The sequence below is a fragment of the Apteryx rowi genome, unplaced genomic scaffold, assembly GCF_003343035.1.
Source record: "Apteryx rowi isolate R43461 unplaced genomic scaffold, aptRow1 scaffold_10, whole genome shotgun sequence".
Taxonomy (NCBI): Eukaryota; Metazoa; Chordata; class Aves; order Apterygiformes; family Apterygidae; genus Apteryx; species Apteryx rowi.
Window position 1 is genome coordinate 5850483 of NW_020447197.1, and position 144179 is coordinate 5994661.

The following is a 144179-nucleotide window of genomic DNA, read 5'->3' on the forward strand; positions in this document are numbered from 1 at the left end:
TGTTCTGGTACAGATGTATTGAGTGATAACTAGAAAACAATGGAAAACAATTTGCTGTTCTAGATTAGATAGCGATTCCAACTAATAAATTCCATTATTACATCTTCAGCACCATTCACTCACACATTCTTTCAGAGTAGGTACACCAAGTGTTACAGTGGACAGTTATTGATTCAGTTTCCTCAAAATATTTTCCTTTACTCAATTTCATCCTGTGTTTTTCTCTATTCTAGGGATAGATATCGTTCCATAACACTCATTTCTTGCACAGAATTAGAAACCCAGGCATTCTTCTTTGACCATATTGATATCTTAGTTTCGTTTGAAATCCTGCCAATCTCAGGCCATAATAACAATCTTGTGGCAATTAATTCATTGGATATATGTGCACTGTAGGAATAGAAGTTTTATTTTTCTGGCTTCATGAATTCATTTTACTTTTTGCTTTTATTATTTTAAAATTATCAATAAATGTAATAGTTTAAAAAACTTCAGTTTTTTCAAATACTTGAAGTAATTCTAATATTTCAAACTAAATTGCACTTTTTAGGTTAGTTTTTAACAAAAGGATTGTTACCCCTCCCTCCAGGGTAAATATAGATATTCATGTTCTTATGTTAATCTTCTCCAGATTGTAGTAGTCATGTTCTTTCACTGTATAATTCAAATAGACATCGCAGGAGAGAGATTTGCCTGGAGGAGCTGGAGAGGAAGAATATTAATATAATTTTAACTATTGGTGACTCATGCTATTTGACCCACTGGTAAATTCTGGTCTCCCTTTATGTGGAACCTGGAGGTCATGTTTCTGACTGATCTGCAGAAAATTAAACATAAATACCAGCCCACTGAACAGAATGTGTGTTGAAAAGTCAGAGTTGTTTATTTGCTTCAGATCTCATAGAGTTATCTTAGAATAATGGTACCTTGTTTTAAGGATCGGTTTGTCAATTTGTTTATATACCTTGTTGGAATCAGATGAAACATTACATAGTAAGCAAAGTGCCACAGGCCAAAGATTGAAGTTCTATCTCAAAGGAGAATTTGTAAATGAAAATAAAATGATGTATCTGGGAATGTAATGTTGATCAAATCCACAAGGATAAGTTCTTGTGTTTAGTATTTTTTTGAACTTGACACTGAATTTTTCAGTATGAAAACACAAGATTTTACTATTCAAAGAAAAACCTCTTCAGCTGAAAAAAGTAGTAAGGTGTTTTACTTGCTGGGATTTAGACCCGATCAAAGTATTCCAGCTTCAGTCGGTGCCTAACTGACTGATAGGCAAGTGTCACTGAAATAAAATGAAATTCAGGTTTATGCAATCCTTGCTTTCTGGTTCTGCCTATGGAAAGCTGTATTTTCTGGGGTTATGGATGTCAAAACTGTTTTGAATTGAACTAAGATCACCAGGAATTTCACAGGCTGCTAGGCCATAAGCAGATAGTAATGACCTTCAGTTGCAAGTGCTCTGGGCTCTATCCAAATCGGTACAGAGATGAAAAATTCTGGATCCTATTTCAGTCACCTGAACTATCTGAAGGTTGAAAATCTTAACCCAATGTTCACAAGTTAAAAAAATCAGATACTGAGCCCAACTGATAACTAATCATCCCCTTCTCCTTTCTGGTGTCCAAATGGGTGCATGGGAAAGCTGTAGCCCTCTTTGCTACGTGACCAGACAAGGAAGAAAGTCCCTCTCTATTTCTTCTTATTCATCACTCTCAAGCAGCCAGAGTTTGCTACCTGAGAGAAGTAAATTGGCTATTGTAAAAAAAAAAAAGTGGCCCAAAGTAGTGGAGGAAGACAGATAAAACTATGACTCTATTACTTACACTGTGCTAAAGTTAAAAGTGTTACCGTCTTCCTGTGCACCTGGGTGTGGAAAGGTGCTGTGGCCTTTTAACCTACAGCAGGTTACTGCAACTTAATCAGCTGTTATATACCAGCTAGTCTGCAATAACTGCTCATGTGCAGATTCTTAACTTGAGACAAATATGAGGTAACGTGACCTAAAGTCACTTGCATTAACTTCATTACTTCACATTTGTTGGGGAACTACAGACGCACAAATGGACAAAAGGAACTAATCTAGCCCAGTGTAATCCAGTGAGACAGGTAATTAGTCTGTGGGACTGGCCCTTATGTCGTCTTGTGATGAAGAGCAGAAGAAAGGATGAAGAAAAGCATAAGTGATGACTGTTAGTCACTTCTAATGAGTTGGAAAGTGTTACACAGGAAAATAGTATAACCAGCTGATAGATTCCTTGAGAAAACATAGGCTTGCACCTTGCTTTTAGATAAAGTGTGTGTRTATGGGGCTGTTTAGATCTCTTAAGTTTGCAGACCAGATTTCTTGTGGGTCTGTGGGTACATTTCCAAGAAAGAAAAGTTCTAATGACGCAATCCTAGAAAGTATTCTATAGAAGCAAATACCAAAACACAAAGTGAGTATGGATTCATTTCAAATATATTAAGCAGTAGTTTTAATATTCACATTCTGTAGCACTTGGAAGTACTCGTTAGAATTAAGAGCACAGTATTGAACATGCTGAGCATGGGATAAACCGTTGCATCATAAAGCGTGCGCAAGAATTTCTTAAAGGAAAATGATAAATCATCTAACCTATCCACGTTTAAAGAACTGCCATTTATCTCATGAGTAACTGTCATTAAGTGTCAGTCTCCACTTTGGAAAGAAATGACATAGACCTCCGTAATATGCATAATAGGCATCTGTAGCATGCAATGGAGCAGGTTTTTGACATAGAAATTACTTATGCCCACTTAATCATTTACAGTCTGCCAATTCTGGGTATCCTAACAGGCATGACTTTGGATTTTGCTAATAACTGGAATGAAGTTTGCAAAATAAAATATATTAAAGCCAAAAAAACCTTTTCAAAATTGTCCACAGACATTGCTTGGTGGGATCTATACGTACACGTTCATGAGAAAGCTGTACAGAAAGCTGTATCCTGCTGATAAAGAGGGATTTTTGTGCCAGCTAATAAGTCAAGAGTGAATTATGAGCACTGTAGCATTTCACAGTTGAGTAAGTGGCAAAACTAAAAGTTCTGGAAAAGGTCTGAGAAATGTGTAGTTTCAAATTACGAATTTGTTATAGCTAAATTCTGATGTTATGTCTCCTGTTTTGAAATGGTTTGCATTGGAAAACCCAGTAAAAATATAGTTTTTAGGAGAGTTACCATGTAATTCAAGGCAGAATCTAATACTTCAAAGAAGAAAACCTACATTTTAAGACTTGGTCATATCCTCTTGCCTTGACTAGTCTGTGAAACTACCAAATTCAGTTAAGTGTCTACTTCCTAAATTAAATGAAACTGTAAATGGAAGATTAGTGTAGATATTTGAAAATACAAATTATTATTACAGACTACATTTTCTGGAAAGCATTCCTAAGATTATTTTAAGTGTAATGTCTAACCAGTATTTTGACAGATCAAGTGGAATTAAGAGGAAACAAAAATCAGGACTTTCTGTAACCAGTGAAAAACCTGATATTCATGGGATAAAAGGTAGAGCAGAAGGGGTTGGTATTCTCATTATTCTAGAAGCGCTCCTAACTCTAAAAGCATTTTACTCAAATAGCAAAGAATTCATTTTCTAAAAAATGCGGAAATACCATAATAGTTCCTGTTCTATAGCATCATCCCCATGAGTGAAACATTTAGTTTAGAGGTCTAGCAGTATGTTTCCTTGCATTAACAATATTTGTATGTTATATTATTCATCTATTGGTAGATGAAATAATCCCTTAGCATTTTTTATCCACTTAAATTAGGATTAATCATTTTTGGCTCTCAAATCTGTATTGAAGCCACCTTTGCTTCCTTGACCATGCAGAGCTTTCCCAAGTCATGCAGCAGCAGCTGGGCCTTAATCTTTTTTTTTTTTTTTTTTTTGATTTACTGACTCAGCCATTCCAGGAGGAAGACAAAGTACATTAAACCCTTTACCTTTGTCTATACAACTATTTGGGAAGAAAATAAGACTACCCCACTTTCCCAAGGGAGAGATAACAGATGTCTGGAGAATCAGTTTTGGAAAAGGGCATGTCTTGGTAAAAGAGCCTGTGAACTGGTAAAGAAATGAAGACTCCTTTTGTAACAGAAATAAAGACTGAGTGGAAATTTCTAATACAGATGTATGAAATAGGCACATAGTCTAAGAAATAGAGATTTTGACCAGTCACATTTATTCCACGTGCAAAAGCAAAAGATTTCCATATAAAAATAACAAAGTTGAAAATATGGATTATATAATAACCATAAGTGCTTATTTACTATCGATTCTTTTTGCTGTTTCTCATTTTCACATTACACAATTGTAATTTGGATATTTCCACTTTGCCAGACTTCTACCACAGCTCTGTCCGTGTCTGGTGCCTGCAGTTGGTTACTCACATAGGTTACACTTGCTTCTGGAGTTAGCATACCTCTGTGGGCAAATCATACCAAGGCTTTCACAGATTTTTCCTAAAGTGAGTTGTGGACTGCACAATCCTAGAGAAGCGTGCTCCTCCTTAGGATGACATAGACATCAACCAGAGATGTTGGCTTAGGACAGCCGGCAGTGCTAAACTGCCTGTCCAGTTTGCAAGCTAATCTATGTCATCACCTCTTTGTCATCTCAGAAAATAAAGAATGTGAGGCCTTGATACAAGGACAGGAACCTATTTCAGCTGTGTTTTTTTGTTCAGAGTTAGCATTCCTCTCCCTCTCTCATTTGTCTCTGACAAGTACAATGTTTAGGAGTCAAAGACTTACGCACCTTTGCAAGAAGGTCTGATTTCTTGATCAATAACGTCCTTCTAATATACCAATATAATCCATCCTCCACCATTAGGTTATCATGATTCAGAAATGTGAGAATACAGTCTAAGACCTTTGTTACCTTTGGTAATTCTTACATTTTCGGTTCATTTCTTCCTACAGTTTCTCAGTCTTTTTCATATAACTTCACAGTAAAGCCTTACATTTTTGGCAATATACCCAGCTTCTAATATAACATAGGAAGGAGAAAAAAAATCTTATGGTTCGTGACCCTTCAATGTGAATAAACTCTTAAAACTTCAGAACTATCAGCGTCATTTTAAAACCTGAAGAATTGTCACCCTTCCGAGAACGCTGGTGCAAGCAATACAGCTTTTTACTTCCACAGTATTTGACATTTTATGTGCAACAAATATTGACTCCAAGCCTCCCTTGACAGAGCACAAAAATTCGTTTTGTGAATTGTATTGACAGCCTAAGTAGGTTCTTTCTTTTTCACTTGAATAGGCTGCTCTAACTTATTAACTCAAACTTGAGGGTTTTAAATATTTTCTTCTAAGTTCTAGTTATATTACAGTACAACATATATTTTGATATGCAAGGGACATAGCATGAAGGTTACCATGCAATCAAATTATTATAAAACTTTGTAAAACATCCAAGTGATGATAAGTAGCTATCCTCATACAATAGCCCTTAGTTCATATGGATAGATCAGCTTCAGACGGACTCTGTGTGGTGGCTTTACTTTGCCGTGACTTTCAGTCCACAGTGTGCAAGTCTGCTTCTTGACGTGGCAGTAAATAATGGTATTTTTAGAAATGCATTTCAGTTCATTTTACTTGATTCCAGTTTGAAAACCCATGAGCTTCGTATTTACATGCTTTCTTCTGTAGTTCTGAGAAATAGGAACTTTGGTTTCAGAAAAAACATTATATCAGTTATATCAGAAAGCTCACCAGACAAACAACCCCCCAAACACACACACAACTCTAGTTTTAATGACAAAGAGAAGAACAAGACACATCTCCAGGAATATTAGTGAACCACAACTTAATTAAGAACACATCTGTACACTGCCACTAGCAGCTCACCTGGAAAGTATCMGCTTTCCCAGTATAAGTTTTCCAAGGACTATAACAATGAGTGAGGTTCCCCAACTGATGAGCCACACTTCAGTGGACTGTATCTGGGCTTGACTCACATACCCTAAACAGAGTGAGATAATCTTCCTTTCTTTGTGGAGTCACCCATATGTGCTCAGATAAGCAAAGCTAAAGAACGCTCTCCTTTTTCAAAGGCTAGTTCAAGAAGCTTCCTTCAGAAGTCTTCCTTTCTTTTTACTGATCCATCAACGTTTTCACAAGCCAACTGTGTTCATCTTCCAGCGGTGGCTGGTTCAGCCAAATAGAATAAATCTGTTCAAGTTACTTCTAACTGGAAGAAGGTGTGATAATGGCCTCCTTTGCTTAAAATCACTTTGGGGAAAGCAGCAGCTGTGGTAGTCAGGGGAGCTAATTAAACCCCATCCATCGCTTACCCATACACTGACTTGGGTCAGATATGTTTGATTTCTARCGTTCTACTTACTGTGAAGATTCATGCTTTATTACTTCTACTCTCTCCTGCTCTGTAAGAGAGATGAAGCTTTTGGTGCCTCCCTTGGCATCCTAGCCCTGTGACCCAAGAATTCCTCTGATCGAGCCATCTCAGTTTAGGCTGCAGCATCCTAGTGATGCTGTACCTGGAGCGGTTCCCTGAAAAGAGATCTTTTCTCCTATCGCCTCTGCTGCACTTTGCCAGTTTGTTCTCACTGTCTCATGCTTTTTGCAGCATGAACCTTTAAGTGACTGAAGTAGAAGTATTGTACCCCAATAATTTGAAAGATACAGCGAAYGGTAAGGTCCTTTAGGAATTAATGGTTGGCTTTCGCACTGACATTTTCAACCTTTTCCTGAGGGTGTAGTTCACTTCTACCCCATTTGGGCTCATCCATCAGAAGGAGCTCATTCCTCCAGAGCTGGGGAATAAGAAGTTGCTTGGCTGAAAGTGTATGTGCTCTCTTCTCTGCCCTAAAGGCAGGAAACTGCAGGTAGGGATAGCGTGCAGTTAGTCTCCTGGTTAGCGCGAGCAATTGTTGCCAGCAATTGCAAACTGTTCTTTCTCCTGCCACACTCAAGGGCTGGGATTGCTGCTGTCATGCTCCTGAGCACGACTCACAGCTTTAAATGAAAGTCCTGATGTAACAAAATAATAGTAATAAAAATGTTAAGCCTGTGCAATATTTCAATAGAAGTCTGCTGTGAAATAGATTGCTGTACTGTTGTTCGATTGAGTAAAACAAAGTCAGAGAAATCATTAGCTGTAGTTAGGAAATACCTTCTATTCTAGAGACTGTATGCCTTTACGTACTTCTATGGATCATGAAGATAAAAAAAATACTGGCTTTTTACCTATGCTGACTTCTGATGTAACAGCCATCATACAGGCAGTCTCACGCAGAGCCCAGTACATTTCCAATTGCGTGGGAGTTTGATGTTTACTATACACGTTTCTAGGAATCAAAACAAGTAATTGTCTGAGCGTCAGTGCAGAAATACAACCTTCTGCGCCAAAGGCAGCTTGAAGCGCAGACAAGAAGTACCTGATCTGAGAGAGAAAATCAGAATCATTATCTACATCTACCTAAGAGAGTACTACTGAACTCCTGCCGTGGTAAATATGCAAAACCCCGGAATAAAACCAGTTTAACTGATTCTCCAAGACTGGAGATCAGCAAGTACTGATAGTTTACAAATAAATGCTGTGTAGCTATGGGTTTGGTTCTGAACAGTCGTCAGTACAGGTCAAATGATCTATACCAAAGTCRCTGAAACAACACTGATGCAGGAGAAGATCTGGGTTTGCTACATTGCATTTGAAAACCTGATAGGAAAACACTAGGAGAGAATTTAGGTGATTCCAGGCAAATTTAATCTTTTCCTTGTATCTTTTCCCAATACCAGGTTGCCAGGAGACATTCGCAGTGTTACTAAAGAGGAATGAAGTATATCACAGAGTTGCAAAATATTTAATTGTTAACTTAGGTGCACAATAGTTAAAACAAAAAACCAACCAAACAAAAAAACCCACTATCATTAGAACCAAGCAATGAAAACACTGCAACATTCTGAATTAATTTTTGCCTTTTAGTGAATTTCATATAGAATTCAATTTTTGTTTTTTTGGCAAACCAGAGAGCCCTTGCCTGAAAAAGCTCAGTGATAGCTACATAATATTATTTTAAGATCAAAGATTTCGTTTTCAGAGTTAAAAAGGCAATCTATTTTGAGGACAATCATAAATTTTAATCTATATCAACATATCATGTTATTTATTGGTAGCGTTAACTGTAAATATCATAAATACTGATTTTCATGTTGTTTCTCAAATACTGAGAGATAATGAACTGTGGAGAAATAAATACATATTTCATGCTCAGTACACTAATTCAAAAAAAGTCCCTAGCTGATTAATCCTTAGATTTCTATGAGTGAAGATATATTAAAGGGTATGGAGAGCAGAGACTGTTCAGTAATTTTAAAAGCATCTTTTTCACAATAAGGTAGTATTTAGAAAAATTGGACTTTTTAGCAGAAATGCAATAGTAAATTGAAGAACTGTACCCTTCCCTAGATTATGAGCTGTCTGAACTGCTGTGGGTGACTTAAATGGGACAACAGTTAAAGAAAAGTAAGTAGATACTTTACCAGAAATCTCAGATAGCCCTAGACCTATGATCATTCTAGTTTATATAGCTAAAAGATAAGAAGTAACATTCACCTAAACAAATAAATCCATTGACTAGTAAATTAATGTCAGCCTGAAAGTGATCTTTTTTTAATGAAAGTCACTGCTTTTTGATGCACTATTCTCAGGTATTATATATCTGGATAAGCTTCTACTATTAGCCTATACCCACTGGGCCTTATAAAGAACAGATCTAGTTACTCTCTGAGCTTTAATATTTAATTATTTATATTATTTTCTGCTTTTAGGTGACTGTTTAGATGTACAATTTTCAATAGTTGATCCTCTAAAGAACTTTTTAAATTTTACAGTTTTGTCTATAGCATTYGTTACTTTTTCTCGGGTATTTTGTTTTTTAGTATATTTTATTTCTTCCTAGTAATATAAATTCTCTAGATCCAAAGGGGCTTTCTCTTTCAAAATCTTTAACTTGCAGTATTTACCTATGCTGTGGGCTTCTGGGTATAGCAATTTCTTAGCTTTACGAGTTCTATTTGCACTAAAATGTGTGTGTTTAAGGCATTGCTTAAAAATATTTATATGCCTTGCAGATTTGTTAAAATAATGAAATATTGCAAATTCTCCTGTAGATTCTTTTATGTCCTAAACTATGTAGGCTTAGGGAAAACAAATGAATAATCAAATGCTAATCTACTAAGCTTCAGACATACACAAAAGAGAAGTTTGCCCCCGTGAGGACAAGAAACATAAGCAGTTTTAAAAATTGTACTTCAAGATAGACAACTTAAGGAGACTAAACATATGCATATATAAACACATTTTTAAAATTTTGGGGCAGGAAAGTATAATACATGCACTCATTTTCCCCTAATTGTCTTACTAATGCTTTGTCTTGATGCCTTCAGACTTCTCCTGGAGTCCTTTTTTTGGAGAAAGGGAACTTCATGGCGAATCTCAGCTTTCATGGTTTCGTGCTAATAAAGTTAACATACAGGTAAATAATTAAATCTGTAGTAACAAACTAAGATGAAGACAGTCTTGACTGAATTCCTAGGAAACAAATGCGTATGTGGTCTGAAGTCATAAACTAAAAGGCAGCCTGTATCTTTTAGAAAATGACAAAAGCTATTTTCCTGAGAATAATATAACGGAGGCTGTTTTCCTTTGGCTTTAATATGGCTGCAGATTTGATGTCACCTGTATACAGGTGTTCATTTTCTTTCAGGATTGGTAAGTGCAATAGAATATATTCTTTGATGAGACAGATAATTAAAAGTGTTTTAGTGACAGGAAGAAGTTCATGTTCCCAAAGCTTGTTTTCCTCTTTTGCTTAATAACATATATCTATCTTCACCGGAGATTAAATGCTCTGTTTGAGATGATTAATGATAATTAGCAATCACTAATATATAAAGGGTAGAATTTAGCTTCAGTTCTTAAACACCTGAATTTGAGTGCTTAAGTATAGGTCATCTATGTATGAACGAGGTGCCTAAAATCCCTCGATAGTCCCTGAACTATGAGCCGTAAATACGGCCAGTGAAGTCTGCAGAACTACACAGCTCACCCTGAGGTCGATGGATACGTCTGGTTAGTTAAATTTTCCCTGGCCTCCTGTGCTTGTACTGACTTCAAGTTTAATTTAGCTTCCCACAGCTGTATCACCTACCTCAGGGTTATCTGGGTTTCCTGTCTAGACACCGGCTGCAGCTCAAATAGGGCATCGGGGTTTGTACCAATTCCTGTTTTGGATACCCTGGGGTGTCTCAGATGGCACCAAATCATGTAGGGGCAGCTGAAGTGAAATGGGGCTTAAAACCCCACTGCTTGTCACGAAAGCTTAGATACATCTTATAAAAAGATACCTACATTTAGCTCTCCTAACCTGCTAATTGAATCCTTCCCCATTTTAAAAGACGATAAATGGCATTATTTAAATCACTTCACAGCAATGGAAATGGTAACACAAAGGTTAGCAAACCTTCTGTAGTTAAAAATAACAAACTAAAAGAGCAAAGTTTCCCATTAGTCCTCCTTAGTTTTCTGTTCTATCTAGATAAAAGCCTAAGTGCAACTCATTCTCATATCCATTTTTTCTCCTTGATTTTATTAGTTTATTGTGTAAATAAAGCAGTTCCAATTTGTAAGATATAAATCACATCACTCATTTCCCTCCTTTATCCCTACTCATTGAAAAGCAAAAATGCAAATATTTTTGGAAAGTTAGGCTTAGTATCTTTTATTCTTTTTTCTTTCTTTGATTAGCTACTATGTTCAAGTTTCTCCTCTCGTGAAATCATATAAACATGCAATCATTTTCTTCTCTTAGCTCCTCTTAGCTCTTAGTTCTAGTACTTGGAACAATTTGAGTTTGACAGCACATATTTGGGGAATGTTAATAAGCTAAAATCAGTAAAACATCTTTCCAAATCATTTCTTACAGATGTTGCACTAGTATATAGGTTTAGATGCTGTTGGAAGCCAGTAGAGAAGTTGCAGTCAACTGTATATTACTGCAATACAGATAATACTACAAAAAATTGTGTTGATTGTGGCAAAAGTTTAAAGATTTTCTAATACTGGGTTTGGCAGAATTTCACATCCTGCAATTTGTATAAGATATTCAGGCATTGTGGATTTATTTTACCCAGTCTGCTGTGGGTACTCTTTCTAATTTCCTTTATGAATATCACTTAACTTTTCTTACTTCTCTCCACGCTGAGCAAACCCCTCTCTGAAAGTCTGTAAAAGAGAAGACTATCTATCCATTTCTGTCTATATCTTCATCCTGATATGTACATTATACTTTTTTGTGTGCTGTGTGACATGGTAAGAATAGCTGTATTGGCTCACACTGATGGTATGAGTAGTCCAGTATATTACCTCCAATAGTGGCCAATGATTGGTGCCGAGGAAATAAAAGAACAGAGCAAGCACTTAATGATCTTCCACAATTATATTCGTTGAGTTTAGAGCCATCTCTTGCTCAGAGATTTGCAGAAAGTGAGTCTTGTAGCTCTTTCACTAGAAGTCATTTATATCTTCTGTCTTTTGTAAAATTTAATTGATAATGTTTGGCCAGGGATGAAAAATGTTTTCTCTCCGTAAAAGCCTGAATTCGATCCTTTGTGCACTTCCACCTGGATGTCAAATAGGGGAACATCTAACTGATCTTTCCAATTTCTGGTTCCTTTTTCAATTCCTCACTCTGGCAGACTGTAGTTTTATTAATACAATGTTAGCACTGTCTTTTTATCATCTCTGGGAAATGAGAAATATCTCTAGCTTGTAAGGAAAATGTGAATTCATAAGAAGGTGGGATGTAGTTGTCATAAGTGAAAAATAAATATCAGGTAATATATAAAATGCTTGTTTGATGAGTCAAAGCCCTCTGCGTTTAGAAATCCCAAAGATGCAGTTTGATTAACCTATCTATTCTAATGTATAAGAAAGCTTATTCTAGTGTGCAGGTTCAGACACTTGAGAAAAGTTAAGTAGCAAATTTTATAGATCCCAAATGGTCTATTATGCCTGTTTTTTGTTGTAGGATTACCACACAGATCTCTGAATGACTGCTAAAGACCAATGTTTCCTGTAGGATCCAGGAGAAACCTAAGCATCTCCTTAACCAACCTACTATTTAAATAGAATATTTAAAGAGTGTTAAACTCCTTTTGTGCATGATATTCGGAATCACTCTTAATACTAGTATTGTGATGAAAAGGATATCCTTAAGAACAGCCGAATTAGTTGTAGAATTAGAGTTCACAAAGACATACATTCAGATCATTTATATTTGATCATTCATGACATCATTTGGAAAGCAGATATGCTATATTGATATTGATTAATATTACAACCAGCCAACAGTGTGTCCTCCAAAATCTCAGAAATATTTTTTTCAGTGTTTTCAAAAGTACTCCTTTTCTGCTAACACTTCAGATTCAATTAAGAATTTGAAATAGAATCTCCTGAAGTTTCCAGCACTCCCCTGAAGTTTCTGGCAACATACTTTTCAAGAAAGTTTATAGAAATTTATCCTCTGCATTGATAAGGACTTTGAATCTCATTGATAAAGCAACTGCTGATACAATTTCAGTGAAGTTTTCTTGAACAACCCACAAGGGAGTTTAACTGCACGTGATTCAAATGCAAATTGCAATCAATACATATACTGCATTCTCAGCACTGAAGCTTGATTTATTGCAGTTCTCCATAAGAATGACACTTTCTCTCATTAGCCTGGGAGTTAGTGGCAGAGATCCTAGACTCCTTATCAGCTTGTCATTTGCTAATGATACTTCTACTCCTAAGTCAAGCAAACAAGATACCATTGGAATTCCTTCATYTCAAGTAGGAAGGTGCCACCTGCCAACCCGTTAAAAATCAAGAACAGATTCCTCCAGAAGCCATTTGGCCCTTTGCAGTGCCTAAGAACATTTTGGAGGGCAGAACAAGTCAAAGTAGAGATCCATGGTCCTCTTTCACTTGGCTGCCATCTGTAATGTGAAGTGTTAAATTCCCCATAGGAGGAGAAGAGGGAGTTGCAAACTGTAAAAATGTGGATTAGACAGTACAGTTCCAGAAAATCACTCTGTTGTAATAGTCTGTGTGATTAGTTTGTTGTGGTTTTTGAATTCCATTAATTTACTTCTGAAAAGTTTGTCTTATGTCAAAGTTTAATCTTTTCTAGAAGAAATGAAGGTTACTTTAACCAGCTGAAACATGTAGTGTGAAGATCTYTGTTATTTACCTAAGCTTCAGCAGATGACTTATCATCTGAACAGCTTTCTTGGGGCTCATTTTTTTCTCAGAAAAGTACTTCTCAAGGACTTTTGGAGATTCTAAAAATACTCCAAAATCTCTAAACTCAGTTCATCGCACATCTCTAAGGCCTTTACAGGGGGAAAAAAAAAAAAGTATATCTAAAAAACTTGCACAAAAAAAATAATGAAAAACTTGTTTAATTTGTAAAGTCTTGCAAGAACCCCATTTGCCAAGTTTCAGTAACTTTTTCAAGGCATTTTTTATTGAAGTTTCCCATTGTCCTGAACTTTGTGATGTTCTTCTCTTGAAAGCAATATATGACAAATGTAACAGCATGATAATACCTATCATTATCATTGATTTTCAGTTTATAATGTGTGAGATAGGTATTATCTCAAACATTACAAACTGAAAACTGAAAATCAATTTTTAGAAAATCAGATGTTTTATCTTTATTTTTTTCTTTCTGCCTCAAGCCATACTTAATAGCCAAATTTCCAAGCCCTAATTGTTGGTATTTCAAAAAGTGGTATAGAAATATGTCAGTCTTTTGTGAAAATCCAAAATGTCATTTTCTAATAATTTCAGTAAATCCACTGAATAGGTGCAGCGAACAAGAAATTTCAGGGGAAATTTGTTAAGTTTTTTGTTTAGAAACATCTTTATGACTACATTTTTACTCTGTCCTCTGATGGCCAGTGGTCATGAACTGTGAGTGAAGTTTCATCTAAAATTGCCTGAAATCAGAAGGGACTTTCTTTCCATGCTGTAAGATGATAGCTGTACTAGAAGAAAATAGTCCAGAACAGGAGAGTTAAGGCAAACACTATGAAACATAAGAAAAAATTTGGAGCTCTTGGATAATAGCTAGAAAGAAGCACAACTCTAAAATCAAGCGAAATATAAATAAATAATTGGGCGAACAGAAAAAGAAGACGCTATATAGGTCTAGTAAAGAATATTGTGGGAAGCAACAGATCAAGATAGTATCCTACAAAGCGGTGGGAAAATAAGGATGACCTGACTGATTATTAAAGAGAGGTAAAGGACAAATTCTCTAGAAGTTCTCCAAATGAGAAATTCTACAGATTTCCAGTTGGCAGTAGATTTGGCACTGAACAAATATTGTTCTTAGTACGATTCTGGAAAGTTGTTTAAGGAACCTACTGTAGTTGCACAACGCTGTTGTGCAGAGATAAGAGACTGGTTCCAGCTGCATTCTTACCAACCATCATGACTAAAGCCAGAAAAAGGAGGCTACTTCACTTGGACTCTCAAGTTCTATGTCATACCACAGTGCTGAGCAAATCTGTCCAAATCCGAACAAGTTAAATCTTACACATGTCAAGTTAGTGAAAAGTTTTTCTTTGTGACTGAGTGCCTAGAAAATTTAAAACTTAAGTTATGCACAGGAAGTTCTGAAGGAATGTGTGTCTTAGCCAAATGATGCCTCTAACTTCTTCAAGATGTTATAGTAACACTCAAATTACTATACTTAAAACACTCCATATTATTATTCCTAAAGGTCAAATATGTGGGTGGCAGAAGACATAGTACTTATTAACTCAATTACTGTAACGTTAGTAGTGCAGTTACTAAGTAACATCAGAAATTCAGCTRGTAGCATCTTATGGATATGTCCACTTAAAAAAAGTATTTGAGAAACAGCAAAGAGGAATTAAAGGGAGTTATAGGTGTTTTCCTGCTAGATTTCCTGCTAGAAACTCTGCTAGATTACATATTTGAGAGATTTTTAAAGCTATGGAACAAAATACATAAAAACATTCGTTGCAGGTGAGCAGTATGTTGGAAGTACAAAGAGAAACAGTCTGTCAGTCACTATGAAATTCATGCTTTGTTATTGTCTGCTAACAGTTTCACAAAAGATCAGATCAATGATCAGAGACCACATGTTTGGATGCTGACACCAAAGGCTAATAACAGGAAAAAGCTGTGCTGTTGGGAAGTCCCATCCTTCGGACAGAAGACTGGTGTGCTGAAACATCAAAATAGGAGGTGGCAGACTGGAGCTTAGAGTCTTGAATGGGTTAAGCATAAGGACTGCAGGAGTTTTGAGACATTTATGCAAAAGTGTTTGTCAAGATGAAATGTCCTGAAGAAGATAAGTTGAAAAACTATATATATATATGTATATATTTTTTTTTTGGGGGGGGGAGATTAGGAATGCTAGCTTTTTGCTGGACGTTTAGCAATGGTTCTCCATTGTTGCATTTTTGTAATATTCCCTGTAATTCAGTTGCCCAAAGTCAGTTGTCTGGTTTTTTTTTGTTTGTTTTTTTGTAATGTCATGAAGGAATAAGAATTTCCATGCATAAACGTGCTCTGATGGAAAAATCAAGGTTTTTTTTCTAAATGCTCTGATCCAGAAACAGTTTAAATAACTAAACAGTTGCTCAGGATCCATGTCATCTTGCTCACTGGAAAAGTAAGCAGCTCAACTTATGGCTAGCAATATAAACAATAACCTTTTTTCAGCCATTTTATTGCTATATCACACTGTATGTTGAGTCCCTTCTTCTATTTGTCTAACACTCCAGACCCATGTAATCTTTAGGAGCTAGGCTCAAGGTTGTCTCAAGTTAGGACCTAATGTCTTAAATCAGTAGCCATCCAAACAGCTGGACTTGACAGAGCTTGCGTAGGAACCAGTCCCATTTTTTGCCTGTGTTTCCTTGTAGGTCCAGCTGACTTGTATTTGAAGAAAGCCATTTTTGAATGGTTTTTGCAGGTTCGGGAAATATTTAGTCATGAACGGTTTTCAAGTTATTATTATTATTTTTTTCCTAGAGCCTTGGAAACTTTAATATATTTTAGTCACTAGAATTTCCTTTGCTGAAGTCCCTTAACATATCCATTATTTTACTAACCTTTTAATCTTGACCATTCATTTGTTCTTTGAAAATGAGACCAGCTACTCCTGTCATTCTGAAGGAGCACACATTTTAAGGTTGATAAAAGCAGGTGCCTCTTCTTTGACAGTCTTCAGATGATTAATAATGTCATGGAAATGAAAGAAAATCTATCCTTTCCCCAGACATAAAAACTTATATGGCCTGATCTCAATTGTGTCACCTAAATTCCCGGCAACTCTCTTGATCTTGATGTGATGTTTCCTATGGAGATATATCATTGTGTTCAGTATTAAAAACTGGCTCTCTATTATTCTCATTTTATTTAAAGAAGAGAGAACTTCATTGCATTTTTCAGAGAAGTTACCAGATAATTAATCACCTTAGAATTGTTCCTCTTTATCTCTTGTTTTAGCATAGCAGGGAAGAAAAAAATTGCTGCAATATGTAGCTATCCCTTTCTATTTTTTATCTATCTAGCATACACCGCCTTCCTTTTATTCCTGGTTAGTCTACTGTACAGAAAAAGTTTCAAATCTAAACCTTAAACATGTTAGAGTTTTTCTTTTCTTCCAAAGAATGAAGCTGCTTCAGTTATCTCCCTCATAATAAACAGACTAGCTTTCGATGCCCTTCTGATAAGGCAGGGGTGCTGTTATGTTGTTTTTCCAATGTTTTCTAGGACAGTGACATACATGTATAAGAACAAAAAAACCCTTCTGAAAATTAGTGTACAGCATTATTATTACTTCAAGCAAAATTTTAAAAGAACAGGTAGTTTAAAGTTCACATAGATTTAAATAAGACACAATATCCAATAACTGCTAAAACTCTAAAATCATTCTACTTGGATTTGTCGTTGGACCAGTAGAGTTAAATTCTCTGGAGTTAGGAACTAAGTCATCATTATGGGAATAGGCCTGCATGAGTATTGGCCATAAAGAATTGCAGATTAGAATTAGGAATAGTTTTAAACTTTCACTTCTTACGTTACTTTCATCACATTTAATAAAATATGATATTCCTCCATGACGTTTCATCAGTATGTGTAACTTCATTGTCTTCAGCTTCCAGGCACATCTAGTGATGTATAATGTTATATAGCATGCAGGTGATAAATTAAGGTTTCTTCATATCTTCCGTATTCTTTTCTCTTGATTTCACAATTTCCAAGTGTGGGAGCAAAATCTTCGAAAACAGTTTAACCATGTTTTARGAATAAAAAGTATATGAGAGGATACTGGAACTTCATCTGGTAAAAACTATGGTATGTCCATTTAAGTATATAGAGCTAAACCACATGAGAGAAAATATACTGCAAAAATTTTGTGTATAGCTGCACTCAAACTAATGCCAGTGTTCACAGATTGGATGATAACCACAAGGAATTTCTAGGCAAGTGGTTCTGTTACCAAAACTTAAAAGGGACTAAACATTTGAAAAGCAACTGTAAAATCAAATGTGCCTTCATTCTTTCTTACTATGACAAATTCTTTATTAGTATGCCTCTATTTCACGTAAAACTTTCCAAATTCTTAAAAAAAATCCTTTTATCTTGAGCTTTTGTGAAATTTATTTTCATTCCTATGTGGAAAAAAATCCCTTAAAGTTCAAATGTATATTATGAAAGTTAAAAAAAAACAAACAAACAAAAAAACCAAATTGCTGAAGCATTAAAGACTACCAGCTTTGATTGTTATCAAGCATGCTGATTCGATGAGAGAGACAGAATTTTATGGGGTGAAACTAAATTCACAGAAGGCGCTCATGAGTTTACATTACAGAATTATCTTTAAGGACTGTATGTAACTGATAAGTACATGGTAAGTGGTTGTATTGGGGATAATAGAGGAATGATTTGGCATGACTGGCAATACAAGTTAACTAAATTGAGATATTACCTGACAGGTGACTGCACTTTGGTCTCCAAAGTAGCTCCTGAACAGTATAATGATGTCCTCATGTTGGCATTCCTTGAATAAATTATTTTGTTCATTTTTTTTTTCAGTTTGCAAGATGAGATGAAGCTTTATATGAAAACTTAGAATTCTTATTTATTTGAATTTAGGTGACTTCTTTTCTGYTCTAGCTGCATACATTTCCAAGCCAATATGAGCATGCTTATTTACCTGAAAAATCTGCCTTTCTGCTAGCTCTTCAGCTGGTCTTTCCATGGAGTAAAACAACTGGCAATTGTTTTAGGGCATTGTGATGTGTCCTGTGTGCCATATATCATGTCTTTGGCTGATATATTTGTAGTTCGTTCCCCCCGTGGAATGTAGTTATGGGTGGTAATGGATACTGTTTTAACCTGCAGGGTTATTTAGAATGCACTGTTTTATTAAGTCGTATTTGAACTGGACAGGTATCTTTATTTCTTCCAGATATCCCTAAGCAAGGTGGAAATAAAGCAAAGTGAATTTATCACAAAGGTTGAGGATTATTGTTTACCTCCTGAAGAGGTGAAGAGGAACTGGAGCAACACTCAGCATCACTAGCTGTGAAGCGTTCTCACAAAAGTCAGTAGGAGTTTTGAATGAACATTGKCAGCAGGGTTATGTCCTTAGAGGTTACTTCTACTTTCAGATGAATCTTCCTATTCTGCATTGCCACCTGTGCTGTCCCTTGCTGGATAAATTAAAAAGAAGCATCACAGATAGTTTAATAAAAATCACAGAGAGCTGCCAACATTTTAAAGGACAAGGTGGTGCCACAGAGTTTTGCAATTCAGGGCAATGAAAAACAACTTTAAAATACTTCAGTCTCCGGGCTTACTAACCGGCATGATCCATCCCCCTAAACCCAAATCGATAAGAAAAAACAAAGTAGAATTACTTTTCTTAAAACCCCCCCACCTTTTCCGGAGAAAAGATCAAAGAGCAAATAATACATTTTGGATCTTCATTGCTCAGTTTTTACGCTACTGGAATGTGCTCAACTGGAACAAGAATGGACAGGAGATACAATGAACAAAAATTTATTCAGTACATGCTTTGCTAACTAATTTACTAAAATACACCAGTATTCTTGACCTCTTTTTACAATTAATGTTGACAGCTTTTGTCATATTCCTATGAAGCAGTAAGAGATGTTCAATTAAAGGATTCAGGCATATTTTCACTATTCTTATGCTAGACATAAATGGGTAGTCTAAGATACATGATAGCTTGCAAAGGACACTTAAAAATATATATATATAAGCTTTTTACCTTGTCCTATTCAGGGTTTTTGCGTGACAGGCCTCATTTCCTCACAACAATATTAGAATCTGTTATATATGTACAACTGGATCTTTTATTTTGGCAGATAAAAACACTTGGTTTTTAATAAGATTCATCCTTTCTAAATACATTATTGACATGAACTCTGTCATCTGCTCCATAATTAATAATGCAGATTTACATATTGTATTATCTAGAGGCAATCACTATGTTGTTTGATGTTATTAGACAAAACTTACAGCTTCTTGACATCCTTTTCTCATCTTCAGTAAGCAACATATTAACTTCCAGTGATTAATGTGAATAACATTGCTGATGTTTGATGCATGTGTACTGACTTCCTAACTACCAAAATTTCATCCTTTTCTGTCACATTTCTTTTTCTTCTCCTGCTATATACCCCTGCCTTCTTAGTCAGACATCCTATCAGCTCAGAGGGCCTGGATGCCAAAGTTAGGTTTGTAGGGAACCTCTTTCAGCTAGTCTGCTAATCTACAGCTAGTTCCCAAACTCCCTTTTTTATAGTTTATCTCCCACACCCTTTGCTTCCCATCTCTCTGTCCATCTCCCACAAGTCACACTTGCTCTATCTCCTTACCCCAGAATTTCAGCTTGTGCTTGGCTAGCCAGACAGGTCTTGCACGTGCTCTGATTTGGGTCTGGAAATCTCTTCTAACACATGGGATCTTTAAGTGAGGTGTCAGATTCCCCTTTAGATCCAACTCCCATGTTCCCTGGTCTTCACTCATAGTCTGGATAATATTGGAAGGACGCAGTATTTATACTTTCAGCATGAATGACGTCAAATGAATTTGTACTTACTCCTGACTGAACCTAGCGGRTTCCCACATGACTTGGCATTTTGCGTACTTAGTTGTCACAATTAATCCTCCCTAATGCTGTCTGTATTCCAGCCCAAGTTATTTTTTTTTTATTCCATTTTTAAACTTTTTTGATAATTGTATTGCTCAGGGCCTCAAATCAGAAATTCACATAACTCTTATTAGAAATAGGAGCACTGTCCTTTCTCTGACTACGTCTTACTGAATGTTTTTAGATTAAGGCCTTCTTCATCTTCTTGCCATATTTTATAGTTAATTTTTATTGATATAAAGTTTGGCATTTAGGGAAAAATTCATCCCTGTGTGAAAAGAGTATTCAGGCAATTTAGGCTTTTAATGTRTGTGTCATTAGGAGCCTCAGTATTTAGAGCAAACAAGTAAGTTGTCTCAAGTTGATGATGTGAATAATTGCTTTTTGTCAAAATGAATCTATTTATATTTTATCCTTATTTAAACCATTATTAATTTGGTTTTTTTTTTAACAGAGAAATAAGCAGGAAAATTGATTTCCTTACACAGGTTGCTGAGAAATTTCCTTTTCAAAGAACAATTCTGCCTGCAGCTTAAACTTAAGTCCCCATCTAGTATAGTTCAAAATCCATGTTTATTTTAAAAAGGAAAAAAAAAAGTCAAAACTTGGAATAAATTTTAATACAAGAATCTTTAAGGTTCTTCCTTTCTTCTGTTTATAGAAGAAGATAACAAACAGAAGGAATAAGTCATTATCCAACTCTGCATTACTTTGGGACATTGGGGTTTACGGTTGTTTAACAACTATAACAAAAAGATTATGAAATGATTTTAGACGTAATTGTGATCCCAGTTGCAATAATGTGGCTCCACCAGTTTTAATGTCAAAGACTTAGTTTTTGGTGTACTAGGAGCCCTAAATACCTACATGTTTTTTTAAATGCTTCAGAGACTTCTGTAATGAATCTAGTACTGGGAAGAAGTAAATTATGGACAGAACATTTTAAAATTGTGTTTACCTTAATTACTTGATTGGACATAGGAGAAGAGCATTTCTTGGAATCTTGCTTCATGTAATTCCATGTTATTCACTGTCATATCTGAAAAGCTGCTTTGTTTTTTTTTTTTCTAGTGCGTATGCACCAGTGAAATGAGTTTAATTTTTAGGATGTGTGACTCATGGTGGATAATGCTTTCTGTGTTGTTGAATTGTAGTTGAAAGACAATTTGTATTAAGCAGTAGGAAATAGGATTAGAAAATTGCTCTTCGGATATGTCGCATCTGTTGGCTTACCTTTAACAGTGTCATTCCATGCAAGTTCCTGACCAACTTTCTCTTAAAAATCTGTACTCACACTCTCTACACAGTTTGTTTCAGGGCATATGTACACCTGTCTTTTCTGTCGARTTTGATCTAGTAATTTTCTGAATGTGTTGAAGTTTGTTTTTTTGGAACCTATTATCTTTATTTTGCTATACTGTTTCCTCTCTTTCTGAAACCTTGTCTAGGCTGTGTGAAATTTGCTGTTCTATGGTCGCTTTCCCTCAGGTCGCAAACCCCTTCTCCAGAGCAAGGCAGGAAGGTGCCTCAGTTTCACCCGCGTCCCCAGCTGGATCCTAAAGCCGCTGTCAATGACTGTGAACAAATGACTGAACTTCAGAAGAATTCAAATAGGAGAGACTAAAGACTATCTGATCTTGAATCATACAAACCAGAGACTGGGCTCATATTTCTCCTAATTTAGTGCTCTGACCATTTGTTACTGTACTTCGAGTATCTTTTTAATTTACACCCTCCTACTTCAAGACTGTTCAATTCTTGTAACTTTTTTATTTATATATTTTGTCCCGATACAGAAYGTGCCTAAATAACAAAACATTCATTCCTTTTAAAGTAATGTTGTTTATTTCCTGGCTATAATTAGTCATGTTTTTCATAGGAAAGATGATAGAGATAAAATCAGCCGTACAGCTAAGTCAACAGACTATCTACAATAAACATCATTGTGTGTATACCACAGGATATTATAATATTTAATAAATATGTCCATTATTAAAATAGCTATAACAATTATAGCTACTGCAAATTGCATCAGATCGATTGTCCTATTTATCAGAAATATGCCTTTTTCATTTGTCAGAATATAACTTCTTTTTCTTATCTGTATGTTGAGTTTTCTTYCAGAAAGTGGTAGGATCCTTCATTTAAGGAAGTTTAAAATGAAAATCTGTGATTTGTATTTTCATGATGCAGACATCTATCTAAGGAAAGTGAATTGAAACTAATGACTAATTTTTCATGGATTGCCATATGGCCAACAGGTTAGTTATAATGTTTGGTTACTAACACTAAATTTGAATTTGTACTACAGCTAATGAATATTGATATAAAACTTAAAGTGGTCACAGACCTTTCCTGGTGCTTGATATAAATTTTTCTGTGCCCTTGGAAACCTGTGTTTTTGATGTAAGTTCTAGAAGCCGTGCTGATTATTTTCAAAATAGGAACTGGAAATATTTTCCAATTAAGAAATGTGTCACAGTGTAGAATTCTTTGATTAGAATACATCATTTGGCAGCGTACAAGGYGGTGACTTCTGGCTTGCAGAGAAAGATGATATTTTGCTGTAAACAGGTAGCTGTGGAGATGTCAGTAGATGTTACTCATTGAACACGAATATGCAAATTGAGAGTTCAAGAACAAAAAAAGTATTGTGCCTTGGGAATATTTCCTTTGTTGTTTTCTTTCCTCTTTTCTTTTGGGGAGAAAGCTGTTAGGAGACTAGGATATTAATTATTATAATGAATGTATGGAAAAAATTCAGAGTGCATCTATTCATCTTCTGTTGCACACAAGGTATTTTTATGAGATTATAAACCAGTAAACATACTGGAGTTTCATGAAAAAGCTTATAAAAAATAGCCAGAAATGTGCAAGATTAAGAATAATTTTTTGTTTTAGCATTGTCTTTTCTCCTTATTTTTACAAGGGAGAATCTGAAGTAAGTTCCCACTTTATAAATTCTGTTCTAATTTATGTAATGAACTCTTGGCAAACAAAATGTAATTTATAAGTCAATGTTTTTTCCTTGCCTATTCTGTGAGAGGAAGAGTTACGCAATAAATTAACTGTGAAAGGAGTGGCAACATGCTTCTTACTTAGTCATAAGTAAATCACAATGGTATTGAAAGTAGAAGGTGTATCATGAGAAATTTACTTAATGTAATTTGATTCCATAGAAAATCCAGTCATTTAGTATTCAGTTTACATTTACAGGGCAAACCTATTTTATAGTAGAGGTCTTTGCTAGTGTATTTGGAATACTCTGTTTTCTAGAATAGGCCTGAAGCCCCCAGCTGAATAGCTGAAGAGGAGCCCCCAGTTCAAAAATCACTTATTCTACTAAATGTCATGTATCTTTTGTGTAAACTTTCTTAGTATTTTTTTTCCTTTTTGTCTGATAGGTTTTCAAATGCAACAATTTACTCTCTGCCAAAAAAATTCTACCTTAAACAGAACTGACTTAAAAAAAATTAAGAATTAAGGGAATGGATATCAGCATCGTACTGTACAGAATCCTAGTGTTCTAACTCTACCTAATGCAAGCTGGTGAGATTTTCCCTGATATGTACGCTAACTAGCAAGCATTTTGCTTTCAATTTTRTCTCTCTGACCACTATACACCACCAGCCTTATCCTATTTGTTGCACAACGCTTGCTAGAGATAAATATAGTGCAGGTAGATATCACATTTGCTTTAGATCATACAGTTCAGAACTGACCTTCAGTTCTCCTGTAATCTCATTGCAGGGTCTTCCTTGGGCAGAAGTTACCAAATTGTACTAAATTATACTGAGCTGTGGTGGTTTCAAGATAACAACAAACAACAGGAGTAAGTGCATCCGACTTTCTTGCAGCTTTTTAACCAGCGCTCTCCATCTGGAATATAGGGATCTGAAACTGCAGTTGTGCAGATGCTCTGCTGCATGGCTGGCATTCACGTAAGACTGCACATGACTTGCAAGAAGATGGAAGAGACACTGTTATTTACCTGGTTTCTCAATTTTTTATAATCCACTCTACATACTATTTTTTCATTAGTTTGTTCCTGCAATTGGCTTAATAACTGGATCAAGTCCTGAGAGGTGCTTGGCACCATTTACAGCAGGCCTGAAATTTCAAACTAAATTTTGTTGTTGCTCAAAGAAGGGAAGCTGGAACAGTGGTAGCAGCTGACTACCTGTTGCAGTAAGAGGTGAAAGGCGCCAGGTTTAGTATCAATGGGAAATACAGCTTTTCAGCAATTCTTGGATTTTGGCAACTGTGTTTTTATGTTGGCTTGAAGCTTATACAAGAAATATGCACTGGCTACAGTTATCCAGTCATTTAAAATAATTTATTACTCTTATAGTAATAGCAGATCACATATTTTTTGGAAGACCTTTCTCATTTTTCAAATAAATTTTACTATATTGAGCTATTGGATTGACATGGGTCTCTGGTGGACTAGGCATATTCATAACCAGGAAACATGCTAGAATTATAAATGCAGACAACATTAACTTTTAACTTTATGTGATACTAGGAAATGTAGTGCCAAGTTACAACTCAGGGGATGTATATGCTGCTTCTTAAGACTATAGAATCAGAAGAACATAAGGGAAAATAGAACATAGGCTACTGAGGCTTCCAGGTATTTGTCAGTTTTATAGCTGGAAATATGTGATAATATATATATGGGCATATATATAACGTGCTAAAGTTTAATTCTGGAACAACTGCTAAGTATTAAGCTGTGATCAGAGCACGCTTACTATTGAAAACATAGTTCTAAGGGACGAGTTTTACAAACTGTTTGGAAGGAATTTTAATACTGCAGTCTGCTCGCAGCAGGACTTTCTTCTGAAGTGACAATGAAACAACAGCTCCAATGCTGATCTCCATGTTGCTCAAATAGATGTTTCCAAGCTCCTACTAGATTCAAAATCTGACTGCAGCTGACATCTGCTGAGGACAGGTGGAGCCTGCCCTTACAATCACATTCACTTCAGATTTGCGGGCATGGCCTCAAATAAATTGGCAGAACTTGCTCTGGGGCGATAGTGTACTTCCAGGCATATTGAACAAACACGCAGCAAGATAGCTACAAAAATCCTTCCCGTGGGAAAGGAAGATTTAGAGCTACACAGCAGACCACTCTATCACAACGGTACAGGTTAGGCAGAACCTGCTCCAGCATCTCTGAAAGCTTATGGAAACATTTTCAGGTTTCTCCATTCTGTTCTGGGGGAGTTTGTTGCAGTGCCCTCCTCAATACACCGTCTTCTCCCTTTGATCTTATTTTTTGGGCTGTTTCATGGATTGTCTATTAGAAATCCAGCTTTGAGATATTTGACACTGGACATTCCTTTAGCACGTAGCTACTGAGCATGAAAAGGTCACGGCTACCGTGGCCTTCGTCATCTTGTGTGTTAATGAGACCCGCTGAAGACCCACAGGTATTTCGTTTGTGTCACACTTCCACAGAAACTATAGAAATACCCATGCAGCTATCCTTTAAATCAGAAGTTCCCTGAGCCTCACAGTTACATGCTCTTAGGCTGCTTATCCATCCATTTTACATGTTCGAAAGATTTTGAAGAATTTCATAGAAGGCAATTTAGAGGCTAGGGGAAATCCGGAGAGACTCATACAGTCAGCAGGGTAGGATCTGTGGATAAAATGGTTTAGGGGAAGAGAAAAAGGTGGTAGCATCACATGGTAGATTTTGAAAGCAAAAGGGGAAGGATTTTCAAAAATTTCTACACTGCAAAATATATTTTATTTTTCTACAGATGCTTCCTTAAAAAGTAGTTTAGCCAAGACATCAGAGCCCCAGCTAAGTTATCTGATAGGGGCTAGACTACTCCTGATACCTGCACCAGCTCTTTAAAGCTAGTTTAGACATCTTTGTACTACATTGTAGAGTCAGCTTGTACTCACACTAATCAGTTACTGGTTGAACATCTTCAGTTTTCTAATGCTGCATTTTTGTATCTCCTTTCCTTCAAGGATCTCAAATGCTTTATGAACAGTAGTTCAGCCACTGAAAGCTCAGATGATAAAGGATCACCTTGCTTGCTCCTGGAATGGGGTAACTCAAGGACAAATGTGAAGTTCTGTATTCACATGGGACTTGCAGGTGAGATCTACTTACAGAAGTATGGGGTCAGATCATGAGGTCGTTATCCAGAGTCAAAGAAGAATTTCAGTGATAGTGTTTCTGAATAAAGACTGCAGGTTTTGACCCATGCATTTTATAATTTAGCCAGGGCAGTTTTCCTGTAACCCTGTCCTCACAGAGTTGCAATGAGAGCTTTTATAATTAAATGTGGTCAGACCTTTAGACTCCCACAAACCAAAAGGAAGCCTTTAAGAGGCTAGTAAGCCTCAACCTAGTAAACCAGTCAGGCTAGTAAAACTCCTGCTGGAGAACATGCTCAGTACAGATATCATTTAAGATTATCGCCTTTTGAATCACTGTCAGCACCTAGCATTCTGCATCTTAGAAATATATAGGTATATGTATATAATATATATATTTCATTCTCAAAATTACTCTCAGCTTAGTCAGTTACATTGAATCACATATGAACACCATTTAAAGAAAAAGAGGAAAAACAGAAAAAGAAACACGCTAATAGAGGTTAGAATGCCAGAGGACTCCTACACAAACACTCATTCAAGCTTGACAGCAAGCATTACGTAGGGCAATGGTCACAACTGGAGCTTAAAAGCTAGGTAGTAAGAATTGTGCTAAGGAAGAAAAAGAGAAATTCACAGGAAAAGATAAGGTCTTTTATTTTGTACTAGTTTTCATGAAATAAAATAGTCTATCATTAGCAAGTAACATGTCATTTGATATCCTGGCTGGAATTTTTGTTCAAATCCCAAGCAATTTTTGCAGGATCTGGCTACAACCTGAAGTGATGTAGATGCCAGCCAAAACAACTCTTACTATGTTGTCTGGATCCTTCCAGCACAAGATTTTCTATGTTCAAGTGCACCATCATTCCGACTTCATTATTAGTTAAGTAGCAGAGAAACATATATCTTTTCCATGAAAATAATTTTGGAATTAAATGAATCATTTGCAATCCCTTCATGTGTCAAAGTTAATTTGAAAAGTCTCAGGTACTTTTAGACATAGTGCTATTCATGGATGACTTTTTATAAAACTCTTCAAACCATAACTTTCTGCTTATATTGAAAAATAATTATCTGCTTTATGTTGCCTTTATATTAAACATAGAATTTTTGTTAATTAATAATATGAAAACACCCACCAAATAAATAGGTACAATTCAGTTCTGTGTAATTGGTAAATCATCCTGATGATGCAAACTATGCCAAATTTTTTGAAATTTTTTGTAATTTTTTGTATTCTGGCCTGGAAATAGCATGCAAAGCAGAGAAAATATGGAGCTGGTTTATTTAAACTCGCCTCTCCTTTGACAATAAATAATGGCAATACTTAAGAAGCTGTTCACGAATCCATCAAATTAGCATTATTGAGCACAAGTGTTATGTCTTATAAGTCATTAATTACTAACCATCTCTTTGCTGATTGGAGGTTAAACATGGGCTTCTCTGTGAAGCTCCTGATAACAGCAGATAGGTGCAGCAGATAAACTGAAAAGTATTGATGGTTTAATTGTACTGATTGGCCCAGGCGGGATATTCAAAAGCACCCATGACTTAGAGGCTGGACTTGCAAAGAGGTTTTAAAAACACCTAAGTCTAACTTTCAGAAATCAGTGATATCCTCACTGATAATGAAAGTCACCTGGAATATGTGGAAAACTGTGTAATTTCCTTTTTCATCTGATTTCAAATCTGTATTGAACATATGTCTTCCTCCCGTAGGATGATTTTAGTGGCTGATTTTGAGTATTCAGAAGTGGTTCCTGCTCAATCTTTCTTGTTGAAGTTATACCACTTAACATATTAATGTATTCATTTTAAGTGGGACTATTCCATGTTTCCTAGATCAATGCCTTAATTATCAGACTTACAAAGTAATTCTTACTCTGTTTATACTTATACTATACTTAGGTAGTACTATGCAATGTGAGTCACTTTTCAGCTGGAAAGACTGAGGGAGAAAGATAAGGAAACCATTTTATTGTCATGAATCAAGTACTGAAGTATGTTTGGGTAGAGAACTAATGTCCATAACTTTTACAGATTTCAAGAGAATTAGGTTCCAAGACATACTTGAAATTCATTAGCAAAAATTCCACTGCTATGTGCAATATCAGTTTTTTTACCAGTTTCTTAAAGTTCCTGACACTTTATCTTTGGATGATGTAAAAAAGTAGAGCTATATTGTTTTTGTGAAGTTATATTGGCCACAGACCAAATGAATATCCTTTTAACTCTTTTCAGGAGGTCTAAATTGAGATTAATAAAATGTTTTGGTGTTCATGCTGTTACTGAATGGTTGTAGTTATTTCATTTGTAAAAAGAGGAATAAAAACTTAGAAATTTTATTAGATTGAATTATGTTATATCTGCAAACACTCAATAAAGAGACAATGGGTAGATTATAGCATTTTATTTCGCACCTAATCTTGTACTACCACAGAACTTTGTGCAAAATGAAATACTAAAGTTGAATCAGGAGATCTTAGCTAGTTCAAAACGGCAAGAGGAGTTGGACTATGTTTTGTGCAGCATGTATTCAGCTTGTAACATTAATAACTGAAGGAGCCTAGAAATGCAGATATTATTGTGGACACTATTGTTAAAAAAGAACTACTGTTAATAATTTGTGGTTATGCAGATTGGTATGTAAGTACATGCACAATCAGACCTCTTGCCTTGTCTTACTAGCTCGCCATGCATTTCCCCCACCGCATAAAAGTATCACAGAATGTGTGAGATTGTGAGTTTTGAAGTACATATTTGATATTTTTTTAATTCTCTTTTCAGAGCCTTTAGGGTGCCTGGGTTATGTTTTCTAGCTTCTCTCTTCAGCAATAGAGAATTGAGTTTCTGTAACAACTAATAGAAAGCTGTAAAAATAACACATGAATAACCTTTGAAGAAATCTGCCACAGAATTAGATGCCAGATTCAAGATGGTATATTTAATACAAGAGCAGTGCTAGTCAGGATTTCTGAGTCTCGTTTCAACCCAAGGCAGTTTGTTAAGGAAGAGGAATTGTTTCTCTTTCCATTAATCAGAATAGATGGTTTTCTTTCATTTTTGCTATTTATCAATCTCTGATTTCTTCACAGCCCACTTGGTGCAGTGGTTTTGGTGTTGGTAAACAAAGTAATGAATGAAATAAATAAAAGAAGCCCTAGCTGCTGATCTGAGTTATTTCAATATCCCCTTGAATATGCCTTCTGATTCATTAACAGAGTCTTTGTTGAATTGCTAGACCTTTTAAATTCAGTACAGCATGCTCATCTCTGTTCATTTGGAAGGAATCGTGCTTGATTTGAGTTATTTCACATGGTAATATATGTCACTTGATAATTTTCCTTAGCTTTCACAGAGTACATATTACCTTGTATTTACATTTGATTTGCTGGCAAATATCCACATTCAAGGAGCTTGTGGATTATAAACAGACCTTGCGTGCTTGCTAGGCCAATTTCAATGAATTAATAGTTAAGTGTGAATTACAAYGGTTGAGACACGGAAAGGTTATAAAAGATGTGTAAGACTCCGAGAGGCAGAAATTTTTGCTCTATATGATGTTTCCACAGAATTTTCCCCATAGGTCACCATGCTTTTTAGATAAGTTTGAAGGTATAAGCAGTCACATTTTCAAAAGTTCATAAGTAGATTTGACTATGCAGGTACTGAAATCCAAAAGCAAGACTTCAACTCAGCTATGCTCCAACTAGCTCTAAATAAAATGAAAGTATGCAGAGGTATGACAGTGACAGCATTTAGCTTCTTTGCAGACTGACTGAAAACCCATCCAGGATACCGGAAAAGTATCTGGCAAAACAACCTATAGGAAGAATGGTACATTCTGCCTACATTCCTCTCAGGAGATGAGTTACTTTAAAACTAGCTCGTGTCTGTAGATATACTCTCAAGGCAACCATTGGAAGTGCATTAGACTTGTGCTTAGGTATTTTTAGCATATAGGCAAGGTTTCAGCTGGAATAAATGGACAGCAATCCAGAGAGGTGGATAGGCCTATGGTGAACTGCAGCCACTGAGGATCAAGGCTTGTAGATGGTAAACTATTAATAGAGCTGTTGTATCTCCAGGCATTTCCAGTTAGTGTAGCAACAGTGTGGTTTTATGAGTAACTGATGCCTTGTAGGAAATAAATGTGTTACCATATTGCTAATATTTGACGTCGTAGGGAATGAATTTGCTGGAGGAGGATAATAGGTGCACTAGATGGCACTTAGGGTATTTCCCCCTTGAAAAACTGAATTCTACTGAATATCGGTGAGTCCTGTAGAAAAGAAAACAATATGCTCCAAACAGGACTGCTAACATCCTTTGCATGGTTGCTTATAATGCCAGACCCTGTATTTTCTAGAGTTCCATGGACTGGTACTGCAGAACAAGCTTCACTGACTGGTTTGCAGAGCAATACTTGCCTGTGGGCTCCTTTTAATGCTTGGGGAAGATCGTGTTCACATCATGCTCGATTCAGTACAGCCAGAGACTGTGTCTAGCCTGAAAAGCAGCTGAAATCTAGGATGCACCTCATGGTCTTAAAGCACTGTGCGTTTTGGGTTTCTTCCCCCGAAACGAGCTCCCAGTCTTATTCTGACGTGAATGATCACTGAGATTTGTGTGGGCAATGCCTTAGGGCCCCACAGCTTAGGTGTAGCTGTCAGGCCAGTGAATCTCGGAGGGGCTGTCATCCCCATAATCCGTACCACTCTATTCCGATTCCTGCCTTTCATGGCAGTCTCGGTCTGTGTGTCCTTGGAGCACTACAGACACCGCACATACCGGGCCAGTCACTGCGCGTTGCTTCTACATGTGAGTCTCTGTCAGGCTGAGCTAGAAATGTAGTTTACAACTATGTGGTAGCCTTTCTAGATGATATGCACAACTCACAGGACGCATTTAGGATATTTTCTTCCAAAGCTTCCATCTTTATAGATTTGAGAGAAAAGAGACTTCACACAATTATGTTAGACAACTCAGATCCTCTTGTTTTCTTTTCTCTCTTCAAGTGGTTACTAGTTGGATATCATCTCAGTTTCATAATTCTTTCATTTAAAAAAAAATTAAGATGAGGTAGTGCTAGCATATTTAGCTGAAGTTTTTGATCCTTGAGTGCTTAGGCACATTGTTCCAAGCCATGTAAGTGATGGACTCCAACCTCTATAGAAATATCACTGTAAATTATTAAGCGCTGGTGGTTTTGTATGTTATGCCTTACAGCTTTAGAAGAACTCTATTATCAGAAATACAGAAGACTGATGTTAAGTCTTCAAAAGATGTGAATGCACTGTAGGTAGTAGCTTCAGTTTCACCCTTTGCTTCAGTGAAATGCTATATTTTTGGAACAAAGTTCTGTTTTGATATGCTTTTTGCCTCAATTGTGAAACTGCTTCAGTTAATCAATTTTATTTACAATGGCTTTTTGTTTCCTTGATTGCTGTTAGAAACAAGTTTATCAACAGCAAGTCTCCCCTCCTCCAGTCTAGCCATGATGACTTAGCCTAGCAGAACAGTAACATTTGAAAATATTTCAGTAACTTTAGCCTGTATTTTTTTATAATCAGGATGAGATAAAATGGAAATGCATGCCATAGACCTGGTTCATACCCTTCAAAGTCAATAGAAAGCCTCTAGATACTATAAAAGACAAATTCAGGCCATAAGTGAGTTTAAGTGAGCATAAACTGAACTGGCTATCCATTAGAAGAACGATATACAAAACAGCAAATACAGATGGCACAAAGATTTCCTCTCTCTTATAACCTCTCTCCTTCCAAGCGATGCACAGTTGCTGTATATGTATAGAATCCAGCAGGACACACAAAGTTTTGATGTATCTTGTACCTCAGAAGAGCAAGAAAGGTAGCAAGTGTAAGAAGAAAGATGAGATAATGAAACGATTAGAACCATAAAATAAGCTTGCCATCAAGCAAGGTCACAGAATAGGTAGAAAAAAACTCAAACCAGAAAAGAAGCTGAGGTTTTTTCACAGCAGAACAAATGGAGCCACCACAACAGAAGCAGACAGTGCCAGTTCTCAGAATGTTTCATAATCGTAACCTTAATCATAACCTCTGGTTACACACCTGGATGAAATTTGGGTGTGAATCATCCCCTGCAAGCATGAACTTCTTTTGGAAGAAAATTCAAATATCTGAGGAGAGAAGGAAGGTATGGAGTAGGCTGCAAAGAGAACTTCAGGATATGTCTGTCCTACAGAGTGGACACAGTCAACGTACATGTTAACAAGTTACTGCAGCTCTTTCTGTCTCATTGCTAATGAACAGACACTAGCAAGATTAATGGAGCGTTGTTCTTTTTTGTGAACAAATTTTCTAGAAAGTAGTTTTTGGAAAGATACCTAAGAGAAATGCAGATGGTGAGGCTATTGCTGAACAGGAATACGGAAGCCATCTGGTTTTACTTCCTTTTGTCAATATTCTCTGCCTGTTTTTTATCTTTGTTACTAATTTTCCTTGGATTTTTTTTCCTTATACTTTTTCTTTGTTCCTCCTTGCTATTCTTGTTGCAGGTTTTAGTACATATTATATTTCTTTGTTGTGTCTCTCATTTTCAGGTTCCACAAGGAAGAATGCGCCAGTGTTAAGGCAAAGACCTTGCAACTTTACTGATAACACCCATTTCCAAAAGTTTTCTAGAAAGAACTACTCAGTGTTCCCAGTCCCTGTGTGCTTAGTTGTGGTTCAAAGACGGGCTTTCTCCAAGCATTTCTAATGTTGTATTGGACTTCGGAACAAGGATAAGGTGTTTTCAGCCTACYGGGCATATCTTCTATAAGGAATCACTAAGGGGGGAAAAAAAGTGAAGCCAACACAAACAAAATATGGAACATAACCACAAAGTCCGTGCTGTGCATAAGATAGTTCACTACAAATAGAAAAGGGTGTTTTACAGTTACATAGGGCCAAAATTATAATCACATAAGTAGTTCTTGCAGCATTTTTATAATTGCAGTTCTGTTCTTCATTTTTTCCAGCATCATCACAAGTCCCTGAGGCTTCTGCTAAGAAGCTAGGGTCCTGTTTAAGTTCAATGAATGCTATCAGTTGAGGTTAGCTTACAGTGCATCTTACATAATTATAAGCCAGATAGATACTTTTATTTTGGTTCTTTTATTATTATTTAGAGATGCTCTGGGCCATGTAGCACGTCCTTGCGAAAATTTAGCAGTTACCAAAGCACTGACTAAAATGACTGTACTTTGCATAATGCCAGTAGTCAAAAGCCTTAAAAAGCTAAATAATACAAAACATTAATGGCTAGTCTTTTCCATGCATCTCAGCTACTTCAGCAGATGTAATATTATTAGCTTCTTCTGTTCACAGTACATTAGATATGCAATCAGTAGGGGCAAGAGACAGATTTACAGAATATGAGAACGGCCTGTAAAAGATTACTCATAGCAGCAATTAGCCAGTGCTAAAACTTGGGGCAGCCAAAGTATTTAGTAAACAGTAAGAATCATGGTATATTTCGAGAAATTAATTCAGGCAAAGTTTTTTATTTCTCAATGCTGATGCTGTGTACCATTTTGTGAGTGGAATCACGTCCATGGCAGGTGGTTGGTGACAATGACAGTAACAGCTTGTTACTCACAGCCAAAGGAGTTTTCCTGTTATTTCAAACAGTGGGAATCTCTGTTGTGTAAAGGATTTAAAACTGGCAGGTTTTAGAAACAGTTGAGTACAAACTGGTTCGGCATGGCAAGGCCTTATGTACGCCATAGTTCCAGCTGGCTGCAAACCATTTAAATCAGTTACGTGGCTGTGTGCTCTGAGAGCAGCGTTTCGGCCCCCCACCCTTGCCCCCCTCCCCTTGGGCTGGCAGACTGCTCAGACTCAACCGGGCTCGGTTTTGCTGATGAGCAAAGGGTTTGCTAACTTAGCTCCAGTCTGTTAACCCTGTGCCACTGGGTTGCTAGAGATCGCTAAGAACGAAATTTGGTCTCCAGAACTTGTAATGAGCGGATAACGATGAGGTTGTCTCTGAACACCCAAGCTTTATTTAGAAATCTGGGGCTGCTTTACAGCCTTCTTTTGGTTAAATCTCAAGGCATTCCTAAAAYGTCGTCATATGATACCCTTTTCCCATAAGGAGAAAAACTGAGATCGTGCCAGCAAGTTAGCCTCAAACCAGAAACAGAATCCAAAGTTTTCTGTTTCCCAGTCCTGCATTCTGATTATTAAATTACTACCTGAAAAGAACTAGAAATTGAGGGCTAGATTCTCACTTGACATAAAAACCCATCAGTGTCAGAAGTTATTAGGGAGGCTGAAGCCAGAGACACCATGGTGACTTACAGAACCAGAGTAAATGGTTCTGACCCTTTTCTCAAATTCTTTCTTAAAATTGATATGAACTGACTCTCTAGCCTCAGTGCTGTTTAAAACAAAAATGGGCAGTCACAACACTGCATACTCTTTTTTTGCCTCCTTGTATTTTGAAAACAAATCGAAGCAGTACGACTGTATAATGGTGTGATAAATCAGTGGATTTACATGTGGTAGAATAAGATTAGCATTGCCATTACTTCATAATAGGGCATGCCATGACTCTGGAATTGATTTCAAAGTAAGGTTGATCCATTACAATTCTGTTAATATTGAATTTTAAACAGAATGATGAATTGCTAATCAATACAATTATAAGAAGCAGCTTAGGAAAAAGACCTGTCATCTACTGTTTTTAATTGTGTTATTTTATTGGGCTTCCACTTTAGGAAGTTCATATAAATAATATTACAATTATGCTGTAGACACTTGTGCAATTCAAGGAATATTCTTCTTTATTGTTAGAAGTTTTTCGCTCATTTATATTCAAAATAAACTTCAACCATTTTTAATGCACTGTGGACTTGCTCTGAAGAGATGAAACAAAGCTTTTGTGCTGTTTCATATCCTAAATAAAATAATCTAATCACAAATGGAAGGAAACTTTGTTTAAGTACTTCTTTGTGCAAAATTCCATATTGCGTATCCACAGTGTTTAGATTTGACTTTGTCCTAAACCTGAAGGAGGTTTTAATCAGGAATTTTGCCTGTTCTCTTACTTCTAACCTCTGTCTTTTCCAGTAGGGGGACCATACCACCAGCGATACCTGTGTTGTATCTGATCTCAGGTACGCGTTTCATTGAAAAGATACAGTTAATGTATGTGCTTTCTTTCCTAGGCAATCTCTGCGATGCTAGAAGCAGAGCAAATGTAAAATTGCACTCATCCTGCCCACAGTCAGGAAGAGGCTGGGAACAGAAATCTCTCATCATGTGTATAACTTACTGGACATCCTTCTCATAAAATTGCACTATCTGGAGGAGAAGTGGAAAGTCAGTAATGATGCTTTATTCTGGTGGCCAACGTCCACCCTTCACGGGAAGAGATAAGAGGTTGCCTCCACTAGAGTGAGAAGGAACAGTTTCAATTAAAAATGAAGATTTGGATAATACTACTTTCCAAACATCTTTAGCTATTGTTTTCACAACTCGTGTAATCAAAGACCAAACAAATGACAACAAAATGAGAGCTTTCCATATCAAAATTTCCAATGAGAATTGCTAAATCAAACCAAATTCATTAAGACTTAACTTTTAGAAGTGCATTTAATCTTTCTCTTCAACTATAAGATCTTATTTAATTTAGACAGGATAATAATTATTAGCTGTGTCTCCAATGAATTCCCAGAATGTTACACTGCTCCAAAGTGAACAGAATCTGTTCAGTCTCTTGGAAGAAATATTGAATAGGATGAAACAAGCTTTTTGCTCATGCTGTGAGGTTTCATTGATATAAGTGGGAGTATCAGAGATGTTCACTGACAACTGTTGGAGTGCTCTCTTGGGAAATATGAGCACTCCTCAGAGAAGTGATATGAAAATCCTTTGCCTGTGCAGTTTTCCACAACCACTCATTCCACAAGGATTCTTCCTAAAATCAGTTGAGGCATTCAACACGTGAAAATAGACACGCCACCATCCGTTGTCAAATGTTTTTGAACTTTATCCAGCAAGCAGGCTTACCAAAGTAAAGTACTGCTCAGCATGAATAGGGATGACAAGATTTGGTTTCGGTATCATGGATATATATTTGTCATTTTGATTTGCAATGACATGAGAAAACTTCCACTCCTGCTAGGGAGCACAGCCGTTTTGCTCTGAAGAATTTGCTGTAATATTAGGATCATTCAGAATTACGGTCAGATACATTTTTATGCATATACCTCTAGACAGAAAAAATACGTTAAATATAAAAAATGGATTTACAAAATATTCTAATTAGCAGTTTAGTAGATTGGAGCAAAACAAAGCTTCCCTATTGCTTCTGGATTCTCATGTAGCTGAAATCTGGATTCATACTTTGAGGAGGTCACAAAGAACAGTTCACTACTATGAAAAATTCTCACTATTTCTTTTATAAGTTCACTATGTTTTCTCCTGAATGTGAATCCTGAATAAGAGCTCTGTGGAATATATTTTCAATAATAGGCTACATCTGAGCACTGCAATTTTAAGCCATTAAAAGCCTGGAGGACCCTTTATATGACCAGCTCTAATTAAGCTCCATGAGTGACAACAGGATGGTAACAGTCCCAGAACTGGTGAGGCAACTCTTGTGTAGGAATTTGCAAGGCCGGTGGAGCTTCATTGCTAGCCCCTGCTCCAGGTACAGCCAGAGAATAACAAAGAAGTTTTTGTTGCARATGAACCTTCTCTTCCCTTCTTCTGCAGGCTTTGGCAACTTTTTCTATATAATGCTTCCATTTAATCAGTCTTGGTGACTCTCATGTTCCCCTCAAAACTTTTCTCTCCTTTCTGGCTTACTTAGCCACTCATTCTCTTCACAACTTGTCTTAAAATATGACTTTCTCTTCATCTTCTCATTAAGGCTAAAGCCAGGTAAAGCTCCTGGTAATTTTTGTGAAGGTCAGTGCTTTGGAATTTTGCCATTTAATTGTGGATAATCTTCTGGTTTTGAGTGAAAAATTGCAAATACTTGAAAATCAGGCACCAATTTTTGGACTTAAGCTTCACTGGGGGTGAATCAATTTTTTCCTGTCATAAAGGCTTCTTTTCCCCTGGAATCTTATCTTTCATGTATGGTGAACTTTCCTGCAATTAAACTGAAAGAGATGTAGCAAAGTTCAATAGACACACTGTCAGGTATTCTCATTCTCCTGTTGTCTAACAAAGAGCCGTCCTGTCCCTTTAATGAAACAGCTTGAGAACAGTTGATCAGCTGGCCTTTAAACCTCAAAAGATTGCTAGCCAGCGTTTTTTATGGGAAAAATTTTCTCTATTTTTTGCTATCAGAAATGAGTGGACTGGTGCTTGAAGAAGGGMATAGGAAATAATGTGTTCTTGGCTTTATAGAATAAAAGGATTAATAGACGTGACAAATATTTTTCTGTGACTAAAAACTATAAACAGAGAATCAAATAATTCTTGTTTGCCTGGAATCAATTCATTTGTCATTGTTTCTGCCTTTCCTACAGGAGCTGTAGAAGTACAGAATCTCTGTGCAACCAGTTAAAACGGTACAGTGTTAACGAATCTATCCCTTTGGGTTACTTTCCAGTAGAGGTTCCTTCTTTATTGAATAAGCACTAAGTTACTCAAGGAAAACCAACTATATATTTCAGCTGGATTAAAGCACAAAAAATTTTAGGAGAGATATATCTTTAAGKTTTTAGCTAAGACTTTAGAAATTTGACTGCCCTAGCCTCTTGGAGCCACGCTTGGTGCTATGCCTGTCACGYGCTGTGCTTTTCACTGCAGGAAATCCTGACTTTCAGCATCACGGCGATTAGACCATTAAAACGGTTCTTTAGTAGCAGATTCAGGAATTATACAGCCTGGGACTACAGGTCATTCTAATGAGATATTTTGATACGCTTCTGTCATCCAGGGCAAGAAATGTGTAAGTTTTGAATTCTTCCTTGCAGTGTTTTTATTCTGTGCCATCTATTTGAGCTTTAACTGAGCTTTAATCTATTTGAGCCATTTGTGAAGGAAATGGACAAGAAGGTTGCATTTGCTGCTCCTAAAAATGACCAGCTTGCTTTTCTCAGATGCTTTTTTTCAATAGATGTAGCTTACTGAGGCCAAATAGCTTTCTAATATTGTGCCATGGAGAAACTGGCTAAGGATATCTGCTTAGAAAAATTCAAAAAAGTATATTTGAAGTTCGCCTTTGTTATATAACATGGAGCTGGAGGTCTGCTAATGCAGGAGATTTTATTGACTTTTACTCCTTTGGGCTGAAGGTTCAGATCTGCAGAATTCGCCTCTTTCAGTGGCAGTATGGAACTTGCATTGTTGGTTTCACCCCTGAAGCGCAAGGGTACTCAAAAATGGGACGTATCGATAGGATAATGTTCAGGATCTCTAACCTTCCCAAATATTTCACTGCAGAAATAACTTGTTAGTTTCTTCATGGATGTTTCTTTTCTCAGAAACAGAAAGCTAGTTTGTGGATGCTTCCTCACTAAGTACGGATCATTTATATGGAAAAGGGGCCATTTCCTATTGTTGAACGTATCATCTGAAAACTTAAAGCCTCCATGAGGCAAGCAGGGGCTTATAGATAGAGACACTTTTTATTCCAGTTTGGGGAAATCTTGAATTGCTAAGTAGTTTTTCTATTAGTAAAGATGTCCAGTGTTACTGAACTGCGGTGAGTTATACTAGGAATTTTATAAACTGTAGTCCCTATTAAATGTCAAACTTAGTACATGCTGTACCATTCTGTTTTCTCCAAGAGCTGAAGTAGGATTTCCGGTGAGTCTCCACTGAAATAGAGTAAAATCATTTTGTTCAGAAAGTCATCAGAACCAGTGACCTTCTGATAATTATCAGCAAATTATTTTCATTTCTTATGCTAAAGTATCAGTGAGGGGAAAGAGAGACAGAATGAAACAAGAACAAAAAAAGAGCTGTTCAGCAAAGGTTCTAAAGCAAAAACTGAAGTGTATTTATGGTTATAATTTTGCACAGATCACTTGGTGCTCTAATACCGTGGTGCTGATCACAGCATAAATCACACTTTAATTTTAACCTTTGCAATTCATCAATAGTTTCAATATCAAAAATAATTCAGTACTGACACTATTGGTTTACAGGTAAGTGGAACAAGAATGGAGGAGACTTAGTAATGTATTAGCTGGCCTGTCAACACAGGCAGAAAGATTCATGTTGTCTTCTCTATGTTTCTATCATATGTACAAAGCTATAAATAAAGGCAGCAGCTAATCAGACAGAGGAAAGATATATGCTGTCATTGAAAACCTTTTTCTTTTTTCTTTTTTCTTTTTTTTTTTTTTACCATCTAAGCTTTAAAAATTTAGCCACTGAAAGGGAATTCATTAAAAAAAAAAAAGATTTTACTGCTTGATTGCATATCCATTTCTATTTAAAGCATTTTCATTACACACTATGTTATTTTCTTTGGTCATGGTTTAATACTTCTGTTTTTGAATAAGTGTTTATGCAACTCTGGAGAGTTAGCAGTGTCTTTAGGAAAAGGATATCTTATTTTGCCAAACAAGAATTTTGTCTTTGAACGTGGTGAGACTAGACTTTGGCTTATTCTCCGGCTAAACATGAAAGTAAACAATTTGTCCATCCATCTGTGGGCTTTCTTGGTTGTCTTTCTGCCACCAGAGCTTTGAAAAATAACCAGTATTTAAGCTGTCCCCTGAATGCTGCCCTCAGTTCTTAACTTGGGTTCAATGGGATGAACAGGCAGATAAATCTGTGTGGTGGTGGTGGTAGTGATAAGATGCAGGAAGAGGGGCCCAGAGAGACTGAGTAATCTCTGTTCTTGCAGATATTCAGAAATTAACTGGATGTGACCATAAGCAACTTTACTGAACTTGCATGTTAGCGGGACTGGAGCAGATGACCTCCAGAGGTCCCTTCCTACCGAAGTTATTCTATGATTTTATGTGGAGTTCCATAGCTCTTGGTAAGCTATTTCAAGTTATCTCCTACCTCCTCTTTTTCTTCTCCTTGTTTTACCCTAAGCCTAGTTTTCAGATCACATTCAATAGAAGCACAAATGCCCTTGAAGACTGTGTTTGGGATAAGACTCCCTAAATACTCAGAGATTTATTCTTCCATGTGCTTTTGCATTCTGTTGACTGAATGCTTTCCATCGTACTGAATGTCTCCCTCCATATAGTACTACTGCTGCTATGTTGAGAATAATATCAGTTTGCCTTGCTGAACTTTATACCCAGAATATCGACAGATGTGTTCCACCAAGCTTATGCTTTGTGGTATCACATACATGTTACGTTATTAATATGGATGAAAAACATGGTGAGAGATCATTCTACCTCGATGTGTCTGTCAGCAAGCCTTCTTCCCTCTCCTTCCTCTTTCTCTTCCTCACCCATTGTTGGAGGATCCCTAAACCAGTGCTGGAACTCTTTGATAGCACACTGACACACATCCTTCAAAACAGTGTAAGATCTTTAAGGAAAAGCAGAAATGACTGGAAAACTGCCAGCGCCGGTCATGGGATACTCTTCTGTGTTTGTGAGATTAAGGAGCCTCGGCACTGCGAAGTGCATGGTAAGTTAGAGTTTTCCTCAAGCCTAAGTTACATAAACACTCAAAATGTTTCTCTGTTTTACATGATTCATACAGACTATATGTTACTTCCAGGGAAATACTGAGAAAATTTTTACCCTGTTGGAGTGTCCTAATTTCTAGGAGAAGTAATATTTTTTGTTGGTTTGTTTTTGTTTTGTTTTGTTTTTTAACTACACTTCAACATATGTTTATCTGATATTAGGACTTCTCTATAAAATGTCAATATTGTCTTTTGGGAACATCTGCCCTTTTAAAAATGCATAAATATGTATACAATACATTATACAAGCAAGCATGTTTATTTACTTAAAAAAAATTGAAAGGACTCCTTTGAAGCCCTCCTACTCTTTTAGAAGGGCATCACTTGCAATTTAGCGTATTTCATGAATTTTCATTTAACCAAATACTGCTTCTTCCTTTCCTCCCTGCCTAAAATCCCGTACAAAAGAAGTAAAATGAATCCAGACCTTGATCTTCAAAAATATCACAAAAATAGAAATAAAAGCTGTCTCCTAAGGAGGGATCATATGTAGTGCTTTGGAGTGTGAACTTAGGTTAGTGAAAAGGACACAGGGTCAAAATGATCTCTGAATTTTCCATAATTGATTGTCACAACATGGAATGATTTAAACTTAGATTTTTGTCATCTTTTCTCCTTAAGAACTTTGTCTGATGAGTACTGCGTGATAACCCTAGTGGACAGTGACATATAAATTTGAAGGCAAAATATGGTATGGTATCAAAGACTACTATTGTAATATTAGGATAGTAATTTGGACCAAAAGAAGTAGTAGGACTAAAACTATTCTTTTAATTTCAGCTGCAGTGGTCTACTATTAAATATTTCATCCTCATTCAGGGATTTAAATGTAAAAATATAAAATATGCAGAAATAATTGATGCAGTGGCAAGCTGCAGCTTGTTTCTGTATATTGAATGTGCCCTGCAGATTCCTGCTGGCATCTGTAGGACAGGTGAAATCATAGGTGCATGATCAGAGTCTTTGTGAACAAGAAATGCAGACAGGACAGAGTGCTTGGGCTTGTGAAAACTGTTGTCTCCTTGTCTTTATAACAGACAAAGCTAACTTAAATGGGCTTTCAGAAAGGTCCTAAGCCATGGTTTTAACTTTCAGCCCTCTCTTAATAAATTAATGCTTATGACAGGCTTCATTACTTAGTTGAAACCTGGCCATAACAGAAATAGGAAAAGAAGGAATGTTTTTGATTATTTCTTTGGAGAAACACTGCATACTCACCTCACAAAACAGTAATTGTGCATCCCTTTTCTATGAGGTGTTACAGAAAAAAGAAGAGGCGTTAGAAAGTGAGGTAGAGACAAGCTACCGGGTTATGATAGAGGAAGACCATACTTTATGCTCAGGAAAGCAGTTTAGTCTGTGACTGGTATGTGGGAGTTGGATCATGGAAACCTGAGTTCAGAATCTCCTGCAATACTTCGTGTAGGTGGCTTAGACTATAGGCAATCAGAGGGACAGTCCAAGCCATATCTCGTATGTACAGTCAGTGCTTAACATGGTAAATCTTGGGCAGGGCCTACAGGTACTATACAGCTCAGTGCCAGAACTTTTAATGCACAGTATTCTTTTCTATAAAAAGAGACCACCAAACCAAAACAAAAACATGCTCTGAATATTCATGGGTTGGTAGGTATTACCGTGTGAGAAGTCCAATAAGAGCAACACAAAACCATGCAGAGCTAGGACAGTTGTTGGTTGTATTGATAAGTTTTTTTTTTTTTATAAACCTTCGCTAAAAGGAGGAAAAATGCTGATTCTTCTGGAATGATTCCAGTGTTTTCATCTATGCATTAACTGTGCCAGCCACTCCATCTTGTTCAGGAGCAAGATTACCGACTCCTCCAGCTCTCTCTTTTAAAAAAGTAGCTGAAATCTTCTTTGCTCTAAAAGACTAGGCTGTAAATACCAATGCGTTAAAGTCAATGCATCATTTCCTCTGTCATGTCCTTTAGCATTTGTAGGTTTGGCTGAAAACAGTTTAGAGGGCAATTTCAGGCTCTCAGCTCTAAAGCAGAGGTGTAGATCTTGTCAAGGTCTTGAAAAGAAGGTGTAAAAAGTTGCTGAACTTACAAGAAAAGTTTGGTTTATATTTGCCTTGCCTCTGTTCTATTATTTCTCCTTGACTTGCAAATGTAGTTTTAAAATTATTTTTCTTTGTTCTTTGAGCTGCCATTGTTATCTGGAACTGTAATATTTTGGCTTGTCTTGAGATCAGCCCTCCAGAACATAGCATTAACTTTTTCCCTTGCTAGCAATGGGCCCCAGCTTTACTGTTTACTAGTCCTGTCATGGTGCTTCTCTCCGTAAGTCCCACTCTAAAGAAGCGGATGGCTCGATATTGCCCTTCATTCGGGTAAATCCTCCACACCCCTGATACTCCATCTGTTATGGTTTCTATCCAGAAAACTACAAGCAGCTCATCTGAGCTGATTTCCTGGAAATGCCATTTTTCAGCTGGCTACAATTGCTACATGTAATTAATACACATACTGCTTTTCCGGGGTTTGCAACGTGCTCCTAGTGCTCCCGCACTGAGAGGGTGCAATGTAATTTTCGTAACTTCTGTGGCAACGCGACTCGCTGTTTCAAATGATTCAAATCCCCAAACAACGTGGGGATTGCATGAATTAAGAAAGGCCAATCATATATGTATTTGATTGATATTATGATTGATATTAATTAAAAAGAAGGCACAGAGCCTGCAAGCAGCCTGTCAAGCACCTCAAAGAAGAGAGCCAAAGTGCAGCACGAGCAGGATCTCTGGCGTGGAAGTTGACCAAAGCCGGGCTGATTTGGAAAAGGGTGGGAGAGTGTTCCAGGTCCTGGGCCCACAGGAGAGCTGCTTTGCCAGCTATCCTCTCCTGGCAGATCACTTTGAACACGACAGGATTTTGCCTGAATAACGACAGCATAATTTAACTCACGATAAGGAGAAGATTGATAGCTGTCATTATTCCTTAGCCCGTTTTCATTACTGATTGTAATACTGTATCACTGAATTAAGGCACAGTTGAATGCAATGGAAAAATTTGCAAAGGTAAAACTTGCTTCCCCTTTTCCTTACCACATTATCAGCAATCACTACACCAACTTGTAAACCATGAAGTCATTTGTGAGAGGTGGGAGGTTAATATGAGGTATTATAGTGTCCTCTTCATTTTTTGCAGCACAAACAGCATGATGTACAAGGATGAAGGAAGGAGGAAATGAGCAGTTTTCTGTCTCCTGAGTCGCTTGCCAAGTATATCACTCCCCAAAAAGAGACTTCGTCAGATTCACTGATGGTAAAGTCCCTGACAGATACAAGTAAGTCACAGGCCACATGTGCATCAATGTATCTCTTTGAAATTAGCTTCTAAATAAGTGCCAGATTTAATGAGTTCACATAGGAAAAGCACCCCCAAAAGTTAGGTGCTAGCATATATCTGGGGTGGTCGCTCAGTGGTGCGCCAGCAGCTGATATTGCACCGTGTGTGCTGGTGCGTATTAAATAGCTCATATGGAAGCATTAACAAAATTTCTTTGCTCTTTTATTCCATGAGAAACATATTTGTGTTGGATCTTGAATCAACAGACTTGTGTTCCAAGAGCTGCTTGGGCTAAAGGAGAATGTGTTTTAACTACTCCAAGTAGCAAATTTCTCATATTCTATTTCCCAGGCCTCCGGCTGCTCAAAATCTGTTTGAGACAATCCTGCTAGTCATTCTAGATTTCGAATGTGTTGTGAATTTTTAGTTTCACTTAGAGAAGGAGCAGGTTTGGTGCAGACTGGTTTGAAGGTGGAGGAGCTACTCATACAAACAGAATAAACAGCTCAGGGCCTTAAATCTGAGAAGTCCATTTTAAGCACTGTTTAACTTTAAGTTGAAACTCTCTGGCCCTTTAGTTTGCAGGAGGCTTCAGTAACTTTGCCAGCTTTATCCTGTTTCAGATCTCCTATTTGCAGTGGTACCGTGTGTGTCCTAGGACTGATGCCTTTACAAAGCTCTTCAGCGGAAGAATAAGTCCCTTGCGTTCCAGAAGAAGGTGGTTCTTTAGGAGTTTTTCTATCATGAACTTCCACCGTAGCAAGGAGTCCTTTTGACGCCCTTTAGAAGTAGTAAAACTTCTTTCTCTCTCTCTCTCTTCTTCTACCAGCCATCTTCAGTCTTCCCATGTCTTTCCATACCCAACAATCACTGCCATTAAGACAAAGTACCCTCTTTCCTTAGATGAGAGTCTAACAAGAAAAAGAATTAAATTAAACAAAAAGAAGGAGTGGAATATCTCTTTGCAAAGGGCAACTGTCTTTTATAAAGGATAAAATGTTGCCAGATGAGCTTAGCAACGTTATTAATCAAACTGTGAAGACATCTTTCGTATTTTTCCCCTTTGTAGAAAGAATTTTAGAAGAAAACAATCCAACCAGACGAAGAAATAAAAAGTTCTGCAATCTTAGACAGGGGGTTTACTCCTCCTCCTCATTAAGTTAGTCCTACTGTCTTCAGTAGAAATTTTCAGGTAAATGATACATCTTGTGTTTAAGTTTATACCAAAATGTAACCTTTGAGTGTTCTGTGTGTTTTTTTGCTGTATAACAAAGGACTCTTGCTTCTTTCAGGGACTCTACTCAGCACCAGCGTCAGAATCACAATTAATTGTCTTTTTGTTTCTCTCAAGATCCTTGTTTAGAGAACACTGCCTTTATTGTAAGCTTCTACAAATGATAGTGTTTTCCATGCAGGAAAGGGGCAAATCTCTGTTCTAATAATTCATTCTTTGCAGGGAGTTACTTAACTATTGGGAACTTTAGAGAAGTGTCTGTTAGTATATCAAAGCATTTTACAAACTCTGTAAAGTAGGGAACTAACACTTAATCAAAACTCCCACTGCCATCAGGGGATTGGGACAGATGGATATAGGATGCCATGGCAAAGTCCACCTTTTATGTAGACAGTTGCAGGATTTTACATGTAAGAGACACTTTCAAAGGCAGTTACAATATCTGAATAAACACAATGAATATTCAGAGTGAAAAATAATAAAAAAAATCCTGAAATTTGCTTCAGAAATAGAAATTAAGTAGAGGAAGAAAAACTCTTTTTGAAACAAAGCAGGCAGACTTTTCCAAAGGTATGGCTAATGGCATGGAGGTCTGTAGGTTAGCTGCTTTTGTCTGGCTGGGACAATGCTGTCTTAATTTTCCAGACGAAAGATCAAGTTGTCAAATTTTGGTGGAACTAGGCTTTTCTACAGAAGAATTTTATTTTGTAAAAAGGCCTTTTCTTTTAGAAAATGTCCTAGTAGACATCCACTGAAAGCACATTCCTCAAAATATGCTACCAAATTTTGGGTTGTCTCACCTTGAAGGCGTTCTAGATGAGTTGTAGTGCCTGGTAGTGTGAAATAAAGATTTTCAGTGTTAATATAGTTGCCTCAGGTACTTAGTCAACATTTATTCCTGTGGTGAGTGCCTCCACCTAATAAAAGTTTTGGATCCAAGCCAAAATCAATATTTCATACCTGGATACCTAGAACATGGAAGTGTCAGTATTTCAGTTTCCCTGTGCCAAATCTGTTCTAACCAATGTAAGTGGTGTCACTAAGTCACTGACTGTATGGTATGCCTGTTAGTGACAAGAGGAAAATTTTGACCACAATCTTATTTTCTGCATCTGTAAAATAGAAAATATATCATTCAAAGGAGGACAGTGCCACTTACTCCAAAAGAAAATATAGCACAGGCAGTAAGTGAAAATATATGTAAAATTATTTGAAACGTTTTAGTGAGGTGGTAAAGAGCGAAACATTTGTGCACTGCAAACACTATTCATTTCTACTAGAAATGCTATGGAAAGGTCTTAGTGGTACTAGTAAAAAATGTTAAAACCATGTTACTTTTTTTTTTTAATTTCCATCTTATTTGTTAATTTTACCAATACTGTCATGGATTGTGTTCCTTATTTGTGGTTTCTTTGGCTATATTGCCTTTGGAAGTGGGGCTGGCAGTTAATAGCTATATAGGAAAGGTCCTACTGACATCATTAACATTGAGAATGATGAATAATAAAATGAGTGATCTGAATGTTTCATTTTTTTCTTTCTTCTACCATTGTTGTGCTTATCAGTGTAAGTATCTTCTTCACACTGATTCCTAAAAGTCTGTTTTCATATAATCTACAGTTAGGCAATGAGGGAGTAGTAGACTATTTTCAAACTACATAAGAGGGAATATCAGATAGGACACTTATTAATTCCTGTCTAAACCGATTTTTACTTTTTGAAGTCTTTTCTCCCTTTTTAAGGCTGCTAGGGAAAGAAGATGATTGTGAAAGTCTTTTCGCTGTGTTTCTCGTGGCCATGCCTGCCGTCAGAAATCCTTCTGACTGGTGCCCGCCTCTGTTCCTGCTTGTTGCTGCCCTTGGTAGCCAGGAAGCAAAGACTTCCAGAAGAAAAGCAAAATCAATAGGAAGCTTATCTGATTTTCTGTCGGATGCCTGCCACTGGGCGTGAACTCATTGTGTTCCCATCCTTCCGGCGGATCAGGTATGCTAAATGGCTGAGAAGCTGAACTAAGTAAAAACCAAGCTTTGCGCTAGAAACGCTGACGTGAGACATAGTGCCGGTACAGAATATAAAAGGGTAGAATGTATAGAAAGATCTGGAGAGTTCAGAACATTGGATTAAGTCCAGGGATTTGTGGCTGGAAGTGGATAAATGCAAGGCATTTCTCTCAAGGGCCAGAAAAGAAGAATAACAAGCAGAAGTAAAATACAGGAGAGTGGGACAGAGAGCAGCAATGCAGAAAAGAATCTGAGAAAGACAGCAGGTAACAAATTAAATACAAGTGAAATGTGAGGCTATTAGGGGAAAATGCCACAGCTATTTTGGAGTGCATTCCTCATGAGGAGAGAAAAGCAATAATTCACATTCCCATAGCCTTACTGTGATTATAACCAGACTGTTGTGTTCATTGGGGGAGAACCACAATGAATTAATGATGCTGATAAACTGGAGCTGTCCAAGCAAGAGTTACCTGTATACTTTCTCTGCTAACAGGGTCCTTGGAAGACGCTCTGGTTTATCAGTGATCTATAATGGCCAGAAGAGTCTTGAAAGGATACTGTGATACCAGTGAGACTTTTGAGGGGGAAGATTCATTTAGCATCTGGACAAGTGTATGATAAAGGCTTTTTGCATTGCTTTATTGTGGCAATAATTGACTCTTAAATTTAAGGGGCTATGAAACAACCATCCTCCTCGGTGATAAAGAAGTGTGTGACTGAAAGAACCATCAGAAATTCAAAAAGAGCTGAATAGTAGTGCAAATAGGTAACATTTTCTGCACTGCCTCCAGTTTCCTCTCCTCCCCCCAAATCTCACTCAATGTTATGGATACCTTTGTCATACCCAGTGAAGGTATGAAACAGGTTTGTGTTAATCAGGAGTTTAAAACAAATATATCATTTTCAGTGTGAACTGTATCCTCCTTTGCTTATTCACTTGAAACTTTCAAGTTAGGTAAATGAAAGATAATTTTAGAACTTTCCACATTTCCCTGATGTGCATCAAAGATGGTTCAGTCAATCAGACAGATCTGCTCCGTAGAATTTACACTGTTTCAAGACACTTTGTATTATTTTGTAATGTACTTTATATCTTCATCTCAGATTACTTTTAAGACGTTTCATAAATAGTCAGTGGATGTCAATAAAGTGTTAACTGGTGCAGAGACCAGCAGGTTAACAATAACATACAGTCTTTAGCCTAAAATGAACTGTTCTTTAAAAAGCTGAAATACTTGTTATTTACCAGTCTAACAAATGTGTTAATAACTTGCTCTCTCCTAATTAAGCATTTATAGAAGGAATCCGAAATCCTGTAAAAGATGTTACCTATATCTAAAAATTGAAGTTGGAAATGGCAAACTCTTCTTACATTTTCCATGTTCTTTCTTTCCATGTTCTGTAAGACTGGCCTCCGTTCTCTTTGCTCTTTAGTCTGTACCTCTTCTCTCCTCAGTGTTACTCCAAAACCACAAAATGTAAGAGATGAAACAAAAAACCTAAGAAAAAATCTTTGTAATATTAAAAGGTGAAGGATTTTGAATCTTCCAGGCATATTAGAAACCACAGTCTAGGCAAGCCACAATCATTTTCTCATTAGGAGTTTTTAAAGACGTTGTCTTCAATGGAACAGTTAGTGTCTCCAGTTTGTTCAGATACATCAGCATATTTCTAGTTTAAAGTTAATAATTATACTGGAGAATGCAATTACATTCTGTTTTATGATAGATTATGCTGTTATGGGTTATAATTTGAGTATTTTTGAATGGCATTGGGTTTTAACAGTCCTTTGAAAAGAGAGTGATGAAGTCTACAATATCCTGCTTTTTTTCAAGCTTCTTAATTTTTAGTCCTTGAGGCAAAATATTTTTAAAACTACCTCGTGGATGCTTTCTAAAATCGTATCTCTCACAACATTTTTTTTCAATTTGAATCATACTTTTATCACCATGAAATAAATAAATACATTCATATTATACATCTAACTGTAGACTTTCCTTTGAGGCATTTCTTACAGTCTATAAGACTTTGATAGGGGATGTCTGAATTTTTACCGACTTTCACTGGAGCTGCATTGTAACATTATAATATTATTTTCTCGTACTTGTTATTTTTGGAGGGTTTGTTTAATAAGCATTAATGCTTGGTAGTTTAGGATGGGACATAAGTGAGACACTTTATAGCAGAGCAGTTAATTCTGCTTTCTTCATTCCAAAGAACAGTCAGTAATATAATAAATTATGGCTATAAATTATGTGCGTCTGTGAATATGTGCATACGGGAGAGGGAAGAAAACATTTTTAATCTTTGATATTCTTCCGATCAATGCTTAATTTCATTGTTCATCCATTTGCCCTTGAAGAGTCAGAAGAGTCCTTTCAATTATTTGCTAGTAATAGCTTCTGCTCTGGAAAACGAGGCAGTATCCAAATGTGAAACAAGTGGCCTTTGCCCCCAGAAGTGTACAGCCAGAACGTGACCGTCGCCTCTGTCCCTCCTCTGAGACAAGACAGGGGCAGCACTATCCAAGCAGGGCAGCTCAGATCAGGCTGTAGGATCTGCGGGGAAAGTAGAACAGATTTGCCCAAACTGAACCCCTGATTGCCACCGTCTAGTTAGCTTGAAGCAGCCTTGGATGTCTCTGCGTTACGCTGTGGTTGTCTTTCCACTGGTCTTTTTCGTCTTTTCCTCCAGGATTTTCATCAGCTTCAATGGGAATTAAATCAGCTTCTTGCTGTTTTCCTTCGTCTGCTGGCTCTTTAGAGCGAAGATGTTGAGTCAGGATCAGGCGGCTGATCTCAGGTGCAGCGTCACATCCACTGCCTTCGCTTTTATCCTTTGCTTAATGTCTGGATATTGTCTTCCTAATAGTTTCTTTCTCATGCATTTCCTCTTAAGACTCCCAATTTTAAATAAAAGTTAAAAAACRGAGCCCTAAGCTGTCCCTCTTGGAAGAAGTTTCTAACACGTTTGTTTTCATTCAGAAGATGATTGCTTCACAAAATTAGTTGACATTTAAAATTCAATCAGTTATAATCTCATCTCAAATTTTGTACTAGCAGAGTCAAGCACAAGCAGTGTGCAGCCGTTAAATCATAAAACAATTAGGAATAATAGCTCTTTTAGGTAATGATAATGTTAAAATGAGGCTTTGTATTAATTGTTTCAGGTGTTCCTGACTGACAACACAAATGCCGTATAACGTTTTCTTCTATGATTTGCCCAAAAAGCTAACATTAAGGTAAGAATGTTTTATTTATTATGTCATGAACTAAAGATATTTCTAAACAATTGAAAGAAAGGTGGACAAAAAAATAAAAAAGTGATATTATAGTAACCACAACCATGGTGTACTGTGATGGCTGTTGTAAAGAAAAACTAGAGAACGGGTGAAATTGTTCATAGTGTATATTATCAAGAAACGAATCTCACAGACTTTGAGTACGGCTATTACCACTTGCACAAAAGGGATGATAAAGTGAAATATAAAGAACCGTAGCCCTATCGGCCTCCTGTCTAAAGCACATAACGTCTGGCTTTCACCAAAGTAAATGGCGCAACGTAATAACGGCGCTCAGTCAAGCAAAAGGACCGGTGGGCTTTCAGGCGGCTTCTCCAGGCGCTTTTACGGGACCCGTGAAATACTGGTTTCGGGAGTTTGAAAGAGATGTAGCTCGGCAAGCCCTGGAAATAGCTTCCCTGCGAAACTGTGCCATGATTTTTATGAATTAGTATCGCTCCAGCTTCACGGCGAAATTAAATACAACCAGTCCCAGGATATTCAGGTAACTTTTAATTTTATTTTGATGGGTATAGCAAGTACATTTAAAAGTGAAACTATCATTTGAATTTCTCACAGAAGGTACAGTTACAGATTTTTCTCTCCTTTTGTCCTAGATTTTTTTGCCTTTTCTTGTAATAAGTGCTGACTATGTTCTTTCTGCATCAAACGTGCTGCATATGTGCCTTTCAGATGAATTATACCATGCTTATTTAGGCAAATGAGTAGAAAATAACCATCTGCATTCCTGCTTCTCAGCTTATGAGTATTCCAAGAATCTTGTGAAAGAGAGACTTGTATCAGATACATGGAAATGATAGTCTTTTCTTCCCCTCTGCATTTTATATTATTTTGTCTGTATAAGTAGTTTATTCACACACACACACACACACACACACACACACACACACACACAAAGTCTTAAGATCTGCAATAAGTAAAGACATTGTTCCACCATGCATTAAGTACAACCCACTTGCTCCCTTAAAGGTCTGACTCAGATATAGTGAAACTCATGATAACTAAAAATAAAATGTCCAGATGATTCTGAGCATTGAACTAGCCAGGTGCAAACTCTTAGGGTGAATCTGCAGCGTGGAGTTTAATTATTTTCTGTGCAATAATTCTGGCATTTTTACCTCATTCCTTCCTTAGGCAAGTATCTTTGTTATTGAGGTACGTGAGAGAAGTTTGAGTACAACAGGAGTATAAATAACTTCAGATCTGGCTTAAACACCAATTTTTATTTTTTAATGGCTCTTGTAGCTCTTCCTTTAAGGCTGCCTAAAGTTTTCTACTGAAAAATAACTTTCAGCTGACAAAATTATAATGCTATCAAAATTTAAATGTCAGGCTTGATATTTTCCAGTCAAGCATAACTTTTCAGCCCGCATGGTTGTTTCAGAAAAAATGCTTTAGAAGTTAATGATGGGAGGATGAGGTATGGCTTGCCAACATTTATGCTTTATTAAATACATTTTAAAAATATTTTTCCATTTTTTCTATTTCTTCTGAGTTTTTTTCCATATGTTTAAAATGGTAAAAATGCAAAAAAAATTGCAGCATTAGTGGTAAATATTTGAGAAAATTTTTGAAAGTTCAGTGTTAAAAGGGGTGAAAATTAAAAAAAATCATAAATGGTAAAAATGAAAAATTAGAAATGATCAATGTTAAAATGGCAAAGTTTTGGAAAAAAATCAGATTCATTTGAATTTGAAAATTAAAATTTTGAAAACTGGAGAATTTGAAAAATTGAAAAATTGGATCATTGGAAATTGAAATCTTTGCTACTTGAAAGTTCAAAGTTTCAAAAAGTTAAAATTGAAAATCTGAAATTTTGTTTGCAAGTTTCAAAATGTCAAAGTTTTAACATTTAAATTTTTGAAAATTTGACAGTTTGAACATTTAAAAATTAGAAAATTTAGAAATTTAGAAAAAATAGAAAAATAGAAAAAGAAGAAATGGGAGGAATGGAAAAAATGCAAAAAAGGAAGAAGTGAATGAAATGGAATAAACAGAAGAAATGGGGGAAAATGGAAGAAATGGAAGGAACGAAAAAAGGGAAAAACAAAAGAAATGGAAGAAGTTGCAGAAGTGGAAGAAATGGAAGAAATGAAAAAATGGATCAGCATTCTCAACTGATTTCTGACAAATGTTCATCTTATCTCTGTTCCTGAGATAACTCCTCAGATACCTCAGTTTCAGGCTGTACACAACAGACAGGTACGATTTGGGTAGGAGTAACCTCCCTTATATCGCCACAAATCTCCTGTTAATTCACAGCGCTGATCTTTTTGAGTTATGCGAGAAGATCCTCAGAAATGTAGGCTGTACTGCAATATTCCTAATATGAACTTCAGAATTTGTTCTGTGCCAGTCGGTGTTAGACAGTCAAACAGAGAGGAAAACTAACGCCGAATGCGTGATGTGACTGGCCAAAACTCTGGTGACTCTTGAACCTGGAGGTACAAACTCTTTGCACCTTTATTTGCGAACTGTTCACCAAGTGTAAAGAATATCCCAACTAAACTGTTTAAATAATTTTGGAATAATAAGTCTGAGAAATTCCCAGCTTGTTGAAAAACATTTTGTGAACAGAAAATGAATTGTCTTTATGAAAAAGAATCACAGCCCTTGCTACCTCGCACTGAGCAAACGACGACAGAGGAGAGGGAAGTGCTTATAAATCACTGGGAAACTTCCAGTGAAAGAGCTAGAGGTGGATTAAAACTCCTCATAACGATGGCTGCTTCTTCTGCACTGTATCTTGAGATGCAGCTGGGAAGAAACGTTCTCTTTGAAGCCTTTGTGAAAATGGCAGGTTTCAAATAATCTGTAATTACCTAAAATGTCATGATCTAACACATGTTTTTCTACAGTTTTCAGAGCAAAGGGCAGACATCTCCACCCAAGATGAATAAACAGGTTTAGTCAAGAAAGGAATGCTGTCTGAAAGACGTTATTTAATTACAATCCTCTGTTACGAAAAAGCTTGCCAGGGGAAGGATTTAATTTTTTGATACATTTAGCAATATCCTCAGCATTGAGGGCACACATTTTTCTAAGAGGAAGTGAGTTTATTACCAGCAATGCCTTCTGCCACTGATAACATGGAAAACTCCTCTGTTGCCATTCATTTGTTCTGTAAACACTATAGAAACTCATATTTCTTTATAGAACCGTTAGCAAAGCATGGCTTAATTTGTACCAGAACAAATGATGGTTAAAGCAATTCTTTTTTGAATCTGCCTGGATACAAAGTCTTTTCTGAACCTGTTACATTATATACAATAAATCAGTATAATTCATGCTCTTTACAAAGGAACAAATAAAAATAGCTATGAATACTGCATCTGTATCTAATCCAATACTGCATTATTTAAATTAGTAATGCTTTTAACAGTCATCTACCTAAATGTGCTAGAAGGGACTAGAAGAAAGAGAAAAAAATGTCTCAAGGTAGGATTGAGGAGCTCTAGATCCAATTCCTTGTCTACACTCTCGTGGATGGTTTGGCCTTTGGGAAGATAGTCTTGTGCTCCTGTTAACCCTGGTTTTATCTTTATTTCCCATCTCATGGTTTTGCAGTAAAGATAAATACATGAAATAATTTGCATGCTTATTTACTGCTGTTTACACTGGAGAAGGTCATACAAATTCCTAAGACAGGGAGTATATTTTTTTTCAACACCACACTGGTAGTTTTTGTTTTTTCTAAGTCACATTGTCTCCACTAACGATTGCTATAAACTACTTTTACAGTTTTCATCTCAGTAATATCTGAATGCTTTGTAATCTTTTCACAGTACCCCATGAAGTAAGCAGTAACTCTTTTCCACATGTTATCAGTGGGCAAAAAAGGCACAGAGAAGTCTGTGGCTCAAGATCACAGGTATTTAATGCTCAGTTCCCTGTGAAATCCACCCTACTGAAATGATACAAAACTTGCTAAAATCAATAAGGGCCAAATGTTTAAATGACTTTGAGATCCATGTCTTCAGGGCTTGCTTGAGTTCATGAGATTCGAAGTATGTATTTGAAACCAGATTCCTGATGTTGCAGGTTAGATGAAATACAAGTTTCTGACCCCATATCGACTTGGATGAAAAATAATTCTATACTTATCCATGGAGATAAGCTGCTGGAAGATCAGCTGAGACCTACGTCTGATAAGGGCTCATTTCTCCCACCTTTACGAACAGTGAGTAGCACTTTATTCTGAAAGTTTTTACATAGACTGGAGGATCAAAGCACATATTTGTATAAGTACCTATTTATGCTTTCCATTCTGTTCAGGGTTTTCTTAGATAAATTTTGGCTTGCACAGATAGCTATGAAAATTAAAGTCAAGGTGAATTTGTGGTTTGAATTCAAATAGGATATAGTTGTGTTATTTACCAAGTGGTCGTTAGTATAGGAATATTTCCAGAATACCAGGGAGAACCCTCATTTTGCAGTCCTGAAAGATTTATAAAATATATTTTTCAAATATACATGGTCTAGGTGACCCTGTTTGAGCAGAGGGGTTGGACTAGATGATCTCCAGAGGTCCCTTCCAACCTCAACCGCTCTGTGATTTTGTGATATGACTGAGAGATGGTATTTTTCGTGTATCTGAAACCCAAAGGGAGCTTTTTCTATGGTAGCAGCAACTGACATCAGTCAGGGACATAGGTGCAGTACTAACTTGGAGGTTATGCTGCTATCTAATGAATCATTACACTTTCTCCAAGGTTTGGATGGCCTTGGGAGGTTTCATTGCAACAGTTGTTCTTTTCTGAGATGCAGTGAGAGCACAGCACAGGGTAACATATGTAAGTGTATGTCAGGTTCACATCTAGCACTCTTATAAACCATACCTATTTGGACACCTAGGAAACATGCAGTTTATAATAATATATCAGCTCTGCTTCTGAAAACAAGTTTATATTAAGCTCACATTTTGTATTTGCTCAATTTGCTGGGCTTCAGACTGGAGGAAGGAGCGTATTATAAAACATCTGTAATAGCTGCCTGGTAAATAGCATAATTTGTTACACAGCAGATAGAGAAAGAGAGAAGTTTGCAGTGGAGAGCTTTATCAATAAGTGCTCTGGTTTCAGTCACAAGTGCATCACTTTTTTTACTTCTTCACATAAGGTGATAATGAAGAATGATGACCTCATGTCTAGACCTAAGCTTTTAACTTTGTTGCAGCTCAGGGGGCTTTAATGTGTTTCAAAAAACAATCCATCAAGTGCCAAAAACTGTCAGGCTAATTACCTCTGAGACTTTCTAAAACTCTCCATTCTTTCCTCATAGAAATGTCGTATTTATAAATTGCCTTGTTGAAGCACTAGATTATGGTCTGTTCTCTTCTCTCCACCTTTCTTTGCTTCTATTCTATATTTGTGGAAGTGCTAATGTTGTGAATCTCAACACTTGATAGTGTTTCTTTCTATCTGAGATTGTCATCACTGTTTCTTGCTGCACAATTCTGGAAAAATATTTTAAAATACATATAACGGCAATCTCAAGCTATAATACTAACAAGGATATCCAAGTTGTGAGTATCTCAGGGAAGGAACCTAAAAGTTGTGCCTAATGGAACCGCAGTCGCCCAGAGGCTTTGTGTCACCCAGGAACTAGTGATACGAATAGCAACAATAGTTTATTTGTCTAAATCTGAGGTTCATTGGAATGATCTATTATTCTAGAAGTCACCGTATTTCAAACAGAGCAATATATAATCAAAGAAAAAAAATAGCCTGGAAGGGACCTCTTGTAGTGCTTGTAGTTCAACCGCCTGCTCCAATGCAGGGCTAACATCAGTGTCAGATCAGGGTGCTCAGAGCCTTGTCCAGATGAATTTTGAAACTCTCTAGAGAATGGAGATTATATCACTTCTCTGGGCAATTTATTCCAATGTTTGATCACTGCATGGTGAGGAGTTTTTTTCCTTGTGTCCATGTCTATGTCAATAGTTATCTACAACTGAGATAGCATGGACTTTCTGCATGGAGATCTCAGTAAGAGGCAATAAGTAGTGGTCCTAAAGCTAAGCCACGCAAGACACTGTTTTAAATCTCTATGCTTCCTTTTGTCCAGATACATTAATTTCTTGGTCTTTCTTCCTACTACTTTTCAAGCACTTTTGCGTTCCAGAGATGGAATATTTGTAAATGCCTATGTTTTGTCCAATATGGAAATGCATAATAATAAATACCAGCTCTAAATATATAGGGCTAAGCTTCACTCAGCCCATTTAGGGAGCTGGTAGCTTTCTTGAAAATAACATTATCTTTAGTGAAACAAATAACTGACAAACCTAAAATTCCAATCTTGAAATATTGTCCACATTTTAAAAGCTAGACCAGTAGGTCCAGTTAAGCGAACCTATTTGACTAGAAGGTGATCATTGTCAAACAGAGAGCACTGTTAAAAGGCTTTCATTTGATAGAAAGAATTTACCAGGGCAGAAACAAAGCTAAGATCAAGCTATACAAGGAAAGGCTTTGCAGGTATATCCATCATTCTGTCAGGTGAGCCAGACAGTAGGCAAGGAGAGAGACCCTCTCAAGAACGCAGAACTAAACTAAGTGTGCAAGATAGCACCATAGATCAAAACAGTCAAATTATAACTTCCAGATTTCTGATAAGAAAAAAACCTCACATACATTTCACATACTGAAATCATTCTAGAATCAAGGCCCTCACTCAAAAAGTGAAAAACACAGAACATAAGCCAAAAAAGAACTCCAGTTATTAGAGGCTTTGTGAATATTTGTGACATATGTGAAGAATGGCCAATTTTACATCAAGAAGAGATAGAGGAAAACATAACATTCCCAACAGACACTGTAATAAAGGAGAAACGGATGTTTTGTAAATAGTCACAGAAATCATTTCATCATTGAGAACTGCTATTTAAACTCCTGGAACTAGATTTTGTGATAGATATTCTACAGTAGGACTGTTTTCTCAGGATCACAGGACAAGTCAGGCTAGCAGGGACCTTGGGAAGCCTCTAGCCCATCCTCCTGCTCAAAGGAGTCAGCTCTGGGGTCAGACCAGCTTGCTCAGGGCTTTATCCAGTCTGGTCTTGAAAGCCAGCAAGGGTGGAGACTGCACAACCTCTTTGGGCAACCTACTTCAGCGCATGGCTGTCCTCATGGTGAAAAAGTTTTTCCTTGTATCCTGTCTAAACATCTCTTGTTTCAGTTCATGCCTGTTGTCTCTCATTTTCTCATCCACGCCCTTGTGAAGAGCCTGGTTCCGTTAGACAAAACAGTGGGTGATGGGTATCTATCTCAGTCTCACAAACTCTTGGGTGCATGGTGGCTCATAGAATGAAACTTCAGACAACAAAATATAGCTAATTTTTAATGAGATTGTGGGAGAATGGATAAACGGCCATTTATGTACTCAAGTAGAGTGGTTGAGTTAGGCAGTAAAATTGCTCAGAATCCGGTCAGGAAAGCTTGAAAACCAAGAAAAACACCTCATTTTTTAAAAGGAGCATTCATTGACACAAATTCATTACAGGGAACCAATTATATCACTTGATATCAAAACTTACCTGCACTGTCTCTGTCATGAGAGGAAGGTGCAAAAGGTAAAAGGGAAGATGATATTCAGAATGGAAAGCTGACTGTGGCTGACATGCTAAAGACCTTCCAAACTGCAGCCCAGCATCCCATCAGAATTAGATTATTTTTTCTTTTCCATACTTGGAAACAAACTGCATATGTGGAACAAATACGTATTCACATAATATCAGAGTATGGGCATATATTTCTCTTAAACCACCAATATAGCTGCCCGCTGTAGCCACATGACAAAAACATGGGTAAGGCAAACAATATGTGAACAGTTTACAGTGTGCATATAGAAAGTCTTTATTTTATATAAACCATTAATGGGCTACAAAGTAAAATCTGAAATAAAATGCAAAAATAAAAGTAAAATATATAGAAGATAATTTAGTGTGACCTCTGAGAACATAAAGAATTTATGGGAAATTGTTGCTCCATTTCAAAACCCAGTATAGCCCATCTGTTGGACTTAGAATAGTCTTCCAAACAGAAGAATACTTTGAAATTCTTACAGAAGTGCTCTAGCAAGCATTATTTAAAATTTATACAGTAACTAGGTGTTTCTTCCTATTTCTTAATCTTAAATATGCAACTGTTTGTCATACTACCAGGCTGTACAATTGCATCCATTTTCTTACCACAAGGATATTTACCATGTTAGGAACTTAGAGCTGAGCTTTTATATAATCCTGCAAAGATTACACATCGAACAGCCCACAGAATAATTCAGGTTGGAAGGGACATGAGGAGGGCACCTAGTCCAACCTCTTGCTCAAAATAATGACTGTATACATTTTCTTCTCAAACAAAAAATTAGTGGGAAAATTCAGATGTCTCTGCTTTATACTTTTTTCTGTCTCAACTTTGTACTACACAAAGACATTGCTGAAATATCAAAAATGGGCAGTAAAAAATATTGAGCTTTCTTTTGTATTAATGCCTTTAATATATGAAGCACTTTTTGACAGTGAAACTTAAAATGATAAAAAGTTTGAAGTTTATCATTAATTTAAATACAATAAAATAAACACACAGTATGTAATCATATGAGCTGTTTTTTTCTGGGTAAACTGAAGTATAACTCCAATATTCTAAGAACATCAACGAAATCAGGAAATGATTGCAACTGGCACTTATAATAAGCACTAGTTATGGTTGATGTATGAGATAATTATAATGCTTTGCAGGAAAATCTAATAAATCCCAGAACAGTTACTCTGTAAAATCTATTTTTATGGAAATTAGGGTATGACTATCCCATCTATTATAGCAAGAGGGCTATACGGGCAATTCTGACAGCCTCAGTCAAAAGCTGTGTCCACTCCTGGAAGGTAATTGTTTCTGAAGTTTTGCACACACAAAATAACAGGTGTTCTATTTTCTGAAAAGAATGATTTAATATTAAAATATGAAAATCTTCATAATCTGCACAGCATCATGAAGGTCTAGAAGAGATATGCATCTGTTTTGACATAGAGGTTAAAAGACTGCATAAATTGTGGTAGCTACAGTTTAATATTTTGGGAATCAATAATGTACCAGGAGTTCTAGTTTGAATTTAACTTCTAATATATGTAGCACTCCAAGACTAACCAAGGCTTTGGATGCTTATCAGTGCATTAGATATGAGTTTATAATGAGCAATGCCTTTATATTAATTTTATAGTTGAATTGAAAAATCCCAATTATCTCCTTTTTTAGGAGATGTTACTAAACTGGGGTTACTTCTGATTTACATAACCCAAGGATGGAAAGCTGGTTCTCAATTCACCATTTACAATTCTTTAACTTTTATGGATATGAAAAGCAGAAGGCAACATATGCCCTAGACGGCTAACAGATGATTCTGGGAATAACCTGTCATTCCTAATCCTGGTTTTAAAGTGTTTCTTGAATGCTTCAGGTCCTCCTTGCCTGGGAATGCTTTTAGAGTTTTCATCTCTAAAAGATGATAGAAAGCTATTAATATGTCTTTATGCTTGCTTGTCTGAGTTCCCCAAGGACAGCTTTCAGTATCAGATATCTCAGATTGGTATCTATAATCCATTTTGCATCAGCTAGGGCTGCATTTGCACCTTTACAAGAGTTACATCCAGTAGGTGACTTAATGTAGGTGCCTAATTAAAAGTACTGTAGCCCATGATTCTGTAAAACATCCCAGTTCTCAAAAAGTCATATAAACATGTGCTTAACCTTGAACATAAAGTTCCTCCAAAATTAGTACAACTTGAAAATTTCTTACATATTTCCTTGAGTCAGAATTGATTTAGAAACTTAGAAACGGATCATGTGGATTAGGTAAACCTCAGTCTTGAGAACTGTCAACCATAATTTGCCATTTCAATGACCAGTGGTAGTTGTGATTTCTATCATCATTATATTAGGACTTTTAAAAGTAGAATAAAGATGAGTAGAACATATCCTGCAAGTAACAGTAATGGCAGATGCATGAACTTTGCTAATCTGCTTGCTATTATAGTAGCTATGCTATATAAACATGTTTCACTTACGCTTTCAACTGATATTTCTGGCTGAGCCAAGTTGCAGTTAAGTCCAACTTGTAACATATTTTCTTCTCCTTTTAAAATTTTTCAGTTCAGCCATCTCATCTAAATATTTCATATTCGTTCAATTCACTCAGGTGGCCTAGTCTCCCTGGCATGGTAGTGAAACTTTTGTCCATCAAAGAAGGAAGTAGAATCAGAAAACATAATGTGGAACTTTAATAAATTTTTGCATAAGATCCTCAGTTTTTGATTCAGAGAAGTTGGCATACTCTCTTCACTCAGGTCTTGAAGGTATTAATTCCCCTTGAGTCAATTCTCTAATCCTTTTATTAGAGTTCCTCTTATGTACCTGCTTCTTTGAGGAAAGCCTTTGCCGTATAGAATAAGAAATTTCCAAATGAGAAGTGATATGAATCTTTGAGGAGCCGAGTGACTACCACATGAAAGGAAGATAATGGGATATATTTTGCCTAGATTGAGAAGCATCTGCCAAGTGCATCTCAGAGGAGCTGTCTGTTAAGAAGAGTTTAGAATAGATTGTTTATCCCATTAAATATCAGCAGAAAATCCACTTTTGCATTGATTTCCTCCATCTATATTCTCAGCTGGGAAGACAGAAAAAGATTTTAAAGAGAAACAAGAAAATGTTATGGAATAATGTAACAACTAGAGAAAAAAATTAGGCTTATACTGGTAAGAGTATCAAATTGTTTGCTCTTCTGTTTCTATACTCTTCAGTTCTTCTTCCTACCCAGTGTTTCTAAGTAGGGAGAAGGAATAGAGCCCAGATACAAAGCCTGTTGCTACTACTGTGGGTTCTTATTTCAGCAGGGTTGAAATACAGGCTATGAATATAGCTTTATCCAAGAATGAAAATACAGACCTAAGGGTTTTTTTTGTTGTTGTTAATATCATAGATTCTCAATTCCTCAAAAATTTGAGCTTCTATTAAGTCAACAGATGAATCAAATTAGGCACATACTTAAATATCTTGATTAAGTGAGGCCTTAGTTGATAGTAAGGACTCCTAAGGGGCATGTGAGAAGAAATTAAAGCTGAGGTATTCCAAAGAGCAATATCTTGGTATTAGCATAATGTCTACATAGAAATATTGATGAGAGCCTGGTAAAAGAAACTGGATTTCTTACATTTTAATTTCTTCATTAGATTTTTAATCTATTTCAATTCAAAGTTTTTTTTTTTTTTCTTGACGAACCTTTTTAAAAGTTCATAGCACCACCACAGAATTGAAACAGTTGGGGGGTGCTATAGCATACATTATCTCAAAGATACTATTTTAGCTTGAACAGCTTTTAAAACTTAATTGCCTGACCAGCACACATTCCTAACTGATCTCTCCCTCTAGGACTGCTACGTTTTCTTGACCTTTTAATAACTGATAGTTTTAAAGAAAAGATTGTTCTGATAGCTTCTTAAAAGTTAAAAGAGGATTAGAGATATCTCTGCAAGATTAGAAGAAGCCATACTTACAGCAACTTATGACACTGTGAAGTTCCTATTTCCTTGTACTTCCCACGTGTTACAGTAACTCTTCCAAAGATGTTTGAGATTGAGAACAGCTGAATTGCTCTGCAGTTTAAGAGGCTCATTTGGGAGACATCACTCTACTGCTGCTCCCGCTATATAGAAGTGAGTTTGGGTTATTTAGAGTTTGAAAACTTTTAAAATCTGAACTTTTTTTACTCAATGTATTGAATTTTACAATTCTACCAGAAGAGAAAACAAGGTCTGTTTCTATTTCAAGTTCAGGTATCAACTGATGCTAAACACACATGCAGAAATAAGAGGGTGTTAAAAGTCTTTCACCTCCCCTATCTCTTGTACTGAACTCTTTCAAACTGTTGAGTTTCAGATCTTTTCTGCAAGACTTTGTAAATACAAAATCTGGATTTAACTCTAAACATACACTGTATATGTAGCATCCATTGACTTTTTTTTTTTTAATTAAATCTGCAATGACATCACCAAAGTTGCTGTTGCTTCTGCCAGTAATGAATGTGGCCCCATGTGTGGAAGTTAGGATTGGATAACATCTGGATTGCCTACTTTATTCTTGCTCGCATACCCACGGACAGCTGTCTTTTATCCTGGCGGTCAGTCATGCATGAAATTGTAGTTCCAAATGGTTGAAGCCTCCTGCTTAAGGGGTTGTAGTATTGGCAAGTTGTGTCCTGCTGCATCACAGGCAGAATTTTTCTACCTTTCTCAGAAACAAGAAAGTCCATATTCTTCACATTATTGCTTGAGCTTTATGCTGATATGATGCTGTCAGCATCAGTAGCATTATCTTAATGTGAAATTGCGCTGACACAGTGAAATTCTGGGCTGAGTCTTCAATTAGGAAAAGATTTTCTGATGAGCTCAGTGGATAGATATGCATGCTGCTCACTTTAAAAAATTTGACCTGTGCTTTCCACATGTTGCATCTGCTTGCTGTGTTGCAGAAAGAACAATTTGTTTATAATCACATTTGCCTGGCATATGTTTGGGTAAGAGCACTTGCCAGAAAAACTGTATGGAATATTCTTATTTGTAACAAACGCAAACAAGTTTCAGGCATGTATGTTCCATATGATGGGGAAGACCATTTGTTGTAGTTGGAAGGCTTTGCAGGTGATGCTGAAGCTCACTGTTTTGGAAGTGAATACCTGTTTACCTGGTTTTCTTCGTGTGTCAGTTGTCTCCTAAAATCTGGTGAGCAGCTGTGTGAATGAAGCAGTAAAGTGGCCCCAAAGACATGTGTTTGATCTCACTCCTATTGTCATACAGAAAACAAAAGACGTTGATTAGTAGTTTTAGACAGTAATCATAACGGAAAGGCTTCCATTGGTTTCTGATGAGTTTTGATTGGATATAATAAAAACAGCATTAAAATGAAAAGATTTTAAAATAAGAAAACTGAAGACGATAGTTAAAAGCAGTCAGTTCACATGGCAACAGTATTCCTTGAACTGTGTTAGCATCCTGAGGTTGCTGACTCATGGAAAGCCTTATTGGGTATAATCCAAAAAATTATGATTGTTTGGAGAAGCAAAGTGCATCGTATTTTGCAAACAGACTTTTTTTATGTTACTATTAAAAATGAAATTTTATCTGGAGCAAAGAATAAAATGTTTGAAGAGGGATATGGGTCCATTCTGTCTTGTTTGATAGCAATTCCTACTTTACAGCTTCTTAGAACTCAGATGAAGTAATTTTTGGAAGGTAGATAACTGTGCTATGGAATTGCATGGTGCTCTAGTTATAAATAAATTTTTCCACATGTAGGTGATTATTAATTAGCCCTCTTTTAGAGTCACAGATTTTTTATGACCCTCCCTGATGCGTAATTGTGCTGTATTGCTCATTAGGATTTGCAGTTTCCATAAGCAAAAGGTGGGGATATCGTTGATGGGTCTAGGAAACAACTTCCAAGGAGGCAAGTTACTTGCTTTGCAATATACAGACAGGCAAAAGCAAGCATGAGACAAGCAATGAAAAGCATGTTTCTGCCATTGGGGGATGCCAGGAATATATTAAACCTCAGCTGTCCCAGGTATCCCATGCTCCATCCTGTCCATGATTGCCTCAGAATACTTTCTTCCTGTTATGCCTTCAGAGACAACCAGAAAGGAACAAAACAGATACGCTAATTTACAGATGAGCTGTGAGTTTGCACAGAAGCCTCCACAGGACAGAAGCGAGATGTACAAGGAGTGTTTCAAACTTCAGTCTTAACTCCTTAAGCTTCCTATGAGTAGGACCAGTACATTCACTCTAAAAAGTGGACTCAAAGAAGTCTGGTTTATGTAATGTTTGTGTTCAATTTTGAAAATGTAGCCTGGGTAGTAAATGGAGAAATTACAATCCAGAAGAAGCAATAAACATAAAACAGTATTATAAATATCAATGGCCTCAAAAAGTCATTGCTTATAGGACCATGATGGTGAAGTAACTTGAAATTAATATTAATTACATAATTTCTCTTGGATGACCATATTTTTGTTTGTTTCAATGTGGTATTACTAGAATTTTGCACAAGCTGAAAGTTAGAAGTTAGTTTGAACTAGAAGACAGGATATTAGAGTAATTTAACTGGAGGGAGCTAAAGATATGAGAAGCCTTTCAAGACAGCTAAAGTTTGATAATGAAAGATCTTGAGTTTAGTATTGATTCTGAAAAGCCAAAACAAATTTTGCAATAGCCTAGAGGTGATAGTACAAGTTAATCATGAGCAGAGCCAATTTATTCCAACAACAGCAACTAAAGGGAAAAAAGGTTCAAAAGCTTCCATACCCGCTACAAGATTGGAAGGAAGAACAGTTATATGATTTGTTTTAGTTGGCTTGCCTGACAAGGCGGTCATCAACTCAGAACTGGAATCTGTTATTTTGACTAATCTGTGCCAGAAGCAGCGTTCACAAGTTCAACAGTAACAATAAGTCCCAACTGTAAACTCAAGAAAATCAAGTCTAAGTACCATGGGAGAAGGGCAAAAGTTACCCGTGGAGGTACTCAAAGGGTGACTGGAGCCATTCTAAACCGTCAGACAGGCAAGCAAAAAGGCACTTAAGTGATACTAAACTGAGCTACACTGACAATCACTCTAAAGTCAAGTAAAATCTACGTAAAAGTGAAAGCTAAACAAGCAAGCATGCAGCTATTGTTGGAAACGACTTTTGGGTAACGCTGAGTATAGCAACATGTGTTTGTGTTTCTAGCAAAGGGACACATTCTCTTCCTAGGGGTACAGAAATACAGGAGTTAGTATGCTTAGCTACTACTGATGGATGTTATTTATCTAAAGTATTAATTAATTCTGAGAATGTATTGAAAATGTTAACAAACATTTGATTGTTGGTTTTCCATTTGTTTTCCCTTCTGTGCAAATACTGTGCATTTGTGCGGTGAACCGACCTGTACCCCTTGTGGCAGCTCAGTGCAGTCCAGTATCTTCCTGAATATGTCTGCTGAGCCATAAGCAGAATATATAAGGTATGTTCAGATTCATTACTCTTCTTGTGCTTCTACACATACTGCACATCTGTGCAAGAATAAAATGAAATGCCCTTTAAAGAATAAGTTCTATAATGAAATTAAAATGGCTTTAAAAGTGACAGCTTATCTTGACCAGGAAACAGCTACACGCTCCCACCTCTTCCATACATTTCCCATGAAGATTTCACATTTCTGTGACAGCAGGACATAGACAATAAATTCGTTCTATATTTGAAATACATTCACTGGAGCCATTTGTTTTGACAACACCGTCATCACAAGGCAACAGGGCATGTAAGTTCTTTGCTCCAAAGGCATTTGGGACTGAACGTTTGAGTTCCTCTCTGAACATGAAGCTGAAAAAACACCTCAGTGGTGACAGTTTTAGCAGCACTAAGTGAAAGAGCAGTTCTTGGAGTGCTGAGAACTTCTTAAAAGAAACTGTCCTTGCTTTGGTTTCACCAAAAGGCTAGGCCCTTTGGAAGCTTTCAAAAACCTTAAGTCAGTAAACATATTTCATTATTAAACTGTTCAGTATGTCCCTGCTCAATCATCTTAAATATGCCTAAAAATGTGCCTTTGTATATTTGACAACCAATATCAGGAAATATTATTCCATTTTTGCATCTTCATAATCCACTTTTACTGAATTATAGGACACTTTTGCTTTAGAGAAAACAGTAGTTGACTTGTCTAACTGTTTAAAAAGCTAGACTGTCTAACTATCTGAAAGCTTTTCAGGATCCTGGGGAAGTATAATGACTGCAAACCATCCTCCCTGCGTAAAATCAAATAAGGAAAGTGGATGACATTAGACCTAATCCAGCCTGAGATCTGGCTTGCCAGGCCAGTTAAAAAGCACGAAACAGTTGTCTCCAGTCTGCAGTCCCTTGGTGTACAGAAGAATTTGGGATGAGCTTGGATAAATAGACCTGATCCTACTTCAGATCTGTGGTGTAGAGTGAAATTCTAATCATTCGGGGGTGTCCTGGGTCTTCAAGTGAAAGTGAGAGACCCCCATCCAAAAACCTGCTTGCTCAGGTCCCAAGTGGTAAGTGGTCTCTGCATGAAACTCCCACAGAAATTCTTCCAGTACTTTTATTTCACTGCTTTTAGCCCCATCCACTCTGCAAAGTTACTGATAGTTGATGTCTTAAGAGAGAGGTAGATTCATCAATTATTTCTCTTGAGAAAAAAAACTGTTAAACTGATGAGGAGCCTTCAAAATGAAGTTTAAGTACTCGTGTCACAAGTTTAAAAAAACAATTTTATTCCAAATCCATGTGTATAAAAGGCCTTAGGCATTAAAGAAATGGCAATGGTTTACACCAAAGCAGAGTTGTGTTTTCTCTTATATCAAATAGCATCACTAATTATTTCATTTGAAAAGTGCTTTCTTTTGATGAGATTTTTTCAGAACAAAAGTTTTCTTCAGTCTAATGATTTGTATACACAATACATCTTAGGAGGAATGGCAGATCACAAAGTGATGGAGGCAACTTAAGCTTCATCAACACATTATGCAGGAGCAGAGAGTGGGAAATGCTGAGATATGAAACGGAATGTAAAATTACACCAGAAGAAGGGTAGCCTATATTTTGCTCTTTACAATGCATAACTGCTTTCTAGTACATCTGTGTACTGTGTGGTGTCCACTTTGATACTCTTCCCTCTTTAAAGACATGAAATCTAAACTTCCTTCCCCTGAAGTCCGGGACAAAACTCCCACTAGTTTCAGTCAGGGCAGAGGGGAGCCCGTGCTTCCCTCTCCCCCAAGGAAAACACTGCGATTATTTGCCGTATCTAAAGTTCAGAAGTGTTGCTCGCAAGATGGGCTATTCACATTTTGTCAAGTGGAAATTTTTGGAGAGAATTTAGTCACGAATTGCACAGCTAAGGAAACTTTCTGTGGGAAACTACTTGTGAATCACTAAAACAGTTTAATTTTTTTTTTTTTTTTGAAGATGAGCAAATGTTCATGTCTTTGTATGAACTCATTTTTATCTCTGTTTTTCCTTCTGACCTGACTGAACCACTGGTCTGGTTCAGATTTTCAGCATTTTTAATGTCACAAAAAAAGGAATATTATGTCTTCTCAAATTTACATGTCAGTAATAAGGAAGTGTTTCTAGAGTTTTCAATTTTGTTACCCAGTTCTTGTGGAAATATGTGCTTTGGTTTGTATCGTTCAAAAAGAGACTGCCTCTATTTGGCTATTAAAAATCAGATATCTTTGTGTATGATCTCTTCCCTCTTACATTTCTGTATATCATAAACAGTCATGGTTGGGGAATGAAGATAATAGTACTTTGATTAAGTGTTACTGATTTAGATACCAGTTATGTCATACATCATCTTACCAAAAAAGAAAAAAGATGGAATTAATCTGAGTTAACAAATCTATAAGTGCTGTATGTATTACTCACAGCAACTTGATTTTGTTACTTAGAAGTTTCATATTTATGTCTTATCTTTATGCTTTATGAATTTCCTAACATTGTCAACGATAACATACAGTTTAATGTGCATATATGCACTGTCTCTCTTCCTTCAAACACCCTGTCTGTGCTCTTTTCTGGTGCAGTATCTTAAAAAAAATAAATTTTAGTGTGACAGAGCGAAGAATTTGCCAAGATAAAAAAAAAATAAATTGCTTTCAGTAATCTTGCCTTTAATCAAAAAACCACTTTTTTAGTAGGAGAAGTAGTGTTGATTAAATTCGCTAAAAACAAAAGGCCAGATGCTCAAAGGATCTTAATACTGTTCGCGCAGAAACCACTCAAATATTGCAAGTAATAATTGGATAAAGAAACTTTTCATGTTCCACTCTTTTCTGAAAGGTCATTAAGAGATAAGTAATACACAGGCAATGGGCAGAAACAGTTGACATATCACATCTCGACTCCTGAGGGGAATCAATGCACAGGGCTCCAGAAACAACACGCTATTTAGTTTGCGTGACTGTGTGATACAAATTCACAAAATGAGCAGGATAAATTCCAGTCTCAGTGCCACCAGTGTAAAGCTGGAACATCCCCGCTGACTGCAGAAGAACGCCTCTGAAGCGACAGCATGGGAATGAAGAGAGTTTGGTCTGGCGCCGGGAGTTTCTTCGGCATACTGAACAGTTTATAGAGAAAATACTTCCAACTGAGTAAAGCGAACAGTCTCTGGTTCTTTCTTCTAATGGCTAGCCCAGCTGTCAGGGGACGAGGACCAGCATCTCCAGAAGATTCCAGCAGGACCACCGTCCTGTAAGATTGACTATAACACAAATATATGTATATATAAATATACACTCACCCACATATATAAATATATATGCGCACATATACACAGCACAGAATTTTGGCTCTATTTAGATTAATGGAGTTTAGCTATTGGCTTCCGTGAGAGCATATTTCGGCAGTAGTGCTGCACTTAGCTTTCATGATGTCCACCTATCTTTTCTTCTGTCAGAATAGCATGAGGAGAGAAAACAGGAAGTTTCATACTGTGAGCAGCACTGAAACCAGTGAACTGCGTGAGCGCTCCGAATCCCAGCAGGACAAACTACATATCGGCCGCAGAGAAAGCGAGCGTCAGCGGAGCAGAGCCCCTCACCGCTCCGGGTCCCCCTCCCTCTCCTCAGGCCCTCACAGAAATATAAGCAAAGGTCAACCTGGATAAACCGGCATTTTTGTGTGTGTGTGTGTGTTTATACAAACTAAGCAGAAGGCTGCCTCCAGGATGCCTGGGATACTTCTAAATTGCAAATTATAGTGAGACCACGGTTAGCCTGGACCAGAGGACCCCCCTTTTGGGCTGTAGATTGAATTTTGTTGAGTCTTGCTGACCAGCCGTCCGGTCAGGTCACAAAGGTACAGCTAGCAGAAGTCACGTAGCAGTTAGTGATAAATCTGGTCCGGGGTCAGGCTGTAAAGGAAACGAGTGCCCAGCAGGTCCTGGGAAGGAGACCTCTGTCCTGCGCTGAGGGTGCCCTGGCACCTGTGTCGTGATGTGCCGTAACCCTGGGCAAGAACCAGCGTTGTGACAGCAAGGAACAGAGGATAAAACGGCATCTGCTCCATGGCCCCAGGAATCTGTCAAGTGTAGCCTACGGACATGGCCACCGGAAAGCCAAGCACCTTAACTTGCAGTTAAGGTGCCTGTGCCTGTGGCCTTGGGCATGTCAATATTTTTAGTGAGGATAGTAAATAAATACGTTGCTGCAAATGCTAATGTTATAGCCCAAAGTACTCATATATCTTATTGTGCTCCTGCACTTTATCTCTGCTCGCCAGTAAATAAGTAACTAACCACTACAGCAATAGCAATAATTGAAAATCAAACCCTAAATGGAAAAAAAAGTATATTCTTCTTTTATTTAGACCTCACAAATTCCAGTGGGAATGAATGGGGAGTAAACGAAGACAGAATATCACCCACAGTTTCGTAGGAGATTGCTTCTCCCGCTGACACGTGTGCTTGGGTATTCAGAAGCAATTGTGTGCACTGAAAATACAACCCATTGTGTCAAAGGAACCTGGTAATTTTGATTAAAAAAAAAAAGTGTGGAGAGCCAAATTATATCCTAGACCAGTAAATACAGCTCCTGTTGACATCACCCTCTTCCCTAGCCGTAGGAATCTACAGTGTTATATTTCATAGCTGAGTTTTAACTAATGATTTTATTAAAATGGTATTTGCAAAGAGCTCCATATTTCACACCATACAGTCTACCTAGGAGCAATACCAATTTACTGTATCAAACTTGTTTTAAGACTTTAGCAACCCTCTATGTTTTCAAGACATTTAGCTGGCTGCTTGCTTTAGGATTTGGTTTGAGTTTTTCCCCCAAGTCTTGCCATGGGGTGGCAGGTGTGGTAAGGACGGGGACCGGTGGTGCTGCTGCTCCTGCTGAAGAATCTCAGCAGCGCTGCTTTTTCCTTTCCCATTTTCCTCCTTTCTGCTACACACGGTGCAATTTTTATCTACTGATCTTTACCTCAGTCTTCGTACACTTCAATAAAGCAAAGTGCTTCAGCTTCCCGGGTTTTTGGGGATGACTGTGCAAATCTTCCTCCAGCTCCATGCTGAATTGCTTGGGGCTGGAAGATGCACACCGCACACCGTGTCCCTAAGAGCTTTCCATCTCCTCTTCTATGACAGATGGAAAGAGGAAAAAAAAGCCGAAGCGAATGTGACAGTAAGGAGCGGCAGTGGCGGCTCCGCTCGGGCCCTTCCCCAAGGCCCAGCCAATGTCTGGGAGCCTCTGGCCCAGCAAGGGAGGTGCAGGACTGCATTGCTCAGGGAGGAATTTGGGGAAGGACCGGCCCTGCAGGGACAAGGACAGCTGGCACCAGCCTTTGAGTTCATAACCGAGAGAGCAACCGTAGGTTTGAGCGAGGGAAGAACAGTTTAATGCACTTGCAAAAGTAAAAGAATGCAATGTTGTTGTAGCAGATGGTTGTAGAGGACAAATCATGCCAATGTAAGTCATCAGCAAGAGATTTAACATTAGCTCTCAGTGGTGACTTTCAGGATCTTTGGCTTTCCTCAATCTATAAGTGAGAGTCATTTATATAATAATATAAGAATTACCCATAGGAAGCAGATACGTTTTTGTGGTATCCGGCAGATATGAGATCTGTTTTTCATACAGGTCTCATCCGTGATGAATACGTGACTATTGTCTGAAGTCCTAAAGCAAGAAAATTAATACCTTCTTTGAAAATTGTGGTGTTATTAATTACGCATTGAATTGCAGTATCAGAGGTTAATGTTCACCTGTTTTTTGTGAGCTTTCATGCAATAAGAGCAAGTGAGAAACATTCTTAATCATTACTAGGTCGATTCTGGTACAGACATAAAAAGGGAAATTAATTTCCTTCCTTCCTAAACTGCTTCCTTCAAAATTAAACAAATTTCAGTTTTTCATTTATTATCAAAGGCCTAAATTATTGTAAGAAACATTTATATTTTGCCAGATATATCTTAGTTTAACAAGGATAGATGGTGCTTCCAGTAGGGTTTGGTTTAGGGGAAAAGAGATTTTTTTTTAATTTTTAATTCAGATCTGCTGCTCTATGCCTTTTATTCCTTTCCGTCACTAAACTTTATCTAATTAAAGAAATTAAAGACCACTATTTACTTTGATTATGATAAAACAATAGAATATCTGAATAGTCAAATTATCGAAAAAATAAATTTGCTGATGACAAGTTTAATGATTCAGATCAGGTATTAGATTTTTATTTTTTATTTTTGACTTCCTGTATGTAACTATGCAATCAGAAGGTGATATAAAGTTTATTTATAAACAGGAGTATAAATTTTAAGCTTTCATTTTGAATGAAAATCTACAAATTTAGAAATCAGTTCTGATCTCTTTCAGGAATAATTCTTTGAAAGTGAGTTAAAAACCCACTATACATGCAAAGATGTGAATAAGAGATGCCAATCAGTTCCCAGAGTGGCTGATAATTTTTGTATAGATCTATTACAGTGTAGGACCTTTCCATGGACAGATATTTTATGGTCAAAAAATGTAAATAGAAATAGTAGAGGATAAGAGAGAAGACAGGGAAATCCCAGGTCTTCTTTGCCTCAGATGGCCCCTCTGCAACCTGTAGGGAATTTTTCTCAGGTGAATAAGATAGTTGAATGTCTCCAAGTAACCACAGAGCAAAATGTCTTTTGCCTCCTCTACTTCTGTGAACTCTCTCCAATAAATCACTCACAATTGTGTTTTGCTCCCATAGGCTTTTTCTAAGCTAGAGGCTTGGCTTCATAAATGGCCTGATTTTTTTTTTTCTTTTCTGGGTATCTTTATCCATGAGGTATAAACCAATAAACCAATTTCATTTAAAATGAATAAAAATTAGAAACTGGTCAAATTCAGCATATTAATAGATAGTGTGAAGGAGGAAGCCAGATGAAGGAAGAATGATTATAAATACAGACCAGTAGGCACGCGTTTTCTCAATTATTTTATCTTATTTTTCTAGTGTGAGCATCTGGCTTCTTCGACGAATAGCATCAGAATGAAGAAGATGATGGAGGAGGATGAGCTGCAAGCCTTGTCGCTGAACCACATGGAGCAGGTGGTAAGGCACTGTCAGATTAGTCTTGTTTTGAACTCCTTCCACCTGATTTTATCAGGTGGCTTGTTGTGTGTATTTGGGGTAGATCCCATAATTCTTCATCTTTTCCTCGTGGTTAGAAGTATGTTTATGATAGGAACAGCTCGTACCAACAAAAGAGCAACCTAAGAGATCTTTGAAAAATGTCAATGGTTCTTTGAGATAACAGCCTTAGTGTCCAAAGTGCATACTCATGACAACAGTTTTAGTGGAGAAAAAGGAAAAAAGAGGCCACTGCACTTTTGTGGCAAATGTCAAACATACTGATGACGGGGAAAAAGCAAATCATTTGTTTGGGAACAGGAATGAGGCAAGACTTAGCAAATTAACTGCAGCATCTTTATTTCCTGTATCTTAATGGCAGTTTTATTTTCACAAGGCAGGGAGAGAAATAAGGCTCCGAAGGAGAGAAAAAAGGTCTGTTAGATTCCTCAGCTGGTAAGAAGAAACTCGAAGCTAATCAACAGGCAGTCAGCAACACCGGCAACATTTGTTACTATTAATCATACGCTGGTGTGACAGGGGGCTAAATTTATTGTGATGGCGTTAGAAATGTTTTACTGAAGAGAATTTTAAAAGTTTAATTGCATGACAGAAAAGAAATGTAATTGTGAGAAGAAGGAGCTAAGAACACTGTTTACGGTTTCACACAGAGCAAAGCTAGATGAAAGGGACTGTAAATCTGATCTTTATTATGATAAGGATTTTCAACAGAACTAGCGCTCTGAAGTGTTTTCTTGAAGTAGCCAGATTTTTCAAAAAATTCGGTACCTGGCTGTAATAAAAGGAGATTCTGCTACGAACTTGAAAATAAAGCGTTGATATCTCTTTTCAACAACAAAAATGAGATGTTTTCCTTTAAACACAGGCTGTTGCCTCTTGTCCCCCACTATAAATAACGTGTGCACATGTGAGAGGGAGATCGAGCTCTTTCTAGACTTGCAGAGAAATCCAGCTCTGCTTTTTGTTGTTGAACAGTATAACTCTGTTTGCATTTTAAGCTTATATAATTTATATTGTATAGCTCAGACATCTCAAGCACGTAAGGAAGAAGACAAAACTACTTTGTGTCGGTATCATCTCTCAGATTTTGGGAGGAGCTGCCGCAGCAAGCTAGATTACCGGTACCTCTGCTTCGGCGACCCGTTCAGGCAAAACCACACCTCGTTATTCTGCTAATTGCTCGGTGAAGTCTGCGGTCGTTGTGCATCATCGGAGCAGCCCAAAGCAGCCAGCACGTGAGAGTAGCCCTCTGTCTTGACACAGTAAGATATGCAGCACCTTTTCCTGTGCAGCTGCCTACCAGTCCGCTTTAGACAGTCCAGTCCATCGTTTGAATATATGTGAAAGCAACAAAAGCAAGGTATTTTTTCAAAGGACATCCCTCCTTTCTCACCACACGCAATAACCTTGTGTACATGAGCACCGTTTGAATTTGCAGATAAATGAACTCCGAAAAAAACCTTCAAAACAGTGTGTGTGTTGCAAGTTCCAATGATGCTGAACTGTAATAATAAAATTTGGAATAAGGTTAAATCTGGAATAAATGTAGGTATTCTCATGCAAATTTGATGCTGATTAACATTATGAGTTTAAATCATATGCATAGCAACAATGTCAGACAAAATAAAGTGATATTATTATCTGCTCTATGCAAAAGTTGCTTTTCTATTTTTGATTATACTTTCATATAAATTCAGAAACACTTCAGACTCCTCTCATAACAGAAAAGTTGTTCAGATCCTTTTCTTGTTGTTGCATTATTTGTCGGTACAATTTCTGAGAGAATTGGCTTGAGAAAGTGTAGCAGAATTCTATAAATGTCTATGTAGAAGAGACTGTGTATAAGGGCTGTATAAATTAAAGGTAACATTTTTTATCAACAGTTTCATTTTTGGTTTTTCTTAACCTTCTTGTAGCAAGTAAAGGTTCAAAGCACTGAGATGCAAGATGCACAATTTATTTATATTTCTAACAGATTCAGTATAAGCTTTTAAGAGACAATATTTTTTCCTAGTTAAGTGCAATTTAAAATATCTGCAATTTTATCACCTTTCAGGTAAACTTTGGTCAAAATTATTTTCTCATTATGAATCAAATATTATTAGAACCAAAATGTTTTAAAATTACAATGTATGAAAATGGTCATTGACTTACATGACTGTCTTAATGTATACATTGTAAAAGAAACATACTAAATTATTTATAATTTTATCATTTTAGGGTGAAATCCATTACTGCATGAAGCAGCAGAAAAAAGTCTGTGCTTCACCCTTTAGCTTTGAGAAACAAATTGTTTTAACTAGATTACTAGTAATTATGAGTCATGACATTAGCCCAGGAGTTTAATGTCACTTTAATCACGTGTAGATTATATCCATTAAAGAGCATTATGACTCAGTTTATCACTGTTTCATTATTTATGCTGCAACAATAGTATTAACCAAAAGAACAATGAAACACAATAGATAAGTTCAGCTCATTTATATTTTTTTGTGTTTTCCAGCTACCAATGCAACTTCACTTTTTAAAAGAAAGCTTCCTCTAGTTTCTTGAAAGACAAATCTTGTCTATGTTCAAAATACACTCAGTATTATCCTAAACGGGTAAAGCAGGTTTTGCCCCCTACGTAAGTGTAGTTTAGTTAAGTCTTTTAAATAAAATATATTTTGGAAAGGATCTGCAAAACTGGAGGCAATAATCAGGTATCATATTCTTGTAAATGAAAGCCAACAAAAAGCATTAAACAACACATGTATAAAATGAATAATGTAATTAGCTCAGTTACAGGTGAGAGAGACATGATGGGCAATGGAGTAACTAGTATGTAACCCACTCAGAAAAAAATTTGTTTATTAATTCAACTTTCTAAGTATGCAGATTGCTTTGTTAAACAGGATGGAAAATTAATTAAAAAGTGAAAACATTCAAGACATTTAAATCCATTCAGACTGAAAATAACATGAATGAATCAGGCAGTCTGTGAAAAATAATAGGAAAATGCTCAATATTAAACAGGCAAAAATGAAGCTCAGAACTAATTTTGGGGGGGGCCTCATGAGTATTTTCAGAGCGGCACATCTCATCGGAGGTCTACTTTTGGTACCTCGCCTAGGTCTCTGTCTAATGGCTTAATCTCAGAGTGATAGTCTTCCTCTTAGTCTTCTGCATCGGCCTGCTCCCAGCTGCTCTCCTTCTTAGGACTGGTCTCTGTGATCCAACCACGCTGAACCCTACTTCAGGGAATGAACTGCCACAGTTGTGCAAGACTCTATTAGAGCTGCTTTAATTTATTCCTTGAAGAAGAGAAAAACTGTCCTGGAAAGGCAGTCTAGGGAATTCCCAGGCTCTTGCAAATGCTGGTGATCAGAYACCCCACTGTATGCATGTATCGTAATTGCCCTGTGTCACGTTTAGTTAGCGGGAACATTAGCCTGGTGCAAGCAGAAAAGGTTAATCCTTTGCATGAACAGATATTAGACTGCTTCTAACTGGCACTAACAAGCCAATAATTGCCTCATACGAAACTCCCCGGAGTTGCATAGCCCTCCCCTGAAAAATATTGTGAAAAAAAAGAAGTCAGTGTCTTAGAAAATTCTGGAGGAAGAAGATCAGTACAGTAATTCCTATTCTCCAATTTTAGCATATTCGTCTGTGTGAGGCTGATGGGAAAACGCTGATGGCTTAAGCCTGCTTCCTTATGCGTTCTGACTGGTATCCTGACAAGCCCTACAACCCATTACAGTCAGGAGGACTATTCCACGTGAGCTGAGTAAAGAAATGCTTGACATCAGTAAGTGGGACAGGACAGGCCCTCAGTGGCTGCGCTAAGAAACCTGCTTTAAAAAGTGGTTAGCAGGGGCCCAGGAGGAATGTACCAAAAAATTCCAAACTTTCTGCTAGGTATTTGCCAGATATAGTGAGTTTGTAAATATTCTCATCGCACATACTTAAAAAGGCATCGTGCAATTCATACAAAACCTTAATTTATTTATAATTAAGCACAAGAATAGATCCCTTTTCCCAAGTCTTCTTTGCCTTACAGTCATACTGCAGGTATAGAAGCAGAAAGAAGAGAGGTAAGTTGTTAATTACTTATTGATTAAGTATATTTTCTATTTTTGTGTTTAATATTGTCGTTTGAGAAGAAACAACCAGGAGGAAATGGGGTACTTGATGCACTTGATGAAATAGACACTGGTAGTGAAAACAGTTTGGGAAAACTGTATGGAAAGTCTGAAGTTGTTTATTGTTCAATAGGTGCAGGTAGAGGGACAGGASTGGATACTGAAAAAAATGTTTCGGATGTAAGGATTTTGAGGCCTTCAAGTTCAGCTAATTAGGGTAAGCATTCTGTTTTTTTTTTTAAATTGGACCTTGGATTGGATCTTGATCCCAAGTGATGTCTCTGAATAATCAGGCAGGAAAATGGTTTCCATCATAAAAGTAACATTAGCATAGTTTTCATCTGGGAATAACAAAGCAAAGATTTAAACCTTGGTGGAAATGGCTAGTCATTAAACTGTTTTTCAGAAAGCTGCTTCTATGCTGCCTTAACCCTAGTCTAGCCTCTTGAAAAAYTGAGAGTGAGACCTACTAGCAAGAGTATTACTCCTTTACCTATTTTGTGAGCTCTCTAGTGCTGCTCAGTGTGTTTTGTAGATTAAAAGCCAGAACTATAAATTGTATATTTGAATRGCATATTATGTACCTTTAATTAATATATTTACTTCACTGTGCCATGTAAATTTTTCAATGCTTTTTTGTCGTGTAAGATACACATAACATACATAGTTAGAAACCCTACCTGATGTCCTAACCAAAACAGCAATACTTCACCTGACAGAAATCCTTATCTGATGGAAAGAAGTACCAGAAAGCAGCCTTGTCTCAAAACACCTTGAGCTTTGTTCCTTGAGGTTGTCCACATATTTAGCAAACTACTCCAACTCTTGAGAAATTTTCATTCAGGAAGATTTGCTTTTCCAAAATTAAAAAATACGTGGATACACACTAATTCCCTGAAGCTTTGTTTCTTTAGAGGTATAGTTGGGTTTTCCAAGTAGATTTTAGCTCCTGCGTGGCTTAATATTGATGCATATTTTTTCCGGGAATTCAAAATAAACTTGACTGTACAAAGTTTGAGAGAAAAAAAGTAAGGTAGTACATCCTTTTCATCAAGAGAAAACCCTTTAGAGAAAGTCTGAGAAGTGAAAACCCATTGATCCTATTTCTACATGATTAATAGGTGAATGAAGAGCTACAGTTCTGAGCTGCATTTCTGACCATTCTGGCAGTCTTTTTCATTGAAGATGAATATTTTGCCACAGGCTGAGGTTTTACTGTATAATTTCTGACTTTATTCAAGAGAAAAGCACTTTATTTTTAAGGCACTGTGATCAATTACACTTTAATGACAATGACAGCCTAATTCTGGTCCCATTTTGCAACTGCGTTTGCATTTGCAATTTGCATTTGCATTTGCAAGGAAATGCAATTGCATTTCATTCAGTGACACATCAGGAAAAATGTATGACTGTCTTGCAGCACTTGCAAACAATTCACAATGAATAATTCACTCAGAGAATTTAGAACCTGTTTCTGAACATGGAAGCGTCATGAGTAGATTATAATTTCCTTGAATGTATTCATGACCAGAATGAATTTTTGCCAGTTATTTTCCTCTGTGGATTAACTGTCAGCAATTAACTGTGCATGTCTGATTCTTGATATTTAGCATTTGAGGTGTGTTAATTTGTGCTGATAGGCTTTTTTTGAATGCTTCTATTTCTGCATGTCTCCAAAGGGGATTGGTTGGAAGACAGCACAGAGAAAAGAAAAGTTTATTAAACAAATATGGGACTTTGTGAGTAAGGAAAATGTTTTTTTTCGGAAGAAAATATTTCTGCCGTAACTAGAGCGGAACGAAACATCTGTTATTAAAATAAAGATTACTTTCTATTAGAAACAAGGGAAAATTGACTAAGTGGTGAGAAGCCATCAGGCCAAATAAAGAAATCTGCTACAAAACTGCAGATATACCAGAAATAGTATACTAAACTGATCAGACCATTAATCTGTGACAACAAAAATAGGTGGCATCTTACTTCTGCTTATGCAAAACATTTTAAACATGATGTAAATGAACAGAAATATCTGAGGCCACTGTAAGCTAAATTAGGTTGCACTGAATAAAATCAGATGTATATTGTAAAGGTAGCCTTTAGGAAAAAATGGAGTCATTGAGATTTTGCTCTCGGATGTATTTTTTTTCTTTTTGAAGCCAACTTTTGCACTGAGTTTAATGAGAAGAGAATCAATCCTTGCACTAGCATTACCATTATTATTTTAGAAAGACAAAAATAAAGTTTTATTGGGAGAGTATTTGCTTTGTAATAGTTTATTTATGTATAAAACATCCATCTTCCCTTGCATTTCCTTCTATGGTAAAGCTTTCTCCAATCCTAATAGCAGTACTAATTGCAGTATTTTATTTATGATGCTGACATTTTGAAATAGTATGCCAAAAATAATTTGGTCTCATCCTTTATTTGGAATTCACTTGAATTCTCTTTAACCTGCGTGCAGCTGAATTCTGTCCTGACAATACTCCTTATGCTTATCAGATATTCTGAAATAACTTTTGCCTTTTAAAAGGCATGCTGTTGCATACATCATTTCTTTTCCCTTGTTCAAGATCATATTTACTTCTTTCTTCTTTTCTGTGAATTACTTTCACTGATTCTACTCTGTTATTACTTTCTTTATGTGTGAAAAAAGTAAAATTGCTGGAACATTGGGTTACCTGCTGGGAAACAGAAATACTGGGAAACAGAAGARTCACAATTTCTCACATGCCAGCTCCACTGCAGAACAGTCGTGGTCTCTGTCGTGATCTGCTCCGCAATTTTGCCGTGTGGGTGGGCGCAATTTTTTCCCCTCGTGTTACCTGACTCACAGAGTTTTTCCACAGCGCGTGTGGAGAAAGAGCAGAAGAGAAGTGAAAGCATGCACTAGCCGTTAGAGCTCTACTCCAACTGCAATGAAATGCAGGGTCTTCCTTAAAAAAGCAAATCCTGAGCAAAGCAGATGGGTTAAGACCCAGAMATGCACAAAATATGTATATATATATATAACTGTGCATATGTATACGTATACATATCTCAGAGCTCTGGACCTGCTGCTGATAACCAAGGGTTTCCTGGCACGTTAATTCAGTCCAGTTCCGTTGTCTACCCAAAATGCTGTAGTACCCCCTTCCCACTCCCCCAGAATGCTGTACCAGGGAGGGAGGCCTGGCAGCACTGTATTACCTTCGGGCACTTTTCGGAAGGAGAAGGAGATGTGCAGACAAGGAATATGTCCCCTGATGTTCCACTTTGCCTTCCTGTCTTCACRCAGAGCTTCCATTTAGGAAAGTCTTTTTTATGACAAAATGAGGAAAATACTTCATTTATGTTTCTCAGTTGCAAAACTGACATGAAAAATAACTGGACGTGCAGGGGAAGGGAGAGTGGAGAAGAGACAGAGGGGCGTCATCCTGGCGAGGTGCTGAGGAAACGGGTTTAAGAAGAGAAACGTATTGCCAGCAGCAGCAGTCGGCAGCGCTGGGGAGCGTCGGGCACCCGAACTTCGTCTTTCACATCATCTGGTGAATCTGTCGCCTCTCTTTCTCTAGTAGCTTTGTTTATACAAATAATATCATGACTTGTCGTAGTGAAATAGCAGCATAACTATGTGATATTGTAGTGGAATAGACCACTATGTGCCCAATCYGTTTGCCTGAAGAAGCTTCAAACTCCTATGTGATACCATATAGTAATATAATATTGTAATACAATGTATAATAATAGGCAATAATATATATAATAACACCAATGTATTTTCTTTGCTGAAATATACTGCTTTAAAATATACACTTACATTATTATTGCATGAATATATATATATTTTAGATAGAAAGGATTTTATTAAAAATACAGAACCAAAAGAAAAACAGTCTATAAAAGTAGAGTTGTATGATCCTGATTCAAGAAAAAGTACACAATAAAATATTTATAATTTCTTTACAGACTTCAGATAACCCAGTTATTCTGCATGGAATAAGGACTAAATGGAGAAAGACGAAATGAGATGGAAGACAGTTTAATTAAGTGTACATCTGTCAAAATTCTCTCTCAAGTGATTGATGAGAAATGACTGGCTAAACCTGTTAATTAATCAATTATGTAACAAAAAATAGTGTTTCAGGCACAATTTCAGTTTTTATAGTACTTGATTGGTTTGCTTTAAATGTAAATTTATTGTCAAAGGAAACTCTTTGAAGATAGATGAACTTGAGAAGAAGCCGTGTATAGCAAACTAAAGATTATAACTAAAGCACCTTTAATGTACTTCTTTCTTTCTTGGATGTACAATACCCATTGAAGCAATAGCAATCATCAGAAGGAAAGTATAATCCATAAACTAGCTTGAAATTTTATGAGTGTTATATAGTGGATCAAATACATTCTTGAAGTAAATTCATTGACTTTGATGGAGCTACATCATAGATCAGTTCAGTATATTTAATTTCCACTGTGAGTATTGAACCTCTGAAGAGTGCTTAAGCTCATAATTGGCACACCAATGTATGCAAGAGAAGTAAATATGCTATTAATTAGTAGCTAAATATTGACACACAGCAAGATTAAATTATATCAAAACATTAAATGTAACTTGCTTAATGCACTATTAAATGTCCAAATGTTATGTACATGGAATTGTAATTATATGTTTGGATTCTGAATTAATCATATAGCAACTAAAAGTAACATTTTCCAAACACATTGGTCTGACCTGTCTTTACTCCTATAGGAGTCAATAGCAAAATAAAATTAACCAACACTATGTGTGTTTTGACTGTTTCCTTCCATCTCCCTTCCCCTTTTTATCTGGGCAATGTCTATGATGACTCTTCCTGGAGGAAAGCATAGCTGATCCGGACGGTGGCAGATCAAATGCCAAATCTGACATAACATAATGCCCCATCTGGGATGAAATGCCGAGCTCCAGAGGTGAGTGTTTTATCCAAATGGGCTATAAGGAGATAGGAAGGGATTATTAGAGTCCATGGTCAGAGGCAACAGATTTCAAATGTACAGGGGAGAAGAAGGAAGAYCAAGCAGAAGACTAGGTGAGCAGATTAGCTGCTGTCCTCTCTCATTCTCATCTTCTGCCTTTTCCGTGCTTAATTTTCTAGTTATGCTGTGCTTTGACCAGTAATCTGTTACTGAGATGAGGAAAACATTTTTCCAGGTTACTAGATTTGGATGAAGTTCTTCGTATTTTTCAGCTTCACAGAGGTGGAAGAAAATTGTAGATAAAAGTAGTAGGAAAGAGAAATCTAACTCTAGGAATATTTTTTTCACAGCAATTTGTTTTCATGGTATACTGAGTGGAGAAAGCCTAGAGAATGATTTGTGGTTCTCTGAAGAACTACGTCTCCGGAGGGAGAACAGAAGATCCAATCAGCCTGAGGAACCCTTTGAGATCCCTCACACCTCTACCCTTTGTTTATTTTTATAGTAATTTGTGCTCTGTTGGTGGAAACCAAAGGCCTCAGTTAGGCTTTGTTACACTGGTATAGAAATAACCATAGCCTTAGACAGTGCTGATCCCATCAGTGTCTTTCACAGCTGACCTGTTTTGTTTTTTTCAGTCTCTTTTTCCCAGTGAGGGGATGAGATTGCCACTGGCTGCTACCCAGTCCCAGCTACTACAGCATGTCTCAAGGAACCAGTGAGTTGCTGCTTACAGCTACAGACATGAGCTTTCCATTAGGATATGTGGTACCATGGAAAGCTGTCGTGGTAAGAAAACCCTCAATTTATTTTTCAGTGTTGTACTTCATTACAAGAGAAGGCAGTGCCACTGAGCCTCACCTGCTGCTGATTTAGTACTTGTCCTTTGACTGCTTTGTGTCAGGTATGCAATATCAACTTCTTGGCAACTAAAACACAACAAATTAGGTAACAGAACTTTTTCTAGCACATACAGCCATTCCTCAACATATAAATAGAGGACAAGAAACCTCTGGGAAAAGTAGGAAGGCAGATTGTAACCTTTCACACAAGATTCAGACCTTCACGAGAAAAGACATTAGAATTTGCAGCACCATAAGGACTTTAGGAATCCTCAGAAAATGTCTTTGGTAGCAGAGAAAACAGAAGGCAATATGAATTATTAGTGCATATTGTTGGTTATCCTGTTTCACATCATGGTTCCAGAATTCTTTCTACTTGTGAGACATCAACCCTAACAGAACTTACTCATTTCAATTTCCATCCCTGTTTGCTAATATTCATTAAATGCTGAAAAATTAGCAGGCTGGTTGCCTTAGAACAAAGAGATGGAAATAAGTTAATACCTGTGGATACAAGTGGGAAGTAGAATATTTTTTAAATGAAAACACTTTAATAAATAGAAAAACAATTATATAGTTTTTGACATGTTTTCTTTTCCTAGTAACACTATTCAGATATTTTAAAGGATACAGATAAAGGATCTCATGTACTTTGGCTTTTATTCAGTGTGTTCTATTCACAGTAGCTGAAAGGTTATGCCATTAAGGCATAAATATGTATAGGGTTTTAGTATAATCACATTAATAGCTTAAGTTCTGCCCATTTAGGTGAAGTAACAAAAAGCTTGTCATTTAAACATGTTTTTATAGTGAAAACTGTTATACTGGAAGTCAGAGTAATTAATATTACATTAGAACCTATATATATGCTATTATCATAGTCATAGGTCTGAGTAAATACCTGTCTTGAAATATCTTTTAATTTAATAACTACTTTCAAATACTTCTACTTACAGATGATGATTGCACAAAATAAAGGTATATGCAAGTACAGAAATACATATGCTTGCATGTATATAAAAGTAAAATAATTAGGATAAATAAAATAACTTACACATAAGGGTAGGCATAAGATTATGGTTGGTCCATTAAAGTCTAGGAATATCTGCCCATGGACTTCAATTAGCTTTGAATTAGGCACTTAAACAGCAGGAAGCAAATGGAATATTCTATTTGATTATCCTAGTCAATGAGCAATGAATGCATAAAAATAATCCTCATACAAAGACCTCAATGGAATCAGACTCTCTAAACGAAGTTAAAGAACAGCAACTTTTCACCATGTTATTCTTATTTATTTTTGTACTGCCCAAAGCATGCTGGATATTCCAGAGATAAAGAAGCAGCAATGTCTATGCCTGCAATGAATTTAGGTGCAGCTCCAAGGCTGCAGAAGAAAAAGGCTTCACAGAAACATGTAAATATTATTGAAAATTTATTTTAGGGTGAGCTTTTTGATGATTTTAAATCATTTTTCACTGCAAAGCACAGGAGATTTGTTATATGTTGATGAACACATGAACAGAGCCAACGGCCTTTTCARATGGAAAGGAAGACACTGGCGACTTTACGCAAACCATGCAGGGAGTAATCACTTTCAGCAGTGGTTAATAGGATGAGGCTGACATGGGAGTGGAGGGTGAGCGACCGCGGTGCTAAGAATGAGAAAAGACCCAAAGAGAACCCAGCACAAATGATGTTTAATGGGCTGAGAAAGACAGCATTTGGGTAATAAATGTATCAATTTAGAAAAATTAACTAAAAGTAGTTCACTGCTTAATTGGAGAATTCAGAGGCCTGCCAAGTCTTACAGTGCGGCCATGAATCTCTTGCATTCGCTCCTGTGCCAATCACACAGCTAAGCTGGTGTCTCGTATGGTTTTCTTGACCCTGTTCTTCTCAGGGCCAGTGGACCATGCCATTAGATTAGTCCTCCCATATGCTTCAGTGCTGTAGCACCTAGCATCAGCTGTCGTTGCATCAGAACAACCACGGGCAAGAGAACAGGAGCTTTTAGGCTGATGGGAAGGACCTTCAGCTGTCTTCTGGGTTGGTTTTAATCACTTCCTCGTTCTGTATCTCTTCTTATATTAGACTAATTCTTTGCTTGTTTCTCTGCCTCTTATCCTCTTCTGAAGTGGTTTTATGTTTATTCTTGATCATTACCACATAGTTTGGAAATCTCCAGACCTGAGAAATACGCCTGATTACCTTGTGCCAATTGCTGTAGCTCTCTAGCGGGAGAGAAAATATTAATTACTGCAAGGTAACCATATTTTTTGGCTTTTCTTAATTGAAAGTTGATCAAAGCCATACAATTTTTAGTGATGGCTAAGAGATACATTGTTTTGATATCAATTGGAATGAACATGCTATTTGAGGGCTGACAGTTGCAAGTTCCCTGGACGTTTTCTGGTCTCAAAAGAGGGCACAAGGGGAGTTAAGCCTTTCTGCAAGAGGTCTGTGGTGTCCTGTCTTACATGAACAGCTTTTTCTAAGATATTTCTGTTATTTGGATTTAAACAAACATTAGAAGCTGCTTTGCTTTACTTTTGGCCACACATGAGAAAGATCTAAGAAACTGGTAACATTAATATTTTGAATCGAATCTGGAGCCAAGAGCATATTTTGAGATTTTCAAAGATAGGACAAGTTTCTCTGATGAAGATCATTTGAATTTAATTGAATTACATTGGGAGAAGTATATCATAGGCACTATAGCCTAGTGCAGTGCTCCACACTGTATTTTGGTGGKTTTTTTTATGGTGGCCATTTTTAACATGCTATGGTAAACTGAATAAGCTTTCATTTTACAGAACAGGAAAACAGATTATGTTGATATTATGGGTAAAAATGAGTTGGAATAAAAGGGAACAGAATAAAGTAGCATGAGTTGTATAACATTCATTCAGGGATTGAATTAATCCCCAGTGGTGTCCATGGAAGGATTTTATTGATTTTAATGTTGGTTGGTTCAGTCTTTGAAACAAATTGTAGTGCATGATTCACATACAGTCAGGTAAACAGACTGGAAGTTTTGATCTTATCATTATAAAGTGGAAGAARACCAATTAAAATTAACTTCCTTCCAAGAATACTGTTCTAGCACCATTATCATTCAGGATCAGTTCYCAAAACAGAATTAATTGTCACCATATCTCAAGATTAATATGKCATGGGAATAAGCCAAGGCATAATGCATTAATTGTAATAGTTGAGGAAGAACACACGACTGGTCTGGACATACTCATGGTTATGCCATTGCACACCCCTATCAAAATGCACGACAAATTGGATTTAAACTGTAAAGACTCAATAGCTCATGCTACAAAAAAAGAAATCATCCATGGTAAGGTTTACTTGGACATCCAAATCAGAAGTGATTGTTTATTTTAAGGTAACTAATAATGTCCTGAGTCACCCTTCCAAATAGYGGAACTTCTGGCAGTTGAAATAGTCACCTTTTTTGGTCAACAGAACTAGGYCCATATTTTAAATTGAACGCATAGCTGAGTGATTAGCTCTGTAGAATTTTTATGATATGTTGCCCATCACTGCAATATCTTAGGACCTCTTTTCCACTGCTGAATATATCTGTGGGTATCAGAAATGKCTAGCACTCTCAAGGAACATTTAAAACTAAATGAAATAGAAAAGAATCTTGATTATTATTCACAATAATCAGTGTTACAGCTAAGTTCATCAAAGGGAAAAATGTACACAAGAGTGACTAGACTGCAAAATAAACATGTTTACTAAAACTGAATGTCTTTTATAATATTTTGATACAATTGCAAGCGCACTTGAGAAAGGCATCTYGATGCATCTAAAATATTAATTACAAAACTTTGAGAACTGGAGACATTTTAATTGGATTATGCCTTAAAGACTGTAGGATAGGAATTTACAGGATAATGAGATTTGCTTATTTGTTTATTTATTTATTTTATTTCTAAGGACACAGGTAACATATAAATTTGAAATAAAAAGGCCAATGTAAGCTCAGATGGCTGCTGGTGTAAGAACAACAGAGTGTACRAGATGATAAGCTAAAAGCCCTTTCAAAGGCCTAGGGTTATAAAACTAACAGTCTACCTCTTGGAGACAGTGCCAAAGGAAAAGAAATATAATTAGGCATTTTTGAACATCTGTCCTACCAAACAGATAGGTGAAGGATCTGAAGTTTAGGCAGAGCGCTCCCCACCCCTGCTGACAGCYGCAGCAAGAGATGCTTGAGCAAGAGGAGAAAGCACGAAGGCTCACTGGCCATGACTCATCTCACAGGTAACAGTTTTGGTTCTCTGACTGCAGAAGTAGGAGGATTTTTGCATCTTGCTAAAGAATCAGTCATCTTGGCCAGAGCAACTAAGTAGAGTAAGAGATTTTCTAAGTAGAGAACATATAGCTGGAAACTCTAATGTCAGCTTAGAAATACAGACAGCTAAGATGAAGAATAGTGACTAGCATCCAGACCTGAACTTAACACCTGCAGTATCTGAGGAATGATGGACCAGTTGGAGTAAAATATCATTGATGTATTTTACAATAACAATTTGCATAGTGATTAAAACCCATAATTTAGATTGTCTCAGTTTTGCTCTGAGCTGTTATACTGATACCTGACAGCCTCTTAACTGTGTATGGAAGAAAATTACTTGTACTGTCAATAGCTGTTTACCTTTATTAAAATAATTAGCAAGCAGAGTGTACTTCAATGTTTTGCACACAGGGAGTCTAATTAACTTTCTCCTTTGGATTTATACATCTACTAACAAATAAATGGAAGCCATCCCATGTCCTCCATCATGAGGATGCGTCTGTCTTTATTCTGGAAAGGCAAATACTGGTTCAGACAAGGACACACTTTATGTCAGRGATTTGTCATTCTATCTTTTGAACGCATCATACCATTGTGCTGCCTCATTCACCACCGAGCATTATTCTGCGCGTTACACTGAGTGGGGCACTGCAATGACAAAGTGTTAATCTCCACTAAAAATTTAAAAGACATACAGCTATTTTCATCAGAGGAAGCTGCTGCTGATTCATCTGCAGTCCTTACCAGCTGAGGTGAAGTGGCAGCCATATCTCCCAAAGCTATTATACATTATGAGAGAGCAATCCTTCAGTTCGACTTCCAGCAGCAGAAGCTGGAAAGTAAAATTGCTTCATAAAAGCATGAAGTCCAGTACTCTTTTTTTCCTACTTAAATTGGCAATATATTACTTAAATGAGATAGTATGACTTCTCTATTATTTGCAGATAATTGTCAGAGAGGCTTAAGTACCTCAGGCATCATTATAATCTCGGACATGATTTTACTCTGAAAATACATCAGCATATCTACTTGTTTCTGTGGGAGCAGTTCCAGCTGTTTCTGTAGCAGTTTCTGCTCATCTGCTGAGGTTTTGGAGAAGCCCRTAGCCTCAGGCAAAGAGCAGAGCAAGGCAGCAAAAGGAGTGGGAAAGGCTGAGACTAAGAATTACCTCTTTGGAAGATACAGAAGGATGAGGTGCACATAGCGATGTAATTTCAACCAAGCTTTATTTTGAAGGTTTGTGGGGACTGGGCATGGCTTTTTGCCTATGCCACATATTGCAGCAAAGGTATCAAAAGCTSGTAGGGTTGTGTGGGTTGGGTTGCAAAGAAATATTGGTGTTGTCTGGCCCCCCAGCCTGCGGATTGCATTCCTTSGGACCTTTTTTCTGACTTTTGTGTTGGCATTGAATTCATACCCCTATAGCCATTAAATAATGGTGCTTTCCACTGGTGAATTTAATCCACCCTTTATATATTAATCTCAATATGGCAACATGAATAAAAGGAAAAGAGAGAAGAGGATGTGATGAGAGAAAGTTCAAGGAGGAAGACATAGGTGCTCATGACCGGAATGACAGTTAAATGTCACACAGCAAATATTACTCTACATTTTTTTTGTTTGTTTGTTTTTAAGAAAGATCTGATTTTCCCTTAGAAATGTGGGTTCTTCTCATGCTTTTACCTTGGGCATGGTACATAAAACATGGTGAAAACAGCCCACAAGCACATAGAAAATAAAAATGAAAAAAGCTTTATTATCTTCATTGGGAAAGATTATGAGAAATGATGAAAACCATTACCAAGAATAATTTCTGAAAACCAAATAAGTTGCTAAACATGTTTGATGGGTGACCCCAAACAATGGTATTTTGAAGAGAGACCATTTTTTTAACCAGAAAAAGAAGAAACAAAGCAAACCAGGGAATTTATGTTACAGATCTAATAATTCAGACTTTCTCTTGCAGTTATAAATAGGACATTTAAATAGGGTAGTTTGTGGGACACGTAATTCGAGCTGACATGAAGAACTGTTGGAAAGAGACAGGAACCCTGTCTGTGTGCTGCTTGTTAGAGCAACAGCTTGCGATTGCACTCTTACAAACAATTCTCTTAAAGATCCAGTCTCCCTTATTGCAAATAGCACACCATGTGCTTTTTAAACTRTTATGATGAGTGTCTTAGGTGATTATAAATAATGGTAAGAAAATATGAATCCATTGTCAAAATAAATTCAAGCGTAAAAAATCCCAGAACCAGAATGAAAAAATACCTAATGTGCGAGAAGCACGGCAGGTATTTTTCAAAACATGATTTAAGGAAAAAATATATCAATCAAATAATTAATACAGGATRGAAATTTGTTTTGTAAAGCTTGTTCTTTACGATTGTAGAAATCCTGTCTTTTAAGCTCCTTTCATGGGAAGATAAAGAGCGTATTCGGGGCTGACTCAGGATCACTGCACAAACACGCTGAACTGAGCAAATACTACGTGCCTCTGTTAACATAATGACAAGCCAAACTAATAATTAGCTTGGCTTTGGCATAATACTAACATGGCTGCATGAATTTTGGTTGTCTTGATGCGTGGGCCAAGAAAAGTACTGAGACAATAAGTCATATATCTGAATACAACATATAAACGTATCCAGAGACATGTAGCACTTTGTACTATTCAATACATTAGTGAAGCCAGAACCTTCTTCATCCTTTACAACACATACTCGTAGGTGGAGAGCTGGTTTTGCACCTCTTTATAGAAGTGAAACACATATTATGGATTTACAGAATGGTTATGGTTAGGATTGAGGTTAGTGAGCAGCACAAACTTGCACAGTTTGCTCCTGCATTTCTTAAGCTGTGCCTATGCGTAGAAACCAGAAAACTTTCTCACTCTGCTGCTGCCACTAGGAAAAACGTTATTGCAAAGACCCGAGCYGTAAAAATAGGAATACGCTATTATAATAACATGCAAGTGCCCATAGAAAGTTTCTATACACTCAGTATGCATTCCTGCCCATGAAAGTAATAAGCAAATGTATTTTATTCATAAACTAATAACTATACATGTACATATASACAGTTTTAAAAAAAAATCTCAGGAAAATACAAAAGTTACCATTGTTTAGCCATATGGAAGAGATAGCACAGGAGTCTTGCCTCGGAGGCAAGAAAAAGTCTGAGATTGCAAACTTGAATTGGTGCCCTGGACTTCAGCAAGTGTCTCCCGTGCCGGATCACGGCGGGGGCCAGGTGTGCTCGCTCACTGGGGAGGCTGTCTARGCTGGTCACGGGCCCCCAGTTAAGAGATTTTGTGGAGCTAGTCAGGAAGATGCTTGGTGGAGAGCTAGAGAGTAGGAGCAAGAAGAGCTGCTAATGAAAGCTTGCTGGGGGGCTGGAGCATGCCGTTAGTAGAGCTATTAGGGCAATCTCTGCTTTGAGAGGTTATAATAGAGGGTTTAAGCAAAGGAAGGTTTATACTGAGACGCAGGGCTACCAGAAAAGGCACAATTTTTTCTCACAACTCTGAAAAGTTGCTAGGAAATGTGTACATGAGACTATAGCTTGTCAGCCTTTGCTTCGTCCTTCAAAGCCTCCACTTGCTAACTTTAGACAGCMTGTTTCGAACTTTTGTTTTCTTTCTTATTTGTAGTTTGGATGGCGAGGCTAGTTCCTCTGTTACACTGTTCCCACTCTGCTAATTCTCAGAGGAACAAAAATATTCAGAAACTGACCATTAAGGTTTTAATAACGAGCTTGATCTTATAGTAGTTTGTTAGACAAATTCAGCTGTGTTGTTTGGCTGAGTTGCAAGTGGGCATAACTTACCAGCGTTTCATCAGCACTTGATACATCCCCGTGAAAATATACTCGACTGTATAATCTAAACTAGCAGAGGTCTAAGCTGTCTCCTGAAAACACGCTGAGCGCAAGCAGCAGGTAGCGTTAGCCGCTGCTGTGCTGGGATGCTGTCCGGTGAGGCACTGCAGGTTTGGGTTTAAAATTGCACGTTTCGTGACTAGTCTAGGAGTGGGAGTAAATGTCAGGCTGTTGAAATTCTAGGCTGATATTAAACTAGCGAACTCCCTCCCCAAAACAGAGACTTAATATAGGAGAGCCAGGGAGATCAGGCATCTGGGAAGAAAATACAAGATGAGATCCTTCTTGCATAAACAGTTTGCAGCGCGCCTTGAACGGGAGGTAGAYGTCCGAGGAGCAGTAGTGCTGAGAGTGTGGCTAGCAGAAGGCTGATCTGCACTGCCACGTGGTTTCCAAAAAAAAAAACAGACAAAAAAACCCTCCAAACGCACCCCAAATCTCTTGTTTGCAAAGCGCATTGGAGCTGCGAGCAGAGAGAAAAACTTTCCCTCCTTAGCCTGCATCTTGATGTAGTGCTATATTCCAGGCATAACAAGGTAAAAATGAGCCATTCTGGAGGTGTTCAGAGAAGACGGAGCGCAGAAGAGAATCGAGGACTAGAATAACCTCTCAGAAAAGACGAAAGGACACAAGGGACTTTCTCTGCTTTTGCTCTTTACATCCTAGGAGTCCACGGGGTCGGCTGGGCTCCCGATTCCTGGTGTTGACTCTGCACAAGCATTGCCTTGCTAGCTACYGTCTCCCTCTGGCTCGTGAAAGGAAGAAGGAATGGAAGCCGCCGCCTTTTCTTTTTTAACTACGTTAATTTTGAGTTATTCAGATGAGCACACATAAGAAGTGTTTGAAGGAGTAAAGAACTAGAAGAGATTTCATGGGTTGTTGCTAACTCTACACTCCTCTCTCCAAGTACAGAACTCACTTTTGTTTTCCTATAGACAAGGCACCTCTTGATTGTCACGACAGCAGGGGAAATGCAGGAAGCTTATAAAAACACTTAGTAAGTTACTTGCTGACTCATGTGACAACAATTGGTGTCTGAAATGGAGTTAATTAATATTCTTATTATGATAATCACCTTCAACATTTCCCTTTATTTTTGCAGGCTCTTTACCTAGCTATCTGTCTCTGAGATAAGAAAATTATTATCAGTGTATCAGCCCAGATACATTTCAGGGGAAGAATGGCAAGAATTAATTCTAGTCTATCTGAGGAGAGCACAATTAGGAAGTCTTCATGATGAGACTAAATCTCCAGGTTATTGAATCAGATATCCTCGGTTCAGACTGCTCTGAAAACCTAATACTCTGCTCGCTTTCCAAAATGCACTTAGAAGCAATCACCACAGAGGAAAAAAACAGCAAAAGAAACCCCCAAACCCCAACAGCTACCTGTAAACGATCGGATACAAAACACTCATTTCATAAGCATAGAAACCTGTTTGCAAAGTCAAAGCTAAAACATATGCTTTTTCTTGCCTTTCCATAAATATTCGTTTTAGTGATACGTTGTGACACTTCTGACATCTTTTAAAAACAGGGTTCTTCAGAAATTACCTTTGCCCCCTCATTTTTTTCACACCGTTATCTTCTGTGCTGTTTGGACCTATGATAACACAACGACAGCTCTGCAAGAATAATTATAATAGATGATACTGCATGGTTTTGTTTTACTGGAAACTCATTTGAGTAGAATTATCCAGGCTTTGACACATCTCTGGTTTGTCATGTACCTTGTAAAGCATTCCTGGGGTGGGGGGTGTCATAAAAAGCAACTTCAGGTTTGATTAATGCTTTCCAAAAATACAAATGAATGATACCCTGACTCTCAACTACGTTGCAAAGGTCCTTGTCTTTGATTCTCCAGAACTGAGGGAATTTTATGCTCCCCATCCTCTGGAGCTCATGGCTATAATGAATGAATACAAAAGAATACAGCATCCCACTGCACAAAATTTGTGGARAGAGAAAAAAAAAAAAGAAAAAAAAAGCCCAGGCTTCAACCCATATCATAGAATGGGAGTGCAACTTTTATAAGGAGATAGTCATATCTTAGTGTCCATTTCCTTCCTATTCTTCACTTAACTCTGTCTTTTAATGGACTTTTGGAAAAATAATCAACAAATAATTCCATCTCTGTTATCTGGAGTGGTCTCCAGCATCTTTTGAACACAGGCTTATCATTTCTGGAACTGCATTTGATAGGTACCTCTAAAACTGATGGTTTAGTTGGCTTCAAATTCAGCTGGAAGCAACAGAAAGACAGTCGAGTCATAGGAGAAAAGTATTTTTGCATTGCATAGATTTGCTTGAAGTTGAATACTCTGCACTGAAGCGAGAGTATCTCAGCAAGCACAGTCAGAGGAGACCTTGGTGGCACTACACGCAACTGAAGCTGTGTGGGAAACCTGCCGAATTAAGCCCTGAGCCCTATATGGGTTAAAACAAAAAACAACCTCCCCACATTTGACTTAATAGACTCCACTGAGAACTCGTTGCAGCAGCAAGGCCTTCATTTTCTGCAAGTTTCAGCCAGCTTTGTGATTCACATTTTTTGCGTTGCTTTATGCTTTGTTTCCTCTTGTTTAGCCTCAAGTTCCAGGTTCAGACAACCCCCAAAACGCAAGRTGAACGGCGTGCGAGGCAGACAAGCTCTGCTGGGTTTCCTCAGCTGTTCCCACTAGGAGATTGAAATATTTTCCCGTCTTTCAAACAACAAACCAGCAACAGCACTCATTAGTTTCTGGTGAAATTACCGTCAGTTCCGAAACAAGGAGGAAAAGAAAAGAAATCCACACAGCAGAAGTTATGGCAAAACTTCCAAGTGCACTGTCCTCACTTTAAGTCTAGACACGGAATTTAAAAAGCCAATGTCTTGCTGTTACAAGGTTGTCAGTCTATTTTCATCCTAAAGATCACGATCTCCTTTCAATTAATCTATTTACCAATTATAACCTTGAAGTTTGTGCAATAATTTAAGACGTTTCAAGGCATAAATATCCTTTTCTGCAGCTGACAAGCTATACAAACTTTCTGGAATGATATTTTTATGTAACCAAGGGCAGGATTTATGCCTATGATCAAATATGCCCATATAAAATTTACTTTCATCTCCCAGCCCAAAGTCCTAGTGTTTTGATTGCTTTAGCTGAACAAGAAGTTACCTCTTAAATTATGTAAACAAGAGGCTATCCCTTAAATAATGTAAAATAGAGACCTATTGAGGATGTTACATTGCATGATAAAGATTTTTTTTATCATTTCTTAAAACCGGTCAGAGGTTTGCAGTTCAAAGAAGAAAAYATATGAACCAGGTACTCACTCAAAAGGAGTGGAAGAAAGCTTTACTCTCAAATTGGCTTTTTTTTTTGATAACATGAACTTCATGGGCTTTATTTGTTGCTGTGTGTTCTTTAATGAAATGATTATATATAATGAACTTCAGGAATTATTTTTTGGCTGCCTATTAAATCTAGCACTAATTTTAGCCTTTTCGGACTTAGATCAATATAATACATTTGTTAAAGAAATACGAATGTTACAATACTGTGCAAAGATTTAAATGTAGCCTATAAATGCCTTAACTCTAGGACTTGCAAGAAAAAGGGGCAGAGGGACTGGTCGGGCAAGGTCACGCAGCCGGCTAAGACCAAACGCAAATCTGGCGCTTTATCTGTGGGTAGATGCTGGTGAAGGCAAAGGTGTCATCCAGAGTGAATCTCCCTGGGCACCGATCCAGTGATGACTTCATTAAGCATCTCATTAACTTCAACGCGAGCCGGTGCCAGTTTCCAGCGCAGCTGATCCATGAAAGGAAGTTTGCAATATTGGCGATACCGAGCCGGGGAAATCGGCCGGGTGAAGTGCCGTGAAGCCCTTGAGCCGAAGCAGCCGGCACGCGGGTGCCCGGAGGTGGCCGCTGCCCCGCGGAGCGCGGAAGTCGCGGGGCCAGGCGTGTGGCTGCCGCTGCTCTGCATCGGGGCAGGGGTGGGCAGGCTGCCAGGGAGCTCGGGAGCCGGCAAGAAATGAGCAGGGAATAAAAGTGCTGCATGTACAACGAATGTAATTCACAGCGAATAATGCTACCGGCTTCAGTGGGATAGAGAGAATAGAAAAAGACAAAAAAAAAGAAAAAGAAAAAATCTTCTGAGATGATTTCAAACTGAATAATGAAGTTGTTAAATGACAAATTTGCTGGAGATGWTTCTGTGCAATTGAATCATCGCCTTCTACTCCTAACACGATTTTCATTCTTCAAACTCACTGAGAATGCATACTGGTCTCAAGGGTTATTTATATCCTTAATAAAAAGAATTCCTTTTCTCTCCTTTCATTCTATGGACTATTGATCTGCTGTCTAATAATTTATCAAAGCTGGAAGCTATCAGTGTTAATGGGAAGTCGTCTCGTTTTTAAAAGATTTTTGGTTACTATGCCTATTTTAGTTTAAACATTCTCAAAGAAATTTGAAACCTAATTCTTCAGTGCCTATAAGGGGGGAAAAAAACATATTGCACTCTCTACTCTTTCCTCTGCCTTCCTCCCATATACACAATTTACCCTTGAGGATAACTTGAATATGCTTCTATCTAGTTTCATCAGACAGTGTTCYGTATCTGAACGCTGACTGCAATATTGGATCCTGGGTAAAATTAGCTTTAAATAAGTTGAGTACTTGGAATAGCACATTTTCTAATATTATTATTTATAGTAGTTGGTAGTAGCTTTGGGCAAAAATGGATGAATATTGTAAGAGACCTGTGGTGACTATTAGGAAGAATTAAAAAATACTTCTAAAGAGGTTTTTTTCTTTGTGGGCTGGCTCTTCCCTAGGTATTTGTGTGATCAAGCTGTCCTCTGAGAAGTGCTTACAGTCAAGGTGATTTTGTCCAAAAAGCTTGCTTACGTCTAAGCATTTGTGGAACTTTCATGGTGTTCAGTCTAGCTATGAAACTCACTAAATAGGGAAGGATTTAACTGAAAATGAAGTTTTAAGCTCATAAGGACAGTGCAAAGTGTGTTTTAACATTGTCAGTACATATTTTACCACAGCAAGTGGACAGGTCCGAAGATCCCTTCCCAGAAATCTGGCACACGTGCGAGGAAAGCAAATGAAAAAGAATCTGTTTCTACCCTCCATATCTTGGTGCGTGCACTTAAATGACCGTGGAGAAAGCAAATTAAATTCAAATTCTGTAACCAGCCAATAAATCGTACATTAGCCTGATGGGAACTATGACTCTGTTGAGACCTCAGTGAGCCAGAAAAAAAAAGCTTTAGCATTTTCTATCACTTCATAACCCACTTATCCCCCAAGCGCTCTCTGAGTGTTTCAAAGCCCTTGGGACAACATCAAGAACATTTCCCGTTTTAGGGAATTATAGTCATCTGACCAAGAAAGAGAAGCTATATGAATGCCATTATGTGATTAATCACAGCTACCCAATGAAGATCATGTGAAGATATAGAGGACTGAACGCTATGATGATCAATAAGCAAAACACATCGAGAGGAGTAAATGTCACAGAAGCCCAAATAATAAGTAAATTTAAAGGACTCTAATCTGCTCATGAATATTTCATGAACTGAAGATGAAGCTAAGTTTAACATATTTTTCATACAAATTATTATTTTTCCATTTCTGATAATAAGCATTTTCATTTTAGGTTTCATGAGATTTTATCCCTGAGATGTAATAATAAAGTATTTCTGTATTAAGAAATCTTGGAGAATTAWTTCATTCATAATGCATGAAGAAGGAAAAAACTTACTTGCCTTTGAGTTTGGGAAAGATTTTCTGATTTCTTTCAGGAGATAATTCCTAAAATTCCTCTCCATGTCACTGTATCTCTGTGTGGAAATGAAATCTAATTGCTACACAGCTGTAAATATCTGGTTATAGCATTAGYGAAGAGAAAAACCCTAGACTTTTGCACTTTTACAAATTCCTTTTAAGCATACCTGATCTGAATATTGTCTTCTACCCTGCTTCATGAGTTTATAGAATCTTTTTCTCCATTCACACCTACTGTAACGACTGTTGCCCTTTTTGACCRTAACAATTTACTGATACTGGAGTTCTGGCAGGATTGATCTCTCCTGAAAAACGTTTGCTGAGGAATCGATGGAAAGCTAATAAAACTGYCCTTGTATATAAATTAACAGCCCAAAATTCCTGTTTCCAGAGCCCTAATGGCAACCAGAAGTCGCCAGGTCCAACGAGCCATAGATGTTGGTGCTCGAGAAGTCCTGTTGTTCTGCTGCACCTCGAGCTTGCTATCATAACTCTTTTTCTACTTTCCGTAGCTTCTCACTGAAGTCCTAGGCCCTGGGAGGAGAACTCCTTTGAAGGCATCCTCGTTCCACGAGGCTTCTCCCTAAGCCGAAGCTGGGCGGCGCTTCCTGACGCATCCGGAAGAGTGTGTCCGTTGCACTGCTTTCATGGGGCCCGATCCGAGACCCCCCACGACAGCAAGCATCATCCTTGCTGCAGTTTAGTGCACTCCTGCCCCTTCTGCGTACTCTCCTGATTGGTTTCTCCTTTCAAATCCCAAGGCATGCTTTTTCCTATGTCTTTTCTTCTGGAGACAATCTTCCTTTCTTTCTCTCTTTCAGAAAACAAAAGGCAATATCAGCTCTCTCTGGCTATTGATAACTTGGGAGGTGAGTTAGACAGAAGTGACCCATGAAATGCGTGCCTCCAGTGACAGACTTGGTGCACACTACCATAGAAAAGATCACAGAGTAATGATCTATATAAAGAGAGAAATACCTTCTGCGGTGCTGCTTACGCGTGTCTTAAAACAAAAGCTATACCCTTGAGGGCAATGAATAGCTGKTTTTTTTTTTTTTCTGTGTTTTGTTTTATGCTGTTCTTTGATCTAACATGAAAATCATTACAATTTATGAGATAAGGCAGCAGACAAGACCCCAGGGAATTCTTAGTTATGTAATGCTACATCCAATTCATTATTTTGTGACTCTCTTCCTCAGATAGCTTTCTGAAAGATCAAGTTAGTCAAAGCCACCGTGGGTTTTTAGCTTCGCTAAAATCTACCATATTACATGCTCAGTGAATTTCCACAGCTTTTGTCTGAGTCACTGACAGCACCTGTCATTTGCCTTTTTATTTCTCAAAAGCTGCTGGTGGCAGCATCATCAAAGATGCTGAGTAAAAATATATATCCCAGAGCAGTGGCCCATAAACGTAGCCTACATATATTTTAGCACAGACTGTGTGTGGCATAACCTGTAGTTTTGTTTTTTCCTGTATGTATCAACATTTTACTGCACAAGTGGGCACCCAGGCAAGTTAGTAATAAACAAGCACGGTTAAGGCAGAAAATGGAACTAAACTTCTATAAATTTACATATAAAAAGAGGGGGAAAACATTTGCTTCACCAGTAGGAGATTATAGCCAAAACAAATGAGTCACCCTTCTCTTTCCTGACCTTACCAAAATGCTAATGTGCGAGGGTTTAACAGATCAAGAGTCTGGTGCTTCTGGTACTGCAGAAAATCACAGCTCTCCCATCTACTTACATTTTAATCCAGCAAAACAATTTTTTCCTCTTCTACCCTCTGCCCCGTACAGAAAAATAAGCAGCATTGGTTTTGATTTTCAAAGGAAAAAAGCTTGATATTTCATTCCTAAACTTTTACTTTTTAAAAGCCAAAATAGCAAATTATTCTTCTGTACTAATACTATTAAGTCACCTGTCGTACGTAGACCATATCATGAAAAACTTTAGACTCCTTTTAGCTGAAAGAGAGTAGTATGCTTTCAAGAAATGAACCTTTGATAATGTAATAGCCTTGTATACTGTAGCCAAGACCATGCAGTTTTCCATACATCTTCTGTGAACAGCAGCAGCCATTAATTAAATATGTCACGTTCTCTGAGGCTATGAATGTGTTTTTTCACTCCCAGTTGTCAACAGATCTTTGGGCAGGAATAGTGTTCATATTTTTGTAACCAAAGTAGATTTTGCTAACAGATTGATTATTTTTTAAGTCTGGATAAATGCAGTCATGAGAGTTGCATATCCTAAACCTCTGCAGAATTCAATAGGGAAAGGTTTCCTATAGTGTGGTTTTCATAACTAACCCCCAGATCCCATAGGAGGGGTATAACTTTGTCATGTTGTCCTTCAAAATCTGAAATTCATGACTGGAATTTTTTTAATCATGGGCTATAAGCTTTTCTCCTGATGCGTCTTCAGGAGTTCAGCTGTGCTGGCAGGTGTGAATGGAGGACAGCCTTGGTCCTCGGGATACCAGAAGAAGAAACTGCTACGGCAACATCATACGCTCTGAGTCAGTCAACTACTGTGTGTGTTCCCAGCCATATCGGGATCACCACCCACTGACGTTCCGTGCGTTTTATTTATGGGCTTATTTGCTTGCTTGTTTCAGGGACAGGAAAGAGAAGCAGTAGTATCCAGGGATTTCCTACTCTCCGCCACTTGAGGAACACAATACTTCTGGAACTGCTTCTTAAAGGAGCATAGAACAGTATTTTCCAGTCTGTTACAGCATGTTCGAATCCATGGGAGAACAGGTAACCGTTCACGGGAGATACGTCATTTGCATATTTTTTTTCCTGTAGGTTTTGAGAAGCTTAAAAATTCCTTTTAAAGTCTGTCCCATCAAAGTCCGGTCTATTGGGAGGGGAAAAAAAATCTCTGCACATCTTAACGACATTCTTGGAGATGTAAATTTTTGCCACTTTATGCAGCAGTTAGAGATTTGTGAATCTTTTGCAACATTCATAAGGGATCATAGAAGATTYCTAGGAAAAAAAAGGTAGGAAAAGTAGGTTAGACTTGAAAGTTGTACAATATTCACAAAGGTTCTGAAAGATGCAAGCACCGGTGTATTTCTAAACTGACAGGTAATATTAGGTTTTCTCCTGTTTAATGAAACTTGTTGGGAAATAAGTTTGGTTACACTAAATCTAAGTAAAATTATGGCTAAGAATAAAAACACTTACAAAAATTTACAGTATTTTGTAAAAACAAAGCCAACAATATCCATTCTTTATTTTCTCTTTATACTTTTTATTACTAAACTCTTGGCTAGTGCTAGTTTTTAGTGATTATATTTTCTGTAAAAAAAGTGCATGTAGAAACCTCCACAATAGGATAAATTATAATGACCATTTTTAGGTAATAGTTTTGTGGGGATTGTTTCATTTTCCCAAACACAGAGAGAAGCAAAGAGAAATAGGAAAAGAATACATATTTTTAAAAGATGCCAGCGTACTTTAAGAAATATCGTTTTACTGAAGTTGTTCTGAGCCCTTCTGTTCTTGTTTCATGGTAAATATTTTCAAAGATAAACAGTGAGACTGCAGCACTCATTAGGATTTTCAAAAGTGCTTAAAGACAGCCTACTTCTTCTTTTGATATAGCGAAAGGTTTTTCAGTGATGTTGTTAGGAAAAAAATATCAAAGAAGGGTTAAGAGGTTTTGAAAAATGCAGCTCATGGTATATTCAGTAATGAACACTTTCTCTTCTGTCTCAAGTTCAAGTAATATCTACCTCATGATGAGATGGGTATGTTTAATCTGCAAACAAAATAATACAACAACTTTTTAGTATCATTAATTTAGCAATTTCAATTATGATGATTTTGAGGAATAGACAAGAAGAAAAGAGAGGAATATAAAGTGTGCATTTAGAAAATCATCTTGTTTTCTAATAAGCAACAGAAGGATTTAAGTAGTCCTAGTTCACTGCTGTTGCTATATCTCTATTTTTGTAATTTTGGAGCCCTAGGTGGAGAAGAGTTAAACATGGCTAAGAATAAAAAATGATGGGGAAGTTAATACAGAATAATTCTCACAGTTCTACTTGACGAATGTCAGATTCTTTAAACATCCCTATTTGTAAGTCTGCAGTACTCTTGAAGTGGAGGTCTGAATGCAAATAAGCAATGAGAGCATGCTAGATTTTCTTCCTAAAAGTGAAGGATTTCACTGGTAAAATTCTAACTGCGGTGGAGCTGGTGATCAAGCTCCCAGTGACTCCAGAGCTGCTATTTTAGCCACTAGGACTTTTCCTGCTCTCATATCCTGGGCCCTGAGTAGGAGCAAGAAGTCAGAGGCACCGATGTCTGGTTAGCTCACCTTCTCCATCTGCAATAGCTTCAGCAGTGGAACTATCTCAAATATTTTGTTATGTTTATTTTGGAAAGTACTTTTATTAGGGGTAGGGTGGGTTTCCAGGCTTGGCCAATGTTCCACATATGTCTGAAGTTGGCTTAGAATACATCGCATTTCTAATCACGCCGCTGCGTTTCAAATTCAAATTGAAAAACCACATGTATGTATTTTGGAGAAAGTTGCTTTGCTTTTATTGTGGTCGTAGATGCCATCCTCTGTGCAGCGGTTCTTTGGGTTTTTTAGTGGCTGCCATATGCTCTTTGCTGAGGTACACACACTTCCCAATGCCTAGTTTTGAAGAATGATAAGCAACACAAATTTGCTCTGAGACAATTCTTATGTTTTCAGAACGGTGAATAATTAATGAGAGACCTGTTCTCAGCTCACAATGGGAGTACAACTGTTTGAAGGCAAGAAACTTAGGTTTAAAGCACTGGTCATATAAATACAGAAAGACAGAGAAAGAAAATAAAACAAGCTAGCTGAGTTCCCCTGCTAAGGGAAGGGCAGCCAGCAGGAAGCCGGGGAGCTGCCAGACAGCCCCAGATTTCCAGTTCTGAAGGTCAGTCCCGTCCTGGTGCGAGGCACGAGACGATGTGAAGGTTGAGCAAAGCAGTGTGCTGCAGAGAGGTCTTTTGTACGAGGAGGATTGCTCTGATTGCCCTTTGCAGCCAGATTGCGTTCCCCTGCTGCCTATAGGGAGGTGCCTGAAGATAACCATCAAACATTGGTTCTGCCGGCTGCTGTTTCTTCTGATTTCCTTCCCAGAAAGCAGCTTTTAAGGTTTAAGGTTATCCCAACAAGTATTTCCGCAGCCGAATGTTCCTTTGAAAGTCTAAGCACTCCCTTTGATTACAGACTTCTTCTTTAATCAAATAATGTGCAAGTCAAAATGAACCCTAAAATAGGTCTTGGTGCCCTGCGATTGTCTCCCTACTGCTGTTAAATTTGGAAATAGCAGCTTTCTAGTCTTTTCATTTTATTCTTCTCCTTTTATGCTATTGCAGCACTGAAGATAAGTCAGTCTTACTGAAGCATCTGTGCTTTATATCAAAGGGATTATAAACCAAGGGTTAGGCTGACAGTGATAAAATCATAAAATTTCATCCCTGGAACCGCCAGTGTGAGGCCCATGGCAAATGGCACTCAGATTGCTAGGGATGGCTGAGAGTCCGTGATAGTGGGGGTTTTTTCAAGCAGAATGAAAAAGGCAAATTATATCCTTTTGCAATGAGAGACTACAGTTATTTCCATTGTTTTGCAGAAACTTCTACCTATTGAGTAATAATGCCAAGTGGCTATTCCAGCAGCAGCTCTTCCTCTTCTCCATGTACCAGCAATCAATAAGACTACTGAAAATGTGTCACCTTCCCCTATATGATGCCGTAGGAAAAAACCCTAAAACATAGTACTTAAAAAAATAAAAATCCTCCTCACTTAATTTGGCAGTTGGCAAAACATGGCATTTGTGAGAAGCTGGCATGACAATTGTCAGAGCCTCTCTATCAATACAAGAACGGAAAACAAACTCCCTGGCGGCAGCGCGCACAGCTGTGTGTGCCCACTCCCTCCTGCTTCTTCCTACCATGCAGTGCTTTTTTAGTCAGAACCGTTTGTGTGATTGGAGGGGGGATGTGAGATTAGAGATGTCTTATAAAAAAAGAAACCTTTAAATGCAGCTAATGCTTTTGCAAAATAGTTCTTTAAACTTAGCAGTTGCTTTAAAAGAAATCAGCAACCTGCCATCTGGAAATAACATACAGTAGCGTGGTACGTAGACATGGCTAGAACAGCTCATACTAATTAGTGTATCTCTGCTATGCTTCATATCAGCTTCTGCTTGGTTGCAGATGGGACAGCATGCAGAACTGGGAGGTCATTTTTATTGTGAACAGCCTACAGTGAAACATAAGCAAATGTTCTAGGTCATAGGGAGACTCTTTGTATCAATGTAGAGAGTTGTTTTGTTTTGTTTTGTTTTGTTTTGTTTTGTTTTGTTTTTAATAGCACTGATTGGGAAGCTTAGATCTTCCTGAATTCTTTGCGCAACACCTGCTGGGAGCAGGGATAAATTCAGAAGAATGTCAATGAGATGCTGAACTGAGACGCAGAAGAGAACTAATAGCAGAGCAGATTTCCTCCTCCTGCTCCTCTTACTGTGAGACAGAGAGCATTTCCAATAGGGACAGAATCAGGACACAGCATTAAGATCTGCAAGGAACTTTTCATCCAATCTGTCCTGGGTGGTGGTATGGACTTAGGTTTCAACCAGTACTATCTCATTGTAGTGCTGTGTGTGMGCCATAATGGAGTGAAATGTTTAAAGAATAATTATTTCTGCCTGATAAATCTCTCAGCCTTGATCTTTCTACAGAATAATGCCACGGAGGCTATACAAAACACTGGGGCATGTTCAGTCAGCCTCAGTCTGGGATCATCTGTGATGGAAAGCAGAATGGGATGGCAACGGATATGGCTTTTCTTTACAAACAAAACTAAAACTCCGGAAATAATTTCACTGGCTGGAACTGGAAATTCCTATATGGTATGCTATGTTTTTTTTTATAGTGATAGCATGCYCTAAAAATGATTCCTGTTCTTGCTCCACTTCCCTTTTTCTGCTCTACTTCATCCCATGCTGCTGTCCATGTCTTTAATGAACTAATCTTTTAAAAGGCATCAGGAACTTTTTAAATGCTCATGCAAACACACCTGATTTGGGGCTTTGGCTGCATTGGTTCATCTCCTAGTTTTGGCTCGTCTTTCTTAACCTTCCGCTATTCTGTCACCAGAAAACTTTCATGTCCTGCCTCCAATTTAGTAATCAGATCATCRGTGTTCAGAAGAAAGGCAGGCTACATGGGAGCTGCCTACTGTGATCAGAGGACCGTCGCCTTGCTGTTTGCTTGGCCATTATCAAATAACAGAGCAAGTGGTGGGCGTCATGGTCTGCATCTGAGCAGCAYGGGAGCTGTAGGAGGTTGTGCAGGAACAGCAGGTTAAAGAAGTGTAGGAAATCCAGCAAACACCTTCCAGGGCCGGGGATGGGAGAACAGCCAGGCCAAAGGGGTCTGGGAACGGCGCTGGGTGGTTATCCAGTCGAGCTGAGCTTTACTTGGGCTGTTTCCACAAGGCTCACAGCCTCATAAACCCCCAGCATGAGTCTAACGCTATTCAGCCCCGCTTTTAAGAAACTTCCTTCTAGATTAAGTACATGTCTGGAGAAGAACAAATTGTGGTCAGTTTTCTTTAGAGGGTCTAAAGTATTGAATGCAAAGATTTTATTCAGTTTAGCAATTTACCCATTTGTATGTCAGGTGCTTCGAAGAATAACATTACCGAGTTGCAGATCTTTAAAATAGAGAAGAGATTAAAAGAAACACAACTGAAATAAGATTAGGTTGCTTATGGCAGCACAAGCATGCATTCCAGTGCTAATTATAATGTTTCTTTTAATGTCACTTATTTGCATATCTTTTGGTGTATTATACAGCTTGCAAATTCTTAGCAAGCATTTGAAAACTATTATACATTATTACATCCTTAAAATTATAAACCAGGTCACCCAGCTGTTTAGAATCTGATAACAGGATTAAAGGGATTCATTGTACTCTCTGTAAGACTGCAAATACCTTTTCTTCTAGAAAATTTTGGAAGTTAACCAAAATAATATTTTTCTTCTGAAAATCAAATGAACAGCTGAAAATACATTCATAATTTGCAGTGGGTATTTTAGGCTCTAAGGTACATTATTCTTTTTGAATACTAATCTTTTTAGTGCTTACTGTAGTTATTATAACTTTACACAGTAGGTAGTTAATATCCAAGTTTCTGCTGTTTAGTATGTTGGAGCTGTCCACATTTTCATTAATTCCATCAATCAAACTTAACTCTCTTCCACCTTTAAGATGTAATTATAATTATATTTATGGCCATATATATGCTAATGAAAGAACTATTTCATGACATTTTAATTAATTCTCAAAATGCTTATGGACTGCAGTGCTGACATTGTCTCAGAATGACTAGTGCAAAAGAGAAAAAATCAAATTTTTATGTTATGGCTAATTGGAATTATGCAAGAAATATTGGCAAATGCAGTCAGAGACATCTTATTTTGATGATTCCTTTAGCTTCAGTTCTCCTTTATGTAACTTATGGAATTAAATGTGTTAGCTTTCAGGTAGTTTAAATCTACACTTTTGTAAATATTTGGATACATGGATACTTTATAATCTTTACTTTTCTATATCTCTTCTCTCCTTGCTTGTTTTTTTTTTTTTAGTTTATTGATAGACTCTGCCCCCATTCCCCATCTTCATTATAAGAAAACAGGTGAGGAAGCAATAAAAATAACAAAAAAAAAATTTTATGTAAGTAGAAACAACATGTATTTGTCATTACAATTGTGATTTTTAAAGGTGTCTTAAGTCATTTCAGTACCCAGAGTAAAAATCTGAAAGATGCTTAAGTAGTTCAGGATCACACTGAAAGTCAGAACATGGGTGTGAAAATCAATTTGGATATTTTTGAAACAAATTGGAGGAAAGCTTTAAAATTCTGCCTTGTTTCCTTCCTGAAAATCTCAGACGCAGTCATACATTACAATRAATTGTTTGATACCTCAAGAATCATAACCGATCATCTGCTAATATGGGAGTCATTTATGATTTTGTCATGCAAGGTGCTTTTTTAAGGAATGGGGCTTTTGGAGAACTGCAGAGGGGTTAGGGGAGCCTCAGGAGACTGCAGGTCTGCAGCTAGGAGGAAACGCCTAACCAGAAATTACTGAGCAGGCTGCAGGAGGATGAGGCATCTTCTGGCTTTTGGATTTTTTAATTGTCCCTCCTGACTGCACTAACCTCCAAGAAAAGCCACCCTGGGGAACGTCTGAAACCTCAGCGTCCTCCCTGTTTACCACGCTGCATTGCCGCGATGGACCTGGTTACCTGAGCCAGTTCTTTGACTTATGTTAGACTCAGACTCTTCAGATCTTTCTCTTTTTGTCATTGAGGCCTGAGCTCCTATTTTCTGCTCTGAATTCATGCAGTATCTCTCTGACACATCAGTATCTAAGGCATCAGAGAAATTTCTGCCCTAAGCCCAGGGAAACTTTGGAGAGTACAGGCACTTGACAAATAATTACTTTCTAATGGCAAACAAGGATGAGGATTGAAGATATGAAATATGTGTCAGTATTAGCACAAGCAGTTTTTAAGCAAAAAGAAACTTGCAGAACTAACAATGTCATTCTTCTTCTACTCATCATTATCAGATCCTTTGTCAGTGTATGTTGTGTTCATCAGCCCTCTCATGTTGAAATGTCTGTAAGGACAAATGCACTGGGTTCGACAGTTTCTGGAGCACTGTATTGTCATTCTCATGTACCAAAAAACCCTAAAAAAATGTTGCAAATTGTTATGGTTTGGAGAGGGCTAGGAGACATCAGTTCAAGCATATGCAGATCTTTGCAGATGCTTCTTCCTACAGGGCAGTCAAACAGCRGGACACTTTCTGGCTTCACAGCTGCTGCGCTCCTGACGGGCTCCTTYGGGGAAGTGTGCTCCAAGACTTTGCTCAGGCTGGTCCTGACTGCTCAAGTCTAGTTCCTTCATGTATGCATGCTGGCATATTCAAGCAGCTTTACCTCATGCCCCTTTCAGCATTGATGACCCCTTCTCCAATTGCTGTGACAGAACTAAAATCTTGTTGTTTTGACTGTTTCAAAGTCATTGATTGCCAGGCCAAAGGAGAAGCAGTAGCTGCGTTATAAGATGAAACATCTTTATATCCCTAGGAGAGTCAGATTTGATATGCTTGCTTGTTTTGCTCATCTGTGTGATATGAGGTTCACATGAGCTATTTTTGGTGTCACCTCAATACGAGAAGTATCAAGGGCTTTGCTTGTTTTCATCCGAGGATGACAGGCAGAAGTGCTGCAGGTTGGAGCACATCTTGTATGGTTATGTCTTTTCCTTCTGTTTTGCTTAAATTCATTTCTACTTTTTAACCCAAAACAGCCTTTGAGCTTTTTCCATGTGCAGCTTCCTGGGTCAATGGAAGGATATGAACATCTCTTTGGAAACGTTGCCTGAGGAATGAAATTAATTTCATGGTACAGGATCTTGATCCTGGTTTTTGCCAGTAATTAATTCTAACCTCATGAAATTCCTGTAGGGGTAATTATTTTAGAAGAAAACCTAAAGTCTGTGCCCAGACGTATACCATTATACCATATCATAGATCTTTTTCTGAGATATTCAGTATATATGGCTTGAGACAAATTCCTTTAGAATAAAAAGAGGATTTTTTTTGATCAGTGGGAGTTTACAAATTCTGTGCATCAAGACTYGAGGACTTATGATTTTGAACTTAGTCACTTAAAAAATACAGAGATGTACATGAGTACAAYCACAAGTTAAATAACTTTTTCTGCCTTTTATGTACTTCCTAAGTTTTCTCAAGATCTTTCCACAAGTGGTCCTGAAATACTCTGTTGGAAAGCATTTGGTTGTGAAAATGGGTGTGTTAATGAAGGAGTAGTGGATACAATTTTTTAGGTACAGTTCTTAGAGAAGGGTTGTGGACTTTCAATTTAGACTGAAGGATCTATGGAAGAGYGTCTAATGCCATTGCATGCCAACTTCGCCATAGGACATAGATGAAGACCTCTTGCATAGAATGAATCTAGGCTCCATTTAATATGGACTGGTCACTAAATATTCAAGCTTTTAATTTTTTGGCTAGTTTTGTGAGAGCACATCAATAATACTGAGTGTTCTTGTGCTCTCTGGTTGGAGGAAAGTGACTTCTAGAGTTAATGGTCTGGATGCTCATTAGTAATTAATTTAAGATTCATTTTATATGGATAGTCATTGTTTGCTCAAGTATGGCCTAGACATTAAATGGGGTTGTAAGGAGAGGGGGAAGATCAGTACTCATCTCATTTACTATTTGACTGGTAATTACAAAAAGTGATTTGAAGTATTCCTCAAGCTCACTTGCTAACTCCACGGTGTGAATTATTGTTAGCACCAGCGGTACGGAAGCAGCTGCCTCCCAGCATTACAGAGCGGACAGTATTGAAGCAGGCTAGTCTGTGGTTAGGTAGGCTGAAAATATAACTACTCTTTTAGGCTACAGCTCTTTTTGGTTGTACCCAGCTGCAGTCAGACTGCCTGAGGGCACTTGCAAAGTGCCTCAAGCATATCCATATTACTGGCTGAGCAAGCTTCCCTCCCCAAGCTCCTGCAGCGTTCTCCTTGCATTTGCCTCATTCTGACTCCCCTGCCTACACATGGTGACTCCGTGAAAGCCAAGCAGCGAGACCATTACTGGTTTGTGCCACCATTAGCAGCACCGTCATACTGGTGCCTACTGGGCAGCCACAAAACATAGCTAGGCAGCCAGCACCTCTTTCTGCCTCTCTCCCATTTCTCTTCTCTTTCCTCCTCCTGCTCTTTCCCACAGTGCTGGAAAGAACCTGGCTTTTCCTATCATCATCTGCTACTAACCAAAACACGCTGCAACAACTTACAGCTTCCTACATTTGGACTGGTCCAAATATCTGCTTTGGAGAAAGCCTATAAAGCCAGGCACTGGATCTTAACAGTGTTTGAGGACACAACACCGGCAAGCTGGGATAGGGACCATAGGCATGGGAAGAGGTACGTCTGAGAGCTGAGGTAGGTTAGTCTCTTCCCAGAGACTAACTCAGATACCAAATGTCATTAAGTCATTTGCACCTGCCCCTGACAAGAACTGAAAATCATTGCTGATGTCCTCATTTCCTCTTTTCATATCCGGTTCTCTTCTACTGCCTCTGTTCTCCTTTCCTGTTTTTTTCTGAAGATGGAACAAATTCCCTTTGATCCTGATGGCTGATAGTCATCTCAAAGCCATCCCACTATTAGGTGAAGGGGGCTCTTCTTGTGCACCAGACTGCTACACAAGTTTCATGGCACATAGATCGTCTAGGAATTTGCCTTGGTGGCACCCCAAAGAGAAGCAATGTAACCACACAGTTTAGCTGTGCTGTCCGTGACTGAATTGTCTTAAATAGTAATGTCAATACTAATTTCATTCTGGTTTGTATAGCAATTGCTTTCTATTTTCTACTACTAAACTTTTCCTTTTTGTTTTCCAAGGACAATAAAATGCACAAATTAAAGTTGTGAAGTTGAATATGTTTCTCTTTGAATCACAATGGGTATAAAGACGATCGTTTCTCTGGTTCTCAATAGCTACTTCTTTTATTAAAAAGAGGCAGAAAAATATCTTGCTTTTCTATTGACAGATACTTGAGTTTTTGATGATGGCAGTAGAGGAAAAAATCAACAGCAGTTTTTCACAGAAACATCTTGCATGGCACTACCTTTCTTCACACTTCTTGTGTTTAAGCAAAGACAAAATTCCCGTGCTTTGACCCCGAGCTGTGTCAAAGCTGCTCAGCACTATAAGCAAGCTGGATTTTTGCTGCCCCCCCACGTTAGACGCATAGGCCGAACAGGTCCTGTCTAACTATAGGAAGGGACAACTGGTTGAAGAAGGATTTGACTCTGCTCTGCTGCAACGGGAGTGGAGCCGTGACTATTGCAGCTCCTCCTAAAAACAGCATCTGCCTTCGCACCCGCCCTCCCTCCCTCCTCCTGGGCTGCAGCGCTGCCGCTCTGGCAAGGCAAACCAGACCCTGGGATTGTGGCAACTTTTATGCCACTAGACCCACTGCGCTGAGCAGCTCTACCTGTCTGGAGATGGCGCTCGGGTCATTGGACTGGTGGAACYAACAGCAAGACCTAGGCGATTTCCTTGTCAACACGATCGTGCTGTAGCTTTAATATAGGTTGTTAACTGTGAAAGCAAGCCCTTCCTGAGGTTTTTAAAATCCTCTCTTAAGCAGTTCTCTGACACATTATTAGTTATTATGATCTCTTGAAGCCTTCTCTTCCTTTATTACCAGATGATGTCATTCCAAAGCTTGTAGTTTCATGAGACTAGTTAAAAATGACTGGTGATACACAACAGATGTCTATAAATGACCTCAAAAATAACATGTGTTCTTTTTCAGTTGTACTGATATAATTTATATTTATAATATATATATTTAAAATGCATTCATTTAAAAAATGAAAATCTGTGGTATTAAAAACGCAAATGAATGCTTCAATGGGTGGAAAGGAATTACTTCTAATGTATGGAACTCTGCCTCCTTAAAACCATTTTGCATATAGATGTGATTGAGACTTTCAGAGAAGGTGTGATATATATAGATAGATGATATTTAATGGGTTTGAAAAGAAGATAAGTTTACACCTTGGAGAATTATGTAAATTACTGTCTCAGTTTTATGCTGTTGTGTAGTATACAAAGCAGTGCGTGTAGAACCACTTTGAAAACATTAGAAAATAGCAAGGTTAAGCAGGTACAATAAATAATATCAATGTGATAGTAGAGTACCTGGTGCYGAAAGTGCAGGGATATGTTCACAGTATTATAATTAAATCTCTGAGATTTGCAGTGCAGGTGGCAAATGCTGTCATTGGCCTCAGCAGGATGCAGCAAGCTGCTCGGTTTCACAAAACACATACAACTGTTTCTAATTATGAAACTGCCCATATAAAACTGATTGTATGTTCAAAACTTTGTACAGCAAGTATATAAATAAATAGGTATTATTCACTCATATTTTGATTTCTCAGACTGTTAAATGGTATGCAAAACTGAAGTGTTGCTCTACAAGGTGTCTGAGAGCTTGTTTTCCTTTGAATCAGCCTTCATCGTACTGTGTTATAATGGAAATGTAGTTTTAAATTCGAGCTCAGAGTTCATTGTTCTTCTTGTGGAATACCTTCTTATGGAAGCACTTACAGGTATATGCATTTAGGGGTCAGTTCACCCTTCCCTTTGCACCCTAGGATGTTAAGCAATTAAAAAAAAATTACGGTGTGACTGAAACTTAGCCATGTTTAGAAATCTGCATTTATTCAGATTTGAAGAGTTTTCTTTGGTGCTCAAATCAATYGTTCTTCATATCTTTATCTGCTGGCAGACAGTTTGACTTGAAAAGAGACGGTCACTGGATTAATACCGTGTCGAAGCTGGAATAATGGAGTAGAGAAAAGCCAGACCAGTTTACAGACCTTTGACAGGTCTTTGTAAAGATGGTGGTTGATTCATCACATAGGAGAGATACTATAAATATTCCTTATCACTGTATGTCACTTGGTGATAGCTGATGTGAAGAAAAGGTGAAAGCCTGCACAAGGAGACTAAGGTGTATATAGTGTCACACCCTGTTTTTCCCTGACTTGGCTGCAGCTCCATGAGAGCAGGACGGTTCCTGCCGTGGGCGTGCAAGAGGCAATGAGACCCACCAGAAAGTGTATTTTCCCATTGTTTTACAACAGCAATCCCATGCAAGGGATTAAGTCACATGTATGATTGTTTCCAGAGCCAACTTTTAGGGTAGAATGAAGTTATTCTTGATTTCATTCCTGAGACCTGATCCTGCAATCCCAGTGTAGGAAACACTGTTTATGTCTGAACTTCTACCAAATGTCATTGCTAAAATGCTTTCCTTTCTGCTTGCCTCTCCCTCTGTAACGTTAGCGGGAAAGCTAAAATATTTTTCCTCTACCAACATGTGGTAAATTTTCTAGGTAGCTTTTTCCCTGTCATTTTTTTAATATAGGAAAAACTTTGTCATTTACATTACTTCAAGAGGGAGGGAAAAAAAGGGACTATCTTCATTCAGAAGGAAAGTTTTCTAAAAATAACTTTTCTTGGCTGTTTATAAATCTCTTTATCACCACTAAACTCCAACACAATCAAATAAGAACAGTTAAAACATTTTGAGAAAAAATCTAACTCTCCAGCAACCTCAGTAGCTTTAACGATCTGGTAAAAGACCAAACAAACAGATATAATTATCATAAAAAAGTCATTACATAGCTCATCACATCTGACTTGTTTATGGGATAAAAATTAAAGTACTTAAGATCATCAGAGGTTTTCTTTGCTTTCAGATACTATTTCTCCCTTTGAGCTCACTGCAGACATTAAGACTTACCCTGAGAATGCCTCRGATAATGAAATCCATACTTCTCTCTTACTCGAGCAAAGTGGCTTAGTTCACTGATTTACTATCTGTRCTTTAGTGTCTGATAACATCAGTGCCTGAGTGCATGCATCCGAGTTGTAGGTACACATCTGCCTGTGTCTGCCTATTCATCATCATAATGTCAGAGTYTCTTCTACTTAAAGTCAGCGGCAATAAAGTAGTTTGGACTTTATATGGCGATAACGAGCTCTCTGGCACTTTTCCCATGTCAATGTAAAAATTTTTTCTTAGGTGAAAATACAGTCTGAGTTTTTTAAGTTGGGTAATGTCTTTTCTGCTTTGTTTTAGGTTCATTCATTTCAAAGGAATGCATTAGATTTTTTTTTTTCAGTTGGGCATGGTAAGCAGGATTAAAGGGGGTTATGGCTATGAAGGTCACTAATACCTGAAGATCTCTTCAAACAAGAACACTTACCGAGGGAAGATCTTAGTGTATGCGAACAGTAGGTCGCTGATGACTCAAAGCCGGCCTCTACAGATGCATAAAGCTCAAAATATAGAAAGAAAAGTAAGAACAGCCAGCGGTGTACACTGTATTCCTCTCTTTCATGCAGGGACACACGCCTGATCAGCATTGCAAGGATTCTAGTTTCGGGTGCTAGGGATTTTTTCTGTCTACAAAAAGTAGCTATTGAAGTAAAGACTAAGCTGGACCTGGAGGCAAAGGCTAGGACTTGGGGGCTCAAGGACTAGCACTAATCCAAGCAAGGTCTACGTACACTGACTACCAAGGGCGTTGGCGTGCCTGCTGGCAAGGGTTACTGGGATACATTTCTTTTAATGCTGCCACCTATTTCTGGAGGTAAAGCTTTGTTTTTGTAACCTATGCTGCAATGAGAAGCRTAGTTAGCCTTTCCCTTAACTGGTAAGTACTTAACTCTGCAAGTATTTCTGTAATACCAATGAGGAACAATGATAGCTCTTAATATATATATATATATATTTATACTAATATGCATTTTCACTGAATTTCCCTTCCCTTCAGTACTTGTGTGTAAAAAGGTTAAGACTGGGGCAGACCCCGAYGGTACTTGCAGGGTAGAGGTTATTTATAATGACTAGAAATTTTTACCTCTTTATTTCACTTTTAATGACTTTGGTGAGTATTTGGGGTTTTGTTCGTTTTGCATTTTATAAACCTTTGGCAAGCCTCCAAGGCAAAGAAGTTTGTACTCGATCTTTATTCATGCTGCATGTTTGCTGTCACAAACAGATGTTTTCACATAGCTTTAAGAACAGGTTTCTTCCATTTGGCCCATAAATCAGTTCCCACGTAAAAGTCACAAGGAACAAATGATAGATCATGAAGCAATGAACTGATGTGGAGAATTTGCTTCCTTGCTTGTTTTTCCGCACCCCYAATTCCAGTTTTAGTATTTCTCCCCCACTCTAAAAAGAACTGTGCTTCTTTTTAAGCTCCAAGCGTACTTGGACTAGGAATGAGTAAACCTAGTGCAGCAAAGTCAGAATAAAGGCCAGACAATGCTTGTAAGCTTGAAGGGCCTGATTTTTACTAGCCCTGGCTGGAATCCTGATTTAAATAAAAATAAAATACTGTGTGTATCCTGGCTGCAGCCTTTTTGCAGAATATATTGCAAAGCAAATCCTAGGAGGGTACACTAAAGAAGTAACATTTGYTGCTGCTAAATTTAGTAAAAAAATCAACAATTGCTCCATTGCATCAGTGAATTAAAGACAGAATATGCAAGAAAAATATGAACTGCTCCTATAAATGAGAAGGACATATGGCAGGTATATTGATTTATTGTATATAAAAAGATATAAGTAAATATTGTGCAGGATTGTTCATTTGTAACAGAAATGGATGAACTCAGTTAGCTGGGATCACACACACACCTACCTAGAAAGACTGACAACTATAGCTTTTACACAATTTTGAAGGCAACACAAAATCTTGGAGGTTTGGTGGATGGAAACCTTAATTCTGACGATGTCAATTTATGGTTGTAAAACACAGGGAAATTATTGTTGCACATAAGAAAATGAAAACTGTTGTGATATTCGGACAAAAATCTTCTTATCTCCTTGATGGAGAAAAAATGATCTTTTCTTTTTTGCTATGATATGTCTGTTACAAATGACTTTGAAATTTGATTTCCATAAACATATGTATTTTGATAGCCTGAGGCAGTAGATGTTTGCCTATTTTTTCCACACTATAAAAACAAGGATTGGGCTGTTCTATCATCCAGGCTAGACGCATCGCTAGATTTCCACCTTTTAGGATCCAGCTATCTGCTTCTTTTGTTGCTGCTGATGGTTTTCAGGCTGCAGCAGCAACTGATACAGAAATGGTATGTTTTGGGCTTCGGCTTCTCTATTCTTGGTGTCTCTCCKGTGCTGAAAAGCAACATGTTCTTTTCTCCTGTTTCAGTCCAGGAGGTGCAGCAGAGCGAGGAAAGGGTATTTTAGGGTGAAAGGTGGGTTTTTYTTCTACAGACGTGGGAGCAGGGTGGCCCTGGGTTCTCAGAGGATGCAAGCCAGAGGCTGGGGCTCAATTCCGTAGGAGAAATGGGGAGGATCAAGAGAGAGGAGGGTTAGGGAGGGGATAAAAGAGGGAGACCACAGACAGTAACGCTTCTTGCTTGCTCCCCTAAGTGACCTGCTGACACCAGCCCTCCTGTTCAGTGCTGCTGACTTCTCTCCCTCCCAGGCCCCGAGCCGGCTCTGCAGACACGAGCCTGCTGCATAGTAATTAGCACGGGAGTTGCGGCGAGACCTCGTGTGAGAGGATGACCAGTGAGACCATGAATAGAGCTTGCACGAGAAATCAGTTGAAGGTTGAGCGCAACGAATCAAAAGGGCTTGTGGACCCTGCAGCCACGTCACCACCACGCAGGCACAAGGAGGTCGAGTTTCCTTTYTTGCGCTGATGCTGAAAAGCCAGTTGGGAGCAGGTTTCCATTTGCACTAGGCACTGCGCAGACAATCTCTCCGCTGAAGAATTACAGTAGAACTAGGCAAGACAGTATCCGATGTTTTCCAGATCACAAATGGCAAAAGATATTACTGCYGTGATTTGAGGGATCGCAGCTTGTCAGCTTCTTCGGGGGAAGCGAGAAGAGCCTGAGCTAGGCAGAAAGGAAAGAAAAGGTGAGAAAGGGCACAAACGATGTGAGAAGGTGAGAGAAGAGGGAGAAAAGGGGTTAGATAAGGTGATGATGTACTTGCTTACTGCTGGTAGAATGCCTTTAGAATAAGTATGAGCAGAAAGAGGGAACCGAGAGAGATATCCATGTAATCTGTTACCATCACAGTAATGTGAAACTAGGTTGGCGGCACTAGTCATACTTGCCTGGAAGAAAAACAGATGTATTTTATTGAAASTTAATGAAAACAGGTAAAAAAACAAGTAGCAACATTGGAAAATTAACATTTTGCTTTGATTTTTGTAAATCTATCCACATTAAAACATTTTATTATTATATCCCTGTCTCACATGCAAGTTTCACTGACTGAGAAGCATAATTTAAGATTTCTGTTTGTTTGTTTTAAAGAGTTTCAGCTGGAARACAGAATGCTACTTTGAGTCCAAACTTTACRCGACTGTTGTCATTTTGACTYGTAGAGTTGGGAACTGAGCAGAACGAAGAGGATGAAGTGCTAAAGATTGAGCTGGAAAGCATGTGCCAGAGCAGATTTCTAGTCTCTGTGGACTGACGGAGAGAGAGGGAGACCCAAAACACATCTTGTGTGAGTTAAAATTAAATTTGAGTTTTACAAAATAAAGCAACCAGTTACTTAAGCAGTTGAGAGTATGGTTGTGCTGTTTGATTAAGAGGAARAGGATAATAAATTTAATTTTTTTGCTGTGATTCACTCATATAAGAATACCATGTATTTTATGTGTGTACCAGATACACAAGAATACATAGCTTGTAAGTATAGGGAAAAAACACTATTTAACAGGTGGAATGATGAAAAAAGTGGAATGAAGAAACAGGCACAAAGAAGTTAGAAATTAAATCAGGCCACTTAGGTATCATTTAGGAAGAGTTTCATGGCGCCGTTATGGAGTAGAAGACTACTGTAGACCATTTTTGAATGCAGTCATATTAGACAAACCTAAAATGATTCCTGCTTTTCTCTCCCTCATATTTAAAAGAAGAATTGACAGACCTCAGTTTGGGAAAACTGTTTCCCATTGTGATCTAAAACAGTTTGCTCTGTTAGTCTTTAGGTTTGTTCACGGTGCAAAATGATTTCTTTGGGCTCTTGTGAAGAAGCTGGGACTCACTGGTACRCTTGGTCTATATGAGAGAAGAGAATTTTGTGTTTGGTTTGGCTTTAGGTGCATTTGTGTTTACTTTTGGTTTTGTTTTTAACTTGTATCAGATACACCTAAAGCCCCAGGTGAGCAACCTTACCATTGTTTCACAGAACCACAGAATTAAGATGCAGTAGTAATCATCCTTTGCAGATCAGGAAGGAAAAGAAGTAAGAAAGAATGGACTTGCAACATTTGAACTGGCAAAAAAATCAAATCAAAACAAAATCAGGAATTYTCCCCAAACCTGAACGGTGCACCTGGATTTGGGGCAAAATCCTGGAAGTAAAAAGCAGCAAATTCCCTTAAAAGTAATAGGGCTATACCAATGTGCTTAGCTGAGGATCTGGCCAAGAGCATTCCTCAMAAGAGAAAACACAACTCTCTTAAGTTAAGGGAGCTTTGCGATCATTTTATATGCGTTGGCATCCCATCTTTTCACTTCAGATGTGCTCATTAGTTTGCATAATGTCTGACAGCAACTTTTCTTTCTTCAAGATGTGGAGAAAAGAGTGTTAGTGATCCTGGAAGATAAATATAGGCAGTAACGATTAGYGAAAGTGATTGATAAATGGGGTGGGGAATGGGAACCAATTTGAGACACAAAAAGGCAGAAACAAATGTTTAAATTTAGAATTCTGTCCTCAAAAAGTCCCTGCCTGTCAAATATGCGGAAATAAATTATGAAAAACTTGGCATTTGATATTTCACAACGACAGCTATGACATTCATGAGATGTACGCTGCTAAGTCATTGCCCACGGCAGGTTTATACAGAGTATACAGCTTCTGCAGGAAACGGGCAGTGCAGTTGAACATATTTTAAAGATTACAGAATACACCGATGGTCCAATCTGTTTTTTAGGACTGTCTGAAATCTTAGCTTGTCAAATCATGTAGCATAGTGTTACCCTTYTTGTGATGCATACAGTTCCGGTGCCAGTTGTGCCACTCAGGTACATCCTGACAAAATAATTTTACGTCGTTGAATGCTTCCCATGCCAGGTCAACAGTTTCAGGTCAACAGCTTACACAGTGCACACTCTTAAAAATTGGATCTGCATCTCTCGACATCCATGACAAAACTCCTATTGATTTCAGTGGAGCCAGCATTTCCTCCCTAGGCTCCTGGTACCTTAATGGTACCTGGTACCTTCCTTGCTCGAATAGAGCTTTCTGAAAATGTGTAAAATATTGCACTTCTCTCCTTTAAAGCTTTTCTTTTCATAATGGCTATAAAAACACTTGAAGACATGTTGGCCRCTGGTGGACTGAGACCGCAGCTCATCATGCTAACTGTTTTCATTCCTTATTTCCTGYATTTCTTCATCTGTCTAGACCCTCCTGTTACTTTGTATGTAGACTGAAAGCTTTGTTTCTTCTGTGTTTGTACAGCACCTGACACAGCTGATGCCTGTCCCTAAAGAAGAGCTCCTAGATGCTATGATAGGTAAATAAAAGACGCCTTTTAAAGAGAGAAGTGAGGTATATTATAAAAGAAATTTTCTTTAACAAGATTAAGAATTATATATATGCACGATTTTTCATTAGGGCCTTTGAATTCAGAAATAACTAATGAGATAAAATATCGTCATCCTTTATTATAGGGATTTTTTTCTCTCATTATTTTATAGATGAAAATAGCTAAAAGGGCAAAAGAATTTCAAAGGTCCTAAGAAATTATTGCATGGATCTTATATTTATTTTTTGAGTTACAATATTTAAATGTCAAGCAACCCCAAGAGAAATAAATTATTCATTATAATTAGAAAATATTTTTTTTTTAAAATCACTTATTGGTGAGCAAGCAGCATATTCAGTGAGAATGTTTTTTCTTTTGTACAATAGCTGTGTATTTTGAGATAATGTTCTAATTAACCTAATTGCAGCCACTGTATTGAACTGTAGGTTGAGATCCAAAGTGTCATGGCAACTAGCAGAAAATCTCTGCAAGTCTCTGCTTTCTCAGTATAGTCTCAAAAATAGCTCTTTATTATATGAAATAAGGAGGTAAATCCTCTTAACAAGATAAAGCTTGAACCAAGAAAGAATTTTCCCCTTTGCACTTGATGGTAAAGCATAAATTAAGCATTTCTGCTTCAATTTAATTAGCATAAGCCATCATAATAATGTACCCCATAAGTGTTTGCTTTTCCCATCTAGAGCAAACCTCCTGTGCTCYGGAGATTTACTGTAAATCATTGAATATTAATTTCTTGGATTTTATTGAAGTACATTTTACACAGTCAGCTTATGAGAGAGAACAATCATTTTCTTTCCCTTGCAGGAAAGATCATATTTAATACTGTGATATTAACTAAAAGGAACTCCATGAAATGCTGCTCCAGTTTTATGATCTTGCTAACTCTGGAGACTGCTGGAAGTGGGAATTTCAGAGAATAGGAAGTATATATTTAAAATACATATCTGACTAGAACGCTTTGATAGTGTTATGTCTCTCTGCTCACTGCAGCTCAGGTAATGTTTCATTTCGTTAACAACTGTAGTGCTAATTAGAAAATTGCTTCTCAGTTTAATTCATAGAAATACACGATTCCATACAGAGTAATGATTGCCAAACTGCCATAAAATCAGAAGAGAGCCTTTAAAGAATAAAGACCACAGGATGAGTCTAATAAGTTAGATAAATGTATAATGTAATGGATTGGAGTCTGCTTACACATTGGTGCTCTGGTAATAACATCAAACAAAGATTTTTTGCTGTATACTATGTTCCTATTACCCATTAAAAAAGTAACCATATCTAATATATAGAGCTTTTTTTCCCAAATYCATTTTTTTTCCCCAGAGAAGTAAAGTTCACCTATACTGGATATTATTTCAGCTGAATACTGTCTGTGCTTTCTGGCGATGTCAAAATTAAGTTCCATCAAACTGTAATTTCATGAGATTTTATATTCAGCTAACTGATGCTGGAAACAAATGTTTAGGACTTCCATTTGGTTTTCATACGTTTGCCTGGGAAATGCAGCTGCCAGGACCACTCATACTGGCCACAAGCTATCCCTTGGTGCTAACGGGCCTGCCGGGACGAGGAGCTTGAACACCGCTGCCCTTAACGAATCTGCTGGAATTTGCCTGCTTCCCAACATCACTTACCCATGTCTGTCATTCTTCTTTTCACCAGGAAAAAAACCTTCCTAAAAATATGTCCTTAACATCTGACCGACATGTTTGCATTGAGGAGCTGGAAAGTATAGACCTGAAAAAGAAAGGCCGAAAATCAGAAGCTTCTCCTCCCTCTCCTAAAATCCAGCCCCAAGAGCAATTTATGAAACCAGGAACACAAYAGTCTATAGTTAACACTAATACTGGCTGCTTAGGAAAGACAAGATGGGAAGAACCATAAACGATTGCTCCTTGAACTCTGGAAATATTAAGAGGTAATAACAACAAGACATTACATTTGTTATCGTGATAGATTTTTGGTACATTAAAGGCCAAATATTTATCCTCGTGTTCCAACAGGTATTCACAAAATATATGTGTGCAAGGCCTTCGCTGAAAGAATTTCATATCCAACCATTTGATATGCACAAAGAAGTACTTGCAGAAATGAATCTGAGACTTGAATTTCCAACTCTGTACACACAGATGTAATTTGTCTGCACAATTTGTAGTCATRAACATTTATATTTGCAAATTAAAGCTGGTCAGGAGGTAAATTCAAATAAAATACTAAAACAAATGCAAAAGTAGTGACCTATGCAATATGTTACCTGGTTGACTGCACTTAATTTCCATCGGGAGACTTTAGGCAGTTAAAAGAAATCCCAAATTGAAAATTCACTGCAGCTTTCCGATTGTTGAAAAGATGGAACTATTGTTTCAGCTTTTATGATGCCTAACATAAATCTCAATGAATCCCCCATGAATGAAATGAATTGCAGTCTCCAAAGTTCTCTTATTTTGCTTTAAGTTAAATCAGTATATATTTCTGAACTTTTTTCTTTTATACCTAAACATAAACTTTTTCTCTAAACAGCTTTAAGTGCTTGCAAGAATACGTAATTTTATACTTGCTAGGCCCTTTTTGTAAGAATTAGAACATGAGGCCCATGGAGGGATTAAGGACTCAATTTAAAAGAAATAAAACACTCATTTTTTCCTATAATTTTTTAGACCAGTGACTTGCCAGAAATCACACCTGAATCTATGACAGATTCCAGGCTTATTTTACCTCAGGCAGGGCCATCATTTTTTCCCTCCCAGAATCCTGCATTTTTTGGTTTTTTTCTTTTAGTGCTCTTACTGCCTTCATAATCTAGAAACTTTCCTGCTGGCGCTGCTTGGAGCATGTGGTCTTCCTTCCTTATGCTCTTATGCAACTGTTTTGGAATAAAGGTAACGAGTAAGATAAAGAGACATTAGAAGAAAACCTGTCCGTCTTGGAAGAGAGGAATATGCGGGTTGTTTTGCTATTGACTATAGTTTCACTTTCCAAAGGCTTTTCTTCCACATGAAAGCAATTAATAATGAATATAGAGAAAACCGATTTTTTTCCTTCCGCTTGGAATCAGTCGGGTTCCGTAATGATGACTTCTCTTTCGCTTCCAGTCCTTCACTGGACATCTCACTGGTGGTGATTTTTTTCCCTTTGATCTTATTTTCGGAAGGCATTGGTAATGGTGTCATTCAGTCAAAGATCATACCGGGTAACGGAGAAATATTTCATTTAATCCTTAGCGTGTGTGTTGTATGCCAAGCGATGATTCAGTTTGAACACGCCGGCTGACGAGTACCTCGCAGCAGYGTCATTAACTGTCTCAGAGCGCCTCGATGAACTTTTTGTTTGGTTTCATCAGGTAAATGAGAGGGCTGATCTGTTTGAGAACAGCTTCATTGCACCTCTTCATTTATGCTGCCTCRAGAAGCCTCATGAAAACGCTCAGTATTTCTGTAAGACGCCTGGAAGGTGCAGGTTACCTAAACTTGCTCCTCTGGAGCATTGACTCATATTTCTTATGGAGGCGCTGAACAGTTGTTTTTTCTATAAAATAAATTATGTACTTTTTATTAGGTATTTTCACACTGCATAGAAAAATAGCCTAATCTTGTTAAGCGCTACCGCCAGGACCAGGAAGACCCTACACGTTCTATCTCGCTTGTGACACGGCGAGGAAGAGCAAACTGCCGAGTATTTCAGATCCACTGTAAAAAGTGAATTCATGCTGCTTATGACTACAGGCCAAGCTGTCCTGCCTGGAGATCTGAGATTCACACCAGTTCCTCCGTGTCGCATCCTACCTGCCCTTGCTATCTTAGGTATTAGGTGGAGTTCTGGCTTGAGAGAAAAAAAACAGGTGTTTTCCAGTTGTTGAAAACAATTTCCATCATGCCTATGAAAAATATACATCTCTAATTACATCATTCTACATTTCTAAAGTACAGGTAGTTTTATTTCTCTTATTCAAGGAAATACAATTGTTTCAGTTCGGGAAGAGTCTAACTGCTCCAATTCACCTAGCRTAACCTTAGAAGAGAAGATAAGCATTTTCATCATTCTCCCCCAAATAGTATATCTGCGTCYTGCCTAAACACTATAGAAAGCGTGTTCCAAAGTCAAGGACCTTTCAAGGACATCCAGAAACTCTTAACTTCAGGTGATTCAAGTTAAAGGGGTTTATTTTGTTTCCTAGCTGATTCATAATCATTGTAATTCAAAGACAGTCTTTCTGTGAAACTTCAGGAATAAAGAGAAGTAGGATGCTGAAGTGTTTTGTTCTGGTGCAGTCCGAGAGAAACTCTGTGGAAATCAGAGCTTTTTCTTAAAAAAGAACAAAAAACCAAAAAGAGGCAAGCCAGCCTTTTGATAAAAAACAAACCCATTTTTCTTTTACAGATATGCTGAAAAATGATCTGTTAACTCCTATTCAGGAAGATAATTCAAAAAGATTTAGGAGTCTGCATCTATTTCATTTATCTGTCCATTTACTAATGGTTAAAAATTGACATTTATTAAAAAAAATGCAGCTGGGAGAGTGCACATTGGACACCAATATGACAGTGTTTGAAATGCCCCCTTACGCATTTAGGAATTCTCCTAAAGCAGCATTTTGTGGGGAAATATGAAGAAACTTATGCAATAGTTTGGCAGTCTGCAAATTACCCTGTACTTCATGTTCATGATAAAGGTTTTCATTGTGTAGAGTTGTCAACCTACAGATTTTGTGAGGACAATTCTAATGTCACAATTAGAAAATAAAGTCTATCAAATCTCCACATTTCTGAGTAAGGAGAGAGATTTTAATGACTTTTAAACAACTGGGAAAGTGGAGAAAGCAGCAATCATAAGAATATGAAGGGCTGAAATATTTACAGTTAGAAGAGGTGTCTAAAAACTTAATTGAACAATGACATGCTGTCACRAGAAGCTTAAATGCAATCCAGTAATGACATTTGCTATAAACCATGTCAAAATGAAAAATAGGAGGGAGCTGACATTTGGAGTGTCTGAAATTTCTGTATTGCTGATGGATATTAGTACAGAACCCAAAAAAACTAATGGGGGCATAAACTTCAGGAGTGATTACCGTATAATTAAATGGAAGCAATAAAAGACCAAGGTATCAAAACGTGGAATAAGATCTGTGAAATATGAAAAAAAGGTTGGCTCAGTAATTCTGCTGAAAGAGTCCAAGATTTAGGCATAACAGTAACAACCAGCTAGTCATCTCTGTTGTTAGAATTGTTTGCCTCCTGTAAAACACAGTAGTTACTTCCCATTTCCCTTAAGCTTTTCCCCTTACTGTGCCACGTCACATGCAGGTTTATAGCTCCTTGGTCATTATGAAGGACTCTGGTAGTGCTTTTCCTAACATACAATGCTAAACTTGTACCTTGTCCGGGCCTTGCATTTTCTGGGACATCTAGCTCTCCTGTTTGGTTGCAGTAAGAGACACGGGTTGTTCAAAAAAAAWTCTGTAATCCTGGCCTCAACATAATTGTAATTGTTTGTGAGCAAAGAAAAGGTGAGTTTGGGGAAAAAGAGGAAGGTATTAGGAGCTAGCCAGCCCCCCAAAAAAGGGGGTAGGAGGGTTGAGGGATGTCAGCAAAGGATCTCACAGCCCCCACTGTGTATTCAGCTCCAGGAAGACTTTCCTGAACTTTCTCTGACCATCACTGAGAGCAGATATGGACTTAGCTGTCAGACTMCACCCTAACTTTGCATTATGGCAGTAGAACACTTTTTATTTTATTTTATTTTTTTATTTTAGTGTTAACTTATATTGTCAGCAAATCACTGAGTGCTCAGCTCCAAAGCCCAGGAAGGTGAAAAGAWTTTCTTCTCTCCCAGACCCTTTATTGTATGAAATCTATTTCAAACAAATCTAAATAGAGACGTAAAAAAAATGATAATAAAACTCCACGTACAAACCACACGCTTCAAATGCTTCATCAAGGTTTGAACACAACCTTCTACTAGCTATTGAATATTGCCTGCTCTTCGTTAATAGATAAYAGTAAACAGAATTTGTTAAATAACTTTAAGTAACTTAGAAAAAAAGTTATCATTTCTTTCGTCAAATGCATTTTCTATTATTTTACCAWTCCCTACAGTTAATTTTAATAAGCTGAGAGCTAGTAATACTAACAGTAAATAATTCACCCTAAATTCTGTACTGAATGCAGCAGACCCTTACTAATCCGCATTTKGCTAATCCTCACACAAAAGAGGCTCTCCTTTCACCTTCTGTCACACAGAGTCACAGAATCACAGAGCGGTTGAGGTTGGAAGAGACCTCTGGAGATCATCTAGTCCAACCCCTCACAAGCAGGGTCACCTAGAGCGCATTGCACAGGATTGTGTCCAGACGGCTTTTGAATATCTCCAAGGAAGGAAACTCCACCACCTCTCTGGGCAACCTGTGCTAGTGCTCTGTCACCCTCACAGTAAAGAAGTTTTCCCTCGTGTTTGGATGGACCTTCCTGTGTTTCAGTTTGTGCCTGTTGCCTCTCGTCCTGTCGCTGGGCACCACTGAGAAGAGTCTGGCCCCATCCTCCCTGCACGCTCCCTTCAGATACTTATGCACATTGATAAGATCTCCCCTCAGTYTTCTCTTCTCCAGGCTGAAGCRTCCCAGCTCTCTCAGCCTTTCCTCATATGAGAGATGCTCCAGTCCCTTCATTATCTTAGAAGACCTTCGCTTGACTCCGTGCAGTAGCTCCACATCCCTCTTGTACTGGGGAGCCCAGAACTGGACGCAGTACTCCAGATGTGGCCTCACCGGGGGTGAGTAGAGGGGGAGGATCACCTCCCTCGACCTGCTGGCAATGCTCCTCCTAATGCAGCCCAGGATACCATTGGCCTTCTTGGCCACAAGGGCACATTGCTGGCTCATGGTCAACTTGTTGTCCACCAGGACTCCCAGCTCCTTCTCCACAGAGCTGTCTCTTGCAAAGATTTAATATCATAATGTTTCAGTGACTTCTCAGACTGTTGGAACCTCATAATTTATACAGCATAAATAATTAAACTAGACCCTCTCTTTTTAAAATTAAATGAGCCGTGTATTTCTGAACTAGTTACCATAGTTATAAATTGTGCCAAACGCTGATCATCTCTTACTTGCAATTAAAGTGTTCACTGACCTCTTGCTCTGGGACTTCAAAATTAGGAAAGTCACTCAGGCAAGGACAGGCTGTACGGGAGGCAATATGGACAGCTTATCTGTCAGCATTCTCTTTTTACTGAAAGCCGAAAGTCATTATTTTTGATGCCTATGTGCCCTTAGATGTGCTCAGGTAGTTCTGATGCCCACTCGGCTGTTCACTGTCTTTTCAGTCGTCACACACACTGGGGTAGTTGTCACACACAGTTGCCCGATGGTACGTATAGGCATCATGAATTTATTGCTACGGAAATATTCTTCCCCTTGCTCTTACTTCTCAGTTGCCCCCATCATCCACCGATCCTCTGAGAGGGCTGTAGCCAAAGGTGATGTGGGGGTTAGGTCCAAGTAGCTATACGGTACTTATGTGGCCCAGGAGAGACAAAAACCCTTTCAAGGGCTGAGCACTATGAAGATACCTTGGAAAGATGGGTCTACCTGTAATCATTGCTGCTTTATTTTATAAGATTAAAAAAAAAAAAAGGATGTTATATACCAAAGTCCTTTGGCCAAAAGGGCAGTTAGTATGGCAGTATACATGAAGGTGGTTTTGTAATGCAGGGAAAGTTTGATAATTTAGATGCATGACTTGTTTTAAACCTCATGGAGTAATATTTGTTCTGAGTTACCTGAATAAATCTCTGTTTAATCCCTTGGTGATGACAGTCAGAATTTCTCAACTCTAAGCTTCATGCGTTAGCACTTGGCATTTGGAAATCCTGATTAGCAACACAGACAGTTGGAGGGGGTAGGACCAAACAATAGATGAGGCTTGCAGAAAGCTGTTTGTAGCCAAGACAGCTAAATAAATAAAACATGCTTCCTTTACCGCTCTTAGTTCGGCAACCTGGGTTATATTATATTTGGTACTGAAGAATGCTTATAAAATAAAAAGATCTGTCATAAAGGTGTTTAACATCTCACAGCAAATACTCAGCAGTGTACAGGGTTGGGCATTGGCTGGGAATATTGCAGGTACGAATGTGCTTTGCTTGTGCAGACACAACTCCAAATGAATTCAGTTTGAGTTACGTGCATGTAATTACAACGGCTTGGGCTCTTTATGTATGTGTTAGCTGAAAACAAATGAGATTTGTTTGATGTTTCACATTGCACCATGGATAAAAGATCTGTAGCAAACAGCAAACCTATTGCTTTGATCCTATGCTGAGACACAGGAATGCAGACGAAGGTCTCAATCCGATTCTCAGATACAAGAAAACATCTGATCATAGCACTGGCTAAAAAACTGAAGGAAAGGTATATAGCCAGGTTTTTTAATTAAAAAAAACCCAAAGAATCCATTTTTTTTCCTTTCTTAAATAATCACTTTCTTGCATTAGGATCRGCAGTGCACATTTGGCTGTCAAGAAAGCAACTATAAAAGCATTGACACAAACCTCAAACTTAGAAGAATAASATAACACAGTGGATGCTGCATAAAGAGGCTAGGAAAAAACCCTCTCATCCTCTTTTGCAGATGGTGAATTTCCATAAACACTGGTACATTTAAAATTCAACAGAACAAAAATATAAACTGAGATTTTATTTCCCTTTTGGGTGGAATTCTCAGTCTTAACAGAAATAGCTGCACACCTTAGAAAGCAAAGAATGTAACAGAAATCAGTTTATAAAAACTGTAGAAACTTTTGCAAACAGGAACAGCATGCATAGGAAAAAAACAAGCCCCAAAACAGATCTTGCTCCATTTTTTTAAATGGGAACAGGACTGAGCTTAATAGTGCTTAAATAGTCTTTTATTGAGAACTGGGGGAAAACATATACTAAAGAGCAAAAAGGGTATTACAAAAAAAAGATCACCAGACTATATTATATTCTTAGAAATAATACCCAAATTAAATGCATAAAGTAAGACAGGATAAATATTTTCATTACTTTTTATTTCAATACCTAGAAAAGATACTAAAATACATCCAAGATGATAGAATAAACTAGTTATTCCGGGAGGTCAATGGAAATTTTCTCTGTAACACAGCTAAGTATTTTAGCCACCTTTGCATTCTGGAAAAATCAAACCAAATCCAAGAAACATATCACCAAAAAAGATATTTTTCACTTTGAAGATTCCAGTTGAAAAGGGGAGGKTTTCAAAGATCTTCACAACAGAATTTGCACCAATCTTTAAAGGAGACTGTTAATTATAAGGCCTGAAAACTGGACTCCAGTGCAGCTGTGTCATGAATGTCTTATACCAAGATTTTGGTTTGTCCTATTTTATCTTGTCCTTTTCTTCCTCCACTCCTGAGAGTGTACTTTGTATTAACTGGAGAAGCAAGAAGTACCAATACAGAGAAGCAATAATATTTTTTKCTATGCTTGACTAATTACATATGTGAAAATAAGATTTTTTAAAGTCTTACAAATATTAGGATTTCATGGCAATAACATGAAAGTAAGGATTGCAATTATTCAGAAGTTTATTTCAAAACTAATATTCAGAGTAAACTGAGTAAAACAATGCTGAATTAAAGGCTGAATTTTCATCATAAAGTTCTGGGAGTGTGGTTGCAGGTTCCTAGGGAGGTGAGCAAAACATGCAGTTCACTCGGGTAGGACATGGGGAASTTTTCAACTGCCCTTTCCATTCTGCACTTTTGTGCAACTTCATTTTTTTGAAAGTTCTTCATGCTGTTGTTATTCTCTTCCTCAGTGTATGACCTCTACTGATGAATAGGAAGGAAAGAGAGGGACTGTTAGGCTCTAAGTGTCTTTTATAATTCTGAGTGTCTTTTGTAATGAGCATAATCATTTTTATATCAATATTGTCTTCAGAGTTTCATAGCTATACCCTACTGTCCCCTAAGCAATCGTGCAGCTAGGTTTCCAGTAGACTAAGAAATAAATTCACGTGAGCAAATACTTCCTGATTATCACAGTGTGAGTCATGCTAGAGCGAGACGTGTATTAGAAACAGTCAGAGAATTATGGAGAACGTTACAGACAGGAAACCATGTGAACGCTTTATTTGCCACATGCAGTATGTTGCAGCAGCGCTCAGTGCCGCACCTCTGCTCTTCCTAGATCACCTCTCTGCACTTTCACAACGGGCCGTTGGCCACAGGAACGGGCCGGGGCGCCAGCCAGTGTAAAGAAGTGCGAATGCCAGCTTTGCCGAAATGAAAATGCAGCATCCAACATCCGCACAGGCTACCTGGGCAGAGAGCAGAAATGTTTTCGTCACCAACACTGGGAACGAGCAGAAACATTTCCTCAGGCTTCTCCAGGAGTACTTTATAATGGTGAAGYATCAGCTTATTCTTTGTGACAGAAGTTGCTCAACTGTTCCAATGGTCATTTATAGGGATTTTTTTTTCCAATTATTTATTGACTGAGAGCATAGAAATCCAGCAGTTTTCTCTTTGCACTGCCATGCCAGTTCCTGTTTATTTCTGCTGATATTTTATGTTCAAAAAAACCTGCAAATCTCTAATTTAAAAAAAGTCAAAATGCATGATTAATTACAGATCAAGAGTATTTTGAAAGCAGGAAAGAAAATAAACATCTCTGGTGAAGTGAACAGATGGGATTACAAACTAAATTGCCATCATTAGCATTATGAGTCCTATAATTAGTTATTAGAATAACAATACATATCTAATATTAATATGAGATAACACAACTGTTATGATAGGGACAGGAAAAGAAAACAAACTTGGAAAAGTTGGAGTCAGGGATAATATCAAGTCTYGTTCCCTACTAATATCCAGGTCTGACCTGCATGACTCCTGTGGGGATAAATTCTGATTTACCATGTTTTGAGAGAGAAACTAGCCYTGATGATGTCTCCGTATTACAGCGCTCTATATTAGGAAGAGAGTCTCTTACTTCCATAGTTACCTTTCATATACCTGTCTTAAGAGCACTGCTAATAGCCAAGCATTCAGTGCTTCATCCAACTCCCCCTACAACCAATAGAAGAGTTGTGGGCTTTTTGGTGGTTTTGCTTTAATTAGCTTAAATTGATGACGATGAATCATCTGCATCTTGTTACCTGTAGCAGCTGAGAGCTTGGCCCTGCTGCTTTCTATGGTTGCATGGCAGTGTGGTGGAGGTGTGCTGATCTCGGCAGGTCTCAGCATAGGGTTCTGCCCCTGAATGACTGTCCGAGCTCTCCAGAGTATCCAGCGCTACCAGAAAATAGAGGTACAGCAATCCCCAAATGAAACTTGAGGTGAAGTGAAGCCTTCTCCTGCAGCTCCCCCGTACCAAGGTTTGGGGATACCTCGTGGTTTCCGTGTCCACAGAGTGAGCARTCTTTGCTGTCTAGCTGCATGTGAAGCGCTATTGTTTCTGGTCTAGCTGATGGGTCTAAACAAGGGGTTACGGTTGAATTTGGGCTTTAAAAACTTCTCACTGCATATACAGAGAAAAAGATTATCAGAATTACATGTGTATTGAAGACTGGCATTACTGCCTTTGAATAAGACTATTTGAGAGTTGAATGCCCTTTTATTATTAAAAAAGGGCATTAATCTCCTTAATTCCCAATAAATGCAATGCATTTGAAAGTGTTCAAATGATAAATTAAAAACTATACAAAGTAAACCAGTGCTTTTCCACAGGTCTTCTRTTAGGTAACAGTTGATAAGGGCGTAAGATGTGGTGCCACATGCTTAAAAGAGCATGCTACATAGTACTCAGCAAGCGACTGTGAGTCAAATTAGGAAATGATAAGAACTGTCATCTTGCACAGAGGAAAAATTAAGTCTAAGCAATAACCATTCGTATAATTAAYGGAAAACTTAAGTCTGCAATAAGATGTGTTATGCTTTTTTCTCTTCACTCTCAGATGTTCTGCTTGAATTAAACAGTTGGAGAATCTAATTGAAACAATGCCATATTTAATTCCATTTATTGGCTGTTATAAAGTCAAATATACATTAAGAAGAAAAATGTTAATTGCTGATGTGCTGAACATACTGTATGGGTAACAYTTAATTGCAGAAAGATATCATTTTGATTTACTGCTATTTTCCTTTCTTCCTAAAATGAATCTACCAACAAGATCATATACAATGTAAGCAAAACTGAAGTTCCAAAGCCTAATTTCTAATTTAGGGAAGCATATGCTTAACTTTGACCAAATGTGTTTATCTATTAACTTCTAGGGCCATAAAGAAGTGCTTAAAGTTAAATGAGTGCTTAGTTTATTATTCAGGTAGGGTTGCCTTCTGGAATCTTACTCTCCTACCGGTATCAGCCCTCTCTGTAGCAACCAGACCCACTGAGATCAGTGGTACCACTTGCCAAAAACAAACAAAAACCCCACTACTGCGCAGGAAGAGGAGGCAGAATCTGGTCCTGATCTCCTCATGCAGGTTTATTCTTTCAGTTAACTGTTCTTTACAAACTCACAAAAGAGACCATGTGCAAAATATCTCCTGGATACTGATTTTTACGGTGGTGTTTATCAGATGTTTCCATGTGAGTTCTGGGAAGTCTTTAGGGTATCCTGGATAAATGAMCGGAAAATGTTGCTGCAATTAAAACAGCGTGCTAAGCAAGGACAACATTTTCATGAATGGTGTAACTTCTTGATTTCCGTCATACCTTGGGTTTCCCAGGGACCTATGTAACCTATATACATTCTGGGATGGGTTGTTCTTTCAGTGATCTTCTTTGGGGAGTTTCTCTCTGGGTTAACACTCCCTCAAATTAATTTCTAGCATTAGCTGTTTTTCTGAATTTTATGAATACTGCTTACTGCTCAGTACCAGTTTGGGGCTTCTCTGAAAGTACTGCTTTTCTTAATGAACAACAAGCTCTGTGAAACACTGGGAGAAAACAGGCAAAATGTATTCACTGACAAAGCCAAGACAGCAACATCAACAAATGTTATAAAAAATAAACAAGGAGAGTGAGGGGGAAAATGGCTTAATTTCCTGTAAATATTTTTTGCTATCTTTGAAAAATTTAGAATATAGCAAGTATTTCTTAATGCTATTATCAGAAGCTACTTGCTATATTAAGGTTAATATATTAAGGAGTAGGTGCTACTAGTCTAAACTGGCCTTGAAAGAATTTAGCAGAAAGTGTTTGCTATTTTCACTTTACTAAGTGAAGGAAACTGTTTGAGTTAAATATTTACTCTCTAAGGGTTCCCAAATCAAACCTCGAATTTTCTCTTATGTTGTACTCTGATTTCCCCTATACTGTAAACCAAAGTCTTTCCATTGACCTTCACGTGCTTTGGAAAAGCCCAGAATCAATTCCAGCTTATCAGTTCCAGACAAACTATGTCTTGTCAGGGGRACTGAACAGAAAAATCAAGATAAAGTGTAATAATTTTAATGAGTTTGAGGCACATAGTTGTTTTAGTCAAGTACATTGTGTTGGTGTTAAATTATGCTCAAGAACTCCAAGAATTTTAGTTAAAAATTCCCCGCAGAGATATTAATTATGAAGGGTTGCCCTTCTTTAGTTCCAAAACAAAAAAAACATACTATATCTATACAACTTCCTACCACCAAATTCTCCTCTGTAAAATATTTGTGGGCCCCCCAATACAGGGCATGCCTAAATTTCATGGACYGTGCTCTCTATAATTGTTTCCATAATTGTTTCAGTCTGTGTTTTGAGAACTGGTAGATAATTCAGAAAACAGAAAGAACTGTAAAAGGTTATCTTAAATATTGCATTACATCACCCTGCATGGATTTATTGCTCACTACCTAACTCCACCGCGACAAAATCTCCAGCCCTGGGGTGTAAGTCAGCAGAAGGGCACTTGCCCAGATTCCTTCCCCTCTATCTAGAGCTCAGTGTCATTTGCCAGCTGAAGCTGCCAGCTTCCTCCTCGTTTTTCCACTGAACCAAGCGTTTAAAAAAAAAAAAAAGAAAGAAAGAAAGCAAACAAACTGAAGAGAGGTTGAAATAAAAATGACAGATGCTAAGGATCATTGCAAGAGCGAAATGAAGCAACAGCTGCCCCGTTCAGCCTGACTCCCCAGCACCCACCTGCAACCTCAGCTGCAGGGCAGGAAGTCCCTGGTCTTATGGTAGCCTGGATCAAGGTACCACTGGGCAGCAATACGAGTAAATGCCCATCCTCTCATCCTGGCAAGCTGGACTTTAAAATGTGTGTTGTACAATGGCAGCAAAGCCCAAAACTAAACAAACACTGCCACAAAAAATAAACCTTGCAGAAAAGAGCACCTAGAGCTTTGCTGGCAGCCTTGATGCAGAAGAACGGACCTGGCTGTGGGGCTTGTTCCCTGGGAAGTGGGGCATGGGAAAACGGCTACCCGCTACTCTTTGGAGATTGCTTATAGAAAGTCCTTTAAGACAAGCTTTCCTAAAGAAAAAAAAACCCTTCCATATGAAACCTCAGACAAATGAGAGAAGTTCTGAAATTTAACTATTAGGTGGTAATATGCAAATAATATTCCTTTGTCCTTTTCGTTTCCAAACTCATATAAAATCTCTGGCCAAGGCTAAAGCTGATATAATATACATCTTTTTTTTGCAAGAATACATATTTGCTCCGAGTCCAGGAAAATCTGCATAATTGAGCTCAGGATAATTTGTTTGGATGCCTGGTGCAACAGCCTGAATTCCAAGCCTCTTATCCGTTTTGGAAAGGGTTTCTGGGAAGATTAGAAAAATGCATTTTGCCTCAGACGGATCTTGGTATGGATTGTCTAGTTATCTAAATATATACTTAGTACTTGAACCCTCCTGTAAAGTGTTTGGTGCTATCCATTTTCACTGAAGTCTTTATTGTAGCAGACATTCAATGTTTTAACAGAACTGACTTTAACTGTAATTTATTGGCCATTGTCCCCTCCTAAAACAGTCTTTAATTTAAAAAGTACGTTTCTTAAAGTTAGGTTTTAGCCCAACTGCTTTCATTTAGTGAACACCCCTTGAAATGCAGTTGTACTACTTGCTTAAGGAGAAATTATTCATGTGAATAATGGCAGTAGGTCTAATTCCATAATCCTAAATAAAAAGTTAACTCTTGTAACAAATTATAAAGTGGCTGTTTGGCTAGTTTTGCTTTTCTAAAGCAGTTTCCAGAGATATATTTACTTTAAATATGCATTTCTTCCCAAGATATGACTTTTCTTTTATTCAAAGTTTTATTTATATATGAGTGAGGCTTGAATATTTGGAAGAAGACACATGTTTCYGAGACATTTCTCTTGCAGGTTGTAGATGATTCACAGGAAGGAGATTTTTTTTTGATGTCCTGCCAAAATGGAAAATGCTAGGTCCCTACATGGTGCAAATGAAATGAGCTCCATTTTCTTCAGTACACATTTATACTAGCTGACTATCTGGCTTATATTTGCTTCTGTAGCTCCCTTTCACCTAACTGTCTTCATTTTGAACAGTCTCTACTCAAAGAAAAAAAAAAAAACTTTAATAACTGACACTGGACAGGGAATTACAGAAATGGGGGTAGCAAAAAAATCTGATGATGTTTGTTTGAGTAAAGCACATAAAGTGGCATCTGTATATAAATGGGCCATAACACAAATACTTTAGAGATGGCCTTAGGTTGTAAAGTATTTTTCTTCAGTGAAGTTCACTTCTGAACACTGCTTTTGGGTAATGGAGTATTTTGCTTAGCATACGTTGTGACACTTTTGTAAGACACCTTTTATGTGATCCAGGTGTTACAATCATGATTTAGATATTATGACATATATTATTAAAATATATTGCCATTTGCTACCTGACAAAATAATGCTAACTCGTGAATAAAGTATTCCAGCTAGCTATGGAAATAAGATGCTACCATCAAAATGATAAATAATTCCTATGTGATAAGAGCTGAAAAATAATATTAAATAATATGGTGTCATTTAGCATAGATTCTATTCCTTACAGACAGTATTAAATGTTTATTTTCTAGCTAGAAAGTAAGGCAAATAAGTATTCCAATTACATGTGAAAGAGAAGGCCTGTATTCCTTGGAATCTGATGATGATACCACAGGAACTGGATTGCCAATGCTTATAATAATAAAAAAAAAAAAAAAGGTTTTTATCTCAATGAATTAGATATTGAGCCTGATATATAAATATGGAATAAATAAATATGAGCAATTCATGACTGCTTACAAGGTAAGGGCTTAACTGTTGTCTGGATGGGATTAATAATGAGATATTTAGAATATCAGTGGATAAGATGAGAAGATCATATATTCAAACTGGAAAACTGATTTAGCATGATATTTTCTCAGTCTTGTATTTGTCACAAAACTTCAGCAAAGTGCAATGCAATTTATCTATATTTTCAATTTAATCCTAGAGGAAGATATATACATATATATACATATACATTTGAACATATTTTCCACACATTCTTTTTAATGTATTCTCTACAGTCATAAGAAGTATATGGAATATTCAGAATTAAGAGCATATATTTCTTCCAGAAATGATTCCATTGAGATTAGGTTCCTCATTCTGCATGTTTATCTACATATTTTCTTACTGAGTTTGCTCTTTGTTTTTCCTCTGTGACTTTTCATCTAAAAGTAATTACTGAACTTTCTCAGCAGAAGCATGTGTGGCCCACTTAAATAAGTGCCATTCTTTCGTACAGCCGTGCCCTTGCCATTCTTATCTGTATCCTAGAATTGTTTTACCTCTTTGTCAGTGAGTATCTTGTTGTTTTACAACCTGAATTTCTCTTTTTAAGTAAGTTCTCAGAAACAGAAGGAAGTCAACATCCCTCTGTTGTGAATGGCAATAAATGCTGTAAAGGTTATCCCTCATGGGAACAAATAATCAAATTAGAATTTGCCCAGGACTCTTAAATTGAAAGGATATTAATTCAACCTAGGAAGCATATTTATGCCACTGCTGAGAAAAGCCATATTTATTTATGGCAGTTCATTAGATTTGCATGCATATTTGTAGGTTAACATTCAAAAAATAGAGCAATACTTTTTTTCTCTAGCTTTGATTTTTAAAATTAGACTAGTACTGTGAGTGATTCGTGATGAGAACTCAAGTGGCAGGAGAGCACAGGAGAATAACCTTTAGTCAGTCACGGTTATTTTTATAACTCTTGATTTCTTTAAATAAAGTGTAAAATTACGCACTTCTTCAAGAAAATAACCATTTATGTTTCTATGTTTAATTCTGAAAGGGACAAAAAAGGAAAAGAAAAAAAAAAGGTAGTAGCATGGTAGTGAGTAGAGTGGGCTGTTTCACTGCAACTAAATGGCCACTTTCCTAGAAAGATAAATTTAGGAGATATTGTGTAATTTCTGTCAAGCGTGCTACTGGCATTGGCTTATCTGGGGTCCAGTAACCTACTTACATGCTTGCCCTTCCAAGCCCTTCAGAAAAAGAGAAGAACAGAAGAACCAGTGCTTGATTAAAAACAAACAAAAAAAACCTTCCTAGTATCTTTTGAGTCACATTTTCAGTCTATGTCTTAATGCTGGAATTATCATTATGATAGGCTATTTATGCTTATAGGCATATAAGCTTAGATAATATGTACCTGGAGATAAATTTGCCTGTATATTGCATAATATTGTAAGAACTGCAATATGGAGACCGAGGACTAAACGAAGATAAAATCCTCCGTGGTGAAATACCTTATGATTCAGCAGGTGCACGGAGGATAATAATGTGGTGTGAATATGAATTTACAGTACGGGAAATTAGATGCCACCTGAATCTTGCCTGCATACCTGTGCATAGTAAATAATCGTGACGGCTGAAATATTGGCTATGCGTCGCGAATATATAAATATGCATTCGCGCTCGGCGTGCAGGGATGGTCTGTGTCAACGGAAGAAGGCTCGCTCGGAGAGGGGCTATGAATATGCAGCGGGTGAACTTTACTCCTTTGCCGAAGACGGCAGCTCAGCCGTTTTCATCTCCGTCTTTACGCGTTCTGCCGTGCAGAAGCAGCTGGCTGCGGCATCCGCGGGTATCGCTGCGCGGCGAAGGAGCCAGCAGGCTGCCTGTTTCCAAAGCACCCAGATGYGGGGAGGACGTGGCTTTTGCAGGCTTCGCCTCGAAGCCCAGCTTTTGGTCCTCCTCCCCGCCGGATACGCGGCAGGCGAGGAGCCTGGAGGAAAAAAAAGGCAAAAAAAAGGCAAAAAAAAAAAAAAGCTAAGCAATATGTCTTAATGATAAGGCAGTTAAAATTATTACTATACGTGCACGTGCTAGCACCGGAGGAGTCCGGTGTGATATATGTGAAGAGGGGCTCAAAGAGCACAACTGGCTCTGAAGATTTTCTCTTCCACCAGCCTGATCCCGCTTTTAGTAATTTGAGGTGGACTTTGATCTGCCTGAAGTGCTTGAAGCCACCAGGTGGGGAGGACTCAGCTCCAAGACATCCCTCACTGCATGATTGCTATGGGCATTTTAAATATATATATATATATTTTTTTAGGGGCTGGGACTGCAGTCATAAACACTGCGAGGGAAATCAAAGCTTTGAATTTGGCATCGTTTTCTACCAAACTGGTGCCATCGTTCATTGGTCCGTCAGGGCTCCGCCGTAGCCCTGGTCCGGCACGGCAAATGGGATTTAACCGCCGACTGATAGGAACGGATCCGGCCCTTTCTGCGGCTGTTCCGGGGGTGAGAGTCTGGTGAAGACTCCCAGGATTTGGTTGCTCTTTCTCAGCCGTGAGCGAATAAGAAAACTGGAACRTGAGAGACAGAACGGGGTAGGAGGAGAAGCTGCTGATTTTGGGGGTGTAACGGGTCAAGGCTAGCGGCAGACTAGTTCTTACAGTATTTCRGCGGTGACTTCCTCTTGGTGGGCGTACAAGTCACTCGCTCTCCACATCCTTCTCCGATCAGTAGGGGGGGGAAGAACTTCATTTTCTTGATCTTTTGTGTAACACCACGACTTAATCGCTCTCCCGCTAGCCAAGAAAAGACAAGAGAGCTGCATTTCTAATTTTCAGGAGAAATAAATGCTTATCTTTTTAAAAAAATCCGCTCRACAGCATTTAAATGCTAAGTAGACACCTAATGACACATAAAGAGCATTATTTTATGTTCCAGAAATTACTTTAACTGGTGCTCGTGTCATTAGAGAAGTTAATGTTCAAACGTGGCCAAAAGAAATTGCCTGTCTGTGTTACAGTATAAACAATGCATTTATTTGGTAAGTGGCTGAGAGAAATAAGAGTATGAATTAAGTTGTATCAAAAGCCTTCTATGTTTTCCAGAAAACAAAAATGTGTGAAATTCTTTTCATCTTAAATTTTCATCAGGATGACTTTTTACTCATTCAAAATTAGAAAGTTTAAATTGCCAAAGGTTTTGTCATGGTTTTTGTGTGGAGTATGAAAACAAACACTTTCAAAAGTAAAGGGTCATATGTTCAAATTAATAGTTTTTTGCCAGGCATCAGTCATATATTAAAAATATGCCTCATTCTGCCTCATTGTCCCATATGTAGGTGTGTTATAAAACCTTATTAAAATGAAGGACAAAATGAATGTTTATCCTGGTAAATCAGTCATTCAGCATTGAGAAAAGTTTGAGAAAAGAACTAAATAAAATCATTCAGTCATTCTATGGATCTTTATAAATTGATCGTTGTTGAGAACATTGCAGTGCTATAGAAACTGTAATGCTGTGGTATGTTAAAATTGCTTTAACTTACCACTTTAGCAATTATAAATGATATAGGTCATAAACTAAAGCCACTTTAGATATACTGAATAATGTATAAATTTTTAATCACCTTTTTTGCACAACAATTAAAATTTATTTTATGTTTTTGAATTTTGAATAAACAGCTATAAAAGAAAAAGCCTATAAGGTTTATCCATGTGATTTCATAATTTTAGAAAAGACCATGAAGTTCAGTCTTGCTCTTTTTTACATGAAAAAGGGTCAAAACGAAATCATTGTTTTCGAACTAGATGTTTATTTTAACAGAAATGCTTACATGAACTTATTAATATGAACAAGAAGAATTTAAAAGCCTTAAATTACAGAATCAAGACAGTGTTTCCAATTCTAACATACTTGTGATCTTTCATATTTGGGATGCCGATGTTTAGCAAGCCCCCTCAAGAAGATGTTAAAGAGTTGTTCCAGTATCACACTTTATATACTATTTCTAGTGAAGAATTATACACAGGTGAGAAGTTTTGAGTTGGCTGCAGGCAGCTGATAGTGCAACAACGGCACATGGGAGATGACTACCTGGAGTTGATTTAAATGGGTAAATAGTAAGCGAAAAAGGAGCGAGCGGAAAGACTTGATGGTGTTGGAATGGGGTGGTTAAACTGAGACTTGCCATAGCTGGGCAAGTCACTTCATCTGAAACTTTTAAATAAGAGGGTGAACCTTTGCTTAGTCACATAAGTCAAATGGCCTCATTTCCAAACCTGTTTCAAGGGAAATTAAGCAGTCCGCGTTTCTAACAATGTCAATCTGTATACAGATTCTGATTACTTAATATCCTTACATTTTAATAGCCTTTCCAAAATAGCCTTGCATTTGAATATAAACCTAACTCAAATTGTGTTCTGGATATTAATGTAATCAGCATGAAGATAAAAAGCATAAGTGATTATATTTAATAAATAACAACTACAGCAATAATAGAACTTCTAAAATGAATAGCCCTGTGCTTGTTAAATTTATGTGAAACTGTGGCTAAAACTTATATAGAACAACCAAGGTTTAGGAAATGTTTATATTATTTTAGTTTAGCTTTTGTATCTTGTTTTTTTAGGAGTATTGCCTTCTTGTAACAAGTACCTTGGCACAGAAAAAAGTCTGGTAAGCATCAAATAGGAAAAAAAACCAGGAAAATTGATCTCATGAAAGAATAAATTGTGGATATGCGTGACATTTAGATATTTTTATTATTGAAATTACCTCCAAAAATACCTATTCCAGTTACCAACAATTAGTGATAATGATTATGCAGTTAAAAATTTCAGCATTTCTTTCTCTCTTTTATTTCTCAGTGAGTACTCATTACCCAGATAAGTAGCCCATTTCTGTTGCTGGGATTTTTCACGCGAGGTGTTACAGGTGAAGTCTGAGAATTAGCTGTTAGAATTAATTATATTAGGAATATATTCACTGATTTATTCTAATGTAGTAATTTATCACATTTGAGTATAATATATTGATAGTTTTCCAAGTACTGACGAAATAGCTTTCTGAGATATATTTATGAATGTTCGAAAGGACCAATTTATATTTCCTGCACATTCTGGGGTTCAGAGAAATATGCTGTGGCTGATGGAGAAAGGCAGAGTCTGAAAAGCTTGCAATATAATTAAGTGATAATACTACTATCGCACTGTTTTATGAGGCAGTAATACAGTCCCCAAGTGAATAAACTATGAAGCTGAAGGCTGCATAGTTTATTCCAATGAGGGAACTGGATCATTGCCAAGAACTCTGCTACAACAGAACTGTTAAATTAGTATGCTATAAATGTTTAATTAAATAAAATTTGGTGTGGATTCTTGCACATGACATGGAAAATAATGTAATAGCTTAAGAATTAAGAGAAAGTGCCAGCAGAGACATTTGCGGGGTCACTGCTTTTGAAGAATACTGTGTGACGTGGTTATGGTGAAATGGTCTCCTCGTCCGTGTGCCAGCCTGTGCTATCAACGGGAATTTCTGTGGTGCAAAAGCTACTGAAATGAGTGAGAGCTGAACCATCTCAGTCTAGTGGGATACCGAGGTTATCCTCACTACCATCTGATCTAAATTTTAGAGCTCGCRGATTAAGGCACAAAAAAATCAAAATGAGTTATAAAGTACCATCCCCAGACGCCAATGTTAGCGTCCTTGGGCCAGAGTAAATGCTATGACTGCTATCATCCTTTTGTCTGTGAAAGATGGGTGAAAAGATTTTTAGATATGCAGCCCGGAAAGACAGAGATACTTGCTTGGAAAGTTATCTGTGAAGCCCAGCAAGAGCTGGGTAAGCGATAGCAGGGCACTGGTGTGGTACCTAGGGCAAATCTCCATGCCGTTCATGCCTGGCAACTCGGCTGAGATTTCCAAATAAAGGTACTAATTTAATTTGAAATTTTTGATGTTGATGCCTATCTGCACTTGCAGCTGGATGGAGGCCACCAATTCAGTTTGCATAAACCACCAAACAGCTGTCCAAGTGTCATGATTTTGGTCAAAAGCCAGCTTCCACACAATGATCAAGAGATGAAAGTCTGCGGGTATGCAATTATCGATTCCCTTAGACCTCCAGCCATGCCTCACCTCCATTGTAATGGATGAAGGCAAGGAGGGGGGCAGACGGCAGCACCAGAATGCACCTACTTATTTGGCACATTAAATAAACTSATAAAAATGCTAGCCCTGACACAGAAGTCAATCTAGACTTTCATTTCCAACGCAAGTGCCAATAAGTACTTGCAAGCGAGATGCATCAAAAGTCTGGCATCATGTCAGCCGGAAAGTCTGTAGAAAATGAAAGATTATGGGGTGAAACAAAATCAATAATGTACAATAAAAAAGTGAGGAAAATCAAATTTAAATAAAAATAGGAACAGCGATGCTTAAGAATAAAACAAGAGTAAACTTTTACTTTTGTTTCTTTAACTTAATGTTTCAGGAAACCAGAGTAAGCATTCTGCTTCAAAGCTCAGAGGTTGTAAAAARTTTGTAACAGGAACACAAAACTAGTAATCAGTGCAGCTGATTAAGATCAATTGAAATGTTTTGGTATGGTCTAGTATTTTTTGGTCAAAATGTTAATGTAAGGCTATTATTTTGAGATTTTAATTGAAAACTGAAACTTCAAAGTTTTRGAAATGGCTTTTCTATAATTCCTGAACATGCTTTACGAAAATAGGCAGGGAATTTTTTGCCAAAGTTCTCTATTTTCTAAAGATTCTCCTCTTTGCTTCTCCCTGTTTGTGGGGAGAAACAAAATATTTCCTAACTAGTCCTATTAAAAATTCTCATCTTTGGACTTACYAAATCTTAATAAAGAAATACCCTTACCATCATTTGAATTTATACATGCAGTAGTGAGTTTTCAGTAAAGCAATTAGCTGCTCTGAGTTTGGTATTCRAGAAGGTCTAATCCATAGAGTATGAGATTAAGATCAAGATTTGGTCAAGGCCCTACAATAAAATTCAAAATAATTACTGGTTTCCCTTTGAAGAAAACTGTGTTTGATGGATAAGGGAGCTAGATATTGCTGTTATGATATTATATGTGTCTGCTCATAACTCAKAGTACTTTCATGTGTGGATTTTAACCATTGCACACACTGTGGCACCACATACTGTGGCTGAATGCTAATCCATAGTCCCAAAATATGAATATAAAAAAAAAGGGTAGAAACTCATGGCCAAAAGCATGTGAAGGCAGGGTTCAGTCCTTTCAATGGCAGTCTTTATTCTGTACCTTAGATTTATTTTCAAGCAGCATATTTGCATTAAATGCAATTTCCATAGTATATAGCAGGATCAAGATCACCTCAAAACACTATTAGCTTATTCCCAGCAAAATGTTTTGTTTTAGATGTGCTATAGATAAAGAGATAGATCCAGCTAGATATRTCTTCAGTTTTCTTTTCCTAGCGCCTTCAGAAGGGCTGAGACCCAAGGACTCCTGAGACCACTTCTTTGGTGCCATCACCTCTTACTGCAGCCTTCACGCTGCTTTCCACTGGGGAAAAAGAAAAACTRCACCAATGAACTGAAAAACAAGCAGGAAAACATTCAGTAGCAAAGTGGATTAGTCTGTCCTAACATAACAGAATATCTTGGGTTGTGATTGCCAGGCTGCTTCTGTAACATACTCGTGCGGATTTGTAACACAGACCCAATTTCCTAATTTACACTGCATTTCAGCTTGTGGTTCCACTGCAATCTTGGCACAGTGAATAAACTGATATAATGACAGGATAATAGAACAGTTGCTCCATTTTATAAAATGATTATATAGTTTCTCAATAGAGAAAATGAGAGATCAAAGGCTGAGGGTTTTTTTCTTTTCCTTTTTTTCTAAAAAGGACCTAAATAATTGACAAGAAAAATGGACCCTCTAGCTGGTAATCTTTGCTGGACTTTGCAATCAAAACATTTAAAGCTAAGATAAAAAGTGCAAAACAAGATAAATATAACAGTCTCTTATTTTATTCCATAGTTCTTGTCCTTTCCAAATACAGGTTCAACTTTCTATTCTAGCCTTGCGTAGCCGAGCCTTTCCATCAGGCCTTTCTCGTTGAGCTAATCAGGGCTTTTTGTCAATGTTTTTTGTCCAATTTTCTACATTTTCTGTTCCGCCTAACTGAAAACCAAAACGGTTTGGATTGSTGAACTGGATGGAGATAATTGTTTTTCGGAGTCAGTTCAGCATCGCGCTGTTGCCCTGTTTCCAGGCGAACTCGGAGACGTCCGCGTTCACGTATCTCACGTTTCCGGCCTTCTCTCTTGGCCAAGAAACTCGCTCTCGTTTTGTAGCTTCCTGGAAGATTTTTGCTGAGTTCTTGTTTCAGGCCTCTCAGAACAATCTAGAAACTGATAGAAAAGCAAAGCTGCAAATATTTTCCTGTTGGCAACTGCTGATTCATTGAAATGGAAACAATTTATGCAAGAGCACTGTGTTTTGACCATTATTGGTGTCAGGAGTAAAAAAACAAATATAATTTAAAAGCAGGTGCTATATGCTTGTTTGTTTTACAATGACTTTTTGCCGTTGCACTTATTTCATATTCTGGATAACATTTCTGCTGAGATGAATGTAAATTTACAACACAACAGATTTAAAAACCTCTCAAACTTTAAGCCTACCAGTTTCACAGAAGCAGAACAAGCCGCTCTGGGGAAAGGGAGAGGGGAACCGAAATTCGGTGTTTTCGGCCTGTTTAGAACAAAACGTGACTTTCACGTTTCAGACTTGAAGCTTGAAGCGCCTGACGAGCTCCGATGCCATCCCCCCAAAGTGGGTACCCCCTGCCAGAGACCAGGAGGGGCACGAGTCATTTTTGCTCCTGTTAGGTTTGGTGACAAAAATATAGATAGATAGAGYTGAGTTGTGTTGAAAGGAAGACGATGGGGAGAAGTTAGGTGGCGGGAGGAGGGGGGATAATCTTAACTTTTGGTTGTTAAAAGCAGCGCTGAGATTTCGGGCGAGGAGAGAAAGAGCAGCCGTGAGAAGCAGGCCTGTCGTGGCCGCGTTGGGCCGGGGCTCTCCCGTGCTCCCGTTGAGGCTGCGAGCAAAAGCTCCGTTTTTACTAAAACCCCTCCGAGCAGGCTCGAGGAGGAAGCTGCTGTCGCGCCCGGCGCCGCGCGGCTGGCACGGAGAGGGGCTGGATGTCCGGGGGCCGCGGGGCCTTCTGCTCTCCTGGCTGTCCAAAACCACTCGGCACCGATCCGGGGAACGCAGGGGCTTGCAAGAGGGACGGAACGATATTCAGTTCCCCCTAAAGAAAGACATTAAAGGTGTTCGTTAAACTAAACRACAGGTAGAGAAACTGGTGCAAACGCAGTATTATTCCCGAGGTAGGCACAGTTCAGCGTGTGGCCATTCGGACTGTGTTACGTGGAATTTGGACCAAAATAATAAACYGATAAAACATGTAGATAGAAGATTGTGAAAAGGAATTATTTTAACATACATCTGTTGCGGTAGTGGTATCATTTATTGTAAAACTTTAGGCTGGAACTAGTATCTTCAGCTCTACAGTGTCTTACACTAATGTAATCACTTCTTAGTGACATGAACATAATTTTTCAGAAAAGTAAGTTTTCTTCAATTTAGATTATGAGTTATTTCAGGATATTCTGTACCTGTATTTCAAGAAAGTGTAATACGT